General features: G+C 42.0%; 1 protein-coding gene, 2 long non-coding RNA genes and 1 pseudogene across 11 annotated transcripts; 2 read left to right on the forward strand and 2 right to left on the reverse strand.

The window, feature by feature from the left end:
• Nucleotides 1-3,121: 3,121 nt before the first annotated feature.
• On the reverse strand, nucleotides 3,122-7,005 carry LOC134344824 (uncharacterized; annotated as a pseudogene).
• Nucleotides 7,006-25,716: 18,711 nt separating this feature from the next.
• LOC134345384 (uncharacterized) lies at nucleotides 25,717-86,948 on the reverse strand. Of its 8 annotated transcripts, none has more exons than XM_063045952.1 (32): nucleotides 86,829-86,946; nucleotides 86,112-86,141; nucleotides 84,933-85,035; nucleotides 83,308-83,429; nucleotides 82,225-82,313; nucleotides 80,516-80,635; nucleotides 80,215-80,346; nucleotides 78,450-78,545; nucleotides 77,968-78,105; nucleotides 77,079-77,120; nucleotides 70,511-70,610; nucleotides 70,347-70,378; nucleotides 67,720-67,828; nucleotides 67,557-67,588; nucleotides 64,930-65,038; nucleotides 64,767-64,798; nucleotides 64,570-64,659; nucleotides 62,916-63,024; nucleotides 62,753-62,784; nucleotides 56,340-56,448; nucleotides 56,177-56,208; nucleotides 55,980-56,069; nucleotides 54,326-54,434; nucleotides 54,163-54,194; nucleotides 47,750-47,858; nucleotides 47,587-47,618; nucleotides 47,390-47,479; nucleotides 46,317-46,442; nucleotides 45,575-45,594; nucleotides 45,180-45,235; nucleotides 31,472-31,822; nucleotides 25,717-28,399 (listed from the first exon to the last, which is right to left on the reverse strand). In XM_063045952.1, exons 1-32 carry the CDS (start codon nucleotides 86,845-86,847, stop codon nucleotides 28,362-28,364), a joined length of 2,730 nt encoding a protein of 909 aa, XP_062902022.1. In that variant the 5' UTR covers nucleotides 86,848-86,946; the 3' UTR covers nucleotides 25,717-28,361. The 8 variants fall into 8 exon arrangements, with proteins under 8 accessions (XP_062902022.1, XP_062902024.1, XP_062902025.1 ...); XM_063045954.1 differs by having other exon boundaries at nucleotides 86,688-86,902; XM_063045955.1 differs by having other exon boundaries at nucleotides 86,638-86,902.
• A 60-nt stretch (nucleotides 86,949-87,008) lies between these two features.
• On the forward strand, nucleotides 87,009-91,263 carry LOC134345386 (uncharacterized). Its single transcript, XR_010017674.1, has 3 exons — nucleotides 87,009-87,090; nucleotides 88,069-88,128; nucleotides 89,648-91,263. It is a non-coding gene; the product is annotated as an uncharacterized LOC134345386 (long non-coding RNA).
• A 13,823-nt stretch (nucleotides 91,264-105,086) lies between these two features.
• Nucleotides 105,087-112,279, forward strand: LOC134345388 (uncharacterized). Of its 2 annotated transcripts, none has more exons than XR_010017676.1 (4): nucleotides 105,087-105,214; nucleotides 105,589-105,686; nucleotides 105,781-105,954; nucleotides 111,166-112,279. It is a non-coding gene; the product is annotated as an uncharacterized LOC134345388 (long non-coding RNA). The 2 variants fall into 2 exon arrangements; XR_010017677.1 differs by lacking the exon at nucleotides 111,166-112,279 and adding an exon at nucleotides 106,042-106,992.
• Nucleotides 112,280-144,179: the final 31,900 nt, after the last annotated feature.

The raw sequence follows: 144,179 nt of genomic DNA on the forward strand, positions 1-144,179 counted from the left end.
GCATTTCAGGCACGGTCAATACTGCAGCTTTATCTATGTCTCACATTTAGGTACATCACACTCCCTCTATATTCCTCTTACAATCAGGGTGGTTTCACTGGCTTGACATTAATGTTAGATTCATGTATATGTTCTGTTATGTAGTTACTGATTATATTTATATACATCTCTGCACCTATTTATGGAGTCTCGTGGATATCCTATGTTGAGTTGGCAGATGTATGCTTATGGCAACAGTGATGTGATTATGTAAGGAAGCTTGTTCTTAGCTGGAAAATTGGACTCTGTCACCAATAGGACAAAGTGATCACTCCTAGCAATACTGTCATGTACAGATATAGGTGAAAGAGCTGGATTGAGAGGGATGGGGGCCAAGTATGTTTTGTGTTCACGTTACTCACAATCTGCCATCGATCCAATCTGATGCATATGTCATTTGGCCTTAGCCATTTCAATCAGTGATGCTGTTACCATATCATTGTTAGTTGTCCACGGAAAATTTTGTCCAATAGTATTGTTGTTGACCTTGTCTCTTTGTCATGTCAGTGTTTTAATTGATTTGAATCACAATGTTAATGTGAGGGATATTTCTTTAGAACAATAGAGAATGGTTTGAGTTGAGATGATGGAGCCAGGCTGCTTCTTTCTGCTACGTCCACACCAGACTGGATAATTTTGAAAACACTAGTTTCGTGTAAGAACGATAGGCGTCCACACCAGGCGTTTTTGAAAATACCTCCATCCACATTAAAAAGGGTATTTGGGCAAATCTCTTCCTACTGGGCATACACAGGACACATCTGCAGAAAACAAGCGAAGAGGAAACAGTATCCTATTTTCGTTTCCACGGCAGCATTGTGCTATTTCCATTGGTCAAACACTAGAGTACCTACAACAACAGTGAAAGAAAGTTTTCAACAATGTCTTCGAGGAATATAAAGAAAACCTCCACTGGAAAAAGTAGACTCTACTTGCGTTTGGACAGACAATGAAGTCGAGCTGCTTCTGCGAGTTACAAATGACTACAAAGTCAGCAAAGCAGTGGAGAATGTGGACCGGGAGTCATGCCAAACCAAATACAACGACATCCTTGACCACTATAAAGAACGTTATATGTGTTCAAGTAAACAATGAGATGCCGCACTGCCGTCACCGTCTTTTCCGGCACGTCATGACAGCATTTTTAAAAAGTTCCGGTTACCCCATACACACTACACTGCCCAACCGGCATTTTCGGATTTACACACTCTGGAGAGTGTTTTAGAAAAGCTCCGTTTTTGGGGGAGGAAAACGCTATCTCAGTGTGGACAGAGGGTCAAAACAAAGAGAAAAAGCTTTGGTTACGGATTTATGCGGTCTAGTGTGGATGTAGCCAAAGAACCATCCTGGCCAGTTACACAAACACATCAATCCAACACCTTTCAGGATCTCAGTCACCCATCAGGGATGGAAGGACATCGTCTATAAAAAGGGATCTGGATATAACTGAACTTCATTTACATAAAAGATACTCTTACCGTTAAATGTGTTTTATTAGGTAACAAAGTTGTTAATTTTCGTATGGTTCTAACCAGAAAAAGACTAATAAACTCCAGTGAAATTTAAGCAACATCAATTTGCATGTATAAATTAAACTTTCTGGAAAGGAAAATTAATTGTGGTTCCTCCATGGATGAATGAACTTTGGTCAATTTATTATAGACCATCCTTAGAAAGCAAACAAAGTAGGAAGGGTTGTCAATCTTAAGCGAGGAGTTTTTATTAAAGTAACCATATTATACTCTGTTCAATTTAACTAATTAAAAATTCAAAATGGAAATCATTCAATTCAATTCAAGTTTAATTGTCATTCAACCATACATGAATACAGCCAAACGAAGCAACATTACTCTGGGGTCAAGGTACAAAACACAGTACCAATAGTCTCACACGCACAACAAAGCACCCATAGTACATATAAGACAGCAAATGCATAAAGGTATCAGTAAGATACAGCCACACAATAAAGAAGCCCAAACTCAAGCCGTCAAAGCTGCAGAAATCTGCAGTCAACCAGAAGAGAGCTTGTCTTCTGCTGAGTGAACACTGGGGGGCGACACTGACTCCAGCCTGGATGCTGCGCCATGCCACCCCCCAGTGGAGCGTACTGGCTCTGAAGGCTCTCTCCTGGTGTCAGTAAACAGGCGACACGGTGGCTTGAGGCCTAGTCCTTGCTGTGAACGACTCCACACAGCTCCCCTCCCATTCCCCCCACCCCCTCCACCAATAAATCAGTGAATCGAACTTACGGCATTTCATATTAACAATGGCCAAAAGGTCTTGCAGTCACAAGCAAAGAGACTAAGATGGTCACTCACTATTAGACTGCACATCTCCTTCGACTCAGGCAGCGGCACAATGCACAGCTCCTTCACTTTCAATCCCAGTGAGAAACTCGCTGATGTGGCAGACCTGCGGTACTTTAAATTCTTAATGTTCAGCAGGATCATGTGATGAATAAAAATGCACAGTTGATGCAAGTTCTTCAAATAATGTAAAGATTTAACATCAAATAATCAAAACAATACTCCATATGCTGTTGAATAAACATAATCTCATTAATTATAAACAAATCATTCACAGTGAATTCTTTTGGCTGTAGAAGTTACAAAATAAGCAATATTTTCCTTTGCATTGTTTCTCATAACATTTGCATTGAATCTGAGCTTAATGTGCAACCAACTATACGAGATAAAAAAGAAAATGCTTTTCATTTATATAGGAACAGATGTGACATTGCAAGTCATTATAATGCCAGAAGTGTATTTAGTTAAGTGTAATCACTGTTACTGCTTGGCATATCGTAAGAATGAGATGGACTACAGATTTTAATGACTTGGCAGCTGGTAGTAAGGAAGTGATGAAAGTCAGCAATGTTCAGGAGGCTCATTTTAACCTGAAGTCAGATATCCTGGGGGTTTGTAAGGCAGGAGGAGGTTTGCAGAAAGAGGACAAGACCATTGAAAGGATTTGAAAATCATGAAAGCATCAAAGTTAAGAAACTTCTCAATTGCAATGTAGCTGATGGGAATAATGCTGGTGGAAATTTGGACATAAGCATCAGAGTACAAATTTACAGAGAAAAGAAGGTTGCCATCAAGTGTTCACTATAATAGTGAATCTTACATGTCACAAAGACATGGATTATAGGCAGAATCAGAAATGTGTCATTTTACGGGAAGTAGGTGACAGAAATGGTGGCACTGAGATATGAGATCTGAAAATCAACTCAAATCAGGCATGACAGCAACGTTACAAATAATCTAGTTTAGACTCTGTTAGGGAGAAGCTTAGAGTCCGTGGAAAGGAAGTGATGTCTCTGCTGTGGATGAAGATTTTTGGTTCAAAATTTGAGCAGAGGATGAAAGTTCAGATCTGAGTGTCAAACAAAAGGTCCAACAATTTAAAGAGGACAAAAAGGTTGGAGGAATTATAGCAGGTTAAAACTGAATTATATCAATATACAGGTGGAATCTAGTGCAGTGTTTACTATGGAATGTATTGTTTGAGAACCATTTTGTTTCCATGTTGGGATTGAAGTTTGTCTTGGTGCAATTCCTTCAGCACAGAGACCATAACACGATTCTGGTTTTTTTGCCTGGCATACTTTCGTCAGATCTGGACAGACAAAGCAAAATTCAACTTGGCACCTGCAACAGATAATATTTTTATATCCCTTTTGATTGTGTTCGAGCAGCTTACCACATGTTAGGCAGGCTCGAATGGAAGGGCAATTCTTCACTACAGTATCTAAGTGGTTGACTAATGGGCAAAGGCGTAGTGTGTCCAGTTCCACATTGGTGCACCCTTCATTATCACATCGGTCAGAACGTGGGCTACGTCCCTTCCATGGTTTCAGGCACTGCCAACAGAACTCGTAAACACTCCCCTTTTCTGCAGTACAGATAGTGCAGTGGACACTCAAGTTACTAATGTCTGTGCGTTCAACGTATGTTCCACATCCAGGACACTGTGGGTAAAAGATAAGCAAAAAAAAAATTGGTGAAATAAATTACTTCACACTGATAACCCTTACAATGCAACACCTAAATATATGTGTTTCAAATGTCGTAGGCTGCTGTGACTATCTTTACCACAAAATGACCAAACAAATTCTGTTCTTTTCTGAGAATTTGCATTTGTATTCTTACTGGATTAGAACTTAAACCTTTCCACCCTATCCTGCTAAACTGTGGGGCTCAGGGGTAGATTACAGTTTTTAAAAATGCATTTTTGGTAATTAGAAGACAATAGAGAAATTTGATTGTGATAAGAATATTGAGCATACGAGCAAAATAAACTTGCTACTTCATAGAAATTTATTGATTCTAAATTGCACATATATAGTTTCTAATCACAGAATGTAGACATTGGACATATGTTTGATATGTGAGTCTATTACGTCAATTTGGACATGCTAATCAAAGAGGTAACTCTCAATTAAATATGCATTATATGCTGACAACAAAGTATTTTCTGTGAAGCAAATGTAGTGCAGACACAAACATTGAAATGCACACTTTGTGAGACTTACTGATTTGTGAGATCAGATTGTGAGACATTTGATTGTGAGACTTACTGATTTGTATTCACAGTACTCAGCTGCAGCCAGCACAGCAACTGTTTCCTCAAAATGCAGCTGCTCCTCTCTGGTCAGTGCTGCCAGCTTGCAAACTTCATGGTAGGGCCATTCCTGTCCACATGCCTGTCCATCAACTTTCAACGCTGGGCACTAGAATTTGTACTGACCCTGTAATTTCAAATTTGATTAAAATTAAATGGTTTAAGTTGCCTTCTTTCTAGATAATGAGAATGGCAGAAATAACTTTCTCATTTTACCCAACTCCTCATTGCCAAGTTCTCTCTCTCAAATCACTGTCTGAGCCCAGTAGTGTTGAACACTGATGTCCAATCCAGTGCAAGGAAGATTCACCACATTGTTTATTCCTCATGAGGAGAGATTAAGTTAACTATGTTTGTATTTACTAGAGTTTAGAAAAATGAGAAGGGATCTAAGTCACAACCAGATTGAGTTGGTTGAAGGTAAACTTTTTAAAAGTTACACTTGACACCACCTGCACCCACAATATTTTTACCAGATAGAGTGTGGTCAGGTACTCCTTGATGGAGGCACTAAAGTAAACTACGTTCTCTCACACATCAGGGAAGAAGGTGATTCACTTTGGAACAGATTCTCCTGACAAAATGTAAATCAAAGAAATTGATGAAAAGTAGCATTGTAGATATATCTATATTTTGACAGAGTTATGGAACATTTTTAGTTCACAAGTCTCAATTTCTTCCCGATCCAGAAGGCTTCGACACCATGCAGTCAGTGAGTTTGGATCTACTGCTTGTTTGCAGGACATTTCTGCCCGCAAAATATTGGGATCATACTCTCCTGAAATAACAAGTAATGCAGTCATTTTATCCTATCGAAATTGGTGAGTCGCTGAGTATTTACATCTAAAATCAGTCAGAAAATGAAAAATAACTGAATCCACAGACTGCTATATTTCTTGGAAATCTAAATATGAAAATAGCCATGAGGAGCAAACGCCACAATGGATTTGGTCTCTTAAATATTGTTTCTGCTAATGCTCCTATTCTATTCAGTAGTACCTTCCAATTGTGTAGAGTAACTATAAATATTCTCAAGGAAAATATTCAATTGAGATACTTTTCCCAGAATATTCATTTCCATCAACCTATATATTTCACACATTGGCTGACAGCTGTGAGTAAATTGGAATGAAATGCCTGAAATAGCCTTGACTGAATAGGGTTGGAATATCCTTCACAGTGGTCCTGGAGATACAGGGATTTAAATGTCAATGGTCTAGAACAATGCTGCGGGCATCATGGAAATATTATCTGAGCACTTTTTTTCATTTACTTGATGCTGGGATACATCCACAGTGATGTAACCTGGGGTCATTGGGTGCTTCGGGTCTTTTGATATCAGACTCTCACCCAGGTGACCCAACCAGTGTTGATCAGGCCCTGGCTTGTGTCCCAGTGGCACTGGTCCACTGTTCACACCTCTTGATCCAAAGCCTCCTGGAGGTTTGTTCAGAAGCCTCTGTGATGGTCCTGGTGGCTCTTTTCCTTGCAGCCCCCATAATTCCAGAGAGAGAGTATGTTCTGCCCAGCGAATGGGCAGCAAAATCTCTACACCCCATCTCCACAGGCTCACATCGTTCCCTTCACCCCTGCCTCTGGCACCGCTTTTCAGCCCTTGGTATTTGGCTTTCTCAGGTTCAAATGCCTCTTCATTCTGATCTTCCCAAGGAACTGTCAGCTCTACCATTCAATGTTAAAACATGTCAGAGATGAGAATACGGACAAGTAAATGGACTGTTTGATTTGCTAAATGCCTGGTTCCAGCCTATTCAGGTATTGGCTGTCCCAATGGAACAGTTCACTTTTCCCCATGTCAGTATCCAGGGCTCCATGAATTGGAATCTATTTCTCCCACTTCGGTACCTGAGCCATCCAATCAACTCCAGGGTCACACTGAGGAATTTTTATGTTTGTAGTGAGGCTTCTTTAGAACTTCTGCTTATTCTTGAAAGGAAGAGTATTTCGATCCCTATATATACTGTCCTTTATTACCACTGCATGCACTTTCACTCTTGCATTCGCTTGTACATATGGAGGTCTGCTGACAGTATTTAGACAGGTTTTAGATATTGAAAGCCAGAGGTTCAGTGACCCTAAAATCTTAGTGCACCATGAAACAAAAATTATCAGATTTAATTCATGACCCTGTCTATTCCAGATTAAAACTACATATATGATTTGAATCTATCAGTAAATTCAACAGTTTCAATCTTCCAAAATACTTCCAGTAATACAAAAATTGTATTTATATTTACTTGTGATTTCATCTTTTCCTTGCACAAATTTTAGAGTGTGATCATTTTTGTCATAACCTTTCTCGTTCTTTTCTGGTACAGAGGTCATTTTCCAAGCTGCAGAGCAGAAACTTTCAATAATAGAACCCTCTCTGGAAAGTCCCTTCACCAACAATCCCGGAAGAAGACAACTACCACTATCAATCACGTGATACTGCACCTTAGCACCTCATGCTTATTTGCAGGATGTAAGGCACACCCCTTCAGGAAAGGAAACTGCTCTGTCTACATTAACACATTCCTTTCTGCATGATAGTGTCTACAGCCAATTCTTCACTCTGTTCAGGGATGGGTTATGATTTTATGTACGAGTTCTGCTTCCATGGGTGACGCTAGTGACATGCACGTCTTTGCTTGACATTAATTACATCAAGAATGTGCATCAATAGATGTTGCAGGTGCTCCCAAAATGGGCCAATGGTAATTTTAGGACCCTGTGATATTAAAGGAATGACAATAGGTGAAGGATCTGAAGGGAAACCAGCCCAGGATTGTTGCTGTTCGTGTCCTTCTGCATCATAGCAATGAAACAGGAGGTAGGTACCTCCAAATCCCTTTGGCGACTTGCTGTCATGCATTGTGAATATTGTAACCGTGCAGGAGTTTTTAATGGAGGAGATAAATAGCTTATAGCTTTTAGCGGGAGGAGAAGATGGCAGCGTGATGCAGCGCACGCGGCCTCTCCGATGAATTGATGTTAGATTTGTTAAGTAGGGGCCGTGCACAATTCTGATTTGATGGAGACAGATGTGAGAAGCACGGAGGAACATCTGGAGAAACTTCTGAAATATCCGGTTCGCTGCCGCTGCTACTGTGTGGTTGAGAATCTCCGGAGGGAAGGCCCCAAATCCTCTGATTTTCCTGTTTCTGGCGGCTGGGGCTGGGGTCGAAGTGCTCGGCAGAGAAGGTGCTCGGTGCTCGGTGTCGTTGGGCTGGTCGGAGGCTCAAAGTTTTCAGACGACTCAGAGTCGGACTGTGTCGAGTGCTTCCAGGATGCTGCATCGGCAAGCATTCTGACTGGTTGCATTGCCACCTGGTGTGGAGGCTCCAATGTGCAGGATGAAAAGGGGCTGCAGAGGGTTGTAAACTCATCCAGCTCCATCATGGGCACAAGCCTCCCACCATCGTGGGCATCTTCAAAAGGTGGTGCTTCACGAAGGCGGCATCCATCATCAGGGACCCTCATCATCTGGGACATTCCCTCTTCTCATCGCTACCATCAGGGAGGAGGTACAAGAGCCTAAAAACCACTCAGAGTTTTAGACGCACCTTCGAGACAAGCTGATCCTCAAAGAAGGATTAGAAGTTGAGAAAGTTAGCACTCTAAAGTTCCTGGGTGTCAATATCTCTGAGGACCTAACCAGGACACAACATATCGATACAGCTATATAGCCAGCGGCTGTATTCCCTTCAGAGTTTGAGGAGATTTGTTTTGTCAACTAAAACACTGAAACCTCCACAAATGTACCATGCAGAGCATTCTGATTGGCTGCATCACCATCTGATGTGGGGGTGCGGAAATGGTGGGCTTCTGTACAAGATCAAAATAAGTTGCATAAACTTGGAAAATTAGTCAGCTCCATCATGGGTACCAGTCTTCATAGTATCCAAGACATATACAAGGAGTGGTGCCTTGGGAAGGTGGCATCCATCTTTAGCCATCACCCCACCCAGGACTTGCCCTGTTCACACTGTTACCATCGGGAAGGAGGTACAGAACCCAGAAGGCACACACTCAGTGATTCAGGAACAGCTTCTTCTCCTCTGCCATCTGATTTCTAGATGGACATTGATCCCATGAACAGTACCTCACTACTTTTTAATTTCTGGTATTTTGCATGACTTATTTTAAAGTAACTATTAAATAGACATATATGTACGGTAATTCAGTTCTTTTCACAATATTTATTTATTATGTGTTTCATTATACTGCTGCTGTGAAACAACAATTTTCACAAATATCAGTAATTAAAACCTGAGTCTGATTCATGAGGGCACAGGGGGAACGATGGCCGGTCACTTCCTCCTTGTGCCACTCTCCATGTGAAGCTGAACAAGAGCAGCCATACAGTGTTGTTCCCAAGGTATCATATTCACGTGGTGTTCATCCCTGCGGGCATTTGATTGTACTTGGAGATTTGCCCCCTTTTAACGCACATATGGTTTACCTCATTGGGTGGTTGATGCATTGTAATATGAGTGTATTCTGGATCATCTGACGTGTTGTGGATGAACATTGCATTCACCTTCTTTACTACCGACTCAACCTGGAGGTTAACTTTAAGGGAATCCTGTACGAGGACTCCCAAGTCCCATTGCATCTCAGAACTTTGAATTCTTTCCCCATTTAAATAATAGTCTTCCCGTTTATTTTTTCTGCCAAAGTGCATAACCATACACTTTCCAACATTGTACTTCATTTGCCACTTCTCTGCCCATTCTTCCAATCTATCCAAGCCTCTCTGCAGACTCTCCGTTTCCTCAGCACTACCGGCCCTTCCACCTATCTTCGTATTGTCAGCAAACTTAGCCACAAAGTCATCTATTCCATAATCCAAATTGTTGATGTACAATGTAAAAAGAAGCGGCCCCAACACTGATCCCTGTGGAACACCACTGGTAACCGGCAGCCAACCAGAATAGGATCCCTTTATTCCCACTCTCTGTTTCCTGTCAATCAGCCAACGCTCTATCCACGTATGTAACTTTCCTGTAATTCCATGGGCTCTTATCTTGTTAAGCAGCCTCATGTGTGGCACCTTGTCAAAAGCCTTCTGAAAATCCAAATATACAACATCCACTGCATCTTCCTTGTCTAGCCTACTGGTAATTTCCTCAAAAAATTGTAATAGGTTTGTCAGGCAGGATTTTCCTTTAAGGAATCCATGCTGAGTTCTGCCTATCTTGTCATATGCCTCCAGGTACTCTGTAACCTCATCCTTGACAATCGACTCCAACAACTTCCCAACCACCGACGTCAAGCTAACAGGTCTATAATTTCCTTTTTGCTTCCTTGCCCCCTTCTTAAATAGCGGAGTGACATTTGCAATCTTCCAGTCCTCCGGAACCCTGCCAGAATCTATTGACTTTTGAAAGATCATCGCTAATGCCTCCGCAATCTCCACAGCTACTTCCTTCAGAACACGAGGGTGCATTCCATCTGGTCCAGGAGATTTATCGACCTTTAGCCTATTCAGCTTCCTGAGTACTTTCTCTGTCGTAATTGTTACTGCGCACACTTCTCTTCCCTGCCACCCTTGAGTGTCCGGTATCCTGCTGTCTTCCTCAGTGAAGACTGATGCAAAATACTTGTTCAGTTCCTCTGCCATCTCCTCATCTCCCATTACAATTTCTCCAGTATCATTTTCTATCGGTCCTATATCTACTCTCACCTGTCTTTTACTCTTTATATACTTGAAAAAGCTTTTAGTATCCTCTTTGATATTATTTGCTAGTTTCCTTTCATAGTTAATCTTTTCTCTCTTAATGACCTTCTTGGTTTCCTTTTGTAAGGTTTTAAAGACTTCCCAATCCTCTGTCTTCCCACTAATGTTTGCTTCCTTGTATGCCCTCTCCTTAGCTTTAACTTTGGCTTTGACTTCTCTTGTCAACCACGGTTGCATCCTTTTTCCACGTGAAAATTCCTTCTTTTGGAATATACCTGTCTTGCACATTCCTCATTTCTCGTATAAACTCCAGCCACTGCTGCTCTGCCGTCTTTCCTGCCAGTGTCTCTTTCCAGTCAACTTTGGCCAGTTCCTCTCTCATGCCACTGTAATTTCCTTTACTCCACCGAAACACCGACACATCAGATTTCGGCTTCTCTTTTTCTAATTTCACAGTGAACCCAATCATGTTATGATCACTGCTTCCTAAGGGTTCCTTCACCTCAATCTCTCCAATCACCTCCGGTTCATTACACAATACCCAATCCAGTACAGCCAATCCCCTAGTGGGCTCAACAACAAGCTGTTCTAAAAAGCCATCTCGCAGACATTCTACAAATTCTCTCTCTTGAGATCCAGTGCCGACCTGATTTTTCCAATCTACTCGCATGTTAAAATCCCTCACAATTATCATAACACTGCCCTTCTGACAAGCCTTTTCTATTTCCAGTTGTAATTTGTAGTCCAATCACTGCAGCTGTTTGGAGGCCTATAAATAACTGCCATCAGGGTCCTTTTACCCCTGCTATTCCTTAGCTCAACCCATAAAGATTCTGCACCTTCCGATCCTATATCACCTCTTTCTAATGATTTAATATCATTTCTTACCAATAAAGCCATGCCTCCCCCTCTGCCTACCTTCCTATCCTTCCGATACACCGTGTATCCTTGGACGTTCAGCTCCCAGAGACATGCATCCTTTAGCCAGGTCTCAGTGATGGTCACAATATCATACCTGCCAATCTGTAGCTGTACAACAAGATCATCCACCTTATTTCTTATGCTGCGTGCATTTAAGTACAACACCTTAAGACCAATATTTGATACTTTTTGCTTTGATTTCACTGCAACTTTATTGCACTGCAACTCATCCCAATGGCTACACATTTGCCCCATCACCTGCCTGTCTTTCCTGACATCTTTACTGCTCACTATCTTAGATTTTTTTCTGTTTTCCCCTTCCTCCTCTCTATCATTCCGGTTCCCATCCCCCTGCCAAATTAGTTTAAACCCTCCCTAACAGCTCTATTAAACTTTCCCGCCAGGATATTGGTCCCCTTTGGGTTCAGGTGTAACCTGTCCTTTTTGAAGAGGTCATACTTCCCCCAGAAGAGATCCCAATTATCCAAGAATCTGAAGCCCTGCCCCCTACACCAGTCTCTCAGCCACGCATTCATCTGCATGATCCGACTACGCTTGCCCTCGCTAGCACGTGGCACAGGTAGCAATCCCGAGATTACTACCCTGGAGGTCCTGCTTCTCAGCTTCCTTCCCAACTCCTAGAAATCTCTCTTCAGGACCTCCTCCTTTGTCATATCTATGTCATTGGTACCAACATGTACCAAGACAACTGGCTGCTCACCCTCCCCCTTTAGAATATTCAGGACCCGATCCGAGACATCCCGTACCCTGGCACCTGGGAGGCAACACACCATGCGGGTATCTCTGTCAGGCTCACAGAATCTCCTGTCTGTTCACCTGACTATGGAATCCCCCACGACTACCGCATTTCTCTTCTCCCTCCTTCTCTCCTGCACAACAGCGCCAGGCTCAGTGCCAGAGACCCAGTCACCGTGGGTGTACCCTGTCAGGTCATCCCCCTCAACAGCATCCAGAACAAGATATTTGTTGCTGAGGGGGACAGCCACAGGTGTGCTCTCCACTATCTGGGCATTTCCCTTCCCTCTCTTGACAGTGACCCAGTGTTCTGACTCCTGTAGCCTAGGGATGACTACCTCCCTGTAGCTCCTGTCTATCACCTCTTCACTTTCCCTGATAAGCACTAGGTCATCAAGCTGCAGCTGCAGATCCCTAACACGGTCTCTAACACTCGTTGAAGTGTTTAAAATGCACACAATCCATGCATAAAGACACTTTTTTCCAAAGATACACCTCTATCTGTTTGCTCAGCTGATGCTGTAATGAAGTTTGATTTAACGGTAAGTTAAAAAGTACAAGGAAGAAAAGGTAAACTTTTCTCAAAATTTAGAGTGATTGATTACTTTCCTGCAGTGAGTTTAACATCACATTTTTTTTCTTGATTCCATGATGAGGAATCTGGACAATTTACAAATTAACTCTCCATTGTTTCACAATGATAATTCACAATAATTGATGTTTAAAATAGTGTCAAATCTTTCGACTTCTATTTTTGTAAATTCAAGAAGGATGGGATTGTTAACATGAGCAACTCTGGATGCCACGAGAGCATAGCGGTTTGTGCGATGCTAATACAGCCCAGGACATTCTCATTTCTGGTGCCGTTCTGTAAGAGTTTATACGTTCTCCCCATGGATTGTGTGGGTTTCCCCAGCTGCTCCTTTAGCTCCCACAGTCTAAAGATCTATGGAGTAGTAGGTTACTTGGTCATTGTAAATTGTCCTGTGATTAAGTTAGGGTTAATTGGGGTTGTGGAGTTGCTGGGGGCCGACTCCACATTGTAGTGCTAACTAACTAACTGACTAATCACCTGTATTTCTGTTACTTCAAAACATAAAATATTAATCCTAAAGGAAGGGAGTAAATTTATTTTGCTAATTTAAGGTCATCTTAACTCTTTTTACCTCAGAAAGATCTTGCATATTCATTCTTTTTTTAAATTCATTTTTGGCCAAGTGTTGAGAAATCAATTGGCCAGTTCTGTCAACAAACTGGCAAGTTGATGCTATCACCTTGATTGCATTCCAGCATAGAACCTCTCCTGGAGAGTAGTGACTGAATGGGAGTTTCCCAGTAGTTATGATGGAAAATCTGTTCACTGATGTGCACCAGTTTAGATTTGGGACAAGCCTAAATATATTGAGTTATATTTTAGTGAAAAGAGACATCTCTGAGAGTTAGTATAAGCATGAATAATTGTCAATTTAAATATTTTGAAACATTTAATTATTTTAATCATTTAGAATTAATTTCTAAAATAATTACTTCTCATAATAGGATTTCATGTTTACTAATATTTTTTAACTGTAACTGTCGGCGAAAGTCAATGTATTTTCACATATTTAGCTGCCTGGTACATCGAAGTTTTCAGATAAAAATTGTGTCTCACCTGGGCCTTGTACTGGTCACCTCCAAGAAAGGAGGCCAACCATCTCATCTTGCTATCCAGTGGTATTGCCACTGACTGATTGCCTATTTTTAATATGTGTTGTTCATCCATCGTTGACGTTGATGAGGACCTCGACACCATAATGATGGTGTCGAGACTAGCGCGTGATTTGGATTTAAATGAGGGAGAGTTGCGCAGCGTCAGCCTCACTCTCTCTTCCCAATTCCCACCTGGATCCAGTGGCAAGACAGAGTCTAGACGGCTGGAGATGAGACGAGGTGCAGTGTGTCTGTGACTCTGTGTCTTGTCCTGCTCTACACGTTCCACGACGCTTGCAGAGACCGCCTTCCTGACCGTTGGACCTTCCATTGGTCTCATCCGCTCAATCTGCCAGAGTCTGTCTTCACATGCTGGGATAGGCAACTCCCTATCACACCGAGGGTTTGAGACCCGTTGGCTACCCTCACCTGGTTTAGCTGGCTTGTCGAAGCCGTTGCCCAGGGTGTGGCCGCTGTCGCATGCAAACAGCTACGGGGAGCCACAGGTGAGAGCTGAGTGACAGGTGAATATACTTCTCCGTGGATTGTCACCTTGTCGTGGTGGAGAAGCTTGTGTGGACCTGAGATCCCGACAGACATGCTGTCTAGAGCTATGCTCCTGGTAGGGTGACCCATGGCGGTAAGGTCGAGGGTGAGGTCCCTGACAAAGGACAATCCAATCAAGACCTCAATGGTGGAACAGGCGGATGAAGTCACTTCAACTCGATGGCTGTGAAGGCGGATGAAGGCTGCAACAAATCCATCAGCTCCAATCGTCGTGGTTTCCATGCTATTGGAATCAGTTGGTTGATTTGTGAAGTAGCGTGTGCTTCTTGGAGTGCAACATCAAGTACACGTTAAACAAATACACGTACAGGCATCTTCGCTCAGTACCACGGAATGAAGACCAGCATCCTCGAACTTGAGGGATAACCACAATGATGACGAATATTAATATACTAGGTTTTAGCATTGAGTAGAGGTTCTATTTGTTCAGTAACTACCAGTTACAGCATGCATTGAAACCAATACAACAGCTGACAAAGTGTTTTAGAATTGGAACACCACGGTGGCGTAACGGTTAGTGCGACCCTACGTAACTACCTCAAAGTCCACAACAAATTTGTGAAATAACATGAAAAAGTTTCCATACCTGTCAAAATAACAACCAAGTAATATTGCAACACTTTATTTCATCTGTGTAACTCCAACTTGAGAGCATGAACATTGATTTCTCCAACATCTGGTAATTCCCCTCCTCCACCCGCTCCCCTTCACCATTCCCCATTCCTATTTCCCCCTCTCACCTTATATCCTGACCTCATCACCTCCCTCTAATGCCCCTCCCCCTTCTCTTTCATTCAAGGCCTTCTGTCCTTTCCTGTCAGGTTTTCCCTTCTCCAGCCCTTTATCCCTTTCACCATTCAGCTTTTCAGATCTTTACTTCACCCCTCCCCCTTTCTTGGTCTCCAATATCACCTAATCTTTGTACTTCTTCCCACTCTCCCCACAACTTCCTAGCCTGACTTCTCATCTCTTTATTTCCAGTTCTGGTCAAGGGTCTCGTCCTGAAACCTCGACTATCCCACAGATGCTGTCTGGTCTGCTGAGTTCCTCCAGCATTTGGTGTGTATTACTTTAATTTTCAGCATCTGTACATTTTCTCTTGATCGTGAACCAACTAATGTCATAGAACATTGGGCAATTATTGCCTTGTGCCTGGAACCAAGTTTTCAATGAAGCTTTCCTTTGAATTCCACAATTTTTTTTCTTTCAGGATCTGAAACTTGAGGAAGGTGAGGAGATTGATCTCCTATCCAAGGAATTTTTCTTCAGGTGTTCGGCCTTGACTTGACTCCACATTTCACTTTTCCTTACATTTAACAATTCAAATGTCTTTTATGTTCTTGTACACGAACACAAATCCTAACCACCCTCCCCATCCTCACCACTGATTCTCCCTAAAGCCACTTCCCCACAGCCTATGAAGCCAGCTGCCAGCGTATCCTTGGGATATGGGAGTAAGCCAGGGTGACCAGTGGAATCCCATGCAGAGTAAATGCAAATTCCATGCAGACAGCACAAGAGGTCTAAATCAGTGACCAATGCACTGGAGCTGTGAGGCAGCTGCACAACTGCTGCAACACTGCTCTTTCTCTTTGAGATTTCTTTTGATTCTGAAATCAGGCGTCTGTTATTCCATCTGCGCAAACTTGAGGAGTTCTTCTACTTTCAAAGCATAATATCCTCATTCTTTTAACTTAAGAAAAAATATGTTCAGGCTAAGACAATTACATGGTCTTGTATATGGATAAGGTCAAAGATACATTAAAAAATCCTGCTGAACTCCGAGTCAAAAGTTAGGAAAATCTTGTGTAAATGACATCATCTGTTATGAAAATTTAACATTCTTTTGAGTATTCTTCAGCAGATGTCCTAAAACTGAGTACCACAAGTCTGAAATAAATATTGAAATAGCTGAAAATATTGGTCAGGTTAGGAGACAGCTGTGGGAAGAGAAACAGGGTTAACATTTCAGGTCAATTTCAAGTTTTGATCTGAAGCATTGACTCTCTTTCTCTTTCTTCAGATGCTGCCTGAGCTGCTGAGTATTCACAACATTTTCTGCATTCAATTTCACCTTATACCAAAATTTTGGCCCCTACTGCTTAGAAAACTAACCCATTTTCCAAAATGCTTACAGATATTGGCTATGCCCTGTATTGTGGTAAAGAAGTCACTTGCTTGACTGGAAAATGTTGAATATGTCTTGTCTGCTTGATAGCATCAAAATTAACTCAGTTTGTTCTATTTGTCAGTGGTGTAAATGCAGAAGTGTGACCAGTGCAAAGAAAAGTGATATTAATGATACCTTTCTGTTGCATTTCTTTGCTTTAGGGAAAAAAATATGAATTGTTTGCAATTTGGCACCAGATAAGAAGCTATGGAAGTTGCCACTATTATACTGAAATCAAATCAGACTCTGGTGACTGGTACAATTTTAATGATGAAGATGTTAAAAAGCTAAAAATAAGAACACAATGAGAAGTTTTCTAAATCACTAATTTAGGGTTAGTTTTCCAGTTCGAGGAGATGATAGCACATGGTCTGGCTGTGTTTCTGTTCTATGGCATTTTCTCAGTTTGTGTTAAGGAATGAAATTAAGTTTCTTCAAAAGCAACATTATACCTCACACAAAGAGAGATGATTATGTTGTTGGAGGTTAATCACCCCAGCCATATGGTACGACATCACTGTAGGAGCTGAATTGGAAATGTATTGCATGATAATTCCATGCCAGCTTGTTTTGGAGATGAAATGTAAACGTTAATAATATGACAGGATTAACATTAAATGCATCAGACTGACCATGTGAGCTACCAGACACTGGCTTTATCTTTATTTGTTTGTAGAATGACATTGTCATTGTCCCTGAGAGAGTGCTGAGTCACCTGCTTCATCTCTGCACTCTAAGTGTTCCTGTTCCTACTATGCTGTGAGGCAAAGGGTTCCCAGAATTAGACCCAGAAATTATGTAAACATGATTATATATCTTGACTGAGAGAGTGTGCAACTTGGAATATAAAAAAGAGGCAATTTTAGTGTCTTTCCCTCTAATAAAGAATGTATAGGATTGAGAAAACCTGACAGATAAGCTTCCTTAGAACTAAGATCGGCCATTATTTCACTGAATTTATTGTTGATTATTTCTGAATAACCATGACATTCATTGTGTTAGTAATTTTAGTTTTGACCTCGTGTCATATAACTTCCTGACAGACAGTGAAATTTTGATGATTTTCTTTGCATGTTGTCGATGAATATTTATTCGTCATGACATTTCATTAAGGAAAAGGATATCCGTCAAAGGTAATGATCAAATTTATTTAATGCGTAATCTATTGTGCAAGAAAATTTAGAGTTAACAAGTATTGTTACACTCTGTCGGAATCTTGTGACAGTGTTGCCCAGGATACTGACCCAGGGCCTTACAGGGAGAAAGTGGTGTCCAGCAGAGTCAGTAAACTGGTAAAAGCAGCACTCAGGTTTGCAGTCACGGTGGGCCAGGTACAATCCAGAAGAGGGGTCCTTGGCATTTGGCAAAAGGCAACAACAGAAAAGCAAAGGTCAGCTGTGTTGATGGAGGAAGTACAGCGACAGGAGGAGCAGATGAGGTATGCAAGAGCAGAGCCTCAGGCAAAACAGGGACAGTGGACAAGGTGGGAAAACATCAAGAAAAGAAACTTCAGCTGGAAATACTTATGGGAAAAGGAAGGAAGAAAGATTAGCTTCCTTATAAGGATCTGTTTATGATGTTACATAGAAACATAGAAAACCTACAGCACAATACAGGCCCTTCAGCCCAGAAAACTGTGCCGAACATGTCCTTACCTTAGAACGACCTAGGCTTACACATATCCTTCTATTTTTCTAAGCTCCATGTATCCATCCAGGAGTCTCTTAAAAGACCCTATGTTCTCCCACCTCCCAAAAATCTGAACCAGTGGCTCAGTGAAGATCCAGCTTGTCCACTCTGGAAGAACAGCAAACCTCAAGCACATCTTCTCACCTTCTTCACTCAAGGAAGATACGTATGGAGGCAGAACAAGGTCCTCAGATGTTTAGTATCTATTGTGGAGAAGCAAAGGCTGAATAACAACTCTAAGCGCCATATGACTGGAAGAATCCCTTTTGTCACCCTCAGTGACACAGTTGGTGTCAATCATAATGGATCCTGCTTGTGACTGGAACATGGCTGTCGACCTTGACAAAAGGCTATTATTCCCCTGGAGATAGCTACTAATACCCACAGACCAAACTTGGTCTTGTGATCCGGCAGTCTGAAGGCTGTAGTAATGCCAAAGCTCAGTGCCCTGGGAAGATGCAGTCTGTGAGGCATGTGAGCGGGAACGTGTGAGATACACTGAGCTGGCCACAGAGGCTAAGCAGCGTGGATGGAAGGTGCAGATTTTCCAGTAGAGGTTGGCTGCAGAGGATTTGTGGCTATTTCCATGGTGAGTTTGTTGAAGGGATTAGGAATCCGAGGCCAGGGCCAGCGGCAAGCGATAAAATAATTCTCGGAGGCAGCCACTGGTTATGGATGAAGAGGGCTGATGGCAGCTGGTCCCAAAAATGACCCATGGGTGGCCAGATGTGAAGGGGGATACACCTGGGATGCGAGTTTACACTGTTGAGCCCTCTGGAGATGTAGTGGGCTTAAATTGACAAAACATCTGAGAAGTGGGTGGTCTACCTGATGATCCCTGGGAAGCATCTGCCATCTACCAAGCCCCACCTCCGGATCTCTCTGCTATAACTCAAATTAGCATCTGCTCATCAAAGGGATTGAAATGTCCAGTCCTATGAGCTCGAACGGCAAATTATATTATTTTTGAAAGACTACACTTGAAAAAAATTACTCAAAGTACTTGCAGAATAGTATTGTCCTTTAGATATATTCATAATGTGACTACTTGTTTAGTGAAGGAGAAATTTGTTAATGTATTTAAATTGACCTGTATCAATATCAAACTCAGAACATGCCAGGAACCCAGGAAACTGGGTTCTACGTGCTCAAAGCAGACCTGAGCCACAAAGATACAGATGTGAAGTTAACAATTTATGCATTAAATTCCCTGTGACAACACTTGATATGGAATGATATGTACCTGCTTTGTACAACCAGCTATTGTTTTTAAATTTAAGATGTTTGACCTATTTATATGAGTATTGATGTACCACAAGCATTTGGATTATGAGGACACTCAGTCCTCGTTTATTGTCATTTAGAAATGCCTGCATTAAAAATGATACAACTTTCCTCCAGAATGATATCACAAGAAAACACAGGACAAACCAAGACTAAAACTTACAAAACCACATAATTATAACATATAGTTACAACAGTGCAAAGCAATACTATAATCTGATAAAGAGCAGACCATGGGCACGGTAAAAAAAAAGTCTCAAAGTCCCGATAGCCTCATCATTCCATGCAGGCGGCAGAAGGGAGAAACTCTCCCTGCCATGAACCTCCAAGCACCGCAAACTTGCCGATGCAGCACCATTGGAAGCACCCGACCGCAGCGGACTCTGAGTCTGTCCGAAAACTTTGCGCTTCCGACCAGCCCATCTGACGCAGCCTCTGCCAAGCGCTTTGACCCCGCCCCGGCCGCCGAGCAACAAGCAAGGCTGAGGACGCGGGGGCTTCTCCTCCGGAGATTTTGGACCACAAAGTAGCAACAGCAGCAAAGCAGGCATTTCAGAAGTTTCACCAGATGTTCCTCCGTGCTCTCACGTCCGTCTCCATCAAATCAGGATTGTGCACGGCACCCTACTTGACAAATAACAGACATCACCACTGGAGTGGCCGCTGCAAGATGCGTCACGCCGCCATCTTCTCCTCCTCCTCCTCCTCTTTGTTTTAACTTAAGTATAAAATATTATGTATTATGTACCGTGGAGAGTATTCTGACAGGTTGCATCACTGTCTGGTTACTGCACAGGACCGAAAGAAGCTGCAGAAGGTTGTAAAACTAGTCAGCTCCATCTTGGGCGCTAGCCTGTAAAGTACCCAGGACATCTTTAGGGAGTGGTGTCTCAAAAAGGCAGCATCCATTATTAAGGACCTCCAGCACCCAGGGCATGCCCTTTTCTCACTGTTACCATCAGGTAGGAGATACAGAAGCCTGAAGGCACACACTCAGTGATTCAGGAACAGTTTCTTCCCCTCTGCCAGCCAATTCCTAAATGGACATTGAAGCTTTGGACACTACCTCACTTTTTTAATATACAGTATTTCTGTTTCTGCAATTTTTAAAAAATCTGTTCAATATACGTAATTGATTTACTTGTCTATTTATTACGTTTTATTTTATTTATTATTATTATATTTTTTCTCTCTCTCTCTGCTAGATTATGTATTGCATTGAACTGCTGCTGCTAAGTTAACAAATTTCACGTCACATGCCGGTGATAATAAACCTGATTCTGATTCTGAGCGCATTCATGGAAGTGAGCATCCAGCATTCCATTTCAGTGATGATTTTCAAAAAAAATGTAAGACGTACGAAATGCACATCTTTTGTAAGGAGGAGGTAAGTCACTAAGTTGTATTTCCAATCCCTAATGATGGGTCATCTTTCTATATGGTGTTTTTCATGACCTTTTTTAAGTGCTCTTTCTCAAATATACTTTAAGAATTGTGCCTGGAAATCAGGTCATAGAGCACCATATCTTTATGTGTAACATATAATAAATATAAACCTTTCAAATATAATAAGAGATTAAGTGAATGGAAAAATTGTGATTTTGGATGTGGATGCAAAAGTCCTCCATGTGTTGGATGCACCAATATATGAAGAAACCTTGAAATGCAGAGCTGCAGCTCACACAGTGCCACTTAAGTTCATTCAAGCATAAATACCTTGCACTATCTATTGGCCACACTTGCAGAACCTCGCCAGTTTTTTGTTAAAGAAAATCTGCCTGCACTGAGAACATCCATCAGATAAGCCCCCTTTCAGACTTTTACTTTCTCAGCACTCCACACCCTTCCATTTCAGTAGGCCCTCATCTCTTCCCACCAAGTCTTGACTTTAGCCCACAGCCAGCAGCCCCACTCCCCAAAAACCCACTGCTGAATGCTGGAAATTAATTCAAATAAATTGTGCTGTTAAATACATTAAACTAAATGAGTTCCTAAATTTCAAACAAGGAAACTCTGTTAGCTTGCTATTGATTGGTGAAAGCTGAATACATTCTTGAATTTGTGTCTTCAAACATGTGATGAAAACTTATCGGCACCTGGTTGTATAATGTTAAATAGTACGTAATGCCCTGCGTCACACCTTTACTGTTATGCTGTAGGTACTTCATTTAGCAGCTCTGTTCTGCTTTCGGCCTGTTTGGGTTGAAGACGAGGGATAATGTGGAATGTGTGCCGTCCAATTAGCGGGAGGTTTTCTCGCTGTAGGACAAGAAGGTTGGTTTTGGGCTTTTATTCAGCTGGAGATGAGGAGAGAAGATGCTGGGCAGAACCTGTCGTAGTATATGATCCGGTGGGAGACCCATTTATTTGAAGTGGATTGCGAGTGACATTAGGAAGGTGGTGTGTGCTTTCACGTTGACCGAGGGCCCAGCGTGTGAGTGACAAAGAAGTTCAAGATGAGCTCCAGTTTGTGCACATTTGCCTGTTTAATTAGAATGGGCCTTTTTGTTTTTGTTATTCTTTACTAACCCTTTAGTTAAGATTCATAAATAGAACTCTTTCAATCGTATGCAGTGTACTGTCTGTTCTTTCATGGCATGAACTTGTAACAGGGTAGCAAGTTACACAGCATGCACACAAACCGGGTTTGGGGTGGGATGAGCCGTTTCAATCTCACGAGTTTGTGCGAATTGAAAGTGTCTTCCCTGGACTTACGCAGCCAAGGAAACAAGGGTGTTTCATGTAGAAGGTTGTCATAGGTTGCAGTGGGACATTGTCAGGATAAGGAGCCGGGCTGAGAAGTAGCAGGTGGAGTTTAACCTGCAAAAATATGAAGTGATTCGGTTTGGAAGATCAAAGCTCGAGTCAAAATACATGGTTACTGGCATGATTCTTAGCTATGTGGAGCAGTGGAGGGACCTTGGATTCCATGTTCATAGATCCCTCAAAGCTGCCTCACAGGTTGATAGAATTCTTAAGAAGTTGGATGGTGTGTTGGCCTTCATTAGTTGGAGGATTGAATTCAAAAGCCACAAGCTAATGTTGCAGTCTATAAAACTCTAGTTAGATGAAATTTGGAATATTTTATTCAGTTCTGTAACTTAGCAGGCTGAACGGTCTTTTGCTCTGCTGTGTGTCTCAGAATCAGGTTACATAGTGTGTCAGGAAATTTGTTGTTTTGTGGCAGAGGTATGGTGCGAGGCAAAAATTACTACAAGATATAGTGCTCATGGGTTCACAGAAAATCCATAAATCTGATGGCAGAGGAGAAGAAGCTGTTCCTAGAACATTGAGTGTGTGTTTTCATGTTCCTGTCATAGTACAGAGAAGACTGCTTGTTCCGGATTCTGAGGGTCTTTAAAGATGGATTCTGCCTTCTGAAGGCGCTGCCCTTTGAAGATTTCCTCGATTATGGGGAGGTGGTGTTGTGATTACGCTGGCTGAGTCTACAACCTCTGCAACGTTTTCAGATCCTGCACATTGTGGATTCCATACCCGATGATTATGAAACCAGTCAGAATGTTCTCCAACATACATCACAGAAATTGCAAGAGTCTTTGTAATGTGCCGGTTCTCCTCAAGCTCTTAATGAAGTAAAGTTGCTGGCATCCCTGCTTCATGATTGCATCAATGTGTTAGGCCTGGGATACGTAGATCCTCCGAGATGATGAAACCCAGAAATTTGAAGGTTTTCATTGTTTTCGACCACTGCCCCATCAATGAGGACGGGTGTATCATCTCCTAACTTACCCTTCCTGAAACCCACATTGAGATTGTCATTGAGTGCTTAGTCTTTATAAATATATAATAATAATTGTTAACAAGTTTCTAAACACTTGTAGACTGTAATTCTAATTGACAGAGCAAGTAGTGTTTGAAACAGTATAATCTGTGATTTCCAGACTGCAATGTCAATGGATGGAAAATCACAGCATTTTATCCACTGACGACCAATCACAGTGTCTGCGTGCTGACAGCTTCAGTTGGTAGATACTCTGACCTGCTGCTCCATCTTGCAGAGGCGAGGCTCGGTGAAGTAGACGGGAGGATGTCTTGTTGGAGGCTTGTTGGAGGAAAGCAGAGGCGAGAGGAGGAGAAGGCGAGGGTGAGGCATGGTGGAGGCAAGTAAATGTGGGGGGAGGAGGAGGAGGCAAAGCTGAAGCAGGCCCAGACAGCAGCAAGGAAAGTCCTGATGTCTGTTCGATTTAAATGCCGTTCTCACCCCCAGAACCTGCTGTCCGCTCCCTAAGTACCGAATCACAATGTGCCTCTTCTTCCCCATTCAGTTCTGATTCACAGAGGCAGACTCAGTGCCAGAGACCCGAACATTGTGATTTTCCTCTGTTCGGTCATTCCCACCATCCCTTCCACCCCTACCCACACGACAGTATACCTGTTGTTGAGGGGGATGGCCACAGGGGTACTCTGCGCTGGCTCCTTAACACCTTTCCTCATTCTGACTGTCACCCATTTTCCTGTGTCCTACACTTTGAGTCTAACTATCTCTCTATACATCCTATCTATCACCCCTACAGCCCCCTGAATGATCTGGGGTTCATCCAGTTGCAGCTCCAACTCCTTAACACGGTTTGTTAGAAGCTACAGCTGGATGCACTTCTCGCAGTTGTAGTGGTTTGGGATATTGGGGGTCTCCCTGCCTTCCCACATCCTGCAAGTGGAGCATTCCACTATCCTGTCTGAATTGAACCCGGCTCGCCTGTACGGTAAAACATTGTGCTAACTACTGCGCTACCGTGCCGTCCTGACTATATGTTGGGAAGACTGAAACCACTGTTTTCAGGCTCCATAACCCTCCAGTTTTCTGAACACCGCTCTTCACAGAATCTGTCTAAAAATGAACCAGATGATTACAAATCATTTGGGTCTTCATTCACTTCAAAATGAGCTTCTGATATGTTCTCATCATCTCTTTAAAAAAAGACAAAAGAGACTGCAAGTACTGGAATCTGGAACACACAAACAGAATGCCGGCCGAAAACAGCGATTCAAGCCACATATGTGGAGGCAAGTGGTGAAAGTCAATATTTTGGGTCAAGATCATGTATCAAGACTGACCGGGAAGAGGAAGATTGCTGGTATATGGTAGTAAAGGGAGGGTCAGAGGCTGATAGGTAGGATGTGGAAACAGATGGGAAGGAGTGAAGGGCAAATGCAACTGGGTGAGGGAAGGGAAGGGAGGAGGGATCTTGAAATGGGATCAATGCAAGAAGAAAACTGGGTGGAAAGTTGAGTGTGTGTGTGAGGGAAGAGCACTGGAGTGTGGTTACCTGAAGTAGGAAAATGTAACGCTTGTATCTGTTCTAGATTCCATAATCTGCTCATCACCTTGTTACATACCTCGTGGATATCTTGTGACTGTCTTATGACCATGATGTAATTGACTGTCTTATGAGCATGACATAATGGTCTTGTGGAGGTCGCATGATGTAATTTTCCCACCAGTGTGAGGTCACATGATGACCTGCTCTCAACAGGTATAAAGGAGCCCCTTGGTGTGGCGCAGCTAACTGTCCACTGCATTATAAATAGAAGGCCATGAATGAAAACAAAAAGAATCAAAGGAGAAGGAAAGAAAATAATACTGGGTATGTGAAAGACAGACAACGTGAAAGACAAATTGGAGAAGCAAATAACTGCAATACCTGAAAGTCTGACAGGGAAAAAGAAACAACACTGGAAAAGCTCAACATATCAGTAGAGAGAAAAACAAGGTAGATGAAAGATGAATGTCAGGCTGATGCCCTCCTTCATCTAAATTAGATGACCTACTCATCCCTTCTCTATCTGCCACGCACTTCCTCAATCCAACTGTCACTTGCCAGCTCTTGCTCTGGCCCTTGACATTGCACAGGAAGATGCCACAAGTAGTCGAGTGGGTGCTGGTAGAAGGAGAAAAGTAAACTGATGAGTCAAGGAGGGAATGACGCCTTTGGAAAACTTTGGGGTGAAGAGGGCAAAGTGCGGCTGGAGAGACAAGGGAGAATTTAGATACAACGCACACAAACTGCTGGAGGAAATCAACAGGTCTGTTGTACATTCAGATATGGCCCAACTGGGGGGGGGGGTGGAGGGGAGGGAGGGAGAGAGAGAGAGAGAGAGAGAGAGAGAGAGAGAGAGAGAGAGAGAGAGAGAGAGAGAGAGAGAGAGAGAGAGAGAGAGAGAGAGAGAGAGAGAGAGAGAGAGAGAGACTGACTGACTGACTGACTGAAGTGGGTTGATAGTTCGCAGACTTTAATGTGAACAGGGTTTTAAGGTAAAGGAAAACAATAAATGCTTGGACAAATAGGGCCGCTTACTAAAACACTCCAATGGAAAACTAGATGCCAACACTGCAGCTTAAAGGAATACCTAAATATAAAATGAAAACGGCTGATTTCAGGGTCAGTCGACTCAATATCCACTTTCTCAGGCAAGGCCGAATGCAAGCAGACAGCGTAACATTGCTGTGCTTTGCTCGTCTCAATAAGCACTACAATGAAAAGAAGGGAGATAAATGCTGCCAAAATCATATAATAATTAGCTGACCCGTACATATTCAGGAGGACATTTGCTGGATCTGCTGGCAGCTGAGTCTGTGGATGTGACCCGGCTCCTTCCCTAGTTGCAGCTCCTGAGGTGCCCCACAGAGCTGTGCCCACTGGAAGTCCTGGATAAGCAACTTGTCCAAGAATGTTCTTCAGGACCATATCCTCCCAATCCACGAGGTACTGGACCTTACCATGTACCCAGCGAGATGCCAGGAACCACTGCACACAATAGACCAGGGAACCATCTACCGAGCAGGGAGGAGGAGGTGGGGTGACGGGCCAGGGGAGAGATAGTAACTGACTTGAGCTGGGAATCATGGAACACTGGGCAGATCTTCATTGGTGCTGGTAGACGTAATCTATACAAGACTTTTTCCACTACAGATGGTCCCATGTAGTGCAGAGATGATTTGTGACTCCCAACTTTCAGGGGAAGATCCCTTGATACCAGCCAGACCTCTTCTCCTGGCTTGAAAGGTCTCACCTGTCGATGTTGCTGATCAGCCTGCCGGGCATGTTGTTTCAGGACGTGCAGCAGAGAAGCCCGGCTTGTCTCCAGGTGCATTTGTAGCACTGGATCAGCTGTTCAGCAGCAGGAACTCCTGCATCACTCTCCTGATCAGGGAAGGACAGCATTTGGAATCCTTTCAGGCATTCAAAGGGAACATACCAGCGGACTATGACTGGAGGTTATTGTGGGTGATCTCTTCCCAAACCAATTAGGAACTCCAGGACATGGGGTTGGAAGAGGCAAGACTGCCTCCAGCTCTTGATTCACTCTCTCAGTCTGGCCATTGGATCAGGGGTGAAAACCAGATGAGAGGTTGGCCATGGCTCCTACAAGAGAGCAGAATGCCTCCCAAAAGTGGGAAGTGAACCGTGGTTCACGATCAGACACCATGTCCTGAGGGAAGCTGTGGAGCCTGAACACATGTTGAAACATGAGTGTGGCAGTCTGAAGAGCTGGTGGCAGTTTAGGGAGGGCAATGAAGTGGGCAGCCTTGGAGAATCAATCCACAACAACCAAAATGGTAGTGTTGCCAATAGATAGGGGAAGACCAGAGATGAAATCCATAGAAAGGTGAACTGAACAGTTGCTGTGAAGGATGATACCTGGTCCTCCAGATGAGACTTGGCTTGCTGGCATGATCTTATCTGCCTCATTGCTTCAGTAATTTCACCCAGAACAGACTCAATTGCCTGAAGCTTGTCCCCTACCTGACCAATAACTCTCAGGGTCAAGGTCAGCTGCTCTATCGCTGCTGGGTCGGTCTTTGTGTGGTTGAGACTTGCTGTTGTACATTCAGATATGGCCCAAGTATGGAGAGACACTGAAGTGGGTTGATAGTTCACCGGCTTCAATATGAACAGGGTTTTAAGAGAAAGGAAAACAAAAACACCAGGCCAAACAGGGACATTAATAAAATTCTCAAACAGAAAAATAGATGCCAGCACTGGAGATGAAAGCAATATCTGAATATAAAATGAATAACGCTAGTCTTCAGCATCAGTCCACTCGACGGTTCATTTTCTCAGGCAAGTCCGAATGCAAGCAGGCAGTGTAACGTTGCTGTGCTTTGCTCAAATCTCGACAATCACTATAATGAAATGGAGGGAGTTAAATACCACCGTAATGAAATAATACTTAGCTGGTGCTTGCATATTCACAAGCGTGATTGCTGAATCTGCTGCACAGCTGAATCTGTGGTTGTGAAGAGATCAGGCTGTATCAATGGAAGGAAAGGAACAGTAGAAGTTTCAGGCCAAGAACCTTCATCAGGAAAGTATTCCTGGTGATGACATCACATTCAATGTGACAAAATTTGCCCAGGATAATTCTTTGAATGTGAAGACTAGTGGGGAAACAGTTGAGAACTGGTAGTACTATGTTTGTTCTGGGTGAGAGGAGAGAGAATAACAGCAAAACTACAGATACAAGAACAATAGGTGTTATTGAAGCTCAGTGAGAAAGCGCAATGTGTATTTAGTACTTTATTTCTTCTCATGCTAGAGTTCAGTTAGTCACCTTTGCAACACAAGCTTCGATGGTGCTCAACAGCAACTCGTTTGAGCTCAACAGCTTAATTTCCACCTTTAATATCTCTCTTTTACCGTTTCAAGGTGGATGGGGTTCTGTCGAAGATCCTGACCTGGAGCTACACTCAAATTTCAGTTCTTTGTAGCATTGCGACCCGCTGCCGGGCACTCATGACTGGCCGTTTTCTGATATCCCAAAGACACGGTCTAGACAATGAGCGCACTTTTGGGGTTCCAAGGTTCTGTGGCACTGGGGATGAGCCAGTTCTACGCTGGTGCCACCAGCTGAAGTATCGCAGGAGAAAATGGAACAGCAGATCGGCTGCTGGGGGCTCCGTGCTCGCGTGCTCTCACTTCTCTAGTTGGTGGGGGATAGTTTGTTGCCAAATCTCGAGTCTATAACTCAGAAAAAACAGTGACACAACAGACATCCAACACCCAAATTAACAAGTTATTTGCCTTTGTTGGTCTCCCCTCTCGCTGTAAAAAGGGGACACCTCACTATCCCTTTATTAGGGAGAAAGAGAGCCTCAGGTATGTTGAATAGTCGGCTGAACTGTTAGTTTTTGTTGTACTGTAGATCATAGTCTCTCTTTGGGGCTTTGCTATTGCTTGCTTGGTGAGTGGATTTGTAATTAATTTAGATCACTTTGTAGAGATCTGTTTTCACTTTGACATGAAAGAGTCTTTTTCTGTTGATCAGTGTCAAAAAAAAAGGTCAAATTAAATCCACTGCGATTCAATGTTGTAAAATAATAACACATGAAAACTTCCCAGGAGGTTGACGACTTTTTATAGGCACGGTGTATTTACTTGTTTGAAGAATTTGCTGTGTTGTGTTGGTGTGACATCCAACAAAAACATCAGCATTCAACAATTATAAAGAATAATGAATTAAATATTATTGATTGAAGTACCGGTATGGAATAAATGTGTTTAAAAACATAATAATCAGCATGTTGTTACAAGGTAAACAGCATAATAAAAAGTGGTTTAAAGTGTCTATAGTGCAGTGCAGGACTGAGATAATAGATGGAGGGAGGTGGTCTAGAGTTGCTGATTTGATTAACTGCCTAGCAGAAGGAACTTTTACGTTTATGTGCAAACAACAGGAATTCTGCAGATGCTGGAAATTCAAGCAACATACATCAAAGTTGCTGGTGAACGCAGCAGGCCAAGCAGCATCTATAGGAAGAGGTGCAGTCGACGTTTCAGGCCGAGACACTTCGTCAGGACGAAGGGTCTCGGCCTGAAACGTCGACTGCACCTCTTCCTATAGATGCTGCTTGGCCTGCTGCGTTCACCAGCAACTTTGATGTATGTTGCTTTACGTTTATGTGAAGTTTTTGTTTCAATAGCCCTATAGTGCTTTCCAGAAGGGATATTTTTTTTCTTTGTTCTGGACACAGTGATGGTAGACTGCAGCCAATGACATTCTCTGCTGACCTGACAGTTTGTTGTAGTTTTCATATATTTTGAGACAATGCTGCACCGAACCAGACAGTAATGGCTGATGCGAGGATGCTCTCTCTCCTGACAGTGTAGAATTGCACCAGTACGATCTGGGGAAGATGGAATTTGACCAACGACTGGAGGAAATACATCCTCTGCTGAACCTTTTTTGTTAATGAAGGAGTTATGCTTCTCCCACATGAGGTGCTACAAAATAATGATGTCCAGGAACCCGAAATGTAGAAACAGTGCTAACTGTAGAGATACTGAACCATATTGGTTTAATGAAAAATTTATAGTCTTATCTTTACTGAGAGTTAACTTTATAAATCTTCAATAATTAACAGAATGTAAGCACAATTCAAAAGGAAAACGAAAATTAAACATAAACGATACACAATTCTACCAAGAATAAAAAAATTAGAAGAAAAATAAACTCATTTTAGTGTAAGGTGATAAAGGTGGTCTCAGTGCTCCTAAACTGGAGTGATTCAGCTTGCTCCAGTTGGATCAAGACCGAAGAGCTAAAGAGAAGTAGTTGCTCTTGAACCTGGTGGTGTGGAACTCCAAGTTTCTGGACCTCCTGCACAATGGCAGCTACAAGAAGATGGCATGTCAGATGGTGGGGATCTCTGATAATGGATGTCGCCTTCTTGAGGCAGCACCTCCTGTAGATAGTACCAATGATGGGAAAGCATTTGCACATAATCATTGTATATTTAATGTTCCAATAATATTTAAATAACCTTGTGTGTGTATGTGTATGTATATATATATATATATAATTTGATTAAGCATTCTTTTTCATTTAAATAATTAGTTATAGTTTACTGTAAAAATACTAAAATTGCATGCGCCATGATTCTACATGATATGTAGAGAGTAATCTCAAAGCCAGACCTGATTTCCTGGACTCCCGTATTTTCTTTGAATTAGCTTAATGATTTGAAACTACTAGACATTATATTGGCAACAAGGGATTTTGAAAATGAACCCTACATGGCTACTGACATATTAAAGCGGTGCAAAATGTTCGAACTAAAATAAAATGCTGTGATGAATGGCAAGTAAAAAAGGCACCCCAGCACGGGGAGAGACTCACGGTTTAAAACAGAAGCAGCCTGTACATGTTTTTCAGAAGGGAAGATATGACCAAGCTTTTTTTTAAAGAAAAGCCAGAAAATGGAAGTATTGGGGATCCATAAAGAAGTGAGTACTGGGTGATCATAATCATTTTAAGAAATGCCTGGCTACGTTGAAAAGATTGACAAGTTTGATTATACAACGAGTAATTGGCTCATGTATACTGAGCTATTTGAACAATATTTTGAAGCAAATGAAATAACCAGTAAGAAGGGAGTGCCTATTTTGCAAAGTGTATTAGGTTTAAAGGCATATAGTTTGCTTTGAAGTTTGAAAGCTCCAAACAAACCTGCATAAGAACATGAGGAACAGGAGCAGGAGCAGGCCATCTGGCCTGTCGAGCCTGCTCCACCATTCAATATCACAGCTGATCTGACCATGGACTCATCTCTGCCTACCTGCCTTTCCCCCATAACCCTTAATTCCACTATTATGCAAAAATCTATACAACTTTGTCTTAAATATATTTACAGAGGTAGCCTCCACTGCTTCATTGGGCAGAGAATTCCACAGATTCACCACTCTTTTAAGAGACACCTGGATAGGTACATGAAGCTTAGATAAATAGAGGGCTATGGGTAAGCCTAGGCAGTTCTAAGGTAAGGACATGTTCGGCACAGCTTTGTGGGCTGAAGGGCCTGTATTGTGCTGTAGGTTTTCTATGTTTCTATCTATCCCTTTCAGTTACTTATCAGGAATTTTATATCCAGGATCTGCCTGTATCAGCCAGACAACCCTGCCCGTCAAAGCTCTGCTGCACCAGTTATAACTCACATTATCCAGGTTCAGTGATACCCCTCTGCTCACTGATGTGCATTGGTTCATGAACAGCTCGCACTCAATTTTAAAATTCCTCTTTGTTACCAAACCCACCAGGGCCCATCATCCGGCCGAACGCTGTCTTCCCCTTCACCCGGCCGAACGCTGTCATCCTCTTCACCCAACCGAGCACTGCCTTCCCCTTCACCCGGCCGAACGCTGTCTTCCCCTTCACCCAGCCGAACGCTGTCTTCCCCCTCACCCGGCCGAACGCTGTCTTCCTCCTCACCCGGCCGGGCGCCGCCTTCCCCTTCACCCGGCCGGGCGCTGCCTTCCCCTTCACCTGGCCGAGTGCCGGTTCCCCTGGACCCGGATGAGCGCCGGCTTCCACTTCTCCCAGTTGAGTACTGGCTTCCCCGTACTCTGAATCGCCCATTGAATTCTTTGACACTCCGGCCGACGGTTCTGAAAAATGAACAGATCATGGATGTGGTGGGTCTGTTGTATTCATTGTTCTTGGAGTACAGTATAGACTTACGTTCATAAAAAACACATTTTAAATAGAAAAGTGCATCTTTGGTTGGCCCCAGGAGGCCGCTCTATTGGAACACGCTGCCACCTTCCCGGAAGTCACTTTGACTGCAGCTTTTCCAGCCTGTCTACTGCAGTCAGTGCTTGTCATGTGGCTGCTCTACTCTGGAGAAACCAAGCATAGACTAGGAGACTGCAAGAGCCATCTTCGGCTTCTATTTGCTTATCATTTTAATTCTCCTTCCCACTCTCACACTATTCTGTCCGTCCTCAGCCTCTACCATCATCATAGAGAGGAAGAATGTCAAATTGGAGGAACATCATCTCATATTCTGCTTATTGATAAGCAGATTATGGAATCTAGAACAATGATACAAGCGTTACATTTTCCTACCTCAGGTAACCACACTCCAGTGCTCTTCCCTCACACCCACTCACTTCTCCACCCAGTTTTCTTCTTGCATGGATCCCATTTCCAGATCCCTCCTCCCTCCCCTTCCCTCAACCAGTTGCATCTGCCCTTCACCCCTTCCCATCTGTTTCCACCTCCTACCTATCAGCCTCTGACCCTCCCTTTACTACCATATACCAGCAATCTTCCTCTTCCCGCTCAGTGTTGATACCTGATCTTGACCCAAGATATTGACTTTTACCATTTGCCTCCACATATGTGGTTTGATTTGCTGTTTTCTGACAGCATTCTGTTTGGATGTTTCAGATTCCAGTACTTGCAGTCTCTTTTGTCTTTTTAAGAGCTGATGAGAATATACCAGAAGCTCATTTTGAAGTGAACGAAGAACCAAGTGATGTATTATTATCTGGTTTATTTCAGACAGATTCTGTGAAGAGCGGTGTTCAGAAAACTGGAGGGTTAATTTCAGTCTTCCCAATATATAGTCAGGGCGGCACGGTAGCGCAGTAGTTAGCACAACGCTTTACTGTACAGTCGAATCGGATTCCTGGATAGTACGTTGCCTCCCAGGTGCCAGGGTCCAAGAGATCTCAGATTGAGTCCTCAGTATTCTTATGTGGGAGGATGAACTGCCAGAAATCGTGTACCAATGACATGGGCTGGACAAGGGACGAGATTCTGCAAAGGGAGTTCAGGGAGTTTGGTGCTACATTAAAGGGCAGGACCTCCAGGGTTGTGATCTCAGGATTGCTACCTGTGCCATAATCCAGTGAGGTTAGAACTAGCAAGATTATTCAGTTTAATACATGGCTTAAGGAGTTGGTGAAGGAGAGTGGGCATAAGATTTTTTGGATCATTGGTCTCTGTTCCAGGGAAGGTGGGACTTGTACAGAAGGGATGGTTTGCACCTGAACTGGAGGGGACTAATATCCTGGTGGGAAGGTTTGTTAATGCTGTATGGAAGGGTTTAAACTAGAGTTGCAGGAGAACCGGAGTGCCAGAATAGATTGTGCAGAGGTTGTGGAGGTAGATGTTGGTAAGACTGCTGATGAAGTTAGGAATGAAAACATTAAACATGGTGCAACAAAATTGAAAAGGGTGAACACAGGACTGACGTTATATCTGAAGCTGTGCAGTATACCAAATAAAGTAGATGAACTTGCAGCACAGGTATGATGTTGTAGGTATCAGTGAATCATGGCTGAAAGATTATAGCTGGGAACTCAATGTCCAATGACACACTTTATATCGAAAGGATAGACAGGAAGGCTGAGGAGGAGGCTTTGCTGTGTTGGTCAAAAAATGAAATCAAATCATTAGAAAGAGGTGGCATATGGTTGGAAGGTGTTAAGTCACTGTGAATAGAGCTAAGTGTAACACCCTGGATAAGATTTTTACTGCTATGCTGTCGGTATTTCATCTTAGCAGTTCTGTAAGAGCAGTCTGATCTGCTTTCAGCATGTTTAGATTTGAGCTAACGATAAGCGGTTATGTTGTTGAACTTAGGAATGTTGTGTCAGCCAATCTGGACGTGGAAATGGGAGAAGGTTCTAGAGAAAACTGGGTGGAGAAGTCTTTTGATGGTCACTGGTGTGGGTCAAGGTCTTTTTGGTGGAAGCTGGGAGAAGACAAGGTCCAGTTCTTTTTAATGTCATGATAAATGATATCTTTTGCAGACGATGCTGCAATCTAGAAAAGAGGAAGAAACATCAAGTATACGTTAAGGAAAGTACAAAAGGCTTTAAGGTCAGTTGAAACTGGGTTAATAGATGGGGTTTCAGGATTTCTGCTTCTAAGTCCAAATACATGATTTTTGGCTTTAGAAGAAAGATTCCTGATTGTGAATTGTGTCTATATGATTCTCCACTAGAAAAAGTCAAGGTATACAAGTTTTTAGGTGTCTGGTTTGATGAAAGACTTATTTGGAGGGTTCATATAGATAAAGCAATTGGAAAGTGTGAGAAAGTTTTAAAGGTTATGAGAAGTATTGCTGGATGCGACTGGGGAGCAGGGTGGGAAACTATGTACTTAATATATCTAGCTATGATTAGATCAGTTATAGATTATGGTTGTATTGTTTATGGTTCTGCTGCTACAGCAATGCTTGGAAAACTAGACATTGTGCAGTCCGAAGTTCTTAGACTCTATTGTGGAGCTTTTGGAACAACATCAGTCCCGGCGTTATGTGTGGAGATGGGAGAAGTGCCTCTTCATTTAAGACGAATTCAGCTGGGCCTGCAGTATTGGGTAAAACTAATGGATTCAATCACAGCTGTCCATCAAAGTGTCTTTTGCAGGGGAAGTCGGAGTGCCAAAGTAAAATTAAAAGATACCCATTTTTAGATTTGGTTAATAGCTGGGCTGTGAAATTGAAACTGGCAGAGGAAGACATAGTTGGCCAAATTTGCCTGCCACCTGTCCCTTTTTGGCTCTTTCCAGAACCAGAAGTAGACCTATTTCTCCCTTTTCAGCTTAAAGGAAGCAGTGCAATTTCATCAGTGTTGATCACAAATGAATATTTAAATAATAAATGGGGATCTTATCGGAAGATTTCTACTGATGGCTCAGTGGACCCAGAGAGCAGTAGGGCAGGATTTGGGATGTATGTGTCTCAACTTGGAGTTAAGATTGGTCACCGGGTTTCAGATGGTGTTTCTGTCTTTGCAACAGAATTATTAGCAATCCTCTGGGCCTTATGGTGGATAGAAGACTCTCGACCACGTAGGGTTATCATCTGTTCGGATTCTGCTGCTGCCTTAGAGTCTATAAAAGGGAATAAATCAAAAGCTCATCCTGACATAGTTATTGAGATTCTCTTAGAGTTGTTTAGAGTAGGGAAGATGGGTTGTGCAGTTAGATTTTCATGGATACCTGGGCATGCTGTGGTGGAGGGAAATTAAATTGTGGATGGCATTGCAAAGTCTTCCTTACAGAGCAGGCAAGTAGAAATTAAAGCTCCCCAAGGCAGAGCAGAATTGAAAAGTAGGATTTAAAAAGGTATAGAGAAGAAGTGGCAGGAGGATTGGAAAAAATGAATTAAGGGGCAGGCATTATTTTTCCAGTCACCCACTAGTTAAAAAGGTCTCAGACTGTTACCTTTTAAGTCATAGAGATATGGTGAAATTTACAAGACTTAGGTTGGGGCATTGTGGGCTAAACTATTATTTAAAGATAATAGGAAAACATCCTACTGGGTTATGTGACTGTGGTAGTCCAGAGAGAGTCCAGCATGTTTTGCTGAGCTGTAATCGATACAAAATTGAAAGAAGCATGCTGTTCAAGAGGCTATCTGGCTTAAATTTATTTTGGTTTTCTATTCAATCTTTGTTTGGCCATCAAGAGAATCAACATCTTATTGAAGAGTCTATCATTCAGTTTATACGCGAGACTAGGTTGTATTCGAGAAATTGAGTTCCTTGAAGTTCTATAATTAATTGTACATCCTGCGGAGGGCTGTGATACGCTTAGCTGCGTCTAAACAGCAGGAAATAGAAGAAGAAGAAGAAGAAGAAGAAGAAGACGACAAGAGGGATAATGTCTGAGGATGCTGTCCCTGTTGCACAAGTTGCTTTATGCAGATGAATGGCTTCAGGCAGGAAGGACCAATACTCTCGTGGGGGAGCCTGACTGTTCGAGCGACATTCGGAAGGTGGTGTGCACTTTCACGCTGACCGTGGGTCCAGAGTGTGAGTTAAAGACAACTTCAAGATGAGCTCCAACACATGTGAACATTTCGACTGGCATAACTGTAATGGACATTTTATTTTATATTTCTACTGTTTGATAATGTTGAAATTTGTAAATATATTTTCTTTACAATTGTATGCAGTGTGCAATCTGTAATTTCCTGCCAACTGCTAATTGCATGGGACAGTATTTACACAGTATTCACACAGATCGGGGTTCAGGTGGTTGAGACATCCCACATTCCCGGTTTTGGTGGGACCCAAGTCATACCGACCCGAGGTGCACGGAGTTTGAAAAAAAAGGTGATTTTCTCACCACTGAGTCCAGTGGTTGTCAGCGAGGGGCGAACAAGTCGTGTCTCTAGACATGCCCAGTGAAAAGGGGGTTCTTAAGGAAGTGCGAGTGTAAAAAGACCCTAATGTGAGTTGTAGAGAAAATCGAAACAGTTGTAACGATGTGGCTTAAAAATTACAATGGGAGATAGAAAATGCATGCCAAATTTTCAAAGGGAAGCAGGATACTACTGTGGCTGACAAGTGAAGTAAGAGCCAAAGTAAAAGCAAACGAGAGGACATACAAGGAAGTCAGAGCTAGTGGGAAGATAGAGGATTGGGGAGCTTTTAAAAACTTGCAGAAACAATTTAAGGTGGTCATTCAGAAGGAAAAGATTAAAGGGTAAAAGAAAGTTGAGGGTAGATATAGGACCAATAAAAAATGACACTGGAGATATTGTAATGAGAGACGCAGAGGTGGCAGAGAAACTGAATATGTACTTTGCACCAGTCTTCATGGTGGAAGATGTCTGCAGTATACTAGACATTCAAGAGTGTCAGGGAAGTGAAGCTTGTGCAGTGAGAATTACAACTGAGAAGGTGCTCAGGAAGCTTAATGGTCTGAGGGTGGATAAATCTCCTGGACCTGATGGAATGCACCCTTGGGTTCTGAAGGAAGTAGCTGTAGAGATTGCGGAGGCATTAACGAAGACCTTTCAAGAATCAATAAATTCTGGCATTGTACCGGATGACTGGAAAATTGCAAATGTTACATCACTACTCAAGAAGGGTGGGAGGCAGCAGAAAGGAAACTATAGATCTGTAAGCCTGACATCAGTGGTTGAGACTTTGTTGGAATCAGTTGTTAGAGATGAGATTACGGAGTACCTGGAGGCACATGACAAGAAAGGCCAAAGTCAGCATGGTTTCCTGAAAGGAAAATTCTGCCTGACTTATCTACTGCAACTCGTTGAAGAAATTACAAGCACGGTAATTCACAAGGAGATTGCAGGGAAATTACAAGGAGATGCAGTAGACGTGGTGAACTTGGATTTTCAGAAGGCCTTTGACAAGGTGCCGCAGATGATGCTGCTTTGCAAGATAAGAGCCCACGGAATTACAGGGAAGTTACTGGCATGGGTGGAGCATTGGCTGGTTGGCAAAAAACAGAGAGTGGGGAGAAAGGGATCCTATTCTGGCTGGCTGCCGGTTACAAGTGGAGATCCACAGGGGTCGGTGTTGGGACCATTGCTTTTTACTATGTATGTCAACGATTTGGACTATGGTATTAATAGATTTTTGGATAAATTTGCCGATGATACAAAGATAGGTGGAGGAGTGGGTAGATTGAGGAAACAGAGAGCCTGCAGAGAGGCTTAGATAGTTTAGGGGGATGGGCAAAGAAGTGGAAAATGAAATACAATGCTGGAAAGTGTATGGTCATGCACTTTGGTGGAAGAAATAAACAGGCAGTCTATTGTTTAGACGGGGAGAGAATTCAAAATGCAGAGAAGCAAAGGGACTTGGGAGTCCTTGTGCAAGATATGGTGTGTTGCCTCCCTAGTGCCAGGGTATGGGATGTCTCATCGGTTCCAGAGTATTCTGAGGAGAGAGGGCGAGCAGCCAGAAGTCTTGGTGCATGTTGGTACCAATGACATAGAAAGAAAAAGAGAGGAGGTCCTGAAGGAAGATTACTGGGAGCTAGGAGGAAAATTGAAAAGCCGGACCTCCAGAGTAATAATCTCAGGATTACTGCCTGAGCCACGTTCTAATGAAGGTAAGAATAGCAAAATTAAGCAGATGGATGTGTGGCTAAGTAACTGGTGCAGGGGGCAAGGCTTCAAAAAAACTTGGATCATTGGGATCTATTTTGGGGGAGATATGACTTATGCAAAAATGATGGGTTACACCTGAACTCAAAGGGTACTAATATCCTGGCGGGATTGTTTAATATAGCTGCTAGGGAAGGTTTAAACTAAGTTGGCAGGGGGAAGGAAACCAAGGTGTTAAGGTCGAGGAAGAGGAAAATAGAAATAAGTCAAAGATATTGTGCAGCAAAGATGGCAAGAAGGACAGGCAGGAGAATAGACAGGATAATTTGCTGTGCGATAGAAATATAGCAAAATTGGTAACAGATACTGATCTAAATGTATTGTACTTAAAGGCACACAGCATTAGAAATAAAGTGGATGATCTTGTTGTACAGCTGCAGGTTAAAAGATATGACATTGTGGCCATCACCAAGTCATGGCTAAATAATGGATGTGATTGCGAGCTGAATGTCCAAGGATACACAGTGTATAGGAAAGATAGGAAGGTAGGTAAAAGGGGTGGCGTGGCCCTGATGGTAAGCAACAATATCAAATCACTAGGAAGAAGGGTCATAGGATCAGAAGAGGTAGAATCCTTATGGGTCGAGTTAAGAAATGGCAAGGGTAAACAGACACTAATAGCAGCTATATACAGGCCTCCAAACAGCAGCCGGGATGTGGACTACAAGTTACAGCTGGAAATAGAAAAAGCGTGTCAAAAGGAAAATGTCAAGATAATTATGGGGGATTTTAATATGAAAGTGGATTGGGAAAGTGAGGAAGGTACTGGATCTCAGGAGAGGGAGTTTGTAGAATGCCTATGCGATGGCTTTTTGGAGCAGCTTGTCAATAAGCCCACCAGGGGATCGGCTGTTTTGGATTGGGTGCTGTGTAACGAACCTGAGGCAATTAGGGAGCTGGAAGTAATGGAACCCCTTGGAAGTAGTGATCATAATATGATTGAGTTCAGTTTCAAATTTGAAAAGGAGAAGCTGGTGTCAGGTGTATCAATATTTCAGTGGAACAAAGGAAATTACAGTGGTATGAGAGAGGAAATGGCCCAAGTCGATTGGAAAAGTAAGCTAGATGGAGGGACACTAGAGCAGGATTGGATGAAATTCCTACAAGAAATAAGTAAAGTGCAGGAAAAATATATTCCAAGAAAAAAGAAAATCACGAATGGAAAAATGGCACAAATGTGGCTAACAAGAGAAGTTAAGGCTAAAATAAAAGCAAATGAGACGGCGTGCAAAGAAGCAAAAATTAGTGGGAAAACTGAGGACTGGACAACTTTTAAAAACTAACAGAAGGAAACTAAGAAAGTCGTTAGGAAAGAAAAGGTGAATTATGAAAGGAAGTTGGCAATCAACATAAAAAAGGATACTAAGAGTTTTTTTAAATATATGAAGAGTAAAAGTTTGACATGGGTAGATATAGAACTGATTGAAAATGATGCGGAGAAATTATAATGGGTAACAAAGAGATGGCAGAAGGACTAAATGAGTATTTTGCATCAGTCTTCACAGTGGAAGACATGAGCAACATACCTGAAAGCCAGAGGTCTCAGGGAATAGAATTAGGTACAGTCAAGATTACTAGAGAGAAAGTGCTTGGGAAGCTAAATGGACTAAGAACAGATAAGTTTCCCGGACCGGATGAGGTGCACCCATGGGTTCTGAAGGAGGTGGTTTTGGAGAGTCTGAAGGCATTGGAAATGATCTTCCAGGAGGACTGGAAAGTTGCAAATGTAGTTCCACTGTTTAAGAAAGGCGGGAGGCAGCAGAAAGAAAATTACAGACCTATTAGTCTGACATTGGTAGTTGGAAAGTTACTGGAGTCGATCCTCAAGGACGAAGTTATGAAATACCTCGAGCTGCATGACAAGAAAGGCCCAAGCCAGCATGGTTTCATGAAGGGTAGATCCTGCCTCACCAGGCAACTGGAATTTTTTGAGGTAATCTCAAATAAGATTGACAAGGGAGAGGCTGTGGATGTTGTGTATTTGGATTTTCAAAAGGCCTTCGATAAAGTGCCGCATAAGAGTCTGCTGTCATGGTCCAGTCCGTGAAGTCCGCATTCCGGATCATGGTCTGGTCTGTGTACTCAGGACTCCGGGTCTTCCAGCTGTCCCTCCTTTGGTTGAGTTAAACATAGGCATCCGATTCCCATCTTGGGGCTCGGAATATAAGTGGCCTTGGGGTTGAGTGTGAGCTGCTGGTTTGCCTTGTCAAGATCCCTTGGGAGGAACCTGCCAGTGGAAGGCTGGAGTGGCCCCTTGTCATCTTTAGGTCCTGTTGGAGAACCATCGCTTCATGGAGCCTTACTGTCGGTAGTTGGAGCTGTCTTTGCAGTATGGATTCAGCTGTTTCCCGGGCCAGCTGAGTGGCTGCCAGCCACTCTGAGCTAGGTAGGGATCCGGCTGTTTCCGTAGCCAGCTGAGACTCGGAGCTACCCTGAAGCAGAGATGGAACTGTTGTCATTCTTTGGTGTTTCCCCCCCTTGTCCTTGCCTCCGTGGGGTAAGTCAGGCCGTTCTGCCGTTGCCCTGCGGGGGGACCTGTCTTGTCTTTGCCTCTGTTGGGTAAGTCCGGCCGTTCTGCTGTTACCCGACGGATGGTCCTGTCCCACCTTGGTGGAGGTAAAGTTGAGTCCCAACTTGTCTATAGATGAGTCCCGGCTCTATGTCTATGTACTGTCCAGTCTCATGTTAGTGTCGAGTTAAAGATGAGTCCTGGCTTTTCGAAGGGTAAGTCCCAGCTCTCTGTTGGTGTACAGTTCCCAGTCTGTCTCTGAGCTCCAGCCTCTGAGTTATCAGCCTTCGCATTTCAAGACCCAAGACCCCAGCCTGCGAGCCTCAAGACCCAAGACCCCAGCCTCAAGCCCCAAGCCTCTAAACCACAGCCATGTCCTGTCCTATAGTCATGTCGTGTCCTTGCCTGGTTCTGGGGCCTAAGCCCGAGGAAAGACCCAGGTTCTTGGTCCTTGTCCAGTCTCTGGTTCGGAGCCCAAGCGCAGGCTCCTAGTTCATAGTTCCTTGTCCGGGTTCCCTGTTGTGTCCATGTCCTAGTCCAAGTCTGCATTCTTGTCCCTGCTCCTTGTCTGAATCCTGTCACGTCCCTACTCTAGTCAAGTTCTGTTCCTTGTACTTCAGTGTCTGGGTCTTGCATTTGGGTCTGTTCCCAACGCCCTCATTGTGACAACTGCTTAATAAGATGAGAGCCCATGGAATTACAGGAAGGATATTGGCATGTGTGGAGCATTGGCTGATAAGCAGAAAGCAAAGGGTGGGAATAAAGGGATCCTATTCTGATAGGTTGTGTGAGGGGATCCTGGAGTGCCCCTATTAACTGTTTGAAGAGAGACAGGGAGAGACATTCATCATTGATGGTTTGTTTGAAAAGGAGAGAGAGACGAAGATTAACAGTGGACTGTCACTTTAAGGCATTGGAAGTGACTTTTGATTTCTACTGAGTTTGGAGTTGGAGACAGCCCTGAGCAGCTCGTAAGTTGCCATGGTGACCAAAGGCGGTGTTATTTAATGGACACTCGATGTTATGATTTTCAGCAGGTTGTTGATGTTACTTCCAAGGACTTGTTGCCTGCTTGTACTCCTTTACAGACAAAGGAAGGAGGGACTCTTTGAATGACAGGTGATGCTCAGTCTGGTGAAATAAATGGGAGGTCAGATGATACAGACCTCAGGACACATGATCTGGACACTGAATGAACATTGTTGTGCCCGCAGAGAAAGTGGGTTTTGGAGGATCGATCAGGCGGATCGATCCAAATTGCTATTCTATCGGTGAAGAAGGGGTTGACTGGTGGGGAGTTGTCTATGTGTCCACACTCACCTGGGTGATAGCTCCACCACAGAAGACCAGTCCCCCTGGTTAAAGTAACAGTCAGTGACTTGTAAAGGATTTCGGAGGACGACGAGAAGATCGACGGCATCGGCTCACCTGAAGACTCAACTCACTCACTCTCTCTCTCTCTCCATCACCACTCAACTCAATACCACCAACTGAACTGAACTGAACTTTACTCAACATCGTAAGACTGTATCTTTTTACCCCTAGACTTAAAGAAGCTTGGCTTCTTCATACATATATATTCCATACTTACTTTTATATATAATCATTGCTAACCTGTGTGATTTATTTACTTTGACATTACTGTATTGCATAGTTACTAATAAATATTAGTAGCTTATAGCAATACGAGACTCCAAAGTGTTTTTCATCTCTGCTGCTTCTTTATCCCCATCACGGGGTACGTGACAGTGCCAGTTACTAGTGGTGTTCCACAGGGGTCGGTGTTGGGACGCTTCTTTTTCAATATATATCGATGATTTCGATTATGGATTAAATGGTTTTGTGGCTGAGTTTGTGGATGACACCAAGATAGGTGGAGGAGCAGGAAGTCTTGAAGAAACAGAAAGGTTGCAGAGAGACTTGGTCAGTTTAGGAGAGTGGACAAAGAAATGGCAGGTGAGACACAATGTTAAGAAATGCACGGTTGTACATTTTGGAAGAAGAAATAATCAGGCAGATTATTATTTAGATGGGGAGAAAATTCAAAAATTGTAAGTGCAAAGGAACTTGGGGGTCATCGTGCATGATACCCTAAAGGTTAACTATCAGGTTGGATCGGCAGTAAGGAAAGCGAATGCTATGTTGGCATTCATTTCAAGAGGAATAGTGTATCAGAGTAAGGAGGTGTTGATGAGGCTCTATGGGGCACTGGTGAGACCACATTTGGAGTATTGTCTGCAGGTTTGGACTCCCTATTTTATAAAGGATATACTGACATTGGAGAGGGTTCACAGAAGATTCATGAGAATGCTTCCAGGAATGAAAGGGTTACTGTATGATACACGTCTGGCAGCTCTTGGGCTGTATTCCCTGGAGGTCAGGAGAATGAGGGGGGATCTCAAAGAAACATTCCGAATGTTAGAAGGCCTGAACAGATTAGATATGGCAAAGTTATTTCCCATGGTAGGGGATTCTAGGACAAGCGGGTACGACTTCAGGATTGAAGGACGTCCTTTTAGAACTGAGATGTGGAGAAATTACTTCAGTCGGATGGTGGTAAATCTCTACAATTTGTTGCCATGAACAGATGTGGAGGCCAAGTCATTGGGTGTACTTAAGGCAGAGGTAGATAGGTTCTTGATGGGGCAGGGCATCAAAGGGTACGGGGTGAAAGCAGGGGAGTGGGATGACTGGAAGAATTGGATCAGCCCATGATTGAATGCTGAAGCAGACTCGATGGGCAAAATGGCCTACTTCTGCTCCTATATCTTATGGTCTTAATCTTATGTTGGGACACCCCAGTGTACTGAAAGAGGTGGCTAAAGAGATCGTGGGGACATTAATGACAATCTTTCAAGAATCACGGAATTCTTGAATGGTTCGGAAAACTGGAAAATTGCAAATGTTGTTCCACTCTTCAAGAACAGAGGGAGGCAAAAGAAAGGAAACTATAGGACAGTTAGTCTGGCCTCAGTGGTTGGGAAGATGTTGGTGTCGATTATTAAGGATGAGGTCTCAGATTAACTCTCACACATGAAAAATTAGGCCACAGTCAGCATGGTTTCCTGAAGTGAAAATCTTGCCAGTTGGAATTATTTGAAGAAATAACAAGCAGGATAGAGAAAGGAGAATTGTTTGATGTGTACTTGGAATTTCAGAAAGCCTTTGACATTGCAACACGTGAGGCTGCTTAACAAGCTACAAACTCATGGTATTACAGGAATGATTCTAGCATGGATAAAGCAGTGATTGATTGGCAGGGGGCAAAGAGTGGGAATGAAGGGAGCCTTTTCTGGCTGGTTGCTGGTGGCTATTGGTATTTAACAGGGGTCTGTGTTGGGACCGATTTTTTAACATTATATGTCAAAAGAACTGAGGTGCAAAGGGAATTGGGAGTCCTTGTGCAAGATACCCTGAAGGTTAATTTGCAGGTTGAGTCCGTGGTGAGGAAGGCAAATGCAATTTTGCATTCATTTCAAGTGGACTAAAACATGAAAGCAAGGATGTAATGTTGAGACTTTATAAAACACTGGTGAGGCATCACTTGGAGTATTATGAGCAGTTTTGGACCACTTAACTTTGAAAGGATGAGCTGAAACTGGACAGGGTTCAAAGAAGGTTCACAAAGATAATTACAGGATTGAATGGCTTGTCATATGAAGAGTGTTCAATGGCTTTGAGCCTATATTCTCTGGAATTCAGAAGAATGAGGGATGACCTAATTGAAACGTTTCAAGTGGTGAAACACCTTAATAGAGTAGAAATGGAGAGGATGTCTCCTCTGGTGGGAGAGTTGAAGACCGGAGGACACAGCCTCAAAATAGAGGGGTACCCTTTTAGAATGGAGATGAGGAGGAATTTCTTTAATCAGGGAGTAGTGAACCTATGAAATTCATTAGCATCAAAGTACCTTGGGAAAATCAGCACCTCAGGGCTTGAAAACATCAAGAGGCCCCAAAATTATTTAATATTTAGCATCATGCAGATGTTTCTGTAAGAATATATTATGCATCACAAGGTGCATGAACTAAGAAAATTCTATTATCTTCATTTTGACAACACTATTCGTCTGTCACCAGCATCACAAATATGATGCATCAATAAAATGGAAACTAGCACTACTGTACAAAGTAAGGACAACATTACCTAATTGTGTGCTCACATAAGTAGTAAAAAAGAACAAGGGAAATGAACACTGTCCAATTAACACAGAAGATCCTGCAGATGCTGGAAATCCAGAACAACACACAAAATGATGGTGGAACTCAGGACAGGCAGCATCTATGGAGGGGAATAAACAGTCTTGGCCCGAATTGTTTATTCCCATCCACAGATGCAGCCTGACCTCCTGAATTCCTCCCGTATTCTGTATGATGATCTATCCAATCAATCAATAAAAAAGTTAGATTTTTTTAGGCTTATCCTGAAGTGGAGGACTCATGGTTCATCAAAATGCATGAAAAAGCAAGAAAAAAATGATGTTACAATACTATAAGCAACAAAATTTATAAACCCATTGCATGGTATTATGTAAGTCATTGATAAATTTATTACCAGTGAATTCTACAAATCATCATACCTGTTTCGGGGTTTGTATCGTTCAGTCTGTACATAAGCATGTAAGCAGTTTTGGAGCTGGAAAATATTAAATAATTTGGATTTTAAAAAAGAGAGCATACAATATGTCTTCTACCAATATGGATCAATATGTACATTGTTCCTACCAGCTTTTATAATTCCCCAGTTTTTGGCCCTTCTTTCTGGTTTGTAGGTCAATTTAAATACATTTAAAAATTTCTACTTCACTAAACAAGTTATCACATTATGAATATATCAAATGGACAATATGAAACTGCAAGTCCTTTGAGTGATTTCTTTCAAGTATAGTGTTGTTTCAGAAGTAATGTAACAATACTTGTTAACTCTAAAATTTCTTGCACAATAAATTATGCATTAAATAAATTTGGTCATTACCATGGATCGATATCGTTTTCCTTAATGAAATGTCATGACGAATAAATATTCATTGACAACATGCAAAAAAAAATCAAAATGTTATTGTCTGTCAGGAAGTTATATGACACAAATTCAAATCTAAAAGCACTAACACAATGAAAGTAATGATTATTCAGAAATAATCAACAATAAATTCAGTGAAATAATGGCCGATATCAGTTCAGAGGAAGCTTATCTGAGTGTTTTTCTCAATTCTATACATTCGTTATTAGAGGGAAAGACATAAAAATGACCGTTTTTTATATTTCTCCCTCCAAGCTGGGCACTCTTTCAATGTCGAGCTATATAATTATTTTTACATAATTTCTGGGTCTAATTGGGGGAACCCTCCACCTCACAGCATTGTAGGAACAGGAACACTTAGAGTGCAGAGATGAAACGGGTGACTCAGCACTCTCTCAGGGACAATGAAAATGTCATTCTATGAATGAATAAAGATAAAGCCACTGTCTGGTAGCTCACATGATCAGTCTGATGTGTTTAATGTTAATCCTGTCATATTATAAATGTTTACATTTGATCTCCAAAACAAGCTGGCATGGAATTATCGAGAGCTAAGTAAATAAAGTTCCAACTCAGCTCCTACAGTGATCTCGTACTATATGAATGGGATGATTGACCTCCAATAACATAATCATCTCCTTTTGTGTAATGTACGATGCTGCTTTAGAAAACTTTTCATTTGGTTCTTAATTTTTACCTTTTTAACATCTTTATCATTAAAATTGTACCAGTCACCAGAGTCTGATTTGATTTCAGCATAGTAGTGGCCACTTCCATAGCCTCCTATGTGGTGCCAAATTGCAAACAATTCATATCTTTTCTCCTAAAGCAGAGAAATGCAACAGAAAGGTATCATTAATTTCACTTTTCTTTGCACTGGTCACACTTTTGCATTTACACCTCTGACAAATTGATCAAACTGAGTTAATTTTGATGCTATCAAGCAGACAAGACATATTCAACATTTTCTGGTCAAACAAGTGAATTCTTTACCACAATACAGGGCATGGCCAAAATCTGTAAGCATTTTGGAAAATAGGCCAGTTTTCTGAGAGCACTGGTCAAAATTCTGCTAAAAGGTGAAACTGAATACAGAAAATGCTGTGAATACTCAGCAGCTCAGGCAGCATCTGAAGAAAGAGAAAGAGAGTCAATGTTTCAGATCAAGATATTTTATTGACTTGAAATATTAAACCTGTTTCTATTCCCACAGCTGTTTCCTAACCTGTTAAATATTTTCAGTCTTTTCAATAATTATTTCAGATTTGTGGCAATTTGTTTTTGGATTTTTGCTGAAGGATTCTCTGCATTATTTGCCTGTGTGAGATCATGAAAGAAAGAAAGAAGGCCAGTGAGGGTAGAACAGGATGATTTGGCAGATAAATGTGTGGCTGAGAAGCTGGTGCATGGGGCAGGACTTCAGGTTCTTGGATCATTGGGATCTCTTCTGGAGGAGGTATGACCAGTTCAAAAGTGACCTGAACCCAAGAGGGACCAATATTCTTGTGGGCAGGTTTGTTAGAGCTGTTGGGGAGGGTTTAAACTAAATTTGCAAAGGGGAAGGAACGGATGGTAAAAAAGTGAAGATAAGCATGTGGTCTGATGGTCAGGTAGGGCAGGCAGGAGATGGGATTTGTTGCAGCCAACAGGCTGTGTATGAAAACTTTAGGGATGCAGAATCATAAAGGATAGCAAACACGGTACTCAAGATGTTGTATCTAAATGCACATAGTACAAAGTGGATGACCTTGTTCTACTGTTACAGATTACCAGGTACGATGTTGTAGCCATCACTGAATCGTGGATGAACGATGGTTGTAGTTGAGAGCTGAATGTACAGCCTGGATGGATTCCATTGACCTGGTGACAGTGGGAGAAATGATCAATTGTAGCAGGAACTGTGAGCGGTTTATTAAAGAAAAGGTAGAAGAGGACTTGCTCATGTTCAATGTTTGCTGTTTCCTTACCTCTTGTCCTGTTGAATCTTGCTGTGAGTGACCTAAAGGAGAGAAGGAATTAAGCACATCAGAAGAGTTTTTGATATTCCTTCGTGGACTGTCATATTTCTTGCAGCAGGTGCTCGAGCCCACCAGTCATGCTGATGCTTTAGGCCCGCAGCTTCCAACATACCTTGAGGGGTCTCAGGATTTCCTCCTGTCATGTCCACAGAATGATCCTGCTTCACTTCTTGTGCCTCAGCAGGTGTTTCTTCGTCTTTTACAACATCCACATTATTCACCTGTGTGAGAGCATGAAAGAAAGACAGCAGGATATTAATTTTTCAATATTTAGACAGAATCCCTTAACAGGAATGTCCTGCTCACTCACAATTTATCTCAGGGAAGTTCAGTTGCCTGTGTGCAGTGCTCCAGGATTATGATATATTCCATGTTCCAATGCACTCGGTACATTGTTTACTCTGACCAACACTTGGTTCCAGACACAGAGCAATAATTGCCCAATATTCTACTATATCAGTCGGTTGTTTTGTGCAGTCTCTAAGTTGTTGGAAATTTTGTCATGTTATCTTAAAAGTATATCATTGGCTTTCAGGTAGTTATGTCATCATAATCTGTGGTGTTGATGTTCAGTGTGGAATGCATCACTGATTTATTTCCTGCATGGAGATTGAACAGTTCTGAGGGAAGCCAGGAGAAACCTCATCTTAGACATTAAGTGGGCAATGACTAGATTCACACAAGAAATTCAGGAACAGCTGACCAATAATGCACCTTGGCATATGAGGCTGGTCATCAAACAACCAGCCACCATCATGCCTACAGCCAGACACACCAGTAATCACATTGTTAAGTTCACCATGATAGGACAGTGGTGGGGTTCATTACCAACAATGAGACGGCCTATGAAGAGGAGGGAGGGGAACTCAAGGCCTGGTGCCGAGCAAACAGCCTGTTCCAGACGGTCAACAAGACAAAGGAGATGGTCATCAGCTTCAGGAGAACTCACACAACTCTTCACATTGGCGGCACTGCAGCAAAAACTGCGAGCAGTTTTAAATGCATGGGAGAACATGTCTCACACAATCTCTCATGGTCCCAAAACACATGCTACACAATGAAAGCTAACCAATGCCTCTACTTTCTGAGGAGGTTGAAGAGAGCAGGACTATGCAGATCTCTACTCACGTCGTTCTACAGATGTGCAGTGGAGAGCATCCTAACATGCTGCAACAGTGCAGGGTGTGGAAACCACACTGCATCAGACGGGAAGGCTCCACAGCGGGTAGCCAAAGCTGCCCACCACATCAACAGCCTTATAGATTACGCAAGGAAAAACCGTGTTGACTGAACCAGTGATGCATCCCTCCCTGACACTCTAGACATCTTTTATGCACACTTGGTGGAATGCAATCCAATGCCAGCCACAAAAGCTGCCCACTTTCCAGGAGAGCAGCCAGTATCTGTAACAACAACAGGCAGGAGTAGGAGTCTGTACAGGCAAACCACGTAAGATGGCAGGGTCAGACAACATTCCAGGCCGAGTACTCAGAGAGTGTGCACACCACCTCACTGACACCTTCATGGATATCTTCAACAATTCACTCATCCAGGCTGCAGCCCCCATATGCTTTAAATCCACCACCATCATACCCGGACCAAAGTACTCTCCATGTCAGAACTAAGCAACTACTGACCAGTGGCACTGACGCCAATAATCATGAAGCGCTTTGAAAAGCTGATATTGGCACATATCAAAACTCCACTCCTATTAGACACTCACCACGATGCTCATTAACAGAAGTGCTCCACAACCAATGCCAGAACATCTGTCCTGACACATCGAGAAAACACGGACACGTATGTCAGAATTCATTTTCCGGATTCCAGTTCAGCATTCAATTCTATGAGCCCACCGATGTTGGTGAACAAATTCCTACTCTTTGGTCTATAAATATCACTGTGAAGCAGGGTGTGGGACTTCCTAACCAACAGACCTCAGCTAGTTAGGATGCAGAACACTTCTTCCTTCCAATTATCCTCAACACGAGTCCCACCCAAGACAATGCACTGAGCCCATTGCTGTACACTAAATCAAAAGAACTCGTACACTGAAGAATTCCTCTGAGAACTATTAGGAATGAATACAGTTTTATAATACTGTAGTAGAATTGATATTTGTTCTGTGTTTCATTTAAACACATAATTTGTTACTGTTTTAAATAATAGTTTATCTTCCTGATACTTTTTTAACTATTGCCATGGAATTTCAGCTGATTATGGCAACCATTAAATGGGCCAAAATATACCGGTCCTGATGCGTCCCAATGAATGGAATCAAAGGTCCAGTAACCTTGGCCACTGATTAAGACCACTCATGCTGTCTGCGTCAAATTTGCAAACACTCTGCATGGGATTACTTTGGGCACTCTGGTTTGCTTCCACTTCCCAAGGACATGGTGGCTAGCTTAATTGGCTTCTGTAAATTACCCTGTGGGTAAATGGTTTTTGGGAGATTCAGTGCTGTAGGTTGGTGGTCGGGGTTCGTGTGTGTGTACAAGAACATAAGAGACATTCGAAATGCTAGCAGATTTTCTCTAGTTTGTTCTTCAACTGACAGAACCTTTCTGTGAGAAAACATCCCAAAAGTATTTCAGAAGCTGGGAAAGGAGAGGGTAATATTCCTCAGAGCTGTGGACTGAGTGAGAAAGAATACTTCATTTCACAGGGCGGTTGAAGGAGAAAGAGTGCATGGCCAATATCAAGAGCAAAAGTATGCAAAGATGTTCAATGGACCCAGCCTGGATGGATTTCCATGACTTGGTGACTGTGCAAGGAAGGGTCAGTTGTAGCAGGAATTGTGAGTGGTTTAATAAAGAAAAGGTGGAAGAGCACTTCTTCATGTTAAATAAATGCTGCTTCCTTACCCCTTGTCCTGTGGAAACATGCTGTGACCTAAAGGAGAGAATCAGCCACCATCATCCTGAACCAAAGAAATCTATACCTGCAGAACTAAGTAGTGGCACAGTCACCAATAATCATGAAGCACTTTGAATGGCTGGTAATGGCACATCTCCAAACTTCCATTCCTGCAACTTTAGACATTCACAGAACCGCTTTACAATAGATAGCGTAACATCTGTCAAGCACCTGGCCTGGATACTGTCAGCAGGTTCGGAGATGGCCCAAGTGCGGAGTGAGAGACACTGAAGTGGATCGATATTTCACAGACTTTAATGCAAACAGTGTAAAAGGGAAGAGAAAACAATAAACGCCAGGCCAAACAAAGCAGTTAACTAAACCTTTTAAATGGAAAATGAAGCCTACATTGCGGCTGAAAAGAACAACTAAGTATAAAACGAATACCACTAGTCTTCAGTCAGTTGACTCGATAGTCCATTTTCTCAGGCAAGGCTGAATGCAAGCAGGCGCCAAAGCGTTGCTGTGCTGTGTCCAAGTCTCAATAAATACTATGATGGAATAAATGGAGTTAAATACTATCACAATGAAATAATAATTAGCTGACACATGCATATTCACAAGCGTAATTGCCGTATCTAATGCTCTGCTGAAACCGTGGTTATGACAGGGCCCTCCTCTCTAGGCACAGACCCTGAGGCGCCACAGACCTGTGTCCGCTGGAAGTCCGGGATGAGGGACTTGTCCAAGATGTCCTTCAGTGACGCTGGTAGATAAGTGCCATGGTGTGCACTGCCAATATCGGAGCCAAAGACTTCCACGCAGAGACAGAAACAAGAGCTTATACAGAGGTAATTCGACCAAGTAACATTGGGAGATGGATCATTCTCAGTGAGGACCCTCCAATTGGAACTTATCGGGTACCTGCTTCAACAATAAACTAACACAGAATCGGTTGAGCCTATCAAAATAAACTTAAACAGAAAGCACCAGGAAACCAGATTACAAACAGCGAGTCGCTTGAGAAAAACACGGAATTCTTAAACAATTAATAACTGTTGTTAAGCAACAATTAACTAATTCAGGTGCTCTAAATACCTCAGAGACCAAGGCTCTCTGATGCTCTGCGAAGGCCTGAAGAAGGCACTACAGGACCACCCTCCCGATAGCTGGCACCTGATGGCCCAGGAAGACCTGAAAACTCGAGATTCAGGGTTGACTCGAGAGAAATGGGGAATTTAAGAGGGAGGCCTGGGAATCCCAACAGACTGTGAGATCAGAGATCCAGAGAGACCTGGGAACCCCAACAGACTGAGAGACCGGGGATCCAGAGAGACCTGGGAAATCCAACAGACTGAGAGACTGGGGATCCAGAGAGACCTGGGAACCCCAACAGGATGAGAGAACAGAGATCCAGAGAGACCTGGGATCCCAACAGACTGAGAGACCGGAGATCCAGAGAGACCTGGGAACCCCAACAGACTGAGAGACCAGGGATCCAGAGAGACCTGGGAACACAACAGACTGAGATCAAGAAAACTCGGGTGGGACTGAGCGGGAGGCTTGGAAGTCCAAGATGGGGAGGACAGTCAAAAATCCCAAACATGTTGAATAAGCCCTGGAAACAACTGGAAATATAAAAGCCTTGGGAACGTAGAGAAAAGTCCTTGGGAAACTTTGAAAACATGAAACTTGAAACCTAGAGAAGGAACCTTTTCAAATCTTGCTCACTATTTTACATCTAACACTTCTTTCCAGAGGCAATTAGGATATACTCTCAGTTTTACAGTTCAAGACAGCATAGTCAGGTTTCTTTCATCACTAAGCTGGCTGGTTCTCTGTAGATCTGTTTAATTTGCTACATGAAAGTTCAACTTTCCCAGTCTGTACCATGACTTTCATCAAGAGGTTAAAAATACTCTTGATAAGGTTACATTACTTGTGTATTCGCACACTCCAGCCAGGATTCAGCTTTTGGAGTAGGGCTCTTCCAGAATTTACACTATTGACTTGAATGATGATTTGCTGAATCAATTGATAAGCTTGCTTGAGCCGCTCATTTGTTATGCAGACCTGAGTCACGGGACCACAGAGCTGGGAACCTGGGTACTTGTGACTTGAAAAGCTTGGAATGGATACCAGAGAAACACAATGTAGACGAGAGAAGCTCAGTATGTAGACTTGGCCCTCTCAGAATGTAGAGTCAGGACATGCATTCAGAATAAAGGCACCCTCTCCTCAAGCCACCAATGTCAGAACGTCACTGTTCAAACTTTGCTGGGTCTATTACTTGGCAAGATCTTTCTGTCATGATGGAGACAGAAACAAGAGTTTATACATAGGAATTCCAATGGAACATTTTTGTCTTGACGATTCACCCTGACCAATGAATCTCATGGCCAAGATCAGCTGCTCTCTCTCTGCTGGGTCCATCTTTGTGTGGTGGAGACTTGCCGTCACCAGGTTTGGATATGACCCAAGAGCGGAGTGAGAAACACTGAAGCAGGTCGATATTTCACAGACTTTGATGCGAACAGCGTTAAAGGGAGGAGAAAACAATAAACACTAGGCCAAACAGAGCAGTTAACTAAAACTTTCAAATGGAAAACAAAGCCTACACTGCTGCTGAAAAGAACAACTAAATATAGAACGAATACCGCCAGTTTTCGGAGTCAGTTAACTCAGCAGTCCAATTTCTCAGGCAAGGCCGAATGCAAGCAGGCAGTGAAGCGTTGCTGTGCTGTGTCCAAGTCTCAATAAATACTATGATGGAATGAATGGAGTTAAATACAATGAAATAATAATTAGCTGACACGTGCATAAGCACAAGCGCAATTGGCGTATCTACCGCGGGGCTGAAACCGTGGTTGTGGGCAATACGCCTAGAAAACAAGGACACTGATGCCAGAATACTGTTTCTGGATTTCAGTTCAGCATTCAACATTATTGTTGCACAGACCTTGGTGAACAAACTCCTACTCCTCAGTCTAAATACACCACTGTGCAACTGGGTGTTGGACTTGCTAACCAATAGACCTCAGATAGTCAGGATGCACAACTGCTCCTCCCTCCCCATCATCCTCAACACAGGGGCCCCCCAGAGCGTTTGCTGTCCACACTGCTCACACATGACTACACAGCCAGACCCCTACGTCATCACATAGTCACATTCACTGATGACATGACAGTGGTGGGGCTCAACACCAGCAACAACCAGACGGCCTAAAGACAAGAGGGAGAAGAGTTGAGGCCTGGCGACAGGCAGACAACCTCTTCCTCAATGTTAATAAGTCAAAGGAGATGGTTATTTACTTCAGGAGACCACCCCTCTTTACAGTGACAGCATAGCGACAACAGAGCTCTACGAACTATAGAGAAGTACAGAAGGGATAAGCGGAATGGCCACCGGCAGGAGTAGGCCAGTGGCAAGAGTAGAAACATCAGGCTTTGGCTCAAAAGAGGCTTTGGCTTGGAAGAGGTGTTGGCTCTGTATAAAGCGTCTGTTAAGTTCCCTTTTTGTTTTTTATTTAAATTGATCCAGCCTGAATGGATCCCATTGACTTGGTGACATGGGAGAAATGATCAATTGTAGCAGGAACTGTGAGCGGTTTATTAAAGAAAAGGTAGAGAGGACTTGTTCATGTTCAATATTTGCTCTTTCCTTACCTCTTGTCCTGTTGAAACTTGCTGTGATTGGTCTAAAGGAGAGAAGGAATTAAGCACATCAGAAGAGTTTTTGATATTCCCACGTGGTCAGTCATGTTTCTTGCAGCAGGTGCTCGAGCCCACCAGCCATGCTGATGCTTTGGGCCCGCAGCTTCCAACATACCTTGAGGGGTCTCAGGATTTCCTCCTGTCATGTCCACAGAATGATCCTGCTTCACTTCTTGTGCCTCAGCAGGTGTTTCCTCGTCTTTTACAACATCCACATTATTCACCTGTGTGAGAGCATGAAAGAAAGACAGCAGGATATTAATTTTTCAATATTTAGACAGAATCCCTCAACAGGGATGTCCTGCTCACTCACAGTTTATCTCAGGGAAGTTCATTTGCCTGTGTGCAGTGCTCCAGGATTCTGATATATTCCATGTTCCAATGCACTCAGTACATTGTTTACTCTGACCAACACTTGGTTCTCACATGTACAGGGCCTATCAGCAGAGACAACAGAGCTCTACGAACTACATAGAAGTACAGAAGGGATAAGCGGAATGGCCACTGGCAGGAGTAGGCCAGCGGCAAGAGCAGAAACATCAGGCTTCCGCTCAAAAGAGGCTTTGGCTCGGAAGAGGCGTTGGCTTTGTGTTAAGCCTATGTTAAGTTTCCTTTTTGTTTTTATTCTCTCTTATTGTACCAATTAAATGCTGTGGTGTGTTCTTGGTGCCAGATGTTAGAGAACTGGGAGACCCAGAGTCTCCCGGGGAACTACATCTGTGTGAAGTGCATCCGGCTGCAGCTCCTTGAAGACCGTGTTGGGGATCTGGAGCAGCAACTGGATGACCTTTGGCTTGTACGGGAGAGTGAGGAGATAATTGATCAACGCTACAGGGAAGTAGTCACCCCGAAGTTGCAGGAGGCGAGTAGCTTGGTGACTGTCAGGAAAAATGGAAATATGGAGTTAGAGCAGAGCACACCTGCGGCCATTCCCCTCAAATATAAGTATACCGCTTTAGATACTTACGTGGGGGATGACCTCCAGGGAGAATGCCACAGCGACCGGGTTACAGGCTCTGCGCATCAGTCCAGGGTGCAGAATGGAAAAAGAGAGAAGAGAGCAGTAGGATAGAGGACTCAGTCGTGAATGGGACAGACAGAACATTGTGTAGACGTGAACGGGACACCCGGATAGTATGTTGCCTCCCAGATGCCAGTGGCAGGGATGTCTCAGTTCACGTCCACAACATTAAGAAGAGAAGCCAAATGTCTTAGTACATATTGGTACCAATGATATAGAAAAGAAAAGCAAAGCAGTCCTGAAAAGAGAATTTAGAGAGCTAGATAGAAAGCTGAGAAGCAGGACCTCCCAGGTAGTAATTTCTGGATTGCTGCCTTTGCCACAGGCCAGTGAGGGTAGAACAGGACGATTTGGCAGATAAATGTGTGGCTGAGAAGCTGGTGCATGGGGCAGGACTTCAGGTTCTTGGATCATTGGGATCTCTTCTGGAGGAGGTATGACCAGTTCAAAAGTGACCTGAACCCAAGAGGGACCAATATTCTTGTGGGCAGGTTTGTTAGAGCTGTTGGGGAGGGTTTAAACTAAATTTGCAAAGGGGAAGGAACGGATGGTAAAAAAGTGAAGATAAGCATGTGGTCTGATGGTCAGGTAGGGCAGGCAGGAGATGGGATTTGTTGCAGCCAACAGGCTGTGTATGAAAACTTTAGGGATGCAGAATCATAAAGGATAGCAAACACGGTACTCAAGATGTTGTATCTAAATGCACATAGTACAAAGTGGATGACCTTGTTCTACTGTTACAGATTACCAGGTACGATGTTGTAGCCATCACTGAATCGTGGATGAACGATGGTTGTAGTTGAGAGCTGAATGTACAGCCTGGATGGATTCCATTGACCTGGTGACAGTGGGAGAAATGATCAATTGTAGCAGGAACTGTGAGCGGTTTATTAAAGAAAAGGTAGAAGAGGACTTGCTCATGTTCAATGTTTGCTGTTTCCTTACCTCTTGTCCTGTTGAATCTTGCTGTGAGTGACCTAAAGGAGAGAAGGAATTAAGCACATCAGAAGAGTTTTTGATATTCCTTCGTGGACTGTCATATTTCTTGCAGCAGGTGCTCGAGCCCACCAGTCATGCTGATGCTTTAGGCCCGCAGCTTCCAACATACCTTGAGGGGTCTCAGGATTTCCTCCTGTCATGTCCACAGAATGATCCTGCTTCACTTCTTGTGCCTCAGCAGGTGTTTCTTCGTCTTTTACAACATCCACATTATTCACCTGTGTGAGAGCATGAAAGAAAGACAGCAGGATATTAATTTTTCAATATTTAGACAGAATCCCTTAACAGGGATGTCCTGCTCACTCACAATTTATCTCAGGGAAGTTCATTTGCCTGTGTGCAGTGCTCCAGGATTCTGATATATTCCATGTTCCAATGCACTCGGTACATTGTTTACTCTGACCAACACTTGGTTCCAGACACAGAGCAATAATTGCCCAATATTCTACTATATCAGTCGGTTGTTTTGTGCAGTCTCTAAGTTGTTGGAAATTTTGTCATGTTATCTTAAAAGTATATCATTGGCTTTCAGGTAGTTATGTCATCATAATCTGTGGTGTTGATGTTCAGTGTGGAATGCATCACTGATTTATTTCCTGCATGGAGATTGAACAGTTCTGAGGGAAGCCAGGAGAAACCTCATCTTAGACATTAAGTGGGCAATGACTAGATTCACACAAGAAATTCAGGAACAGCTGACCAATAATGCACCTTGGCATATGAGGCTGGTCATCAAACAACCAGCCACCATCATGCCTACAGCCAGACACACCAGTAATCACATTGTTAAGTTCACCATGATAGGACAGTGGTGGGGTTCATTACCAACAATGAGACGGCCTATGAAGAGGAGGGAGGGGAACTCAAGGCCTGGTGCCGAGCAAACAGCCTGTTCCAGACGGTCAACAATACAAAGGAGATGGTCATCAGCTTCAGGAGAACTCACACAACTCTTCACATTGGCGGCACTGCAGCAAAAACTGCGAGCAGTTTTAAATGCATGGGAGAACATGTCTCACACAATCTCTCATGGTCCCAAAACACATGCTACACAATGAAAGCTAACCAATGCCTCTACTTTCTGAGGAGGTTGAAGAGAGCAGGACTATGCAGATCTCTACTCACGTCGTTCTACAGATGTGCAGTGGAGAGCATCCTAACATGCTGCAACAGTGCAGGGTGTGGAAACCACACTGCATCAGACAGGAAGGCTCCACAGCGGGTAGCCAAAGCTGCCCACCACATCAACAGCCTTATAGATTACGCAAGGAAAAACCGTGTTGACTGAACCAGTGATGCATCCCTCCCTGACACTCTAGACATCTTTTATGCACACTTGGTGGAATGCAATCCAATGCCAGCCACAAAAGCTGCCCACTTTCCAGGAGAGCAGCCAGTATCTGTAACAACAACAGGCAGGAGTAGGAGTCTGTACAGGCAAACCACGTAAGATGGCAGGGTCAGACAACATTCCAGGCCGAGTACTCAGAGAGTGTGCACACCACCTCACTGACACCTTCATGGATATCTTCAACAATTCACTCATCCAGGCTGCAGCCCCCATATGCTTCAAATCCACCACCATCATACCCGGACCAAAGTACTCTCCATGTCAGAACTAAGCAACTACTGACCAGTGGCACTGACGCCAATAATCATGAAGCGCTTTGAAAAGCTGATATTGGCACATATCAAAACTCCACTCCTATTAGACACTCACCACGATGCTCATTAACAGAAGTGCTCCACAACCAATGCCAGAACATCTGTCCTGACACATCGAGAAAACACGGACACGTATGTCAGAATTCATTTTCCGGATTCCAGTTCAGCATTCAATTCTATGAGCCCACCGATGTTGGTGAACAAATTCCTACTCTTTGGTCTATAAATATCACTGTGAAGCAGGGTGTGGGACTTCCTAACCAACAGACCTCAGCTAGTTAGGATGCAGAACACTTCTTCCTTCCAATTATCCTCAACACGAGTCCCACCCAAGACAATGCACTGAGCCCATTGCTGTACACTAAATCAAAAGAACTCGTACACTGAAGAATTCCTCTGAGAACTATTAGGAATGAATACAGTTTTATAATACTGTAGTAGAATTGATATTTGTTCTGTGTTTCATTTAAACACATAATTTGTTACTGTTTTAAATAATAGTTTATCTTCCTGATACTTTTTTAACTATTGCCATGGAATTTCAGCTGATTATGGCAACCATTAAATGGGCCAAAATATACCGGTCCTGATGCGTCCCAATGAATGGAATCAAAGGTCCAGTAACCTTGGCCACTGATTAAGACCACTCATGCTGTCTGCGTCAAATTTGCAAACACTCTGCATGGGATTACTTTGGGCACTCTGGTTTGCTTCCACTTCCCAAGGACATGGTGGCTAGCTTAATTGGCTTCTGTAAATTACCCTGTGGGTAAATGGTTTTTGGGAGATTCAGTGCTGTAGGTTGGTGGTCGGGGTTCGTGTGTGTGTACAAGAACATAAGAGACATTCGAAATGCTAGCAGATTTTCTCTAGTTTGTTCTTCAACTGACAGAACCTTTCTGTGAGAAAACATCCCAAAAGTATTTCAGAAGCTGGGAAAGGAGAGGGTAATATTCCTCAGAGCTGTGGACTGAGTGAGAAAGAATACTTCATTTCACAGGGCGGTTGAAGGAGAAAGAGTGCATGGCCAATATCAAGAGCAAAAGTATGCAAAGATGTTCAATGGACCCAGCCTGGATGGATTTCCATGACTTGGTGACTGTGCAAGGAAGGGTCAGTTGTAGCAGGAATTGTGAGTGGTTTAATAAAGAAAAGGTGGAAGAGCACTTCTTCATGTTAAATAAATGCTGCTTCCTTACCCCTTGTCCTGTGGAAACATGCTGTGACCTAAAGGAGAGAATCAGCCACCATCATCCTGAACCAAAGAAATCTATACCTGCAGAACTAAGTAGTGGCACAGTCACCAATAATCATGAAGCACTTTGAATGGCTGGTAATGGCACATCTCCAAACTTCCATTCCTGCAACTTTAGACATTCACAGAACCGCTTTACAATAGATAGCGTAACATCTGTCAAGCACCTGGCCTGGATACTGTCAGCAGGTTCGGAGATGGCCCAAGTGCGGAGTGAGAGACACTGAAGTGGATCGATATTTCACAGACTTTAATGCAAACAGTGTAAAAGGGAAGAGAAAACAATAAACGCCAGGCCAAACAAAGCAGTTAACTAAACCTTTTAAATGGAAAATGAAGCCTACATTGCGGCTGAAAAGAACAACTAAGTATAAAACGAATACCACTAGTCTTCAGTCAGTTGACTCGATAGTCCATTTTCTCAGGCAAGGCTGAATGCAAGCAGGCGCCAAAGCGTTGCTGTGCTGTGTCCAAGTCTCAATAAATACTATGATGGAATAAATGGAGTTAAATACTATCACAATGAAATAATAATTAGCTGACACATGCATATTCACAAGCGTAATTGCCGTATCTAATGCTCTGCTGAAACCGTGGTTATGACAGGGCCCTCCTCTCTAGGCACAGACCCTGAGGCGCCACAGACCTGTGTCCGCTGGAAGTCCGGGATGAGGGACTTGTCCAAGATGTCCTTCAGTGACGCTGGTAGATAAGTGCCATGGTGTGCACTGCCAATATCGGAGCCAAAGACTTCCACGCAGAGACAGAAACAAGAGCTTATACAGAGGTAATTCGACCAAGTAACATTGGGAGATGGATCATTCTCAGTGAGGACCCTCCAATTGGAACTTATCGGGTACCTGCTTCAACAATAAACTAACACAGAATCGGTTGAGCCTATCAAAATAAACTTAAACAGAAAGCACCAGGAAACCAGATTACAAACAGCAAGTCGCTTGAGAAAAACACGGAATTCTTAAACAATTAATAACTGTTGTTAAGCAACAATTAACTAATTCAGGTGCTCTAAATACCTCAGAGACCAAGGCTCTCTGATGCTCTGCGAAGGCCTGAAGAAGGCACTACAGGACCACCCTCCCGATAGCTGGCACCTGATGGCCCAGGAAGACCTGAAAACTCGAGATTCAGGGTTGACTCGAGAGAAATGGGGAATTTAAGAGGGAGGCCTGGGAATCCCAACAGACTGTGAGATCAGAGATCCAGAGAGACCTGGGAACCCCAACAGACTGAGAGACCGGGGATCCAGAGAGACCTGGGAAATCCAACAGACTGAGAGACTGGGGATCCAGAGAGACCTGGGAACCCCAACAGGATGAGAGAACAGAGATCCAGAGAGACCTGGGAACCCAACAGACTGAGAGACCGGAGATCCAGAGAGACCTGGGAACCCCAACAGACTGAGAGACCAGGGATCCAGAGAGACCTGGGAACACAACAGACTGAGATCAAGAAAACTCGGGTGGGACTGAGCAGGAGGCTTGGAAGTCCAAGATGGGGAGGACAGTCAAAAATCCCAAACATGTTGAATAAGCCCTGGAAACAACTGGAAATATAAAAGCCTTGGGAACGTAGAGAAAAGTCCTTGGGAAACTTTGAAAACATGAAACTTGAAACCTAGAGAAGGAACCTTTTCAAATCTTGCTCACTATTTTACATCTAACACTTCTTTCCAGAGGCAATTAGGATATACTCTCAGTTTTACAGTTCAAGACAGCATAGTCAGGTTTCTTTCATCACTAAGCTGGCTGGTTCTCTGTAGATCTGTTTAATTTGCTACATGAAAGTTCAACTTTCCCAGTCTGTACCATGACTTTCATCAAGAGGTTAAAAATACTCTTGATAAGGTTACATTACTTGTGTATTCGCACACTCCAGCCAGGATTCAGCTTTTGGAGTAGGGCTCTTCCAGAATTTACACTATTGACTTGAATGATGATTTGCTGAATCAATTGATAAGCTTGCTTGAGCCGCTCATTTGTTATGCAGACCTGAGTCACGGGACCACAGAGCTGGGAACCTGGGTACTTGTGACTTGAAAAGCTTGGAATGGATACCAGAGAAACACAATGTAGACGAGAGAAGCTCAGTATGTAGACTTGGCCCTCTCAGAATGTAGAGTCAGGACATGCATTCAGAATAAAGGCACCCTCTCCTCAAGCCACCAATGTCAGAACGTCACTGTTCAAACTTTGCTGGGTCTATTACTTGGCAAGATCTTTCTGTCATGATGGAGACAGAAACAAGAGTTTATACATAGGAATTCCAATGGAACATTTTTGTCTTGACGATTCACCCTGACCAATGAATCTCATGGCCAAGATCAGCTGCTCTCTCTCTGCTGGGTCCATCTTTGTGTGGTGGAGACTTGCCGTCACCAGGTTTGGATATGACCCAAGAGCGGAGTGAGAAACACTGAAGCAGGTCGATATTTCACAGACTTTGATGCGAACAGCGTTAAAGGGAGGAGAAAACAATAAACACTAGGCCAAACAGAGCAGTTAACTAAAACTTTCAAATGGAAAACAAAGCCTACACTGCTGCTGAAAAGAACAACTAAATATAGAACGAATACCGCCAGTTTTCGGAGTCAGTTAACTCAGCAGTCCAATTTCTCAGGCAAGGCCGAATGCAAGCAGGCAGTGAAGCGTTGCTGTGCTGTGTCCAAGTCTCAATAAATACTATGATGGAATGAATGGAGTTAAATACAATGAAATAATAATTAGCTGACACGTGCATAAGCACAAGCGCAATTGGCGTATTTACCGCGGGGCTGAAACCGTGGTTGTGGGCAATACGCCTAGAAAACAAGGACACTGATGCCAGAATACTGTTTCTGGATTTCAGTTCAGCATTCAACATTATTGTTGCACAGACCTTGGTGAACAAACTCCTACTCCTCAGTCTAAATACACCACTGTGCAACTGGGTGTTGGACTTGCTAACCAACAGACCTCAGATAGTCAGGATGCACAACTGCTCCTCCCTCCCCATCATCCTCAACACAGGGGCCCCCCAGAGCGTTTGCTGTCCACACTGCTCACACATGACTACACAGCCAGACCCCTACGTCATCACATAGTCACATTCACTGATGACATGACAGTGGTGGGGCTCAACACCAGCAACAACCAGACGGCCTAAAGACAAGAGGGAGAAGAGTTGAGGCCTGGCGACAGGCAGACAACCTCTTCCTCAATGTTAATAAGTCAAAGGAGATGGTTATTTACTTCAGGAGACCACCCCTCTTTACAGTGACAGCATAGCGACAACAGAGCTCTACGAACTATAGAGAAGTACAGAAGGGATAAGCGGAATGGCCACCGGCAGGAGTAGGCCAGTGGCAAGAGTAGAAACATCAGGCTTTGGCTCAAAAGAGGCTTTGGCTTGGAAGAGGTGTTGGCTCTGTATAAAGCGTCTGTTAAGTTCCCTTTTTGTTTTTTATTTAAATTGATCCAGCCTGAATGGATCCCATTGACTTGGTGACATGGGAGAAATGATCAATTGTAGCAGGAACTGTGAGCGGTTTATTAAAGAAAAGGTAGAGAGGACTTGTTCATGTTCAATATTTGCTCTTTCCTTACCTCTTGTCCTGTTGAAACTTGCTGTGATTGGTCTAAAGGAGAGAAGGAATTAAGCACATCAGAAGAGTTTTTGATATTCCCACGTGGTCAGTCATGTTTCTTGCAGCAGGTGCTCGAGCCCACCAGCCATGCTGATGCTTTGGGCCCGCAGCTTCCAACATACCTTGAGGGGTCTCAGGATTTCCTCCTGTCATGTCCACAGAATGATCCTGCTTCACTTCTTGTGCCTCAGCAGGTGTTTCTTCGTCTTTTACAACATCCACATTATTCACCTGTGTGAGAGCATGAAAGAAAGACAGCAGGATATTAATTTTTCAATATTTAGACAGAATCCCTCAACAGGGATGTCCTGCTCACTCACAGTTTATCTCAGGGAAGTTCATTTGCCTGTGTGCAGTGCTCCAGGATTCTGATATATTCCATGTTCCAATGCACTCAGTACATTGTTTACTCTGACCAACACTTGGTTCTCACATGTACAGGGCCTATCAGCAGAGACAACAGAGCTCTACGAACTACATAGAAGTACAGAAGGGATAAGCGGAATGGCCACTGGCAGGAGTAGGCCAGCGGCAAGAGCAGAAACATCAGGCTTCCGCTCAAAAGAGGCTTTGGCTCGGAAGAGGCGTTGGCTTTGTGTTAAGCCTATGTTAAGTTTCCTTTTTGTTTTTATTCTCTCTTATTGTACCAATTAAATGCTGTGGTGTGTTCTTGGTGCCAGATGTTAGAGAACTGGGAGACCCAGAGTCTCCCGGGGAACTACATCTGTGTGAAGTGCATCCGGCTGCAGCTCCTTGAAGACCGTGTTGGGGATCTGGAGCAGCAACTGGATGACCTTTGGCTTGTACGGGAGAGTGAGGAGATAATTGATCAACGCTACAGGGAAGTAGTCACCCCGAAGTTGCAGGAGGCGAGTAGCTTGGTGACTGTCAGGAAAAATGGAAATATGGAGTTAGAGCAGAGCACACCTGCGGCCATTCCCCTCAAATATAAGTATACCGCTTTAGATACTTACGTGGGGGATGACCTCCAGGGAGAATGCCACAGCGACCGGGTTACAGGCTCTGCGCATCAGTCCAGGGTGCAGAATGGAAAAAGAGAGAAGAGAGCAGTAGGATAGAGGACTCAGTCGTGAATGGGACAGACAGGACATTGTGTAGACGTGAACGGGACACCCGGATAGTATGTTGCCTCCCAGATGCCAGTGGCAGGGATGTCTCAGTTCACGTCCACAACATTAAGAAGAGAAGCCAAATGTCTTAGTACATATTGGTACCAATGATATAGAAAAGAAAAGCAAAGCAGTCCTGAAAAGAGAATTTAGAGAGCTAGATAGAAAGCTGAGAAGCAGGACCTCCCAGGTAGTAATTTCTGGATTGCTGCCTTTGCCACAGGCCAGTGAGGGTAGAACAGGACGATTTGGCAGATAAATGTGTGGCTGAGAAGCTGGTGCATGGGGCAGGACTTCAGGTTCTTGGATCATTGGGATCTCTTCTGGAGGAGGTATGACCAGTTCAAAAGTGACCTGAACCCAAGAGGGACCAATATTCTTGTGGGCAGGTTTGTTAGAGCTGTTGGGGAGGGTTTAAACTAAATTTGCAAAGGGGAAGGAACGGATGGTAAAAAAGTGAAGATAAGCATGTGGTCTGATGGTCAGGTAGGGCAGGCAGGAGATGGGATTTGTTGCAGCCAACAGGCTGTGTATGAAAACTTTAGGGATGCAGAATCATAAAGGATAGCAAACACGGTACTCAAGATGTTGTATCTAAATGCACATAGTACAAAGTGGATGACCTTGTTCTACTGTTACAGATTACCAGGTACGATGTTGTAGCCATCACTGAATCGTGGATGAACGATGGTTGTAGTTGAGAGCTGAATGTACAGCCTGGATGGATTCCATTGACCTGGTGACAGTGGGAGAAATGATCAATTGTAGCAGGAACTGTGAGCGGTTTATTAAAGAAAATGTAGAAGAGGACTTGCTCATGTTCAATGTTTGCTGTTTCCTTACCTCTTGTCCTGTTGAATCTTGCTGTGAGTGACCTAAAGGAGAGAAGGAATTAAGCACATCAGAAGAGTTTTTGATATACCCATGTGGTCAGTCATATTTCTTGCAGCAGGTGCTCGAGCCCACCAGTCATGCTGATGCTTTGGGCCCGCAGCTTCCAACATACCTTGAGGGGTCTCAGGATTTCCTCCTGTCATGTCCACAGAATGATCCTGCTTCACTTCTTGTGCCTCAGCAGGTGTTTCTTCATCTTTTACAACATCCACATTATTCACCTGTGTGAGAGCATGAAAGAAAGACAGCAGGATATTAATTTTTCAATATTTAGACAGAATCCCTCAACAGGGATGTCCTGCTCACTCACAGTTTATCTCAGGGAAGTTCATTTGCCTGTGTGCAGTGCTCCAGGATTCTGATATATTCCATGTTCCAATGCACTCAGTACGTTGTTTACTCTGACCAACACTTGGTTCTCACATGTACAGGGCGTATCAGCGGTGTCAACAGAACTCTACGAACTACATAGAAGTACAGAAGGGTTAAGCGGAATATCCACTGGTAGGAGTAGTACAGCGGCAAGAGTAGAAAAATCAGGCTTTGGCTCAAAAGAGACTTCGGCTCGGAAGAGGCGTTGGCTCTGTGTAAAGCCTCTGTTAACTTTCCTTTTTATTTTTATTCTCTCTTATTGTACCAATTAAATGCTGTGGTGTGTTCTTGGTGCAAGGTGTTAGAGAACTGGGAGACCCAGAGTCTCCCGGGGAACTACATCTGCGTGAAGTGCATCCGGCTGCAGCTCCTTGGAGACCGTGTTAGGGATCTGGAGCAGCAACTGGATGACCTTTGGCTTATACTGGAGAGTGAAGAGATAGTTGATCAATATTACAGGGAAGTAGACATCCCAAAGGAGGCGAGTAGCTTGGGGACTGTCAGGAAAAATGGAAATGGGCAGTTCGAGCAGAGCACACCTGCAGCCATCACCCTCAGATATATGTAGACCGCATTGGATACGTATTAGGGGGATGACTTCCTGGGAGAATGCCACAGCGACCGGGTTACAGGCACTGCGCATGGGTCAGTGCAGCAGAAGAGAAAAAGAGAGAAGAGAGTGGTAGTGATAGAGGACTCAGAGGTGAAGGGGACAGACAGGAGATTATGTAGACGTGAACAGGACACCTGGGTAGTATGTTGCCTCCCAGATGACAGGGTCAGGGATGTCTCAGATCGCGTCCACAACATTTTGGAGATCAGCCAAATGTCTTGGTACATGTTGGTACGAATGACATAGAAAGGAAAAGCAAAGAGGTCCTGAAAAGAGAATTTAGAAAGCTAGGTAGAAAGCTGAGAAGCAATTTCTGGATTGCTGCCTGTGCAACATGCCAGTGAGGGTAGAATAGGATGATATGGCAGATAAATTTGTGGCTGAGAAGCTGGTGCATGGGGCAGGACTTCAGGTTCTTGGATCATTGGCATCTCTTCTGGAGGGAGGTATGACCAGTTCAAAAGTGACCTGAATCCAAGAGGGACCAATATTCTTGTGAGCAGGTTTGTTAGAGCTGTTGGGGAGGGTTTAAACTAATTTTGCAGGGGGGAAGGAACGGATGGTAAAAAAGTAAAGATAAGCATTAGGTCCAATAGTCAGGAAGGGCAGGCAGGAGATGAGATTTGTTGCAGCCAACAGGCTGAGTATCAAATTTTAGGGATGCAGAACCAGAAAGGATAGCAAACACGGTACTCAAGGTGTTGTATCTCAATGCACATAGTACAAAATGGATGACCTTGTTGTACTATTACAGATTACCAGATATGATGTTGTAGCCATCACTGAATCGTGGCTGAAGGATGGTTGTAGTTGGGAACAGAATGTCCTAAGTTACACGTTACATCAGAGGGATAGGAAGGTAGGCAGAGGGGGTGGTGTGGTTCTACTGGTAAAGAATGGGATTAAATCAGTAGAAAGATGTGACATAGGATTGGGAGATGTTGAATCCTTGTGGGTTGAGTTAAGAAACATCAAAAGGTAAAAAACCTTAATAGCAGTTCTGTACAGGCCTCCCAACAGTGTCTGGGAGGTGGATCACAGGTTACAACAGGAAATAGAAAAAGGCGAGTCAAAAGGGCAATGTTATGGTAGTCATGGGAGATTTTAACATGCAGGTCGATTGGGAAAAATCTGGTTGGTAATGGATCTCAACAGAGCGAGTCTGTTGAATGCCTACAAAATGGCTTTTTTTAGAGCAATTTGTCGTTAACCCAACTAGGGGATCGGCTATACTGGATTCTGTTATGTAATGTACCAGAGGCGATTAGAGAGCTTCAGGTGAAAGAACCCATCTGAACCAGTGGTCACAATATAATTGAGTTCAACTTGAAATTTGATAGAGAGAAAGTGAAGTCTGATGCAGCAGCATTTTCGTGGAGTGAGTGAAATTACAGTGGTATGAGAAGAGTTGGCCAAAGTAAATTGGAAGGAGCTGCTGGCACGCATTTCTTGGAAAAATTTTTAAGATGCAGGTCATATGTCCTCCAAAAATGAAGAAATACTCAAATGGTAAAATAGTTGTGGAGTTAGTGAGAAACAATAAAACATTTCACACAATTGTTAAAGGTGAAAGACAGCATGGCCAATATCAGGAGTAAAACTATGCAATTTTTTTTAATTGATCCAGCCTGGATGGATTGCAGTGACTTGGTGACAGTGGGAGAAATGATCAATTGTAGCAGGAACTGTGAGCGGTTTATTAAAGAAAAGGTAGCAGAGGACTTGTTCATGTTCAATATTTGCTGTTTCCTTACCTCTTGTCCTGTTGAAACTTGCTGTGATTGGTCTAAAGGAGAGAAGGAATTAAGCACATCAGAAGAGATTTTGATATTCCCACGTGGTCAGTCATATTTCTTGCAGCAGGTGCTCGAGCCCACCAGCCATGCTGATGCTTTGTGTCCGCAGCTTCCAACGTACCTTGAGGGGTCTCAGGATTTCCTCCTGTAATGTCCACTGAATGATCCTGCTTCACTTCTTGTGCCTGAGCAGGTGTTTCTTCGACTTTTACAACATCCACATTATTCACCTGTGTAAGAGCATGAAAGAAAGAAAGCAGGATATTAATTTTTCAATAATTGGACAGAGTCGATTAACAGCGATGTCCTGCTCACTCGCAGTTTATCTCAGGGAAGTTCATTTGCCTGTGTGCAGTGCTCCAGGATTCTGATATATTCCATGTTCCAATGCACTCGGTACATTGTTTACTCTGACCAACACATAGTTCTCACATGTACAGGGCCTATCAGCGGCGACAACAGAGCTCTACGAACTACATAGAAGTACAGAAGGGTTAAGCGGAATGGCCACTGGTAGGAGTAGGACAGCGGCAAGAGTAGAAACATCAGGCTTCTGCTCAAAAGAGGCTTCAGCTCAGACGAGGCGTTGGCTCTGTGTAAAGCGTCTGTTAAGTTCCCTTTTTGTTTTTATTCTCTCTTATTGTACCAATTAAATGCTGTGGTGTGTTCTTGGTGCCAGATGTTAGAGAACTGGGAGACTCAGAGTCACCCGGGGAACTACATCTGCGTGAGGAGCAACCGGCTGCAGCTCCTTGAAGACCGTGTTAGGGATCCGGAGCAATAACCGGATGACCTTCGGTTCGTATGGGAGAGTGAAGAGATAATTGATCAACATTACAGGGAAGTCGTCATTCCGAGGCTGCAGGAGGCGGGTAGCTTGGGAACTGTCAGGAAAAATGGAAATAGGCAGTTTGAGCAGAGCACACCTGCAGCCATTACCCTCAGATATATGTAGACCGCATTGGATACGTAATTGGGGGATGACTTCCCGGGAGAATGCCACAGCGACCGGGTTACGGGCACTGCACATGGCTCCGTGCTGCAGTAGAGAAAAAGAGAGTGGTAGTGATAGAGGACTCAGAGGTGAAGGGGACATACAGGAGATTATGTAGATGTGAATGGGACACCCGGTCACTATGTTGCCTCCCAGATGCCAGGGTCAGGGATGTCTCAGATCGCGTCCACAACATTTTGGAGATCAGCCAAATGTCTTGGTACATGTTGGTACGAATGACATAGAAAGGAAAAGCAAAGAGGTCCTGAAAAGAGAATTTAGAAAGCTAGGTAGAAAGCTGAGAAGCAATTTCTGGATTGCTGCCTGTGCAACATGCCAGTGAGGGTAGAACAGGACGATATGGCAGATAAATTTGTGGCTGAGAAGCTGGTGCATGGGGCAGGACTTCAGGTTCTTGGATCATTGGCATCTCTTCTGGAGGGAGGTATGACCAGTTCAAAAGTGACCTGAATCCAAGAGGGACCAATATTCTTGTGAGCAGGTTTGTTAGAGCTGTTGGGGAGGGTTTAAACTAATTTTGCAGGGGGGAAGGAACGGATGGTAAAAAAGTAAAGATAAGCATTAGGTCCGATTGTCAGGAAGGGCAGGCAGGAAATGAGATTTGTTGCAGCCAACAGGCTGAGTATCAAAACTTTAGGGATGCAGAATCAGAAAGGATAGCAAACACGGTACTCAAGGTGTTGTATCTCAATGCACATAGAACAAAATGGATGACATTGTTGTACTATTACAGATTACCAGATATGATGTTGTAGCCATCACTGAATCGTGGCTGAAGGATGGTTGTAGTTGGGAGCAGAATGTCCTAAGTTACACGTTACATCAGAGGGATAGGAAGGTAGGCAGAGGGGGTGGTGTGGTTCTACTGGTAAAGAATGGGATAAAATCAGTAGAAAGATGTGACATAGGATCAGGAGACGTTGAATCCTTGTGGGTTGAGTTAAGAAACATCAAAAGGTAAAAAACCTTAATAGCAGTTCTGTACAGGCCTCCCAACAGTGTCTGGGAGGTGGATCACAGGTTACAACAGGAAATAGAAAAAGGTGAGTCAAAAGGGCAATGTTATGGTAGTCATGGGAGATTTTAACATGCAGGTCGATTGGGAAAAATCAGGTTGGCAATCGATCTCAAGAGAGCGAATCTGTTGAATGCCTACAAAGTGGCTTTTTAGAGCAATTTATCATTAACCCAACTAGGGGATCAGCTATGCTGGATTCTGTGTTATGTAATGAACCAGAGGCGATTAGAGAGCTTAAGGTGAAAGAACCCATCCGAACCAGTGGTCACAATATAATTGAGGTCAACTTGAAATTTGATAGGGAGAAAGTAAAGTCTGACGTAGCAGTATTTCCGTGGAGTGAGTGAAATTACAGTGGTATGAGAGGAGTTGGCCAAAGTAAATTGGAAGGAGCTGCTGACGTGCATTTCTTGGAAAAATGTGGAAGGCACAGGTCATATACACTCCAAAAATGAAGAAATACTCAAATGGTAAAATAGTTGTGGAGTTACTGAGAAACAATAAAACATTTCACTCTGTTGTTAAAGGTGAAAGAGAGTATGGCCAATATCAGGAGTAAAACTATGCAATTGTTTTAAATTGATCCAGCCTGGATGGATTGCAGTGACTTGGTGACTGTGGGAGAAATTATCAATTGTAGCAGGAACTCTGAGCAGTTTATTAAAGAAAAGGTAGAAGAGGACTTGCTCGTGTTCAATGTTTGCTGTTTCCTTACCTCTTGTCCTGTTGAATCTTGCTGTGAGTGACCTATAGGAGAGAATGAATTAAGCACATCAGAAGAGTTTATGAATATTCCCACGTGGTCAGTCATATTTCTTGCAGCAGGTGCTCGAGCCCACCAGCCATGCTGATGCTTTGTGCCCGCAGCCTCCAACGTACTTTGAGGGGTCTCAGGAATAATGTCCTCAGAATCTTCCAGCTTCTCTTCTTGTGGGCGAACCGGTGTTTCTTCGTCATTTCCAACATCCCCATTATTCACCTGTGTGACAGCATGAAGGAAAGGAAGCAGGATATTAATTTATCAACAATTGGACAGAGTCCCTCAACAGGGAGGACCTGCTCACTCGCAGTTTATCTCAGGGAAGTTCATTTGCCTGTGTGCAGTGCTCCAGGATTCTGATATATTCCATGTTCCAATGCGCTCAGTACATTGTTTACTCTGACCAACACATGGTTCTCACATGCACGGGGCCTATCAGTGGCGAACAAAAGAGCTCTCCGAATTATAGAGAAGGGATAAGCGGAATGGCCACTGGCAGGAGTAGGCCAGTGGCAAGAGTAGAAACATCAGGCTTCGGCTCAAAAGAGGCTTTGGCTCGGAAGAGGCGTTAACTCTGTGTAAAGCCTCTGTTAAGTTTCCCCTTCGTTTTTTATTTCTCTCTAATTGTACCAATTAAATGCTGTGGTGAGTTCTTCGAGCCAGATGTTAGAGAACTGGGAGACTCAGAGTCACCCGGGGAACTACATCTGCGTGAAGTACATCCGGCTGCAGCTCCTTGATGACCGTGTTACGGATCTGGAGCAGCAACTGGATGACCTTTGGCTTGTACGGGAGAGTGAAGAGATAATTGATCAACACTACAGGGAAGTAGTCATCCCGAAGTTGCAGGAGGCGAGTAGCTTGGTGACTGTCAGGAAAAATGGAAATAGAGAGTTAGAGCAGAGCACACCTGCGGCCATTCCCCTCAAATATAAGTATACCGCTGTGGATACTTGTGTGTGGGATGACCTCCCGGGAGAACGCCACAGCGACTGGGTTACAGGCTCTGCGCATCAGTCCAGGGTGCAGAAGGGAAAAATAGAGAAGAAGAGAGCGGTAGTGATAGAGGACTCAGTGGTGAATGGGACAGACAGGAGATTGTGTAGACGTGAACTGGACACCCGGATAGTATGTTGCCTCCCAGATGCCAGTGGCAGGGATGTCTCAGATCACGTCCACAATATTTTGAAGAGCCGCCAAATGTCTTGGTATGTACTGGTACACATGACCTAGAAAAGACAAGCAAAGTGGTCCTAAAAAGAGAATTTAGAGAGCTAGGTAGAAAGCTGAGAAGCAGGATCTCCTGGGTAGTAATTTCTGGATTGCTGCCTGTGCCACACACCAGTGAGGGTAGAACAGGACGATTTGGCACATAAATGTGTGGCTGAGAAGCTGGTGCATGGGACAGGACTTCAGGTTCTTGGATCATTGGGATCTCTTCTGGAGGAGGTATGACCAGCTCAAAATTGACCTGAACCCAAGAGGGACCAATATTCTTGTGAGCAGGTTTGTTAGAGCTGTTGGGGAGGGTTTAAACTAATTTGCAGGGTGAAGGGACAGATGGTAAACAGTTAAGATAAGCATGCAGTCAGACTGTCAGGAAGGGCAGGCAGGTGATGGGATTTAGTTGCAGCCAACAGGCTGAGTATTAAAACATTAGCGATGCAGAATCAGAAAGGATAGCAAACACGGTTCTCAAGGTGTTCCATCTAAAAGCACATAGTATAAAGTGGATGACCTTGTTCTACTGTTACAGATTACCAGGTATGATGTTGTAGCCATCACTGAATCGTGGCTGACGGATGGTTGTAGATGGGAGCTGAATGTCCGAAGTTACACGTTATATCAGAGGGATAGGAAGGTAGGCAGAGGAGGTGGTGTGGCTCTACTGGTAAAGAATGGCAAAAAAATGGTGGAAAGATGTGACATAGGATCGGGAAATGTTGAATCCTTGTGGGTTTAATTAAGAAACTGAAAGGGTAAAAGGACGTTGATAGCAGTTATATACAGGCCTCCTAACAGTGGCTGGGAGTTGGACCACAGGTTACAACAGGAAATAGTAAAAGGAGAGCCGGAAGGGCAATGTTATGGTGCTCATGGGAGATTTTAACATGCAGGTCGATTGGGAAAAATCAGGTTGGTAATGGATCTCAAGAGAGAAAGTCTGTTGAATGCCTACGCGATGGCTTTTTAGAGCAATTTGTCATTAAGTCTGCTATGGTATCAGCTATAATGGATTCAGCGTTCTGTCATGAATCAGGGGCGACTAGAGAGCTAAAGGTGAAAGAACCCATGGAAACCAGTGATCACAATATAATTGAGTTTAACTTGAAATTTGATAGGGAGAAAGTAAAGTCTGATGTAGCAGGATTTCCGTGGAGTGAGTGAAATTACAGTGGTATGAGAGGAGTTGGCAAAAGTAAATTGGAAGGAGCTGCTGGCGCACATTTCTGGGAAAAAATGAGGAAGGTGCAGGTCATATTTCCAAAAATGAAGAAATACTCAAATGGTAAAATAGCTGTGAAGTTAGTGAGAAAGAATAAAACATTTCACCCAGTTGTTAAAGGTGAAATTATGTTAATAATAAAAGAGAATGGATATAGGACTGCTGGAAAATGAGGCAGGAGAAATAATAACGTGGACAAGGAGATGGCTGATGAAGTAAATGAGTTTTTTACATCAGTCTTCACTGTGGAAGACACAAACAGTATGCCTGATGTTGTAGTGTGTGAAGGTAAGTAAGTGGGTGCAATTAGTATTACAAGATAAAAGGTGCTCATAAAGCTGAAAGATCGATAGGTGCTTAAGTCACCCGGACCTGAAGAACTGCATCCTACGGTTCTGAAAGAGTTACCGTTAGAGATTGTGCTGGCATTAGAAATAATCTTTCAAAATTCATTGGACTCTGGCATGGTGCCAGGGGACTGGAAAATTGTAAATGTCACTCCATTCTTCAAGGAGGAAGACAGCAGAAAGGAAATTATAGACCAGTTTGCTGGACCTCAGTGGTTGGGAAGATGTTGGAGTCAGTTGTTAAGGATGAGGTGATGGAATACTTGGTGACACAGGACCAGATAGTACAAAGTCAGCATTGTGTCGTTCAGGGAAAATCCTGCCTGATGAACCTGTTGAAATTTTTTGAGGAGATTACAAGTAGCATAGATAAAGGGGATGCAGTGGATGTTGTATATTTGTACTTTCAGAAGGTCTTTGACAAGGTGTCACACATGAGGGTGCCTACCAACTTAAGAGCCAATGGTATTACAAGAAAGTTACTAGCATGGTTAGAGCATTGGTTGATTGGTAGGAGGCAGCGAGTGGGAATAAAAGGATCCTTTTCTGGTTGGCTGCCAGTGACTAGTGGTGTTCCACAGGGGTTGGTGTTGGGACCACTTCTTTTCATGCTGTACTGTATCGAAATGATTTAGATGATGGAATAGATGGCTTTGCTGCAAAATTTGCAGATGATACAAAGATTGGTGGAGGGGCAGATAGTGTTGAGGAAACAGGTAGGATGCAGAAGGACTTAGACAGATTAGGAGAATGGGCAAGAAAGTGGCAAATGAAATACAATGTTGCAAAAAGTATGGCCATGCACATTGGTAGTAGAAATAAATGTGCAGACTATTTTCCAAACGGGGAGAAAATCCAGGAATCTGAGATGCAGAGAGACTTGGGGGTCCTTGTGCAGAACATCCTGAAGGTTAGCTTGCAGGTTGAGTCAGTGGGGAGGAAGGCAAATGTCATGTTAGCATTCATTTCAAGAAGTCTAGATTACAGAGCAACGATGTGATGCTGAAGCTTTATAAGGCACTGGTAAGGCCTCACCTTGAGTATTGTGAACAGTTTTGGGCCCCTCATCTTCGAAATGAAGTGCTGGCATTGCAGAGGGTCCAGAGAAGGTTGACAAGGATAATTCCAGGATTGAAAGGGTTATCATATGAGGAACTTCTGATGCGCCTGGGTCTGTACTCACTGGAATTCAGAAGGATGAGGAGGATCTCATTTAAACCTTTCAAATGTTGAAAGGCCTAGAAAGAGTAGATGTGGAAAGGATATTTCCCATGGTGGGATAGTCCAGGACAAGAGGACACAGCCTCAGGATATACAGGCACCCTTTCAAAACAGAGATGCAGAGAAATTTCTTTCGCCAAAGGGGGGTGAATTTGTGGAATTTGTTGCCACATGCAGCTGTGGAGGCCAGGTCTTTTCGTCTATTTAAGGCAGAGATTGATAGGTTTTTCATTGGACAAAGGTTATGGGGAGAAGGCCGGGAACTGGGGTTGAGGAGGAGAAGAAAAAAGGAGCAGCCATGATTGAATGGCGGAGCAGACATGAAAGGCCGGATGGCCTAATTCTGCTCCTATGTCTTATGGTCTTCTCAACATGTCAATAATTAACCAATATTCTACTATATTAATTGGTTACTGTTTTACCAGTCTAGAAATTTTTTCATTGTCATCTCAAAAATAGGTTGTAGCCATTGAGGTAGAAGTGATCCCACACACCCTGCTCATGGACTGCTCATGCTCTCCCCACTAGGGTGAAGGCAACTTAACATCCGTGCCAGGACCAGACTCAAAAACCTTTACTTTCCCCATGAAGCAAGGCTGGTCAACACCTCCACCCACTGACCAGTGTTTCCACACCACCCACCACCACTACTTTATCATTTCCTGTCAGTCACCTCACGTACAGACACTCCTGTGCCTCGTGCTACTTGATGGACATACAATCAATTTATGTAAATAAGCTCGCTTGTGTATTTATATTTACTGTGCTTTTTATTATATTCTTTACCTTATTGCATTTATTTTGTACTGTATCAGATCTGGAGTAATAATTATTTGTTCTTTACACTTGTGTAGTGGAAGTAACATTAAACAATCATGAATCTTGAGTCTTTCTGGTTCAAATGTGAATAAACACTAACTCTTAAAAATTAGTTGAAAAAGAACACAAATGCAGGAGCCTGATCTGGATGAGGAAAGCTTATTTTCCTGCAATCTGATGTGAAATCCAATGTAAAATACACAAGATTTGAATGATCACTAAATTAAATGCCTAATGTAGCAACAGCATTACTGAAAAGAGTCAACAATACATGCTGCATCTGAGGAAAGGTTTACTGTTAACACTTGTTCTCTGATACCCTCAGTTAGCACTGGAAAAGGGAGCAAACATATTCATTTCCAGCTGCAAAAAGATGGCAGGAGAATGCAAAAAACTTGTAGAATATTTTGCACAGATTGCAACCAACTGAGATAATGTGGCTTTGAGAATGAGATTACTCTTCTCCAGGGAGGAGATAGAGAGCATCGTGGCCTTGAGTCAAGACATCAATGTCAATGGAACGAAGGAGGTGAACATTCACTGCAGGAAGTGGGGCTCGGAACATGCCACTGTTGGCATCAATGATGCTGTCATGGAGGAGACTGAGAGCTTAAAGATCCCAAATGTGAAGGCAATGGGTTCTCTGTGGTTATTTGAGTGATTATGCTGCTTAACTTGGGCAAGAGACTGTTGCTGAACGGTGTCTAACTAGTGTCAGAAGTGTGCACTTGTGTGGCCACTGGACACTACACCATGCTTTGAGTGAACTGTTTTGAAAATAGCACGTTGAAGTTGGATAAGATGTTGGTGAGTCCTAATTTGGAGTATTCTGTGCAGTTTCAGTCACCTACCAAAAGGAAAGAAGTAAATAAGATAGAAAGAGTGCAGAGGAAATTTACAAGGATGCTAATTGGTCTGGAGAACCTGAGTTATAGGGAAAGATTGAATATGTTAGGACTTTATTCCTTCGAACATCAAAGATTGAGAGGAGATTTGATACAGGCATACAAGCTAATGAGGGGTATCGACAGAATAACTGCAAACGGGCTTTTTCCACCGAGGTTGGGTGGGACTCCAACCGGAGGTCATGGGTTTAGGGTGAATGGTGAAAAGTTTAAGGGGAACACGAGGTGAATCTTCTTCACTCACAGGGTCATGAGAGTGTGGAACGAGCTGACAGCACAAGAGGTGCAGGTGATCTCAATTTCAACACTTAAGCGAAGTTTGGATAGGTACATGGATGGTAGGGGTAGGGGAGGGGTACGAGAAGGCCATGGTCCTGGTGCAGGTCGATGGGAATGGGCATTCTAAAGGATTTCAGGATGGACTAGATTAGTCAAAGGGCTTCTTTCTGTGTTATACTTTCCTGTGACTAGTTTTTAGGGGAGAGCTGGTAGGTCAATGGACAGTAGTCATATACTGTCATTCAATGTGAAAACTATCTCAGTATGTTTCTGCTATTAACTGATCAGCTGAAATGAATAATTTCATCACGATACCTTACTACTGCTGACAGTGGTGATGGTGAAGACTACCTACTATAAGGATCCCTGTTTGCTGAGCCCTGTACAAACACTGGTTCACATTGTAGCTTGTTGTGATCAAACACTTAAAGCATAGCTGTCCCCAGAATGCTACAACCAAGTCTACATTTCCAAATATTGAACAATAGATGTTTTTGTTTGGAAAAGATTACCCTATCCTTTCTCCTCCCAATCTTGCACAGGGATTTATGCCATCGTGTGGCACTGTGGCAAATAAAGATGTGGATGTAATCCCCATGTAACTGAGAAAATACTCACCCAGTGAGCCACAAATTCCTACAACATGAATACATTTATATGCATGTCTTACCCTGTTCACTGTTAATTTTAGACACCATTCATTAGGAACATCCTGTAAATAAAAGTAAACATCAATTAAGGTATAAAATTAATGTAATTGCAAATACCAGAGGATAGTTTCAACTTTGTCACTGAAGGTAACCTCAGGTGAGAACATCATGTGCCAGATGTATTGTCCTGTTGACTTCAGTGGTTAGACGGGTGCAACCAATGATCTCACATGGCAAATGCTGTGAAATCACAGTTAGATGTGTTTTGTAACAGTCTTGACTGTTGAGATCAAACATCGAAACCACACAGTCTATTGGTGACACAGTTCTGTTCTTTCTCACCTCTATGTGATAGAGATCACATGGTTTTAAATAGAATGAAGAATATGAGCATCGTATCATAAGTATGGAAGCCAGGTAAGGTAGACCAGAGTAGCTACAATATCTAGCACTGGATCTATCAGAGCCATACCTACTGCATTAGACCAGTTCTATTTCCAACCTGAAACACGGTGAATATTCACAGAAAAATCAAAATGCTCCAAACTCTAACTCTGAGAAAAAGCTGAAGCTTATTTTTTTCTAAATATTTGATACATCAAATATTAAAATCTAAGAACAACAAAAATAGAAAGAAGTGGAAGAAACAACAGTAACTGGCTAAGAGTTACTGTCAACAATGAAGAAATGTGGAAAATAAAAAAAACAGCATTACAAAGAACTACCTGATAGTTATTGCCAAACATAATCTGGAGCCCCAACAGAACAACGTTTTTTAATCACCTTGGGTTCCTGAGTTAATCATACTACAAATGAATGATGCAAATTACAACATTCTGGAATGCACCACAATTTAAAATTCAATATTATTTTAAACTGAAGTATTGCTACTAATGACAAAAATGTTACCTGAGATCTTGTAAATTCCAAAACAAGTGGAAAAGTAATGCAATCTGTAATTTTCTGAAATGCCATGCAGTTGTAATCGAATTCAAAGCGTTTCAGCTGAAATGTAAGAATTTGCGGCAAGTGCTTAAAATAGTATCTCTGAAAAAAGAAAGGTAGAGATGAGTTTTACTTTTCCTGTTTCATCAATGTAAAGTTGAAAATTAGCAGATCTCTTTGCTATACATTTCAAATGTTGCAGCCACCCACTCTTTGTGTTGTAAATCCTCATGTGAATACATTTCATATGGACTTCCCCATTGTATGTACTTGACATGTCTTACAAGTGAAGACATTGCATTGACATCTGGCAGTACTAAAGGACTCAAGGAGATGACTTGTCCATGAACAAATATTATTTTTACCATTCAGCTGCTTCTACTGCTCCTCTGATTTGCAGCATGAAGAATTACAGAAATACCAGGATGACTGATTGGAATACTTACTGATGATGTTTCAGTCTTCATATCACAGTTGTTACAATAACATTTGTTGTCACCTTCCATTTTTTCCTCCTTCAAAAACTGTTCAAGACCCTTTTCCTTGAAGAAGAAAGGAACAGGATAGTGAAAAGGTACCAGATGATGTCTATTTTGTTCAGAGATACAGCGTGAAACAGGCCCTTCCGGCCCAATGAGCTGCCCCACCAGGCAACCCTCCTGTTTAACCCTCGCCTGATCAGAGGACAATTCACAATGACCAGTTAACCTACTACCCAGTGAGTCTTTAGAACGTGAAGGAAACCGGAGCACCCAGAGGAAAGCCACTTGCTCACAGGAGGGATGTACAAATATCTTACGGATGGAATCAGAACTGAATTCCAAATTCTGCCGCCCGAACTGTAGTAGGGTCGCGCTAACCATTACGCCACCAGGGTGTCCCAATTCTAAAACACTTCGTCAGCTGTAGTATTGGCTTCAATGCATGCTGTAACTGGTAGTTACTGCACAAAGAGACCCTCTACTCAATGGTAAAACCTAGAATATTAATAATAGGCAAATTGTCAATGGCAATACCACTGGATATTAAGATGAGATGGTTTGTCTCTTGTTAGAGGTGACCAATACAAGGCCCAAGTGAGGCACAATTGTTATCTGAAAACTTAACATACCAGGCTGCTAAATGTGTGAAAATACTTTGATTTTCAGACAGTTACAATTAAAAACTATCAGTCAAGAAGAAATCCTATTACAAGAAGTAATTATTTTAGAAATTATTCATAAATGATTAAAATAGTTAAAATGTTTAAAAATATTGAAGTTGACAAATAATCATGCTTATACTAACTCTCAGATATGTCCCGTTTCACTAAGATGTAACTTAATTTATTTCGGCTTGTCTCAAGTCTAAACTGGTGCAGGTCAGTGATCAGATTTTCCATAATAACTGGTGGGGAAACTCTAATTCAGCCACTACTCTCCAGGTGAGGTTCTATGCTGGAATGCAGTCAAGGTGATACCATCAATTTGCCAAATTGTTGACAAAACACCCCAACTGATTTCTCAACACTTTGCCAAAACTGAATTTAAAAAAGAATGAATATCCAAGATCTTTCTGAGGTCAAAAGAGATTAGGTGTCCTTAAAATTTTTTGATAATTTACTCTCTTCCTTTAGGATTAAGTATTTTATGTTTTGAGGTAGGAAACAATACAGGTGGTCAGTCAGTTAGTTAATTAGCAATACAGTGTGGAGTCGGCCCCTCTGGCTCTTCGAGCCACGTTGTCCCAGTAACACCACAACCCCAATTAACCCCAACCTAACCACAGGACAATTTACAATGACCAAGTAACCTACGACCCCATACATTAGAGACTGTGGGAGCTAAAGGAGAAAACCCACACAATCCACGGGGAGAACATATAAACTCTCACAAAACCGCGCCGGAAATGAACTCCAAACACGGGAACGTCCCGTGTTGTAATAGCATCGCACTAGTCGCTACTCTATCATGGATTCCAAAGTTGCTCATGTTAATAATCCCATCCTTCTTGAATTTACAAAAATGGAAGCCTACAGATTTGACACTGTTTTAAACATCAGTTATTGTGAATTATCATTGTGAAACAATGGATAGTTAATTTGTAAATTGTCCAGACTCATCTTCATGAAACCAACATAAAATGTGATGTCAAACTCACCACAGGAAAGTAATCAATTGCTCTAATTTTTAAAAAAGTTTAACTTATTTTCCTTGCATTTTTTTAACTTACCATGGATTCAAACTTTTCTGCAGCATTAGCCGAGCAAACAGATAGAGGTATATCCAGGAGAAAAGTGTCTTCATCCATGGATTGTGTGCATTTTAAACACTTCAATGAGTTAACCATGGTGACCTGATAAATCTACAAGACATAACCCAATGAGAACTGAGCCTGTGATCCATCAGTTAGAATTTTATACAAGGAAACTGATACTTTATAAATTGCTCTCAAAAATACAGATTCCAACATTTGTTTGATTAAGGTGTACAATAAATATCCTTAAGGGATGAACGCCACGTGAATATGATACCTTGTGAACAAGACTGTATGGCTGCTCTTGTTCAGCCCCAGGTGGAACTTCACAGGAGTGAGGCACAAGAAGGAAGTGACCGGCCATTGTTCTCCCTGTGACACTGGAGTCATTGCTCTCCTGAACCAGAATCAGGTTAATTATCACTGATATGTGTTGTGAAATTTGCTGTTTTAGACAGCAGTACGGTACAAGATGCAAAAATTACCATAACGTGCAATAAATACATTCCTAAGGTTGTCATAGCAGGGCTGGTAGTAGGGACAAGTTCCCACTATCTATAAACTGTTCCAAATGGCGAGCGACTCTAACAGCCTCTGAAAACCAAGTCCAAATCTTGCCCTCCACGTAGACCCGGCAGGACTGTTTCTACTGACAAGAGAAGGGGCAAAGGCGGACCACTGGCACCTGCTTCGGACAGCTGGGGCTTATCAGCCTTGGACAGCAGCCCCCCTTACAGAGGAATTCTGATTTTAAACCCCTGCTGCCTTGCGGCCATACCCACCCATGGTATAGGCTTTGGATGTAAACCCCGAGGAAGAAATCTGGAGCCGGGGTCCCCCCCATCCTGGCCTTGCTAACATTAAGTCCAAGATTGTCGTTGCTACACCACTCAACCAGCCTGTACCAGGCTCTATCTCACTGCCATAATCTTCTTATTGCCGTCTGAGATTCTGCCAACAATAGGTGTGTCATCAGTGAATTTATAGATGGTGATTGAGCTGTGTCGCACCCTATTCTCTAAAGTCTATCAATACTTACAGACTTGAAACACTGACTAATGTGAGAATTGTATAGCTGCCTTATAAAAATGTCTGATGGGATAAATACCATTGTTTTTCAGGAGTACAGCATAAAACATTGAACTAATATGGTGAAAAGGAGCATAATTTTTCATCAGGCGGACAACAAAGGTGATAAAGGTATAATGATAGATACTTATCAATTGATTGCCTGTGGTTAAACCCTTCCTCCATCTTCTTCAGCACTTTTTAGTGACAAAACATTTCACTGTGCAAAGATGGTGTGGTTAACCTTGAGGAATGTCAGACACTCTGTGACCGTTGTGTGTGCTTGAGATGGAAATTTGAGCTGACTGAAGGGGAGGAGGCTGTAAGGCTGGGTCACTCTCTGGAAGGTCAGTGCATGAATAGTCATAACCAGAGGCTCTGGCAGAGTAAGACCAGATCAGTGAATGAATTGTAAGACTGGCAGAAATACATCAATAAAAATTGGTATATGAGTGCAGTACAAATCGCTCATAGGACACAGACTCATACAGCACAGAAACAGGCCCTTTGGCCCAATCGATCCATGCTGACCAAGATGTCCATTCAAGCTAAACTGAGTTGCAAGTATTTGGCAAATATCATTCTAAACCTTCCCATGTACTTGTCCCACCATCTTTTCAAGGCTGTTATTGCAGATGACTCAATCATTTGGCTTCACATCTTACCCGGGATTTTGAAAACATTCAAAAATGATTTACAGTATGTCCTAGACCATGGGAGAATGGGTGATCAACTTAAGATTGAGCAAAAAGTTAAGGAACATTTAAGGAAATACGTTGTAAAGAATGACAGATACTTGTACAGAAATAATGCTAAAGAAGGAAACAAGAAAATGAAAAGTACAGATTGAATTACAGGTAAACTGAGGCACATTTTAAAAACAAATCAATTATCAGTATCATAACAGATCAATTTTACCTTCCGAAGGTTATTCTCCTGATCCATTTTGCTATTCAGCTTGTTCACCAGACTGCGAAAACATTCCTCTATATCTCTCTGTTCGTAAACTTCACAAAACGGTTTTAAAAAAGTGTTAAAGTAAGCATACAAGTTCAAATAATACAATTGCTTATATTAGCATCGATTTCCCAGTTAATGTTGTGTGAATATGAATTTTATAATACAAATTGCAGATGTATGATTTTGAAGTAATAAATTGAAAATGATAGAGGCATTCAGCAGGTCAAACAGCCTCCCGGAGAGAGAAAAGTACAGCCAATGTTTTAGGTTAACGACCTTCCGTCAGATTTTGATGAAAAATCATCAAATTTTTGCTATGTATTTGCAAAAATCCTTTCAGTACACCAAGCCTGCACCAACCACCCATTTACACAAATCCCATTTTATTTTATTTATTTGTTCAGTGACTCCCTCATTGAGTGTCTGGACAACAATTATTCCATTACGTATCACTGGTAAATTTCTGGTTTACAGGCATCCTCGCCAGACTCCTTGTGCACATCCTCCCTTCATCCCTTCCACCACTTTCTGCCTGGTCTTGTTGAAGCCCAGCAGAAAACTTCTTGGACTAATCATAATTCCATCACTCAGACTGGGGATGTTATACTGATCTCACCTTTTGCTTAATACCCAAATATGCCAGCTAACAGTTGCAAATCTTGATAAACACCATAAGAAATTCTGCAGTTTAAATTTTTAAATAAATATTGCAATGAGATTTGAACTCAGTTCTCTGGATTGCGAGACCAGGTCTCCGGTAACAACGTCTGTGCCATCCTATTGCTGTATTTCAATCCTGATGAATAACTGGAACTCCAAGCAATTTTACACATGTACTTGTTGAACATATGGAGTTTGAAACCATTTTTAGTTCATCGAATTACCTTTCTTTTGTGAGTCACAAAACTGACCCCCAACTATGGAAGATTTCAATCATAAATATATCAAGCAGAAGAATGCTATGGATTTGAGAAACTTTGTTTAAATCAGTAAACTGGCATACTGCTAATTCATGAAAGCATGGATGTGTCTATTGCTTACCATTCAAATTCAATTGGGAGGTCAACCGTTCTGTGCTTAAGGACCATTCATTCCCATGTGATAATTGTTCAAACAGACATCGCAACTCACCAATTAATGAATCTTGTTCTTTGCAGCTGCAACTAATATGAAACAATGAAATTTTACATTGCTTAAAACCTCTGAGAGGGTCAACAACTTTAAACTCCGCAGTGCTATCATTTCCGAGGACCTGTCCTGCATGCCCAGCATTTCAGTGCAATTATGAAGAAAGCACGGCAGCACCTCCACGGAGATTGAGGATGACATCTAAAACTCCAGCCAACCTCTGTAGCTGTGTAGTGACCAGTTTATTGACTGGCTGCATCATGGTCTGGTACGGGAACACCAGTGCCATTGCACTGAGAATCCGATAACAGAGTAGTGGATACAGCCCAGTCCATCACAGGTAAAGCCCTCCTTGCCAGTGAGCTCATCTACATGGAGTTCTGTCGCAGGGAAGCTGCATCCATCATCAGGAACCCCTAAAACCCAGGACATGCTCTCTGCTCCTGTCGCCATCAGGAAGATACAGGAACGCAAGGACTCACACAGCCATGTTCAGGAACAGTTATTACCCTCCAACCATCAGCTCTTGAACCAGAGGATAACTTCACTCAACTTCACTTGCCCATCACTGAAATGCACCCACAACCTCTTGAATCACTCTCAAAGACTCCATATTTATCAAACATATATTTTTTTCTCTTTTGTACTTTTCTTTTGTTTTTACAATGTTGGTGCCTTTTGCACACTGGTTGTCTGCCCTTTTGGGAGCAGTCTTTAATTCATTGTATGCTGGTTATTGAATTTATTGAGTATATCTGCAAGAAAATGAATCAGCGTTGTATATGGTGACATACATGTATATTGGTAATAAATTTACTTTGGCCGACATTGTGTTTCCCATTTGATAATAATAACCAATTATTTTAATGTGATTTTCCCCTTACAAATTCACAATGTTGATTTTACCAGTGTCTTCTGAAAAATCATTGAACTCAGAACTTTTTCCCCAATGATGTGGCCACCACAAATATCAATTTGATACACATTTTAATTTTGAAATGTCCCTGTACCTAAAGAATAAATGTTACTTTCCTAAGTCCCCCATTATTTTTAGAATTGAGTTAATCAATCATGACTGAATAATCAATAAGCAATAGAAACTACTGCTGCTGTAAACCATGAACTCCCATTTGTCCCCCAAAAGACCACCCTGAGCTGCTGAATATTTCCAACATGTTCTGTCCTTGTCTTAAATCTCAAATAAATGTACTGAACTTCCAGACATCACCATTGCATTCCTTCCTCTGGTAATCCTTACTTGTGGTTATCCGGGTTGCATTCCACATTCCAAATAAACGTTCATCACCAACTTTTAAGTTGTAAGCTTTTTATCAATCTAGATATTTATTTTCCCCAAAACACAGTGTCCTCCAGCGTAGAAATGGCATCTTGGTCTGTGCTGACCAAGATTCACATCTAAGCTAGTTCCATTTGCCTTTGTTCGGCTAATATCCCTCTAAATGTTTCTTACTGAAGTACCTTTATACACAGTATTTCTATATAAAATAGAGTAATCATTAAGCAATTCGCAATCCTACCTGGCAATGCATTCTTTAACTTCCTGGGTCATGAACCATGTTTGAAGTAATGTGTTTAGATAACACGTGGCTCCCTGATTTTTCAATCCAGCAAAGCGTTTACCTGTAATGAAACCAGGAAGTAAATGGAAAACAACAGGAATTCTGCAGATGCTGGAAATTCAAGCAACACACATCAAAGTTGCTGGTGAACACAGCAGGCCAGGCAGCATCTCTAGGAAGAGGTGCAGTCGACGTTTCAGGCCGAGACCCTTCGTCAGGACTAACTGAAGGAAGAGTGAGTAAATGGAAAAGTTGTTTAATATTCAAATAACCTCATTTCAGATTCAGGTTGTTCCTTATAACAGTCCTCACAATGTAAGAAAGTATAGCAAAAAGCTTTATGATAAACAGGGAAATTTCAAAACAGCACACACAGAATGCTGGAGGAACTCAGCAGGACAGGCAGCATCGATGGAAGAGTTCTGCTGAAGGGTCTCGGCCTGAAATCATTGCTCAGATTTCCAACATCTGCAGATTTCTCTTGTTTGTGAAAGGACAAAGTATAAATGGGTAAAAGAAGATGATATATATTTGTACTGCAGATTGCTTGAGATAAAGCCCAGAGTAGGCCCCGCCAACCCTTCGAACTGCGCGGCCCAGCAACCCCCAAATTAACCCTAACACAATCAGATGACAATTTACCATCACCAATTAACTTACTGACTGGTGTCTGAAAGTATTAGAGATGTTCCACCAGCAACTGAACCAGACCCGAAAAGAAGAGATACTAAACAGTATTTTGGAAACAGAAAGATGGATCATTTTTGAGAATTATTCAGAGAATGTCAAGACCCAAGAGTGTAAAGGTTGAATAAATGACTACCAGGTTAAAACAGTGAAATGAGCAGTTCCAAGTTCGGTGTTACACCAATACAGAAACTCTTCAACAGCATGGAAGACTGGGGCAGAGGGAAATCATTTGAGGTATTTCAAAATTCCGCCTAACGCCTACAATATGAATGTGGTATAACTACTGATTGCGTTCTTTTAACTTCTTCATCCACCACTGAACGCTGATCCTTGAGTTGTGACGAGCCATTCCACTTCGAATTGACTTCTCACCCTCGCCCGTCGCCCCCACATCTCCCCCCCCCACCACCCAAACTCCGCACGGGGCCGCTGCTTTCATCACCTTACCTAGTTTGCTGCCCATCGTTTTCTTGCGGTCTGTAAAACATTACCAATAAAATTAAGTTATAAGGTCGCTATGTACAACAGAGAGAGAGAGAGAGAGAGAGAGAGAGACAGAGAGAGGGGGGGGGAGAGAGAGAGACGGGGGGGAGGGAGACAGAGAGAGGGAGGGGGAGGGAGAGGGGGAGAGGGGGAGGGGGGAGAGGGAGAGGGGGAGGGGGGAGAGGGAGAGGGGGAGGGAGGGGGGGAGAGGGAGAGGGGGAGGGGGAGGGGGGAGAGGGGGAGGGAGGGGGGGAGAGGGAGAGGGGGAGGGGGAGGGGGAGGGGGGAGAGGGGGAGGGGGAGGGGGGAGGGGAAGGGGGAGAGGGAGAGGGGGAGGGGGAAGGGGGAGAGGGAGAGGGGGAGGGGGAGAGGGGGAGGGGAGAGGGAGAGGGGAAGGGGGAGGGGGAAGGGGGAGGGGGGAGGGGGAGGGGGAGAGGGGGAACTGTTCTGCGAAGCATTATGCTTAAATTAAACCAGAGAATTCATTTTACCAAGAGCTCAACGCCGAAAGATTTTACATGTATGATTAAGGGTGATTTACCCTTATACTTTGATAGCCCGTAGACTTTAGGAACCAGTTAAACAAAGAAAGCGAGACAGGTATCGAACAGTAAACCCAACGCCGCAGCCGCAGCCGCAGCAATTTCTGTAAATCGTCACCAAGGGAATAATCACGAATTACCAGTTGAAAACTGCAACATTGATTCGGGTTATTGGCGCCTAACATACTTTTCTATTAATAATGCCTTTTTGTCACTTGTTAGCATTTCTAATATATATAACACTTCCTGTTTCACTTTCTCTGAACCATGGGGCGGTCTCTACAGAGCGGAAAAAATAAGGAAGTTACAGGTTCAGTATACTATGGCGCCCACTTGCGCTCGTTACAAGCATGTTGTACAGAGAAATATTGCTTTATAGACAGTTGTCGCCGGATCTTTCAGGTGGGATTTAAAACCAATTTGTTTTGATTTGGATTTCAGGAGTGGGGACGCCATCGATTATGTCCTGGATCCAGTAGTATTGGTCATCCAATTCCGTGTGTGAGAGCGGAGGACGACTTTAATCCACCCCACTCGCCTTTGAATGCATCTATTTACACAAACTTTATGCGGTTATGCGAGTCTTTTTATTCCCGGGCCTCTTGCAAATGCTGGCAGCCGAGTTGTAACGAGAAGGAAGTTAAGCCATTCGGACAGGAAACTAATTGGCCGATAGGACATTGCTGACAACTGGCAGGGGTGAGACACCCTCCCCAGAGAGCTGAGAACTGTTGGCAGACCACAAATGGCGCATGTACAGTCAGGCGACCAAGGTTGATTATGCACATAAACACCGGGCTGGTGGGCTGAAGTCCTGGGTCAATTCGGACAACTTATTAAGTTTGTTCAGAAGTTTACAGATGCTCAGTAAATTTCACTCTCGATCGAATCAGGAGAGTACCAGACATGGAATGGGATTTTGAAAAAGTCCAGCTGAATGGTGGAGTCGGGCAAAGTTTCCCACCCTATGAATCCGAGCTGGTGCTGAAAATAAGGGGTGATATCACAACATCAGCTGGAAACAAGACTTCTTTCGTGCTAATAGTTGTATTTATTCTACTGGGTGGTACAACTCACTGGCTCAGAAGGTGCTGTTGAGGTAACTTAATGTGAAGCCCAGATAAATGAGATTTCTTGGAATCATATCGCTCAGATACAGGCATCTTGCCCATGTCATCCATGTTGATCGTGATGCCTATCCATGTTAATTCTATTTGTCCACGTTAGGTCTGTATTCCTCAATGCCTGTTCTGTCCAAGCAGCTTGTCCAAATCATTTTTTTAAGCTTTGTAATTGTATCTGCCTCTGTTGCTCCCTCCAGAATCAGAATCAGGTTTATTTTCACTGACATATGTTATGGCATTTGTTGTTTTGTTACAGCAGTATAGTGCAAGATGTGAACAATCACCACGGTCACAATAACTGAAGAGATCCCGCACGGTGAGTACAGGAAGTTAGAGAAGGGGCTAAGAGCAGGACCTCCAAAGTAGTCATCTCTGGATTCCTGCCGGTGCCACGTGTTAGTCAGGGCAGGAATAGGATGATGAGTGGAACAGATTAATGATTGGCTGAGGAACTAGTTCAGGGGGCAGGGTTTCAACTTCTTGAGTATTTGGAACCATTTCTGGGGCAAGGGTAACCTGTAAAAGAGGGACAGTTAGCAACTAAACTGGAAGGGAACCGATATCCTGGATGGGCGATTCACTAGTGCTACTTGGGAGGGTTGAAACTACTTTAGCCGGGTGTGGGAAGCAGAGCACCAGGTCAAAAAGTGGAGGGGTGGAGAGGAAAGTAGATGTCAGAGCAAGTGAAAATGGACAGGAGCATAGTAATAGATAAGATGGGATGGATAGTGTGAAATGCATCTATTTTAATGCTTGGTGTATTATGGATAAAGGGAATGAACTTTTAGCATGGATCAGTATGTGGAACTGTGGTGTTGTGGCCATTACAGACACTTGGTTGAGAGAGGGACAGGAATGGGTGCTTAATATCCCAGGGTTTCAATGTTTTAGGAAAGATAGAGAGGGATGTAAAAGAGGAGGGGGAGTTGCACGACTAATCAGGAACAGTATCATAGCTGAACTCAGAGGGGACATAAAGAAGGACCTGTCATTGATTGGAAACGTGTAGAATTAAAGAAAATAGGAAGTGTGCAATCACTGTGATGGGATTGTACTACAGACTCACAATAGTCACTGGGATATTGAGGAACAGATATGCAGGCAGGTTTATATACAGGAAGGATGTCGATCCTTTGGAGAGAGTGCGGAAGAGGTTTACCAGGATGTTGCCTGGATTAGAGGGCATGTGCTATCACAAGAGGTTGGACAAACTTGGGTTGTTTTCTCTGGCATGGCAGAGGATGAACTGAGATCAAGATTGAGGGAGGCGTAGATGGAGTAGATGGACAACAACTTTTTCCCCAGGGTTGAAATGTGTAACAGAGGTTATGCATATAAGGAAACATGGGGCAAGTTCAAAGCAGATATGAGGGGCAATTTTTTTTATATACACAGAGAGTAGTGGGTGCCTGGAATGTGCTGCCTTGTGTGGTGGTACAGTCAGAAACATGGTTTTAAGAGACACTTAGAAAGTCACATGAATGTGAGGAAAATGGAAGGATATGGACATTGTGCAGGCAGGAGAGACTAGTTTAGTTAGCTATTTGACTAATGACTAATTTAATTGGTTCAGCACACCATTGTGAGCTGAAGAGCCTGCTAGAGGGCTGTACTGTTCTATAAAGATAAATAGATAGATAGATAGTGCAAAAGTGGAATTACAAAGTAATGTTCATAGACTCATGAACCATCCATAAATCAATGGTGGAGGGGAAGAAGATGTTCCTAAAATATTGAGTATGAGTCTTCAGGTTCCTGTACCATGATGTTAGTAATGAGAAGATGGAATGTCCCAGATGGTGAGGGTCCTTAACGATAGATGCCTCTTTCTTTAGACGCTGCCTTTTGAAGATATCCTTGATGGTGGGAGGGCTGAGCCTGTGATGGATCTGGATGAGTTTACAACCCTCTGCACCTTTTTCCAATCATGCACATTGGAACTGCCATACCAGATGGTGATAACACCATAAGACAATAAGATATAGGAGCAGAATTAGGCCATTTGGCCCATCAAGTCTGCTCCGCCATCCAACCATGGCTGATCCTTTTTTTCCCTTCTCAGCCCCACTCCCCGACATTCTTCCTGCAACCTTTGATGCCATGTCCAATCAAGAACCTATCAATCTCCACCTTAAATACACCCAACTTCCTGGCATCCACAACTGCCAGTCGTAACAAATTCCACAAATTCACTGCCCTCTGGCTAAAGAAATTTCTCCGTATCTCTGTTTTAAATGGACACCCCTCTATTCTGAGGCTGTACCTTCTGGTCCTCGACTTTCCCACCATGGGAAACATCTGTTCCACATCTACTCTTACTAGTTCTTTCAAAGGTTTCAATGAGATCACCACTGATACATTCTAAATTCCAGTGAGTAAGACCCAGTGCCATCAAATGTTTCCCATATGATAACACTTTCATTCTTGTTATCATCTTTGTGAATCTCCTCTGAACCCTTTCCAATGCCAGCGTAACTTTTCTTCGATGAGGAGCTCAAAATTGTTCATAATATTCAAGATGAGGCTTCAGCACTGCCTTATAAAGCCTCAGCATCACATCCCTGCTCTTGTATTCTAGACCTCTTGAAATGAATACTAGCATTCAGGCGGGAAGAGAAAATGGTAGCGCGCCACGCGTGCGCAGCCCTCCGGTGAAAAATGATATCGTATCTGTTAAGTAGGGGCCGTGGACAATTCTGATTTGATGGATAATGGACTTGAAAGCACAGAGGAAAATCTGAAGAAATTTCTGAAATGCCCGTTCACTGCTGTCGTTACTGTGTGGTCGTGAATCTTTCGGAGGGTAGGCCTCAAAATCCCCGGCCTTGCCTGCTTTTGGCGACCGAGAAGGAGGTCGAGTCATTCGGATAGAGATGGCGCTCAGTACTCAGTGTCGGACAGCTGATCAGAGCTCGAAGTTTTCGGATGACTCAGAATCGGATTGTGGTCGGCATGGCAGGGAGAGATTTTCTTCCTTCTCCCATCTGCGTGAGATGTAGGGTATTTGAGAAACTTTGAACTTTACTGTGCTCACGGACTTCTTCATCAAGTTATGGTACTCTTACACTGTTTGTAACTATATGTTATAATTATGTGGTTCTGTCAGTTTTTTCAGTCTTGGTTTGTCCTGTGTTTTGTGATATCACACCGGAGGAAATAATGTATCATTTCTTAATGCATGCATTACTAATTGACAATAAAAGAGGACTAATCATTGCATTTGCCTTCCTCACCACTGACTCAACCTGCAAGCTTACCTTTTTGGGTGTTCTGCACAAGGACTCCCAAGTCCCTTTGCATCTCAGATTTTTGGATTTTCTCCCTATTTGTAAAATAGTCTGCACACTTATTTCTTCTACTAAAGTGGATGACCATGCATTTTCCAACATTGTATTTCACTTTCCACTCTCTTGCCTATACTCCAAACCTAAGTCCTTCTGCAGTCTTCCTGTTTCTTCAATACTACCTGCCCCTCCACCAATCTTTATATCATCTGCAAATTTGGCAACAAAGCCATCTATTCCATCACTTTTATCATTGATATATAGCATAAAAAGAATCGGTCCTAACACCGACCCCTTCAGAACACTACTCATCACTGGCAGCCAACCAGAAAAGGATCCTTTTATTCCCACTTGCTGACTCCTACCAATAAGCCATGGCAGTAACTTTCCTGTAATACCATAGACTTAACCTGCTTAGTAGCCTCATGTGTGGCACCTTGTCAAAGGCCTTCTGAAAGTCCAAATATACAACTTCTGCTGCATCCTCTTTATCTGTCCTCCTTGTAATCTCCTCAATCAATCCCAACAGGTTTGTGAGGCAAGATCTTCCCTTAAGGAAACTATGCTGACTTTGTCCTATTGTGTCCTGTGTCACCAAGTATTCCATTCCATAGCCTCATTCTTAACAAGCGACTTCAATATCTTCCCAAGCACTGAGGTCAGGTTAACTTGTCTATAATTTCCTTTCTGCTGCCTTCCTTGTTTCTTAAAAAGTGGGGTGACATTTCCAATTTTTTAGTCATCCAGAACCATGCCAGAGTCCAATGATTCTTGAAAGTTCATTAATAATGCCCCCACAATCTATACCCCTACCACATTCAGAACCCTGGGGTGCAGTTCATCTGGCCCCCATGACTTATGCACCTTTAGGTCTTTCAGCTTTCTGAGCACCTTCTCCCTTGTAATCGTAACTGCACTCACTTCTCTTCCCTCACACCCTTCAACACCTGGCACACTGCTTGTGTCTTACACAGTGAAGACTGATGCAAAATAATCATTTAGTTCATCTGCCATCTCCTTGTCACCCATTTTATTTCTCTGACCTTATTTTTGCCATTCCTATATCCATTCATCTCTCTTTTATTTTTTATACACTTGAAAAGGCTTTTTCTATCCACCTTGATACTGTTTGCTAGTTTTCTTTCATGTTTCATCTTTTCCCTCCTATTGATTCTTTTCGTTGCTTTCTGTAGGTTTATAAAAGTCTCTCAATCCTCTATCTTCCCATTAGTTTTTGCTCTGTTGTATGTCCCCTCTTTGTTTTTACATCACCTTTGACTTCCCTTCGAGCCATGGTTGTACTGTTTTGCTGATTGAGTATTTTTTCATTTTTGGAATACATCTATCCTGCACCTTCCTCATTTTCTCCAGAAAGTCAAGCCATTGCTGCTCTGCTATCATCTCTGCCAGCATGTCCTTCCAATTTACTTTGGCCAACTCCTTCTCATACCATGCAAATTTCCTTTACTCTACTGAAATATTGCTATGTCATACTTTACTTTCCCCCTATCAAATTTCAAGTTGAACTCAATCACATTGTAATCACTGTAACCCATGGGTTCCTTTACCTTCAGCTCCCTAATCACTTCAACTTAATTACATAACATCCTGAACCAGTATAGCTGATCTCCTAGTAAGCTTAATCACAAACTGCTCTAAAGAGCTAACTCGTGGGCATTCAACAAATTCACTGTCTTGAGATCCATTGCAAACCTGATTTTCTCAATCTACCTGCATGTTAAAATCTCCCGTAACTATCATAACATTGCCCTTTTGACATGCCTTTTCTATTTCCTGCTGTCATTTGTAGTCCACATTCCAGCTACTGCTGGGAGGCCTGCCTGTAACTGCCATCAAGGTCCTTACAGTTTCTTAACTCAAACCCACAAAGCTTCAACATTTTCCCATCTTTTGTCAGATCTTTTTACTGATTTGAAGCCATTCTTTACGAGCAGAGCCATGCCATCCCCTCTGCCTACCTTCCTGTCCCACCAATCCAACATTGAACCATGGACCTTCAGCTCCTAGCTACCAACATCTTTCAGCCACAATGCAGTGATTGCCAAAATATCATCTCTGATTATGTTAAAAGTGGAAGATCATTCACCTTATTTCTTACCTCCATGCATTGAGATATAAAGAGTACTGTATTTGCTAACCTTTTTGACTCTGCATTCCTAATGCACTGATACTCACCCTGCTGGCTGTAATTTTGTCCTATCAGCAGCCTACCCTTTCTGACAGTCTGATGCACACTATCTTTACTTTTCTACCATCTGTTCTATCCTGAGTCCTTTCACTCTGGTTCCCATTCTCCTGCCAAACTGGTTTGAACCCTCCCCAACAGCTCTAACAAACCTACCCGTGAAAATATTGGTCCCCTTTGGGTTCACCTGCAACCCGTCCCTTTTGTACAGGTCATACCTCCCCCAGAGGAGATCCAATGATCTAAAATCTGAAGCCCTGACCCCCTGCAACAGCCTCTCAGCCGAGTTATCCTGTTTCTACCTTCACAGGTGTGTGGCACAGGTAGCAAATGAAAAATCACTACCCTGGAGGTCCTGGTTCTCAGCTTTCTGCCTCGCTCTCTAAATTCTCTCATCAGGACCTCTTTGCTTTTTCTTCCTATGTCACTGATACCAATATATACCAAGACATCTGGCAACTCTTCTCCCTCCTCCTCCAAAATGCTGTGGATGCAACCCAGGACGTCCCTGACTCTGGCACCTGGGAGGCAACATATCACCTCTTGTGCTGCCCATGTGCACAGAATTTCCTGTCTGTTCCTCTGACTATTGAGTCCCCTATCACTACCCCTCCCCTCTTCTCCCTCTTGCCCTTCTGCACCATGGACCCAAGCTCAGTGCCAGTAACCTGGTCTCCATGGCATTCCCCTGGGAAGTCATCCCCCACAACAGTTTCCCAAACAGTGTACATATTAATGAGGGGAATGGCCACAGGGTTGCTCTGCACTAACTGCCTATTTACTGTCCTATTCCTGCTCCTGACAGTCACACAGCTACCCACCTCCTGCAGTTTAGGGGTGACCACTTCCCTGTAATTCTGATCGGTGATCTCCTCACTCTCCTGTAGAAGCCGACGGTCATCCAGCTGCTGCTCCAGATCCCTAACATGGAATTCAAAGAGCTGCAGCTGGATGCACTTCATGCAGATGTAGTTTGCTGGGAGATGCTGGGTCTGATCAGCAGGTCGAGCAGCATTAGTGTGAGGAAAGGAATTGTCAGCATTTTGGGTGGAAACACTGCATCCAGATCCTGAACATCTGGTGAATCTCTTCTGCACTCTCTCTGTGGCTACCATATCTTTCCTGTAATGTCGCAACCAGAACTGTACAGAATATTGAAGTGGAGTCTCTCCAAGGTTTTGTACATTTGTAACAGGACATCACAATAATTATACTCAGTGCCTCAGCTTGTAAAGGCCATGATTCAAGATTGAAGTTTGTTATCACATGTACATTGACACATGCAGTGAAATGTGTTATTTGCGTTAACAACCAACACTCCCGAGTGTGTGCTGGGGCAGCACTCAGGTGTTGCCACACATTCTGGTGCCAACATAGAATGCCCACAAAGCTCGGCAGAACAACACAGGACACAACAACAGCTAAACCCACTCCATTCCTCCCTCCCATCCCTCACGTACACAATCCTCTAACCCCAAGATATCTTCATCTGCCTCTAATGGAGCCAGGTTCAGACTCAGACATGTAGATATTGGGTTTTCAGCTATGCCAATGGACTCTGGTCTCAACGATTTCTGAAGCCAGCAGGCCATGGGACGTCATTCTTCCTGTCTACATGGAATCCCAACTCTGTAACTCGCTGGGTTGAGGTTGCGGGGGCAGGGGTTTGTGGTGCTAGCCTTTGTCCACATTAGCCTGCTGGTCCAACATCTGGCTGGACATTCTGGCCAACCCGTGGGTGCCCCAAGGCATCCTTGGCCTTTAAACGTGGAGCAGGGACTTCAGACTCTAGCCTATCCTCTAATTACCCCACACTTCTGACCATAAACTTGAAACGATCCCACTTCCCAGTCTGTCTAAAATCATCCTCACTGACCCACAAAGAAATAAGCAACTTCAACAGAGATCACATTTTGCTGCCATCTTATGCCCTTGGCCAGTATATCAACTGGCACTTCCTTCTGGCAGATTGTTCCATATAGCTGCCATGCACTGTGTAAAACAAACCTTTAAATCTTTCTCCTGTCACCTTTTACACAGGTCTTCTGGAAAAAAACTGTACTATTTCCTCTGATAACTTTAAAAATCTCTGCAAGGTAATCTCTCAGCATCCTTTGAACCTGGGAGACAGTTCCCACCTTATCGATTCCCTGTTTCTAACTCAAGCTCACTGGTCTAGGCAACATTTTGATGTATCTTTTCTGCGAATCTTAATCACATCTTTCTTATAGATTGCAAACCAGAACTGAACACAGTAGTCCAAGTGTAGACAAACCAAAGATTTGTCCAACTGTAACAATATGTACCAACTCCTCCACTCAAATGCACCAGTAACGAAAGCAACCATCACATGCCTTCTTCATGTCTGTCTACTCATGTTGCCACATTCTGAGAACTCTTGTACCTGTATCTCTAGGTCTCTCTGTTCTACAACATTCTCCAAGGCCCTATCATTTACTGTGCAGGTCCAGCTACATCTTACCCAACCAAAATGTAACATCTCACACTTGTCTGTGTTAAATTCTGTCAGCCATTCCCTTGCCAACTTTTCCAGTTGATCTAGGTTCTTTTGCATATTTAGACAACATTCTTCACAATACAGTATCACTGAGTTTGGCATCATTTGCAAACTTTCTAATCATGCTACTTATATTCTCTTCCAAATTATTAGAATATCCAATGAACTTTAAGAAATCCTGCATTGAATCTTGTGGCATCACTCTGATAAGTTGCCCAATCTGAAAAGCAATGGTCCACTGCCACCAACCACTAAGACAATTTTGTATTCAGACAGAAGCCTCAAACTGCAGAAGATCAGCTCCAGGTCCAGGACTTACTGAGTAACATATTTTATTGTTCTTTATGTAAAAGTTCAGTTGATTGTCATATGCACAAGTACATGTATGCACATGCTTAATTGCAGCTGCACAGAGCTACATAAAATCAGAGACAAAACTTTCATAAGAAATGTATTGTTAAACATAAATGATAGAACACAATGCAAGATAAAGTTCAGTTTAGAACAAGTCGATTGCAGTGCCAAGTGTTTAATGTCGTCATGTCATTGCTGCACTGAGTTTTCAATTACATTTTATGCTTTCAGTATTTCACCTGAAACCTTGAACCTATCCATCATCTGCAGCAGCTGAGGAATCGTTCCCTTCATGCTTCATGTACAGATAACTTGACAATTGGTTTGGTGTTGTCACATGTACCAGGATACAGTGAAATGCTTTATTTCGCATGTCATCCAGACTGGTAATTCTAAACATCAGTACATTGAGGTGATACAAAAAGGGGAAAAACAAACTGCAGAATGTAGTTTTACAGTTAAAGAAAGAGTGTAGATAGGTAGACAAGGAACAAAAGGGCAACAATGACCATGTAGACTAAAAGATCAAGAGTTCATCTTTATTATGTCTGCGGAGCAGACTCAATGGGCCGACTGGCCGACTTCTGCTCCTTTGTCTTGTCTTGCCTTATTATAGAAGATGTATCACAGGGCACAAAATATCCAGTAAACAGGATTAAATTGTTCACATTTCCTGCTCTCCTTGACCACTGTTGCCCAACCAGAATTGTTTACTGGATATTTTGGCCCCTTTGCTCCCTTTTCCTCCATATTCCTTCTTGACATGGCCCATCTGCTAATTCACCGTGGATCAGTGACAGAACCGGCCTTGCTTGGGTTCTCCAGCACTACAATGGGGAACTGTCGCTCAGATCCGAAACAAGATGAGAGCTAGAGTAGAATCTGAGACTTCAATCATTTCAGTCCAGGAAGTTAGAATCCGAATTAATCCTATTGGCCCAGTCTTGTCAAATCACCAATTGCCAGACACATTGGAACATAATACTCACTGCCATTGAAGGAAAGGAAAGATTTTGCACCAAAAACAAAATCAAGATTGATGTCATATAATTGATTAGGAAAATGGTTCAATGTTCCATTTAATATCAAAGTATACAACCTGAAATTCTTGCTCTCACAGACATCCACAAAAACAGAAGAGAATCCCAAAAAATGCATGACAGTAAAACATTAGAATCCAAAGTTCCCTCTCACCCTGCCCTGCACAAGCAGCAGCAGAGCATCAACCCTCCCCCTCCCCCTCCCCCACTTATTTCAGCAGGAAGCATCAGCACCCACCACCCACCAAACAAGCAATTGCAAAACCTCAAAGAAGAGACCATGATCTGCTATCCAACAAAAACTAATGGTCACCAGACAATCTGACATGCCACAGGCTCACTCGTTCCGTAACATGGGACGGAGATGTGCCACCACCTCTCTGAAGATACGCCAACTGTTGAAAAGAAACACGAAAAATATTCTAATTATGACATAAAACCACATTTTGCAATAACTAAGCAAGGATTTACACGAGAAATAAAACACAACATACTGCATGAACAATCTTCTGATTTCTTTGACGGTTCATTCCCTTCCATACATGTTGCCTGATTCACTGCATTCCTCCAACCCACCCTACACCCTGTCCCCGTATTGCTCCAGTTTCCTCCTTCTGTGCTCTCTTTTTTTCTCTTCCACACCAAGCGTTCAAGTGAAGCCATTTCTCTTTACAAACGTCAAAGTATAAACAGAATGTTGTCGGTTAAGCAACACACACACACAAAACGCTGCAGGAACTCAGCAGGCCAGGCAGCATCTATGGAAAGGAGTGGTCCAGATCCTTCATCAGAATATATACCAAGTCTACTTCTGAAAGCACAGGCTTATATACACACATTAAAGCCACGATTGCGTCTTATGCTTCTGAGTGAGAACACAGATCATTACAGTTCAATTCTCTTTCAGAGTGCATTGTAAATCTTGTATTCTGTTTCTCCTCCAGGTAGGTGTGTTATGATGAATATTGTGGATTTGTCCCTGACCTGGTAATAGGAGAATGATTTCTCATTTTCCATTTGCTTGTCACTAAAAATAAGGCGCAGATCATCCACATTCACGACACCTTAAAAAGAGAGAATTTCAGAAAAGAGCGAACCATAAGAAACTCTGATTACTAAATAGTTAGATGTTAAAATTAAACATTTTCAAGTCCAGAAATGACTTGAGAAACTGGATTCAAAGTAAAGGAAACAATTCTGCCTCGATCGGCAAAGCTACATGGAATATCTAGATACAAAATACTCTGCAGATGCTGGGGTCAAAGCAACACTCAGAACACGCTGGAGGAACTTAGCAGGCTGGGCGGCATCCGTGGAAAAGATCAGTCAACGTTTCGGGCTGGAACCCTTCGTTAGGGCTGAAGAGGGAAGGGGCAGAGGCCCTATAAAAAGGTGGGGGGAAGGTGGGAAGGAGAAGGCTGGTAGGTTCCAGGTGAAAAACCAGTAAGGGGAAAGATAAAGGGGTGGGGGAGAGGATTCAGGGAGGTGATAGGCAGGAAAGGTGAAGAAGATATAGGGGAAAACACAATGGGTAATAGAAGGAGGCGGAACCATGAGGGAGGTGGTAGGCAGCTGGGGGAGGGGGCAGAGTGAAATAGGGGGGGTATCTAGATGCCCATTGTCAACTTCCTCGTTAGACTATCTAACTAATTTTCATCTCAGAAACCCATACGATATGCTATTCAAATACCTAATAAATATGGCAGTTTGGTTATCAGCATTTCTTAAACGGTAACGATCTTCATCGCATTAAATTCAGCATCTGACTCTGATATAGCAACCATAAATTCTTTCGCCTTTCAAACCAATGATGCACACTTGATAGATCTTTCCTATTTTGATCTCAGCAACTTCGTTTGTTGCTGCAATACCCGTGAAGGTCTGTTTAAGTGAATTAGATTTAGGTTCATTTGCTTGACGTGACTCTGGCTGAAGGGCTGGGCTGTTCGATGTTTTGTGAATCGACTAGGGGACCGAAGTTAGCAAGTCAATGTCAGAAGGGGGCATAATGTTGGGATATCTCTGGGAGGGGTGGGCATAAAACAGGCCAAACTTTCCTGTGAGCCGTATTTTTAACAGAACAACAAAGTGTCCAAATAAAATGTTAAACACGAGGAGAAGGAAAGATTTTACCGATGCAAACAATAGTTCGGAGACAATTTGCACCAGGAAGGAAATTAAAGGAATAAACCGCCTCCTTTTCGAGGGAGTGGTCGGAGGGTTTACATTTCACTGCTCTTGTTTGGTGCAACCTACAATCGTAGTTTCTGATCGACACAAACTCCCCTCTTGTGAAGGTGCATCCAATATGAGCAGCTGCGGAGGAATGAGCCGCGATTCCATTGACAACAGATTGAAATTTGTTAAGCGGACGAGATCACAGGTAAAATATGCACCACACCATGAGTAAAATAAGGACTGACCCCCAGCGCTGAGTTTGGGTGGGCAAACTCACCCCAGTGTCTTGTGCACAAATTGTTGCCGTCACAGATTTACGATGCCGCTTGGAGCTGAAAGTTTACTCGCGTTTCTACGCGGGGAGAATCCGGATCCAGACCCCGGCGCAGCGGCCGCTGATTGACCAATGGTCTTTGGCTGATCGAGAACCCAGGGTGGAAAGGGATCTCAGGCTAAGCCCAGACCTGGTTAGGTAGACCTGGATCGTGAGTGTCGGTGTGTTTAGAGAGCTTTTAATAATACTCCAAAGTGTTTTTGATATATTAGGACTATTTCTGTTTTGCCACGCGATAAATCGTTACCTCAAATCCCCACTCACATCTACTGACGGCAATCTTTCAGCTATTTGTTTATTAAGAACCTATCTAACTTTGCCTTAAAATATTCAAAGAATTTGATGGTACTGCGCTTCTGTGAAGAGAATTACAAAGATTTTGAGAAAAAATATATTTTCTCTGTCTTTTGCGGGCAACGGTTATTTTTCAACGGTACCCCCACCCCCACAGCAGTTCTCGATTCTCCCACAGAAGAATCCCCTCCACATCCTGTCAGGATCTTTCAGAATTTTCAGTACCAATGACATAGATAGGACAAAGGAGGAGGTCCTGAAGAGAGATTTCCAGGAGTTAGGAAGAAAGCTGAGAAGCAGGATCTCCAGGGTAGTAATCTCGGGATTGCTACCTGTGCCACGTGCTAGCGAGGGCAAGAGTAGTCGGATCAGGCAGGTGAATGCGTGGCTGAGAGACTGGTGTAGGGGGCAGGGCTTCAGATTCTTGGATAATTGGGATCTCTTCTGGGGGAAGTATGACCTGTTCAAAAAGGACAGGTTACACCTGAACCCGAAGGGGACCAATATCCTGGCGGGAAAGTTTAATAGAGCTGTTAGGGAGGGTTTAAACTAATTTGCAGGGGGATGGGAACCGGAATGACAGAGCGGAGGAAGGGGAAAACAGAAATTAATCTAAGATAGTGAGCAGTAAAGATGTCAGGAAAGACAGGCAAGTGATGGGGCAAATTTGTAGCCATTGGGATGAGTTGCAGTGCAATAAAGTTGCAGTGAAATCAAAGCAAAAAGTATCAAATACTGGTCTTAAGGTGTTGTACTTAAATGCACGCAGCATAAGGAATAAAGTGGATGATCTTGTTGTACAGCTACAGATTGGCAGGTATGATATTGTGGCCATCACTGAGACCTGGCTAAAGGATGCATGTCTCTGGGAGCTGAACGTCCAAGGATACACGGTGTATCGGAAGGATAAGAAGGTAGGCAGAGGGGGAGGCGTGGCTTTATTGGTAAGAAATGATATTAAATCATTAGAAAGAGGTGATATAGGATCAGAAGGTGCAGAATCTTTATGGGTTCAGCTAAGAGATAGCAGGGGTAAAAGGACCCTGATGGCAGTTATTTATTGGCCTCCAAACAGCTGCAGGGATGTGGACTACAAATTACAACTGGAAATAGAAAAGGCTTGTCAGAAGGGCAGTGTTATGATAATTGTGGGGGATTTTAACATGCGAGTAGATTGGGAAAATCAGGTCAGCACTGGATCTCAAGAGAGAGAATTTGTAGAATGTCTATGAGATGGCTTTTTAGAAAAGCTTGTTGTTCAGCCCACTAGGGGATCGGCTGTACGGGATTGGGTATTGTGTAATGAACCGGAGGTGCTTAGAGAGTTTGAGGTGAAGGAACCCTTAGGAGAGAGTGATCATAACATGATAGAGTTCACTGTGAAATTAGAAAAAGAGAAGCCGAAATCTGATGGGTCAGTATTTCAGTGGAGTAAAGGAAATTACAGTGGCATGAGAGAGGAACTGGCCAAAGTTGACTGGAAAGGGACACTGGTGGGAAAGACAGCAGAGCAGCAGTGGCTGGAGTTTATGCGAGAAATGAGGAATGTGCAAGACAGGTATATTCCAAAAAAGAAAAAAATTTCGAATGGAAAAGGGATGCAACTGTGGTTGACAAGAGAAGTCAAAGCCAAAGTTAAAGCAAAGGAGAGGGCATACAAGGAAGCAAAAATTAGTGGGAAGACAGAGGATTAGGAAGTTTTTAAAACCTTACAAAAGGAAATCAAGAAGGTCATTAAGAGAGAAAAGATTAACTATGAAAGGAAGCTAGCAAATAATATCAAAGAGGATACTAAAAGCTTTTTCAAGTATATAAAGAGTAAAAGACAGGTGAGAGTAGATATAGGACTGATAGAAAATGATTTTGGAGAAATTGTAATTGGAGATAAGGAGATAGCAGAGGAACTGAACGAGTATTTTGCATCAGTATTCATTGAGGAAGACATCAGCAGTATACCGGACACTCAAGGGTGGCAGCGAAGAGAAGTGTGTACAGTCACAATTACGACAGAGAAAGTACTCAGGAAGCTGAATAGTCTAAAGGTAGATAAATCTGCTGGACCAGATGGAATGCACCCTCGTGTTCTGAAGGAAGTAGCTGTGGAGATTGCGGAGGCATTAGCGATGATCTTTCAAAAGTCGATAGATTCTGGCATGGTTCCGGAAGACTGGAAGATTGCAAATGTCACTCCGCTATTTAAGAAGAAGGCAAGGAAGCAAAAAGGAAATTATAAACCTGTTAGCTTGACATCGGTGGTTGGGAAGTTGTTGGAGTCGATTGTCAAGGATGAGGTTACAGAGTACCTGGAGGCATATGACAAGATAGGCAGAATTCAGTATGGATTCCTTAAAGGAAAATCCTGTCTGACAAACCTATTACAATTTTTTGAGGAAATTACCAGTAGGCTAGACAAGGAAGATGCAGTGGATGTTGTATATTTGGATTTTCAGAAGACCTTTGACAAGGTGCCACACATGAGACTACTTAACAAGATAAGAGCCCATGGAATTACGGGAAAGTTACATACGTGGATAGAGCGTTGGCTGATTGGCAGGAAACAGAGAGTGGGAATAAAGGGATCCTATTCTGGTTGGCTGCCGGTTACCAGTGGTGTTCCACAGGGATCAGTGTTGGGGCCGCTTCTTTTTACATTGTACATCAACAATTTGGATTATGGAATAGATGGCTTTGTGGCTAAGTTTGCTGACGATACCAAGATAGGTGGAGGGGCCGGTAGTGCCGAGGAAACGGAGAGTCTGCAGAGAGACTTGGATAGATTGGAAGAATGGGCAGAGAAGTGGCAAATGAAGTACAATGTTGGAAAGTGTATGGTTATTCACTTTGGCAGAAAAAATAAATGGGCAGACTATTATTTAAATGGGGAAAGAATTCAAAGTTCTGAGATGCAACGGGACTTGGGAGTCCTCGTACAGGATACCCTTAAAATTAACCTCCAGGTTGAGTCGGTAGTGAAGACGGTGAATGCAATGTTGGCATTCATTTCCAGAGGAATAAAGTATAGGAGCAGGGATGTGATGTTGAGGCTCTATAAGGTGAGACCTCACTTGGAGTACTGTGGGCAGTTTTGGTCTCCTTATTTAAGAAAGGATGTGTTGACGTTGGGGAGGGTACAGAGAAGATTCACTAGAATGATTCTGGGAATGAGAGGATTAACATATGAGGACCGTTTGTCCGCTCTTGGACGGTATTCCTTGGAGTTTAGAAGAATGAGGGGAGACCTCATAGAAACATTTTGAATGTTGAAAGGCATGGACAGAGTGGATGTGGCAAAGTTGTTTCCCGTGATGGGGGAGTCTAGTATGAGAGGGCATGACTTAAGGATTGAAGGGCGTCCATTCAGAACAGAAATGCAAAGACATTTTTTTAGTCAAAGGGTGGTGAATCTATGGAATTTTTTGCCACGGGCAGCAGTGGAGGCCAAGTCATTGGGTGTATTTAAGACAGAGAGTGATAGGTATCTGAGTAGCCAGGGCATCAAAGGTTATGGTGAGAAGGCAGGGGAGTGGAATAGGAGAATGGATCAGCTCATGATAAAATGGCGGAGCAGACTCGATGGGCCGAATGGCCGACTTCTGCTCCTTTGTCTTATGGTCTTATGATCTAATTTTTAATATTTAAATAAAGTCCCTTTCACAAGCTCCTCTAAAATCAGTAGGTACAAGCCCTAGTCTAGTCAATTTGTCTTCGAAAGACTATCTGGTAGTTCCGGGTATTAGTTCAGTATACATTCCCTGAGCTGCTTCCAATGCATTTTAAGTCTTCTGAGTTTTGTTCGCCCTTCTAAAACAGAATCAGTTCATGATAAATGTCTTATGTGAAGTGAAAAATGATGTTTTCCCAAATCTTGTTTATGAACTTGAAGACGCCACCGCACGGTAGCTTAGCGGTTAGCGCGAGTTATTACAGCTCGGGGCGTCAAAGTTTCCAGTTCATTTCTCCCTGTGACCGCGTGGGTAACCTATCAGTTAGTAGCCTAACTGGTCATTGTAATTTTCATGGAAAGTAATATAAATAAATGGCTTTTGCAACCGTTTTATGGCATGTGGCTGCAAATTGCTTGGTTTTATTTTAGTTTTCATCTATCTGATTAAATCATTGAAAATAGACCATAATTCTTTCGTTGAAACAAAATTACCTTTTATCTTTAACCCATAAATAGTTTATGTGCACGGAAATGTGTTAGGCTAACTATTGTTCACTGTTATAATTATTTCTAATTTGTGTGCGTTTTATTTTTGGTTACTTGTACTTGCCGTTCTGTGGATTACAATCAAAACATTGTTAATTTATGCTGAGTTACCCTACCCTCTTGTGACTGTGGTATCCTAATGTGTTACATCTTGTGATCTTTGCCTCTGAATATAAAATGGAAAGCCTGTTGGGTTTGAGCTGTCAGTTATGGTTTGCAAGAAAGTTCAAAATTCTGTCCCTTTGAGTTGGTTGTGGCTTCCCTTCCCCTTTCCTCAGTGCAGGAAAGGTCCGGTCGCATATATACATCATGGCCCTATGACGCAGTATTTGCCAGGAACGTCTGCCGTATATGACGGAGTTTAGCAATGCTGCCAGGATTTCAGTGTGCTACATACAGGTATATTACTTCCAGGTAGGAATGCATCATATGACAGCTCTGACATTCCAACCTCATGTCCCAACCATCAATTGGCAATGCCCTCTTCCAGTGACGCAGACATGACCTGCAGGTGTTGGCACTGATTGGCAAGAGGACACAAACCAAGTGAGACCCCGGAAGGAAAGAAGGTCCCTAGATTATTATCGGGGGGTTGAGTTTGGGTAAGGAGTGGGATGTTGAGATCTGGTCAGCATATATAGAGAAATATATGGTTTTTTTTGCCTAATTTTGGGAGAAATAACTTGACATGCCAGTCACTAATAATAACTTGAACAGATTTTCAAATCATATTAACCTTAAACAAATTATCTTGTCTCTAATGTTTTCACAAACATAAACACTAAATTTAAGGTGATACTGTTACATTTTTATAGAGTCATTGTTTTTGTTTAAAACCTTTGGCTACTTTAGGGAGAACACAGAAGTTAGTAGATGTTTGGAAAATGGTGCTGTGGAGGTGACAGAAACAGATATGCAGCAGCTTTGAAGAAGAACTTAAACAGACACATGAACTGGAAGAGTTTGACAGAACACAGACCCTACGTAAGCAGATGGGATTAGTTTAATTTGGCTTCATGGTTGGTGCAGACATGATGTACCAATGAGGCTTTTCCTGTTATGTACTTTTCTATGTTCTATAACAGAAAACAACCCAGAGCTCCTTCAAATCACTCCAGGATACACTCCAGTCAAAATGAAAATATATGTTTTGTAACCAGTGGAAAATCTGTTCCCTTCTTCAATCACATTTCTGGTAGTCACTTCACCAATCAGATCAAGTTTATTTGAACCATTTGAATTTAGTTTATCTGAGCAAATACTTTTTAATGAAAGCACTGTTCAAGAATTTGTGGTTGGTGTATACTTAAATCCATAATCAAATTCTGTAGTGTTTCTAACAAAATGTTCTATTGCAGGAGATGATGACCCAAATGTTTACAGAGTGGAAATGTCCTGTGGACACGCTGTGGATCCCATTTCATTCACAGATTGGTGTCAGACTCTTATAAGCCAGGTGGATATCACAAACAATCCTTTCTGCTATATCTCATGCTCAATCTGCTTTTTAAATGGGAACGTTTTACAATACTTTTCAATGTCTATTCCAGGGTCATTTTAAATTCCACTGCCCTGCATTAATAGATGAGACAAATGAAGGATGTGGAGAGGAATGGTCCTACATGGAGGTGTGCAGACACGCATTGCTCTCTCTTGAGGAACGGCAGCTTTTTGAAGAGAGACTTGTCACTCTCGCTGCTTCAAGTTACTGTGAATACAAACAGGTAAAGCAGGACTGGATTTCTCTCCCCTCCCCCCACCTTTCAAATCTGCTCAGCTTTTTTTCTCCACATTGTACTCTTTTTCCATAGATGCTGCCTGGCCGGCTGAGTTTCTCCAGCATTTTGTGTGTGTTGCTCAGATTTCCAGCGCCTGCAGATTTTGTCTTGTTTGTTTTTACCTGATCAACATGCTTAAAATTATAAGGAGATTTGAAATGACGAATGTAGAGATGAAATGTTCGCTTGTGGAAGAATACAATTTTAGATACCTTAATACAGAGCTTTCAAGAAGAAATCCCACCAGGATTTCAGGAGAAACTAGAGAACATACATAGTAACTGAGATCAATTGCAAAGATGGTGAGGAAGGTGGATGTGTACATGAAGAAATGAAGATACACTGAGGAGCTGACATGAAATAAACTGACAAGCTTTATATGCGGATGTGACAATTTCCTAAGTTATTCATTATGGACTGTTCCTTTAAAAAGAAAGGGAAAGCAGTACAGCACAAACAGCTTGTTACAGAGAGAAAGGGGGGCGAATACTGCTCACAGTTTGTTTGGGATTTATGCAAGGACACTGCCAGCATCTGAGTTCCTACACAGAGAGAGAGAGGAGGAGCTACCTGATGGACAGCTGGTGTTCGGCACAACAGTATTTAAACCAGCATAGTTGCTTGTTTCACAGGACACACAGATGCACTAAGGTGTGGCAAAATTACCACCACACTTTCAGGTGCCCATGAGTGTGGGACTGAGGATCGATTAAGAGGAATCAATCTGTGATTATTAGTGTGTGAAAGAGCGACCCTGTGGAGTCTACCAGTGTATCTAACCCTTGCCTGGGTTGGTAGATTATCACTTGAAGACGGTGCTCTTAGATTGGTCAAGTTTGCTAACTTGGAAGTTTGTGAGGACAACGGGAAGGATCGACGGCATTGGCTTACGTGGACAACAAAACACCTCTCTCACTCTCTCCTCAATTCTACTCAACTCAATAACACGAACTGAACTGATTTTGTTTACCTACTATCATAAGACTGTATCACTGACCACCTGAGCTTGAAGAAGTTTGGGTTTTATATTCCCACACCTATATATGCATAAACTCTGCTAACCTGTTCAATTTAGCTAGTTTTATATTACTGTATTGCGTAGTTACTAATAAAAGTAGTGTTAGTAAACAGCAAAAACAGACTCCAGGTGTGTTCCATTTCTGCTAGTTCTTTAACCCGTTATGGGGTACATAACATGGAAATGAAAAAAAAACAGTCCGTGTTTCGGGCTGAGACACTTCTTCAGAAGTGGAAAAGAAAGGGGAAAACACTAGAATAAAAACTTGTAGAGGGGGAAATGAGGAGTACCTTGACTCCATTCTATCTCACTTGGTTCAGTCCCATCCCAACTCTCTACATGCTCTAGGTCTCTTCAACAACTTTCAATTCCCAGGCCCCAAGCACCTCACTTTCACAATGGACATCTATACACTCTATCCCCCATCAAGAAGGCCTTAAATCTTTCTGCAAAAAAAAAGACCCAACCATTTCTCCCGCACCACCACCCTCCTCTGTCTGACAAAACTGGTCCTCACCCTCAACAATTTCTCCTTTGGCTCCTCCCAATCTCTCGAAACTCAAGGTGTAGCCATAGGCAACTGCATGGGTCACAGCTATGCCTGTCTTTTCATTGGCTATATAAAATAGTCCATATCGCAAGCCTTTCCTGGTAATGTTCCCCAACTTTTTCTGCAATACTTTGATGACTGCTTTGGTGCTCCTTCTGGCACCCATGATGAGCCCGTCAATTTCATCACCTTTACCTCCAACTTCCAACCTACACTTAAGTTCACTTGGTCCATTTATGACAGCTATCTCCCTTTCTCGATCTCTCTTTCTCCATCCCTGGAGAGAAACTTTTGTAAACCTACCAATTCCAACAGCTATCTTGACTATACCTCTTCTCATCCTGTCTCCTGCAAAAATGTTATTCTGTTTTCTCAGTTCCTTCATTTCCACTGTATTCATTCCAGGATGAGGCTTTCCTTTCCAGGACGTCAGAGATGTCCTCCTCCTTCAAAGAACTGGGTCACCCTTCCTCCGTCATTGATACTGCACTCACCTGCATCTCTTCCATTTCCAGAGACCCATGTCATAACAGAGATAGAGTTCCTCTTGCCCTCACCTATCATTCTCTGCAACCCAGAATCGTCAATACTACCATCATACACATCTTTACCTCCAACCCCACTCTCTGCTTTCCGTAGCGTTCGCTCCCTGTATGATTCCCATGTGAATTCTAACCTCCTCTCTAATCTTGCTCCTGGCACGTGACAAAAATGCGACACACCCTCCATCTCATTCACTTACTCCCTTACCTTCATTCAGGGCCCCAAGCAGTCCTACTAGGTGAGACAACATTTCACCTGTGAATCTGTTGGAGGCGTCTATTGTATTCAACGTTCCTGATGTGGCTTTTTCTGCATTGGTGAGAACCGATGGAAATTCAGGAACACTTTGTTATGTACCTCTTCTCTACCACCAAAAGCAGAATATCCCCATGGTCAAACACTTTAATTCCTATCCCCATTCCTGTTCTGACATGTTAGTCCATGGCCTCCTCTTTTGCCATGATGAGGCTACTCAGTATGGAGGAGCAACATCTCATGTTCCATCTCGGTAGCCTCCAGCTTGATGACATGAACCTTGATTTCTCCTTCCGGTAATTTTCTCCCCTCCCTCTTCTCTTTCCATTCCCCACTCCTACCCCTTACCTCTTCTCTTCACCTGCCTATCACTTCCTCCTGGTGTCCACTCCTGCTTCCCATTCTCCCATGATCCATTCTCCTCTCCCATCAGATTCCCTTTTCTCCAGCGCTTTACCTTTGCCACCCACCTGGCTTCACCTATCACCTTCTAGATAGTCCTCCTTCCCCTCTCCCACTTTTTTATTGTGACGACTTCCCCTTCATTTCCAGCCCTGAAGAAAAGTCTGAACCAGAAGCGTTGACTGTTTATTCATTTCCAAAGATGCTGCTTGAGCTGCTGAGTTTCTCCAGCATTTTGCGTGTGTTGCTTGGAATTGCTGCATCTGTAGACAGAACCAGCCTTGCTTGGGATCTCCAGCACTACGTTGGGGAACTGACACACAGATCCAAAACAAGGTGAGAGCTGGAGTAGGATCTGAGACTCCAATTATTTCAGTCCAGGAAGTTAAGATCCAAATTAATCCTATCGTCCAATCTTGTCAAATCATCAGTTGCTGGACCCATTGGAACACAGTACTCACTGCCATTGAAGGAAAGGAAAGATTTTGCACAAAAAAAAATCAAGATTGATGTCAAAACATTGAATACGAACATGGTTCAATGTTCCATTTAATATCAAAGAGTAGATATGATATACAAACTGAAATTCTTGCTCTTCACAGACATCCACAAAAACAGAAGCTTTATATGTGGAGTATACACACCCAAGTATTGGCTCCTTCTATACTGTTAATTCTGTAGTATGATTCTCACCAATAGTTCTATACAGATATGTCAGCACTTTTTTTATTGGTGCTCGTGAAGTGAAAGTCCCAGACTTACTGATTGCCAGTTCCTTAGTCATGTTCTAACAATGGATTCTGCATGAATTCTTTCAGAAGGAGCTTGTGGAATTCCTCAGTAAGTAGATTAGGAAAATAGTACTCTGACACTGCATCAGGTTAGACAAGATACAGGATTCATGATCTTTTCAAGTGGAAATTGTTGGTAAGAATGAAGTTATTACATAACTTCAATTATTTACATTTGTCTCTCATTGGCCATGGCACAGACAGCAATCCACAGATTACTATCCTGGAGGTCCTGCTTTTCAGCTTTCTATCTAGCTCCCTAAATTCTCTCTTCAGGACCTCCCTTTTCTTATCAATGTTATTGGTGCCAATATGGATCAAGGCTGCTTCCACTCCCCCTTTAGAATGCCATGGACCCAATCTGAAATGGCCTGACCCTGGCACCCGGGATGCATTATACCATCTAGGTGTCTCTATGGTGTCCACAGGATCTCCTGTCTAATGGAATCCCCGATCAATAACTGCATTCCTCTTCTCCTCCATTCTCTTCTGAGCCACAGCACCAGACTCTCCTTTCCTAGGTTGTTGGAAATAAGATATATACCATTCCTTACTTTATATTGTGGAGATCAGCACACACAATGAACCAAGAACAGGAAGGATTTAGAGACATGTGTATCAAACACAAGCAAGTGAGCGTCTCTGTCTGGTATGATGGGGTGCTACTGCACAGGATCAAAAGAAACTGCAGCAAGTTGTGAACTTAGTTAGCTCCATTATGAGCACTAGCCTCTGTAGCATCCAGGACATCTTAATGGAGTGATGCCTCAAAAAGGCAGCATCCATCATTAAGGAATTTCATCACCCAGAACATGCCCCCATCTCATTGCTACCATCACGGAGGTTCATGAGCCTGAAACACACACTCAATGGTTCAGGAACAGCTTCTTCCCCTCTGTCATCCAGTTTCTGAATGGACATTGAATCCATGATCTCTACCTCGCTACTTTTTTATTTTAATTTTTTTCTTACTTACACGTTTGTATTTAATTTAACTATTTATATACATTTACTGTAATTAATGGTTTTCTCTCTGTTATTATTTATTGCATGTTACTGCTGCTGCAGAGACTACAAATTTCATGACACATGCCGGTGATATTAAACGTGATTCTGATTATGAAATGCGATCAGTTCAGACGGATGGATTGGTTTGCATGGAGCAGTTGGACCAAAGGGCCAGTTTATGTGCTGTATCAGTCAATGACTCTGTGACTCGAAGATGTGATTCCGCTGTAAATCAATGTCAGGGGAAACACAGTCTCACTCCGTGACTGGTAGAAACCCATAAGACCAAGGAATTAATCATCAGATGAATATCACTCCAGAAATCTCTCAGTGTACTTAGTACTTAGCCAACTGATTAGGTGTAACACTTCTGGGGGGGTCGGGATCTAGATATTGTAACTGCAACAATGATTTCATGTCTAAATTACATCAAACTTTTAATTCGTGTGGAACATCAAAAATTATCAATACAGGAGATGTCATTAATTTTGAAAAAGTACATTTAAAAGCTAAGATTACATTATTATATAGAGTCTATTACCAGAAGTGTATGTTGTTAATTACTAATTTCATCATCTGTCTTTGTTTAGTGTCCTAGGTGTGGGAGTTATGTGGAATGGAAAGATGAGATGAACATATCAGCGACTTGTTCAATCTGCATGGCCAACGATGGAATCCCTTTCGAATTTTGCTGGCAATGTATGAAGAAGTGGAAAGGCCCAAGTCCACGTTCTGATAAATGTGACAATGAAGGATGCATTAATATCCAGCTGGAAAGCTTGAAGAACTGTAACACAAAAATTTTACCCTACAGTAATATTCAAAATTGTCCTATAATCCGTGCTTGTTCCACTTGTGGTTTGCTTATAGAACATCAAGATATGTGCAAATATGTCATGTGCATCAGATGCCATGTGGAATTTTGCTTTGCCTGCCTTAACACAAAGGCAATTTGCAGTGAATCATCTGAGTATTCTTTTCATTGTGCTGTACCTGTAGCCCCAAGGCAAACAAGTATTCCAGTGTGGAATCATACTCAAGATCAGACCTGCAATCCCACTTCAGATTCCGATTCCGATTCATTTGGCAGTCCAAGTCCCACTCCAAATCACACTCTAAATTTTTTCTAAATCGTATTCAAAATCCCATTCAAAATTCTGTTTAGAATCCAACTTTAAATCCCTCTTTCAATTCGAATAGCCATCCCAAGATCCCAAGGACGAAGGTTGTATAATTCTATGACTAAACAATCCAGATCAGAGATTGCTGAAGGTACAAAGAATGCGGAACAGTCAGTTAAACATTGTTAGAGCGTATTATGTAATTTGCCTGACCCTTTGTTCTCTTGTGAGGGATTGTTTCATTCGTTGTTCCAATGGTGATGTGATCTGAGAATCCATAAGTATAATAGATAATTGTCACTTCATCTTCCATAAAACATCCAGCCCTGGTTTAAAGTGGACTAATGTATTATGTGAATATACAGTTTAAGTGCTCAATAATCATGTCTCTTCATTTCTCTGCAACATTTTGTGTATAATGTGAAGAAAGCATAATTGATTGTCTTTGTATTTACTGTGTTCTTCTGCAAGCACTTCCCAGACATAGAATCAGTTGACTTTCTTGTTTTATTGTTAAAATGTATTAACATGTGAACTGCATCAATATACAAATTTCCAAAAATAGGCTGTTGCATTCAGTAGTGTGTCATCTTGAGTTGTAATGTTATTAGAATACATTCAACTATTTTATAATCCTCTGGAAAATAAAATTTATGTGCAAAAAGGAATTTGGCACAAGTCCATTTAAATGAACAAATGGAAACACGTACAAAAATAAATTGTTCAAATCACAAAATGCAGCCCAAACCCTCTGACATGTTACCCACTCACAGCCAACAGATATTTAATCCATAATAAAGTACTTGCAAGGAGTCTTTATAATTTAAATTATTCACTATTCAGAAAAATGTTGGTTACTCGCTGAGAAACGCAGCATTACAGGAGATGGAAAGCTTCCTTCAGTGGTGTATAAAGTCTTGAGACATAGGTTGAAGATATGAAGGAAAGATCTAACAGACACCTGAAGAGCAACTTCTTCATGCAGAAGGAGGTGAGTGTATGAAACCTGTTGCCAGAGAAATTACTTGATGAATGAGCTGGGTGAAAGGACCTGTTCCTGTGCTGAATTACTCTATCAGTCCGTGATTGTTGCCCTTCACAGTGGTTTAAATATTTACTGTATGCATTTAAGTATGCTGTCAATATATTTAGTAACTCCTTACACTAAAATCACCGTACAATAATACAATTAACAAATAACAAGGTTATTGGAATAATTCAATTAATATTATTAGAAATGTAGAATAATATATGTAGAATAACATAATGTGTACAATGTAGTATTAGATATCTAGAATAATACAATTAACAGAGAAGAATGTTAGTAAAACATAGTTTATAGTGATAAATTGCTAAAGCCCACATCCCTGCTAAGATATATCTAAGAGCTGTATCTAATACTTACATCATTTTAATGAGTGGTGAACCGAATGTTAACTTGCTACCAATATAGTTCTATGGTTAACATTTGTAATGATAGCATTGTCCACTTCCTTCTGCTAAACTGCTCAACTTGCTTTCATCTCTGTCTCCAGTCACTGCACCAGAACTTTAGCTGACCATCTGACATGTACACCAGTAGTGTTCTGTAGAGATTTCAAGGCTGGCAGACCCGCCTACAAGGTGTATATGTAAAACCCCTGTGAAAATTTGGGTGAGGTGAATTGCCAATTTTTGTATTTGACTTCTCTTTTTCACAGCTTGTTCTTGTTGTAGCCCCTTTGGGTAGGCTGACATCTAATGCATCAGGCAGGGTGAATGGGGGACCCCAGGGAGACAGGGAACAGAGTTCGACAAACCTGGACAGAGCCTTATATACTGCAATTGTGGCAACCTGTCTTTACTCCTGTTCTCATATCTTTTCTCAATAAATCCCAACATTTATCTTCCTAATTACTTGTTTCACCTGCACGTTGGCATTGATTACTTCAGTATGAGAAAACCTGGGATCCTTCGAACATTAACATTATTCAATCTCTCAACATTTCAAAAACACTCTACTTTTCTGTATTGTGCCACATTCCTGTGCCCTCAGTCAGTTTGCCCTTTCCCACTGAAACCCCCTTTTCATTCTTCAGATTCTGAATCCAATGCAGTTATGCCTTGTCAGCAAACCAAGAAATACAACATTTGATCCCCTCAGTCAAAAAGTTGCTGTAGCAACTGAATCATTGAATGCCAAGTGCTGATCCCTGCTGTAATGGATTAGACACAGCCCGACAACCTGAGAGGGACATTCATTCCTACTCGCAGAGTTTTGTCCGATTACCAGTTCCCAGTTCATGTCAGGATATTACACCTAACTCCGTTCATCTTAACAACGTCTTCAGTGGGACTTTACTGAAAGCCTCCAGAAAGTCAAAACATGATGCCTGCTGGATCCCCATTATCTATTCTGTAGTCACATACTCAAAAACTCTACTAAAATCATCAGATATGACACCTTATTCATAAATCTTCTCCTTCCTATTATTTAGTTCTGTTCTGTTATTGCATCTTTTATTATAGGTCCCAGCATTTTCATTGTTCATCAGGCTGTCAGATTGGTATCGAATGTGTTCCTGAGTTGTAACATGTTTGACCACAGGAGCAGTGCTGTAATATACTAGGATTACTTAAGGGGGAAAAAGCTTCTCAATCAGCCATTGAATTGGGGGACATTTTGATAATGATGTACCTTAATTCCTTGATAGCCCAGCCAAATCCACCATCAAACTCCGGCTTCTCTCTTACTCCTTTATAAAATAGTGTGATCACATTTCCGAACCTCCAATCTCCAATCTAACTCTGTGAGAATTTTAAATTCTCCCTTTGCTGGAGTTTCTCCCTCACTGACCACTCTGTGATATCTGCTGCTCTCTGACTCACCAGAGCTCAGCACCATAGCCACGTATGCCCCACCCACCCACTATATCCCTCACCTGGTCTCACCTTTCACCTACCAGCTTGTGCTTCCCCCACCCCCCGCCATCTTCTTATTCTGGCTTCTGTCCCCTTCCTTTAAGTCCTGATGAAGGGTCTCAGCCCAGTACGTCGACTGTTTGCTCCCCTCCATAGAGGCTGATTTCATTCAGCATTTTGTGTGTGTTCAAGATTTCATGCACCTGCAGAAACTCTTGTGTTTATACAGAGGGCCCAGCTTAGACCATAAGACCATAAAACATAGGAGCAGAATTTGGCCATTCAGCCCATCGAGTCTGCTCTGCCATTCCATTATGGCTGATCCCAGATCCCACCTGATCTGCCTTCTTACCATATCCTTTGATGCCCTGACTGATCAGGAAACCATCAACTTCCTCCTTAAATATACCCACGGACTTGGCCTCCACAGCTGTCTGTGGCAGAGCATTCCAAAGGTTCACTACTATCTGGATAAAAAATTTCCTCCTTACCTCTGTTCTAAAAAGTCACCCCTCAATTTTGAGGCTGTGCCCTCTACTTCTGGACACCACCATCATAGGAAACATTCTCTCTCCATATCAACCTCATCCAGTCCTTTCAATGTTCGGTGGGTTTCAATGAGGCCTCCCCCCCATTCTTCTGAATTCCATTGAGTACAGGCCCAAAGCTGCTAAATGCTCCTCATATGTTAACCACTTCATTCCCAGAATCATCCTCCTGGTGGTGGACCTAAGGAGGGCTGAGGCACCGGTGACCCCTGTTTCTATCCAGGGGGTCACTGTGGACATAATGGAGGATTACAAGTACCTGAGGATACGAATTGACAATAAACTGTTCTGGTCAAAGAACACTGAGGCTGCCTACAAGAAGGGTCAGAGCCGTCTCTATTTCCTGAGGAGACTGAGGTCCTTTATCATCTGTTGGACAGTGCTGAGGATGTTCTACTAGTCTGTGGTAGCCAGTGATATCATGTTTGCTGTTATGTGCTGAGGCTGCAGGCTGAGGGTAACAGACACCAACAGAATCAACAAACTCATTCGTAAGGCCAGTGATGTTGTGGGGATGGAACTGGACTCTCTGACGGTGGTGTCTGAAAAGAGGATGCTGTCCAAGTTGCATGCCATCTTGGACAATGTCTCCCATCCACTACATAATGTACTGGTTGGGCACAGGAGTACATTCAGCCAGAGACTCATTCTACAAGATGCAACACTGAGCATCATAGGAAGTCATTCCTGCCTGTGGCCATCAAACTTTACAACTCCTCCCTTGGAGTGTCAGACACCCTAAGCCAATAGGCTGGTCCTGGACTTATTTCCATCTGGAAAAATTTACATATTATTATTTAATTATTTATGGTTTTATAATGCTATATTTATACTCTATTCTTGGTTGGTACAACTGTAACAAAACCCAATTTCCCTCAGGATCAATAAAGTATGACTATGACTATGGCTATGACTGAACCTCCTCTAGAGTCTCTCCAATGAAACCACATACTCTGAGATATTGGGCCAAAGACTGTTGACAATACAACAAGTCTGACTTGACTAGAGTCTTATAAAGCCTCAGCAATATCTCCTTGTTTTAATATTTTATTCCCATTGAAATGAATGCCAACATTGCATTTGCCTTCTTTACCACAGATTCAAACTGTAAATTAACTTTCTGACAGTCCTACATGAGGACTCTCAAGTCCCTTTGCACCTCTGATGTTTGAATTTTCTCCCCATTTAGATAATAGTCTGCACTTTTGTTACTTTTACCAAAATGCATTATCATACATTTCCAAACACTATATTCCATCGGCCACTTTTTTGCCCATTCTTCCAATTTGTCTAAGTCCTTCTCCAAACGCATTACTTCCTCAGCACTACCTATCCCTGCACCTATCTTCATATTATCAGAAAACTTTGCCACAAAGCCATCAATTCCACTGTCTAAGTCACTGACAAATAATATGAGAAGTAGCAGTCCCAACACTGACCCCCGAGGAACACCACTAGTAACTGGCAGCCAAAAACAAAAGGTGCCTTTATTCCCACTCGCTGCCTCCTACCTGTCCGCCAGTCCTCTATCCATGTCAGTACTTTTCCTGTAACGCCATAAGATTTTATCTTGTTAAACAGCCTCACGTGTGGCACTTTATCAAATGCCTTCTGAAGATCCAAATAAATGGCATCCATCGCCTCTCCTTTGTCCACCATACTTTTTACTTCCTCGAAGAACTCCAGCACATTTGTCAGGCAAGATTTCCCTTTACAGAAACCATGATGACTTTGGCTTATTTTATCGTTAGTCTCCAAGTACTCCAACCTCATCCTTAATAAAGGACTCCAACACTTTCCCAACCACTGATGTTCAGCTAACTGGCCTATAATTTCCTTTTTTTATGCCTTCATCCCTTCTTGAAGAATGGAATAACATTTGCAATTTCCCTGTCCTCCAGAACCATGCCAGAAATGAGTGATTTTTGAAAGATCATAGCAATGCATCTGCTATCTCTTCAGCAACCTCTTTCAGAACTCTGGGAGGTAGTCAGCCTGGTCCAGGTGACTTAACCACCTGAAGAGCTTTCAGCTTGCCCAGCACTTTTTCCTTTGTAATAGCAATAGCACTTACTCCTGTCCCCTGATACACATGGACCTCTGGCATACTGCTAGTGTCTTCTACAATGAAGACTGTTGCAAAGTACTCATTAAGTTTATCCATCATTTCTTTGTCCCCCATTCCTACCTCACCAGCATCATTTTCCAGTGGTCCAATATCAACTCTCACCTCCTTTCTATTCTTCTATATATCCGAAAAACGTTCAGTGTCTTGCTTTATATTATTGGCTAGGTTGCCCTAATATTTCATCTTTTTCCTTCCTATGGCTTTTCAGTTGCTTTTTGTTGGATTTTAAAAGCTTCCCAATCATCCAACTTCCTACTCACTTTTGCTAAATTATATGCTCTTTCCTTGGCTTCTTTTGCTACATTATACGCTCTTTTCCCACCAGTATCCTCCTCTAACCCACCTGGTCATGCTCCTCTCTCATGCCCCTGGAATTCCCTTTATTCCATTGTGAAATTGATACATGTGACTTATGCTTCTCTCTCTCAAATTGCAGCATGAATTCAATCATATTATGATCACTGACTCCTCAGAGTTTCTTTACCTTAAGCTCCCTAATAATATCTGGATTATTACACAACATCCAATCTAAGATAGACTTTCCCCTGAGTAGGCTCAAGCACAAGCTGCTCTAAAATGCCATCCTGTGGGAATTCAACAAATTGCATATCTTGCAATCCACCTAATTTTCCACTCTCCTTGCATTTTGAGGTCCCCCATGACAATTGTGACATTACCTTATCACATACCCTTTCCAGCTCCCTTTGCAATCTGAATGCCACATCTTGGCTACTATTTGAAGGCCTACGTATGATTCCCATAATAATTTTTTTTACCCTTGCATTTTCTTAACTCCACACACAAAGATTCGATATTCTCTGACCCTATGTCACCTCTTCCTAAAGAAGTAATTCCATCTCTTACCAACAGACCCTATACCTTCTTGCCTGTCCTTTCTGTAGAAAGAGTATCCTTTGATATTAAGTTCTCAGATATGACCTTCTTTCAGCCACAAATCAGTGATGCCCACAACATCAGCTTGTAGCATGGATGGGAAGAGAAAGAGAAGTGTATCTGAGTGTCAGTCATTACATTGTTTACTGTGACCACTCAGCTTTGTGCTGGCAATGAATAAAGAATTCTGTTCTTGTCATTTACTACAATCCCCAGCTGGGACAACTACACAGCCAGGCGTAATCCAATTTCTGGCACACCATATACTGTGTGTAGATAACCGAGAGGGTCTGAGGAGACAGAAATGATGCAGATTTAAATTAAGATCTGGAACAGATGATTCCAATTATATCTGAGCCTATGAGGTACAGATATAAATACAGTTCAATTCTAATTAATGGCAAACTGTTACAAAGAAATGTTGTTTTCAGAAATCATAGATATCAGTTTAACACAGCACATTGCCTGAATTCATCTTTGAGTCTGCAATTGGAGCACTCCTTTCAAGGTGTAGTGAGTTCAGGGAATATCTTAAATTCTACACTGTGCAGTGAACTGTGAGAATTGGAATAATTAAACAGATGAAATCAATACTTTGAGCACAGCTGTGAGGAGATGTTGGAGAGTCTCTTCCCAATTATTCTGAAAACTGAAATTTGTTCAAGCGAAAAGTATTAATTTTCCTTGTCACTGCCTCAGAGATCCTCAAGGATTTGTTTAGGTAATGGTTCCTTCAAGTTCAATGTTTTTATCAAAGTATGTATACTGTATGTCACCATATTCTACCCCGAGATTCATTGCCTTGTGGGTATCCAGAGTAGATACAAAGAAACACAATAGAATCAATGAAAAACTATACACATCCAAAGACAGACAAATATGCAAACAACAAACTGTGCAAATAAAAAAACAAACAATAATCTAAATAAATATGTAATAAATAATATTGAAAACATGAGTTGTAGTTTCCTTTAAAGTGAGTCCATAGGTTGTGCAATGAGTTCAGTGTTGAGCTGAGTGAAGTTGTCCGTGCTCGTTCAAGAGTCTGGTGGTGTTGGATCTAAGGCTCCTGTATCTCCTTCCTGATGGCAGCAGAGAGAAGTGTGTATGGCCTGGATGGGGGTTCCTGATGATGGGTGGATGTGAAGAAATTTGTCAAAGTTTTAGATGACATGTCGAATCTCTGCAAAGTTTATGAGGAAGTAGAGGTCCATGAGAACAGGCTAGGTCATAGCTTCTTTATGATAGCAGTTACATGTTGTAGCCAAGACAAATCATCTGAAATGATGACGCTGAGGAATTTAAAGTTGCAGACTCTCTTTTCCCCTGATCCGCTGATGAGGATGAACTCATGGTCTTCTGGTTTTCTCCTGCTGAAGTCAATAATCAGCTCTTTGGTTTTGCCGACACTGAGTGAGAGGCTGTTGTTGTTGCACCAATCAATCAGATTGTTAATCTCCCTCCTATATGCCAATTTGTTACCACCTTTGATCCGCACAATAACAGTGTGTGTCAGCAAACTTTTATATGGCATTGGAACTGTACTTAGGCTCACTGCTACAAGTATAAAGTGAGTGGAGCAGGAGGTTAAGCACACTGCCTTGTGGTGCATCTCTGCTCATGGTAATTGTGGAACACTTGTGGTGCCAATCCGAACCAAATGGGCTCTGCAAGTGAACAAATTGAGGATTCAGTTTCACAAGGAGGTATAGAGGCTTAGGTCCTGGAGCTCATTGATTAGTTTTGAGGAGATGATAGTGTTGAGCCCGGAGCAGCAGTCAATGAAGAGCATCCTGATGTATGCACCTTTACTGTCCAGATGTTCTAGGGCTGAGTCTCAAATGAAATGGCACCTGCTGTTGATCTATGTGAAGGCAGACAAATTGGAGTTGATCTAAATCACTCCTCAGGCAGGAGTTATGTTTCATGACTAACCTCTCAAAGCACTTCATCACAGTGCATGCACTATAAGTGCTAATGGATTATATTAGCATTTGATTGATACTTATTGCATAAACATTGCAAAACGTTCTACTGCCTTACTCTTAGAAAGAATGAACAAAAGACTTGACATTTGACAGTTCCTTTCAAAAGTTTATCCCAAAGCAATCTTTCTTTTTACGCACAGCTATCTTGACTATTGGGTGGCAGTGTAGAGACATGTCTCTGCTGAAGGAAGTGTAAGGCACTCCTTCCTTCTGCTAGGCTTGGGCAAGGTATAGCACCTGCTTAGCCCCCTATCAGGGTAATGTGAGGCCATGGGAGCAGATGATGGATGGTCGTATGAGCAGCTGGTGCACATCATACGAGCTGGTTATGCGACCATTGATGCCCTGTTCATTGGCTGCGTTACAATGACATGATGAGAGTGAAAGGCACAACTGGTTTCCATGGTGACACTGGGTCTGTGAACTCAGGAATGGTAGAGGTGGGATTGTTCATTTATCTTGCCCCCTTGTCCAATAAAGCGAAATATTGCAGGGAGAAACACATATGAATCATGAAAATGTCACTCCCTGCAGCCCTCTAGAAAACACAGTGATGTTACTGTTGAACTCCTGTGAACACTACCCCTCTCCCTGCTGACTCCTATCATGTATTCTCACATTTCTGAGAGCATCCTTTGAACACTGTCCCACTCCTGCAATCTTGCCTTGAACACTCCCACTGTTCCACTAAACTTTCAAATGTCACACCAGTCCAGGTGATTACTTGTAAACTTTGACCTTTTCATCAGCACTGCCTCGAAGCAGTATCCCAGACTACAGCCGTCCATACCACAGCTATCCATGTACTTATCCAAACTTCTTTTAAATGTAACAATTGAGCCCACATCTATCATTTCCACTGGCAGCTCATTCCACACTCACACCATCACCTGAGTGAAGAATTTCCCTTTCAGGTTCCTGTTAAATATTTGATCTTTCACCCTTAACCTATGACTTCGAACTCTAGTCTCACCCAACCTCAGGGGGAAAGATGTAAATGTGTCTGTTGTCATTATTGGGTTGGCAGAGAGACATCTCTTTGTAATGGGAGATTGTACATTCATAGAGTTATAGAGTCGGGTAACTGGGCTACCTCATCCATGTTGAGCAAGCTAAATCCATATCCTGTCATTTGGCCCAGATGTATTTTTTCTTTTCTCTAATGCTGCCTTGATGGACTGATGTGATGAAATGAAATACATAGAAAGCATGCAAAACAGATTTTCATAATACCTCAGCACAAGTGACAATAATAAACCAACTTAATTGTTATTATGGGGATTTAAGAAACTCATAGATAGGCACATGAATGAGTGAAAAATAGATGGTTATGTAGCAGAGGGTAGGGTTTTATTGCTCTTAAAGTAGGTTACAAGGTCTGCAAAACACTGTGGGCCAAGGGGCCTGTAGTGTGCTGTAATGTTCTATGTTACTTTACCAATTTAGACACCTCTAAATCTTTCCAAACCATATACTTTTTTAAAAATGTGCTTTAAATATCTAATTCTACTTACCTCTACCACTTCATCTTTCAGCTGGTTCCATATACCCAAAAACCTCTGTGTGAAAAACTTAACTTTCAGGTCCACTTTAAATCTTTTCCTTCTCATTTTCAACTGATGCCAAACAAAACACACAAAATGCTGGAGGAACTCACCAGGCCAGGCAGCATCAGTGGAAAAAAGTACAGTCAATATTTTGGGCCAAGACTGTTCACCAGGACTGGAGAAAAAAAAAGAGATGAGGAGTAGATTTAAAATGTGAGAGAGGGGAGAGAGAAGTTTGAGGTGATCGGTGAAACCGAGAGGGGGAGGGATGAAGTAAATAGCTGGAAAGTTGATTGGTGAAAGAGATACAGGGCTGAAGAAGGGGCAGCCTGATAGGTGAGGATGGAAAACCAATGAAGAACGAAAAGGGGGGAGAAGAACCAGAGGGAGATGTTGGGGAGGTAAGGAGATAGGGTGAGAGAGAAACAAGGGGACATGGCCTGGTGAAGTGGGTGGGGCCATTACCGGAGGTTCGACAAATCGATGCTCATGCCATCAGGTTGGAGGCTACCCAAGTCGAATATAACGTGTTGTTCCTCTAACCTAAGTGTGGCCTTATCCCAACAGTGGAGGAGGCCATGGATGGACATATCGGAATGGGGGTGGGAAGTGGAATTAAAATGGTGACCACTGGGAAAACCCTCTTATTCTGGCGGACAGAGCATAGATGCCCAGCGAAGCGATCTCCCAATCTACATCAGGTCTCACTGATATATAGGAGGCCACAGCGGGAGCACTGAAAACAGTATATGACCCCAACAGACTCACAGGTGAAGTGTCACCTCACCTGGAAGGACTGTTTGAGGCCCTGAATGGTAGTGAGGGAGGAGGTGTAGTGGCAGGTGTAGCACTTGTTCCACTTGCAAGGATAAGTGCCAGGAGGGAGATCAGTGGGGAGGGACGAATGGATGAGGGAGTCACGTAGGGAGCGAACCCTGCGAAAAGCAGAAAGTGGGGCAGAGGGAAAGATGTCCTTGGTTCTGGGACCCATTGGAGGTGGCAAAAGTTCCAGTGGATGCAGATGCTGTTGGGCTGGTGGGTAAGGACAAGAGGAACCTTATCTCTGGTAGGGTGGAGGGAGGATGGGTTAAGAGCAGATATGTGTGAAATGGAAGAGATGCGGTTGAAGGCAGCATTGATGGTGGAGGGAGGGAAACCCCTTTCTTTGAATGAAAAGACTCATCCTGAGAGCAGATGCAGCGATGGAGGAATTGAGAGAACTGGTTGGAATTTTTACAAGTACCATGGTTGGAAGAAGTATAGACCAGGTAGATGTGAGAGTCCGTGGGTTTATAATAGACATCAGTAGATAAGCTGTATCCAGGGACAGAGACAGCGAGATTGAGAAAGGGGAGGCAGGTGTTGGAAATGGACCAGGTGCATTCGACGGCAGGGTGGAAGTTGGAGGCAAAGTGGATGAAGTCGACGAGTTCAGCACAGGTGCAGGAAGCAGCACCAACACAGTTGTCTATGTATGTAGGAAATGTAGGGTGCAGCCACCAGAGTAGGCTTGGAACATAGACTGTTCCACAGAGCCGACAAAAAGGCAGGTGTAGCTGGGACCCATGCGAGTGCCCATGGCTACAGCTTTTGTTTGAACGAAGTGGCAGGAGCTAAAGGAGAAATTATTCAGAGGAGGACAAGTTCCACTGGACAGAAAAGAGTGGTGGTGGAGGGGAACTGGTTGAGTATGGTGTCCAGAAAGCAGTGGAGAGCTTTGAGGCCTTCCCGGCTGGGGTGGAGGGGCAGAGGGTTTGGACATCTATAACAAAAATACGATAGGGCCAGGGTACAAAACATAGGTATAAAGTGAGTAGAGCAGTGCTCCAGGCGCTCAGTGTTGTGCTGAAGGTGATTGTGGAGGAGATGATGTTGCCACTCCATACTGACTGGGAGTGAGGTAATTGAGCATCCAGTGGTACAGGGAGGTATCGAAGCCGAGGTCGTGGAGCTATTTTCGAAGGGATGATAGTGTTGAATGTTGAGTTGTAGTCAATAAAGAGCATTTTTAACCACACGTTTAAATTCAGACAAAAATCTTAAAACACATTTAAAACTTACAGAGATATCTATTATATAAAAGTCTTCCAAATTACAAAAATTTCTAAACCACAAAGTATTTCCGAACCACAGATATAATTCATATAAGCTAAAAGTCATCCCAAAAAGTTGCAGAGGAACAAGTCATCCACCACCAAAATCAAAGGCAGAGGAATATATTTTAGTTCTCCCGATATTTCTCTCATTCTTCTTGATGTCCTTGGACCAGTTATAATAAGCCTGACTGTTCTCTTACATTTACAATGACTTCTTCTGTCACTTTGGTGACTTCACACACATATGATATATTTTCAGGTGTTTTTTTTCACACAGGTAATCTAAAAGCTTTTGAGACAGAGATTCCCAGATATCCACAATTAATGCTGTGAAGCTGACTCTTTCAGTACACAAACTTTCCAATTATTAATAAATCAGTTATTTGATGTGTTAAGTCATAGTATCAATATGGTCTGCAAGCTTTCTTGAACTAAATGACTTAGCCAGTGTCATCTGGTTTGATACAAGCCAAATAACATAACCCCATTGTCTTACACTGCACCTTTTGAACAGTAAGCCCAGGTGCTGTGGACAAATATTCTGTGCCCTATAGACAGTGCCTGATCTCAAATTGACCTCTTAAATTTCAAACTGATCACTGCTTGCCTTTTACATTAAGAACCAATGACTGGCTCTTGTTTACAACAAGATGCTAAACAAAGAATATTGGTTGGAAGTTTATCTTAATCAAAAACAACCCTTAGATCTCTAGAAGTATCACCTGCCATGTTGAGAAAGCTGAGCTTGGTGAAAAAGGAAGACCCCCTGGCCCTAGACGGTGAATAACCATCATAATGTATCCTTTATTTTTTTTCTAGAAACGGTTTCAATATAGATGCCAGCAGATTCCTATTTTGGTGCTCAGAAAAGATCAAAATCTGAAATACTTTTCCTGAATTCTGGATGCCCCACTTTAGAGGGGGATAGAGACTTAAAGGAGGATCCAGAAGAAACTGGGGTTGTTCTCCTTGGAATAGAAGAAGTTGCATGGGAACGTTATTCCTCTATCAGAGTACAATCTGTAAATTGCATTGCACTTCCCATCTCGTTCACTTCAGTAGTTTTTCCCAAATCTATGATCTCCACCACCAAAAAAGCCATGAAGAACAGATGCTGGGAATATCACCACCTGAAGAAAACCCTCCAATTCACATACCAGTCTGATATGAAAATATGTCACTAATTTTTCCTAACTAATGAGTATAAATCCTCATTCAAACCAGAAGTATGTTCTTTTGCAGAAGGACTGTGGCAGTTCAAATTCACAGTTCAAACAGACCTTCTCATGTGATATTGGGGAGAACCAATAAATACTCATTTTGCAACATCCTAAGAAAAGAAACAAATTAAAATGCAGTAAATGACAACTTACGTTTCTATAAAGCTTTATTTTTTCAGATTTTTCTTTAGCTTTCTTCCACCATTCAAATAGAAGAAAATACATAATGTGTTTTTGTTGTTTTGTTTCAACATTACTTGCTTTGGCAAGTACACGCTAAACCATTAGCTTACCACCCAGATTCTGTCAGAGACATTGTGGTTTCCACTCATCAGAATTGTAAACAACTTTGTTTTCTTCTACATTAATTTTCTTCATGGGTTCACCTTCTATTATTTCGCCATATGTTAGCTTTCTCTTTCATTTGCTTTGTCTATATACACCAAATCACCTCTTTTACTTTCAGTACTAATCTGTACTCCATTCTTCCTGAAATAATCATGCCACCCTTTTGAGCTGATATGGAATCTTGTTCTTCAGCTTCTTACAGAGGTTCTCTTATCTTCTCTTTCCAGAACTGCACTAACAATTTCATCTTTTCAATTGTGATAGATAGGCTTATTCCCCATGTTTTTCCCTGCTTTTCATTATCTTCCATCACACCTGATGTATTTTTCTCTTATATTTCTAAAATCAGGTGTTTTTCACTGTGCCAATTAGGTCCTTTGTTGTTTCTCTTTTAAATCTCTCACCTTTTTTTTTCTATCTATCTTTCCTTCTTTAATATTGTTTTGCTGTGGGATCCCAAAAATGTTGGGAGCAAGGCAGCAACATGAGGTAACCCTGTGATCTCTATCTTGGAGGCCTATCGTCCAGTAGCACGTACAGTGCATCGACTGTGATGAAGTGCTTTGAGAGTTTGGTGATAAAACTTATCAACTCCTGCCTGAGAAATGACTTTATTCCACTCCAATTTGCCTACTGGCACAACAGGACCACAACAAATGCCATTTCATTAGCTCTTCACTCAACACAGGAACATCTGGACAGCAAAGATGTATATATCAGGATGCTCTTCATCGATTACAGCTCAGCATTCAATACCATCAACCCCTCAAAACTGATCAATAAGCTTTAAGACCTTGGACTCAACACCCCATTGTGCAATTATACCCTTGATTTCATCACTCAGTCACGAGTCAGTTCAGATTGGCAACAACATCTCCTCCACAATCTCCATCTGCACAGGTGCACCACAAGGCTGTGTGCTGAGCCTCCGGCTCTGCTGGCTTTATGGATGTAACTGTGAGGCTAAACACAGTTCGAATGCCATGTTTAAGTTTGCTGACAACAGTGGTGTTGTCAGCAACAATAAAGCATTCAGAGTTATCATTTCAGAAATTGTGCCCTGGGACCAGCAAAATGGTGTAATTATGATAAAAGCATGGCAGCACTTCTACTTTTTTAGAGGTTTGCAAAGATGCAGCATGACATCAAAAACTTTGACCAACTTCTATAGATGTTTGACGGAGAGTATATTAACTAGCTAATCACAGCCTGTTAGGGAAAAGTAGTGGATATAGACAAGCCCATCCAAATAAGGCTTCCTCATCATTAAGCCCATCTACTGTTGGAGTGCTGTTGCAGGAAAGCAGCAGCCATCAAGGGTCTCGGCCTGAAACGTCGACTGTACCTCTTCCTAGAGATGCTGCCTGGCCTGCTGCGTTCACTAGCAACTTTGATGTGTGTAGCCATCAAGGACTACTGTTGTAGGGGGATACTGGCAGGGATGACGGCAGAGCAAAGGTGGGTGAATTTCTGGGAATACTTCACAAGGAGCTTGATAGATATGTCCCACTCAGGAAGAAGTTATTAAATGGCAGGGGTAGGCAACCGTGGCTGATAAAGGAAGTTACGGACTACATAAAATCCAAGGAAAGGGCATATAAGTTAGCAAAAGTGAGTGGAATGTTGGATGATTGGGAAGCTTTTGAAATCCAACAAAAAGTGACTGAAAAAGCTATAAGAAGGAAAAAGATGAAATATGAAAGCAAACTAGCCAATAATATAAAGTAGGATTCTGAAAGTTTTTTGCCAATTATATAAAGAGTAAAGGGAGGGGAGAGTTGATATCAGATCACTGGAAAATGATGCTGGTGAGTTCATAGTGGGGGACAAAAAAATGGCAGATGAAATTAATGGGTACTTTCCATCGGACTTCACTGTGGAAGACACTAGAGGTGTGCCAGAGGTCTATGAGTGTCAAAGAGCAGGAGTGACTGCTATTGCTATGGTAGCACCTGTGTAGCACCGGTCCTATCACGCGTGAGTAGTCGCTGCAGTCTTCGAGAAAATCAAATTATTCTAGGCCATCAGAAGAATCCAGGTATCGGAAGGAGGTAGTGAACAGAAACGACACACTTCTGGAAATAAGGTTTTGTTTATAAGGAAAAAAACAATATGTACAAAATATTTACATAAGCCAGAACAATTCAAAGTTCCAACATTTTATTTAGGTTCCAACTCTTAGATATCAAACCACAACAAATTATTTTTTAATTAGAATTAGTGAAATCCCTTTATTACTCTCATCTAACTAATTAGATCCAGTGTTATTCCCTATTTAAATGTTTACAGACTAAACTTTCCTTTTTCCCTAGTTAGTTAGAAAACCAAATATAATTCCTATTCTCAAGAATTATAGTTAACTTCAGTTTCAGTTTCAGGCAGTATTTCTACAAGCATAAATTCAAATTCAAAGTTTAACACCTTTCACAACAGTTTTCCAACATCACAACTTTTAACCAAAGTAAATCTCATTCAGTAAGTTATCAAAGTCTTTGCAAAAATAATCAGTTCTTGCAGAAAATCAAATTTGGATCCTTCAAATGAAAATAAACTTATACATGCAACTGTAATAAATACTTTGCGTCATTACACCATAAGACCATAAGACCATAAGACACAGGAGCAGAAGTAGGCCATTCAGCACATCGAGTATGCTCTGCCATTCAATCATGTGCTGATCCAATTCTTCCAGTCATCCCCACTCCCCTGCTTTCTCCCCATATCCTTTGATGCCTTGGCTAATCAAGAACCTATCTATCTCTGCCTTAAATACACCCAATGACTTGGCCTCCACAGCTACTCGTGGCAACAAGTTCCACAGATTTACCACCTTCTGACTAAAGTAATTTCTCTGCATCTCTGTTCTAAATGGACGTCCTTCAATCCTGAAGCTGTGCCCTATTGTCCTGGTCTCCCCTACCATGGGAAATAAATTTGCCATATCTAAACTGTTCAGGCCTTATAACATTGAAATGTTTCTATGAGATCCCCCTCTCATTATCCTAAACTCCAGGGAATACAGCCCAAGACTGCCAGACGTTCCTCATACAGTAACCCTTTCATTCTTAGAATTATTCTCATGAATCTTCTCTGAATCCTCTCCAATGTCAGTATATCCTTTCTAAAATAAGGAGCCCCAAACTGCACACAATACTCCAAGTTTGGTCTCACAAGAGCCTTACAGAGCCTCAATATCACAACCCTGCTGTTATATTCCATACCTCTAGAAATGAATGTCACCATTGCATTTACCTTTTTCACCACCGACTCAACCTGGAGGATAACCTTTACGGCATCCTGCACAAAGACTCCCAGGTCCCTTTAATTCTCTGCATTTTGAATTCTCTCCCCATATAAATAATAGTCTGCCCAGTTATTTTTCCACCAAAATGCATGACCATACAATTTCCAACATTGTATTTCATTTGCAACTTCTTTGCCCATTCACCTAAACTATCTGAGTCTCTCTGCAGGCTTTCTGTTTCCACTGCCTGCTCCTCCATCTATCTTGGTATCATCGACAAATTTAGCCACAAATCCATTAATCCCGTAGACCAAATCATTGACAGACATCGTAAAAAGCAGCAGTCCCAACAACGACCCCCATGGAACTCCACTGGCAACCGGCTGCCAGCCAGAATAGGAGCCTTTATTCTCTCTCTCTGTTTTCTGCCGATCAGCGGATGCTCCACCCATAGTAGTAACTTCCCTATAATTCTATGGGCTTTTATCTTGCTAAGCACGTTCGTGTGCTAAGCAGCCCCTTGTCAAAGGCCTTCTGAAAATCCAAGTACACCACGTTTCCTTTGTCTACTCTGCTTGTAATTTCCTCAAAAAACTGCAGTAGGTTAGTCAGGCAGGATTTTCAATTTCAGGAAAACACGCTTGCTTTGGCCTATCTTGACATATGCCTCCAGGCACTCCATAATCTCATCCTTAACAATCGATTCCAACAACTTCCCAACCACTGATGTCAGGCTAACAGGTCTATAGTTTCCTTTCTGCTGCCTCCCACCCTTCTTAAATAGCAGAGTAACATTTGTAATTTTCCAGTCATCCAGTACAATGCCAGAATCTATCGATTCCTGAAAGATCATTGTTAATGGATCCACAATCTCTCCAGCTACTTCCTTCAGAACCTGAGAGTGCATTCCATCAGATCCAGGAGACTTATCCACCCTCAGACCATTAAGCTTCCTGAGCACCTTCTCATTCATAATTTTTACTGCACAAGCTCCACTTCCCTGACATTTGAATGTCCGATATACTGCAGGTGTCTTCCCCTGTAAAGACTGATGCAAAATATGCATTTAGTTCCTCTGCCATCTCCGCATCTCTCATTTCATTATCTCCAGCATCATTTTCTTTTCTCTCTTTATTAATCTTTTTATTGATTTAAAAAGAGCATATATATAAACAAAAGGAGAATTATGTCAAATATGTATATCAATAGCAACACAAACAGAAAGTGAAATGGACATTATCAAAATCATACATAGTATTAAGCTAATATGTAGTATATAATAAAAAAGAAGACAGCTAATTCTCCTCTTATCAATTCATAGAGAGGGAAAAAAAAACTTTAAATTTTTAAAATGAGAAGAAAAAGAAAACCCCACTACTGTCACAATGGGTGGGAGCATTGGGAGCAAGGGTGGACCCAAATGCAAGACACATCTTGTGAGGTTACATAGATTTAGTTTATTGTTCGATACCAGGAGAACAAGGCAGGAGCAGGAGTAGCAAACTGGACAAGGACTCAGGACTACGACTAGGCTGGGACAAGGGTCTGGGCTAGGACTCGGAATCGGATCCCAGAACTCGAGGAGACATGAAGAGGCTAGGGTATGGACTCCGAGCCAGAGACTGGGCAAGGACCCAGTACCTGGGTCTTGCCTCGGGCTCGGACTCCAGAACCAGGCAAGGACATGACATGGGCTAGGGAGAGGAGGAACATGGGAACACAAAGCCTCGGTCTCGGGAGAGCCGGTACATGTAACCATGGACACAGAACACAAAACCGGGGCCCCTCCTTGGCTACAGGACATAGGGCCGGGACTCATGACCCCCACGGGGCAATGGCAAGACGGCCTGACTTACCCCACGGAGGCGAGGACAAGACAAGACAAACACCAAAGAACAACACAGTTCCTATCTCGCTCCAGCAATAGAACTAGACCGAGGTGCAGACGAGGGCTACAGGCAAGAGCTAGAGGTGAGAGGGGCAGAGAAGGGATTCATACAGGGGGGGTAGGACAGGAATCACAGACCACCAGGGCCAGGACTTGACTAGGTACTCGGATGCCACCACAGCCAGGACTTGGACGTGGTACTTGGATGCAGCCGGAGCCAGGACTTGGACGTGGTATTTGGATGCCACCGGAGCCAGGAAGTGGTACTTGGAACATCCGGGTAGTGGCGTGATCTAGACTCAGTCCAGGAACAGTAGACAGCGGCTCTTGATTCTCTCGGGTGGGTTAACTGACGGACCCACCTTAATGAGGAAACTATGCAGGCTCGCTTCGGCGAGGTAACTGGACAGGGTTGCTCAGGTGAGGAAGGGCAAATCACCGGCACTCGCTTCAGCAGAGATTAGACTTGCTCCGGCCAGATGACATCGGCACACCGTACCTTTGATGACTTTGCAGACGCTTCCACGCCGAACAGCTGAAACCCAGAGACTATAAACTACCAGTTCAGCCGAGTGTAAAGCCAAGGGACACGGGAAAACAGGGAATCAATGGTCCAGATCGTAACATAAACAAGGTAAATTTAAAAGGACCCCAATCCGGACCATGACAACTACATTTATGAGAAAAGGGGAAAAAAAAGGGACTGGGCAGTTCATTCTGAGGAAACAGACAAAAAAAGATGAAAGACTTTCTGATCAAATCTAAAGCTTCGAAAAAAAAAATAATTGGAAGAGTAATAAATCTAATCAAATGAAAATATTGAATAAAAGGTCGCCAGATTTGCTCAAATTTAAAGGATGCATCAAATGTCCGACTTCTTATTTTTTCTAAACAGGACATAATGGAGGAAAGCCGATAAAAGACAGTAGGTGGATTAGAATCCTTCCACTTCAGTCAAATGGCTCTCGTAGCCAATAAAGTTGCAAAGGCTATCATACGTTGAGCGGAAACAGGAATATTTCCTACTTCCGATGGGATAATCCCAAATATTGCCGTAAGTAAATTAGGTTGTAGGTCCAGTTCCAAGACTTTTGATGGCATTTTAAAAACATCTCCCCAAAAATTATCTAGCTTTATGCAAGACCAAAACATATCAGTTAAAGTGGCCACCTCAATATTACATCTGTCACAAATAGGATTGATGTTGGAAAAAATACGTGCTAGTTTATCCTTTGACATATGGGTCCTATGCACTACCTTGAACTGTATCAAGGAACGGCTGGCACAAATGGATGAGTTATTAACCAAATGAAAAATTTTACTCCATTGGTTATCTGAAAATGACATTTGAAATTCCAATTCCCAAGCATGTTTAATTTTATCGTTAGATATCATTCGTAAATTCAATAGCTGTTTATAAATTATAGCTATCAACCCTTTTTGAAGTGGTTTAAGCTGAAAGAGAGCATCTGTCATATTAAGTGGATAGGCAGAAGGGTAATTTGACAGCAGACCATGTAAAAAATTCCTAATTTGTAAATATTTTAAAAAGTGTACATTAGATAAATCATATTTATCCACTAACTGAAAAAAAGACATTAAACAATCCCCTGAAAACAAATCTGAAGAAGTTGTTATTCCCTTGGTTTTCCAACTTAAAAAGGCCTTATCCAAAATTGATGGTTTAAAAAAATAATTGTAAAGGATATTACCAGAAAGAGCAAAATTATTTAACTCAAAAAATCTACAAAATTGAAACCAAATTCTTAATGTATGTTTAATAATGGGATTAAAGTCTTGTCTACTAATCTAGAAAATTAATTTAGAAAAATAAAAAAGAGGAGCTCCCAGTAAAGAGGCCAAAGAGAACTCCTTCTCTGAGTTTTCCTACAATCCAACCATAAAGGACATTCATATTTGTCTGAATAATGAATCCAAAAGTAATATATCAAATATTAATTGCCCAATAATACTTTCTAAAATTTGGCAAAGCCATACCACCGTCCTTTTTTTAATTTCTGCAAAAAGGGTTTACTCAGTCTAGGATTTTTATTATTCCAAATATAGGTGAAAATTATAGAGTCTATTCTGTCAAAAAAAGTTTCAGGAACAAAGGAAGGAACAGCCTGAAATATATATAAGAATTTCGGTAGAACTACCATTTTAATAGCATTCATTCGACCCATTAATGATAATGTCATAGGTGACCATTTAGAAAGCATTTGTTGGGTGTAATCAATTAATGGGAGAAAATTATATTTATACAGGTACATAAAATTTTAAGTAATTTTAATACCAAGATCAGTAAAGTAATTTTTAGCAATACTAAAAGGTACTTGATGATATTGATCTGAGTAATTATTAATGGTAAATAACTCATTTTATGTAAATTTAATTTATATCCAGAAAAACTACTGAATTCAGAAAATATAGTTAACATAGAAGGAATAGCTTTCCTAGGATCTGAAATATAAACTGACAGATCATCTGCATACAACGAAACCTTGCGTACTTTGTCCCCTCTCTTAATACCCTGAACAGTATTAGAATCTCTAAGAGCAATAGCAAGGGGGCATCATTTTCTATTGGTCCTATATCTACCCTCAACTCTTTTAGAAACGAGTATATCCTTTCTAAAATAAGGAGCCCAAATCTGCACACAATACTCCAAGTTTGATCTCACAAGAGCCTTTAGAGCCTCAATATCACATCCCTGCTGTTATATTCCATACCTCTAGAAATAAATGCCAAAATTGCATTTACCTTCTTCACCACCGACTCAACTTGGAGGTTAACCTTTAGGGCATCCTGCACAAAGACTCCCAGGTCCCTTTGCTTCTCTACATTTTGAATTCTCTTCCCATCTAAATAATATTCTGCCCATTTATTTCTTCCACCAAAATGCATGACCATACAATTTCCAACATTGGATTTCATTTGCCACTTCTTTGCCCATTCACCTAAACTATCTAAGTCTCTCTGCAGGCTCTCTGTTTCCTCAACACTACCTGCTCCTCATCCATCTTTGTATCATCGGCAAATTTAGCCACAAATTCATTAATCCCATAGACTAAATCATTGACATATATCGTAAAAAGCAGCATTCCCAACACTGACCCCTGTGGAATTCTACTGGCAACCGGCTGCCAGCCAGAATATGAGCCCTTTATTCTCTCTCTCTGTTTTCTGCCGATCAGCCGATGCTCCACCCATGCTAGTAACTTCCCTGTAACTCCATGGGTTCTTATCTTGCTAAGCAGGCTCATGTGCTAAGCAGCCCCTTGTCAAAGGCCTTCTGAAAATCCAAGTACACCACATATCCTTTGTCTACTCTGCTTGTAATTTCCTCAAAAAATTGCAGTACGTTAGTCAGGCAGGATTTTCCTTTCAGAAAACCATGCTGGCTTTGGTCTATCTTGTCATGTGCCTCCAGGTACTCCGTAATCTCATCCTTAACAATCGATTCCAACAACTTCCCAACCACTGATATCAGGCTAACAGGTCTATAATTTCCTGTCTGTTGCCTCCCACCCTTCTTAAATAGCGGAGTAGCATTTGCGATTTTCCAGTCATTCGGTACAATGCCAGAATATATAGATCCCTGAAAGATCATTGTTAATAGCTCCACAATCTCTCCAGCTACTTCCTTCAGAACCTGAGAGTGCACTCCATCAGATCCAGGAGACTTATCCACCCTCAGACCATTAAGCTTCCTGAGCACCTTCTCATTCATAATTTTCCCTGCACAAACTTCACTTCCCTGACATTTGAATGTCCGATACACTGCAGATGTCTTCCTCTGTGAAGACTGATGCAAAATATGCATTTAGTTCCACTGCCATTTCAGCATCTCTCATTACAATATCTCCAGCATCATTTTCTTTTCTTTCTTTATTAATCTTTTTATTGATTTAAAAAGAGCATATATATAAACAAGAGGAGAATTATCTCAAATATATATATTAATAGCAATACAAACAGAAAGTGAAATAGACATTATCAAAATCATACATAGTATTAAGCTAATATGTAGTAGAAAAATAAAAAAAGACAGTTAATTCTCCTCTTATCGATTCAAAGAGAAAGAAACAAAAACTTTAAATTTTTAAAATGAGAAGAAAAAGAAAACCCCACTACACTATATGATAAAAGGAATAAAAAGGACTGAGCAGTCCATTCTGAGGAAACGGCCAAAAAGAAGGAAAGATTTTCTTATCAAATCTAAAACTTCAAAAAAAAATTGGAAGAGTAATAAATTAAATCAAATGAAAATATTGAATGAAAGGTCACCAGATTTGCTCAAGTTTAAAGGATGCATCAATTGTCCAACTTCTTATTTTCTCTGAACTTAAACAGGACATAATGGAGGAGAGCCGATAAAAGACAGTTGGTGGATTAGAATCCTTCCACTTCAGTAAAATGCCTCTCCTAGCCAATAAGGTTGCAAAGGCTTTCAGACGTTGAGTGGAAACAGGAATATTTCCTACTTCCAATGGGATAATCCCAAAGATTGCCATAAGTAAATTAGGTTGCAGGTCCAGATCCAAGTCTTTTGATAGCGTTTTACAAACATCTTCCCAAAAATTATCTAGCTTTATGCAAGACCAAAACATATCAGTTAAAGTGGCCACCTCAATATTACATCTGTCACAAATAGGATTGATGTTGGAAAAAATATGTGCTAGTATATCCTTTGACATATGGGCCCGATGCACTACCTTGAACTGTATCAAGGAACGGCTGGCACAAATGGATGAGTTATTAACCAAATGAAAAATTTTACTCCATTGGTTATCTGAAAATGACATTTGAAATTCCAATTCCCAAGCATGTTTTATTTTATCGTTAGATATCATTCATAAGTTCAATAACCGTTTATAGATTATAGTTATCAACCCTTTTTGAAGTGGTTTAAGCTGAAAGAGAGCATCTGTCATATTAAGTGGTAAGCAGAAGGGTAATTTGGCAGCAAACCACGTAAAAAATTCCTAATTTGTAAATATCTAAAAAGTGTGCATTAGATAAACCATATTTATCCACTAACTGAGAAAAAGACATTAAACAATCCCCTAAAAACAAATCTGAAAAAGTTGTTATCCCCTTGGTTTTCCAAATTTAAAAGGCCTTATCCAAAATCGATGGCTTAAAAAATAATTGAAATGGATATTACTAGACAGAACAAAATTATTTAACTCAAAAAATCTACGAAACTGAAACCAAATTCTTAATGTATGTTTAATAATGGGATTAAAGTCTTGTCTACTAATCTTAGAAAACAAAAAAGGGAAGAGGAGCTCCCAGTAACGAGGCCAAAGGGAACCCCTTCGCCGAGTTTTCCTCCAAATCCAACCATGAAGGACATTCATGTTTGTCTGAATAATGAATACAAAATGTAAAATTTGAATATTAATTGCTCAATAATACATTCTAAAATTTGGTAAAGCCATACTATCGTCCTTTTTTTAATTTCTGCAAAAAGGGTTGACTCAATCTAGGATTTTTATTATTCCAAATATAAAATAAGATTATAGAGTCTATTCTGTCAAAAACCGTTTTAGGAACAAAGGAAGGAACTGGCGGAAATATATATAAGAATTTCGGTAGAACTATTATTTTAATAGCATTCATTCGACCTATTAATGATAATGTCATAGGTGACCATTTAGAAAGCATTTGTTGGGTGTAATCAACTCATTTCATTTTAAAATCTTTTTATTAATTGTTTTTGAAAATCAACAAAAATACATTAAAGTAGCTAAATCAACATATCAATATATACAATAAGAGTTAAACTATCATGTAACTGATTAACCAAGCTAAACAGTATCTCAATAATAATAAGAAAAAACAAAATGTTAAAACTATTATTTTTTTGGAAAAAAGAAAGAAGGAGAAAAGAACTCCTACTAACTAAAACAAAAAAAACCCTACTAACCGAAAAAAACGAGAAAAATAAACCATTGGGAGCACAACCCCGGAGCTATAGGCCATACAAGCTTCCATAGAAGAAAAACATCAATCCTCCAACCAAAACCAATTGCACAAGAATCAGAAGGGGACCACCTTAATTAACTCAAATCAAATGATAGTAGCGGGCAAAAGAACCCCACATTTTCTCAAAGTCAAATCGAGGATCAAAAGTTCAACTTCTAATTTTCTCCAAACTAAGACATAACATCACCTAAGCGAACCACTGTATCAAAGTGGGAGCAGAGGCATCTTCCCACTTCAATGAAATTGCCCTTCTGGACAATAATGTAACAAATGCAATTACATGTTGGTCAGATATAGGAATACCGTGAATATATTGAGGAATTATACCGAACAAAACTGTTAATTTATTAGGTTGTAAATTCATTTTTAAAGCTTTAGAAGTTATAGAGAAAATACATTTCCAAAACTGTTTCAATATAGAACATGACCAAAACATATGTGTCAACGTAGCTGTCTCTGTTTTACATCTATCACACTGACTATTAACATTAGGAAATATTTTAGACAGTCTCTCCTTTGTCACATAATAACGATGTACAATTTTAAATTGAATTAGAGAGTGACTGACACAAATCGAAGAAGAGTTAACCAACTTCAAAATTCGCAACCAATGCTCTTGTATCAAGGTCATGTTAAGCTCCCTTTCCCAATCTTGCTTCATCTTAAGTAAAGGATAATTATACTGTTGTAATAATAAATTATAAATTTTCCCAATAAAACCTTTCACTAAAGGATTCATTCTTAAAATAATGTCTAACAGGTCAGAATCTTGTATATATGGAAAATTAATTAAATATTCTTGTAAGAAATATCTGACCTGAAGATAGTGCAAGAAATGTGAGTGCGAGAGAGAATATTTAGTTACTAATTTCTCAAAAGACTTCAATCAATCTTCTTGAAACAGATCCATGAAGGAATAAACTCCTTTATTCCTCCAAAGAAAAAAGATAGGATCACTAAGTGAAGATTTAAATAAATAGTTTCGATAAATTAAACTAAGAAGGTAAATATTTTTAAGATTACAAAAATTAAGAAACTGGTACCAAATTCATAATGACTGCTTAATCATAGGATATAAATTTAGAATAGAAATTTTGGTTAGTTGAACAGGTAAAGAAGCGTCTAATAACGAAGTTAAGTAAAATTGTTTCACAGCTTTCAGTTCCAAATCAACTCAAGGTGGTCGTTCATTTTTATCAGTCCAATATAACCAAGAACACACATAACATATATTAACCGCCCAATAATACATTCTTAAATTAGGCAGAGCAAGACCGCCATCCTTTTTTGATGTTTGTAAATAATATTTTCCAATTCTTGGTCTTTTATTATCCCAAACAAAAGATGAAATAATCGAATCAACTTGATAAAAAAAACTTCTTAGTTAAAACAATAGGAATATTTTGAAATACATATAAAAATTTTAGTAAGATCATCATTTTAACTGTATGAATTCGGCCAGCTAACGAAAGTGTAAGTGGATTCCACCTACAAAATATTTGCTTCATGAAATCCACTAAGGGAACTAAATTAGCTCTATAAATGTCTCCATAATTTTTAGTGATGACAATATCTAAATATTTGAAGGAGTCCATAACTTTAAAATGAATGTCATCATACATAGAAGCAGAATCATTTAAAGGAAATAATTCACTTTTATTAAGGTTTAATTTTTATCCCAAAAACTTTCCAAATTCATTTAATAATTTCAATAAACTAGGAATGGATTCTTCAGGATTCGAAACATAAACTAAAAGATCATCAGCATAAAAGGAGATCTTATGAATAGTCCCATTTATGGAAATTCCTTGAATATCTTTAGCCAGGAAATGCAATAGCCGCAGGTTCCAACATCAAATTAAATAACAGGAGACTTAACGGACATCCATCTCTCGCACCCTGTGAAAGTCGAAAAAAAGGAGATCTGCAATTATTAGTAATAATAGTGGCAATAGGGCTTTTATATATCATTCTGATCAACTTATTAAAATTAGTACTAATGTTGAATTTCTCTAAAACGTTAAGTAAGTGTTTCCATTCAACTCTATCAAATGCCTTTTCAGCATCAAGAGCAACAACACATTGGGGAGTCTTAGAAAGGGATCAGTATATAACATTTAACAGTCTCCGAGTATTAGAGAAGGAATAATGGCCTTTTATAAAACTTGTTTGGTCCTGAGAAATAATTTTAGCTAGAATATTCTCCAGTTGATTAGCCATTATTTTTGAAAGAATTTTACCATCTACATTTAATAGTGAAATAGATCTATATGAAGCGCAAACAGTAGAGTCTTTATCTTTCTTAAGAATTAAAGAAATAGAAGCTTCATAAAATGTGGGAGGTAACTTCTCCTAACAAAAAAGAATCTTTGAGTATTTCCAACATATATGGAGAAAGCAATTCTTCAAATTTTTTATAAAATCCTACAGAAAAATCATCCAATCCAGGAGCTTTACCAGATTGTATTGAAAGAATAGCTTTCTGAATTTCCTTTTCAGTAATAGGAGTATCTTCAACAGATATTCTAGGAAAATCAATCTTTTGTCAAAAGTCATTCATTTCAGAAGCATCAGCCGTAAACTGAGATTTATAGCGTTCACTGTAAAAGTCCTGAAAATTTTATTAATGTCTTCATAATTACAAGCTAAACTACCATCTCCCTTACAAATTTTTAAAAGTTGTCTTTTAGCTCCAGCTGCCTTTAATTGAGATGCTAATAGCTTATTATTTTTGTCTCCAAATATATAAAATTGACTTTTTAATTTAAGCAAATTTCTTTCAATAGGATAAGTTAATAGGAAATTATATTGTGATTGAAGTTCAAACTTTTGTTTAAATAAATCAATGCTAGGAGAGACTGCATGAATATTATCCAAGTCTTTAATTTGTTTTGAAATCTTATCTAACTCTATTTTTGTCTGTTTCTTCAGCTTAGCCAAATAGGAGATTACCTGACCTCGGAAATATGCTTTAAGTGTATCCCATATAATCAATTTTGACACATCTCCCGTATTATTAAAAAGAAAAAAATCTTTTATCTCAGTCTCAGTAAATTTGATGAAGTCCAAACTTTGTAATAAATTTTCTGGAAAATGCTAAGGTAAACTTACAATACCGACATCATTCAATTCAAAAGTTAAGCTTAAAGGCGCATGATCCAAAACAGCGATAGCATCATATTCACATTTTTGGACTTTGGATAAAAATCGGAAATCAGCTATAAAATAGTCAATCCTCATATATTTTTTATGAACGGGTGAATAAAAAGAATAGTCTCTATCATTAGCATGTAAATTTCTCCAGATTTTGATCAAACCATAATCAATTAAAAAAGAGTTGATAAGTGATGCTGAACAACTCCGAAGTTGCTGATTGGTTGAACTCCTGTCAATCAAAGGATTTAAACAACAGTTAAAATCACCACCCATTAACAACATATATTCATTTAAATCTGGCAATAAACCAAATACATTTTTTTTTAAAAAAGAAGAATCATCTACATTAGGTCCATAGAGGTTAACCAGGACAATTTTCCTATTACTAATTGCTCCTTTTGACAATTAAAAATCTACCATTAATATCTGACACAATATCTTCTTGCATAAATAAAATATTAGATTTAATAAAAATAGAAACCCCTTTTGTTTTATTTTGACAAGTGGCATGATATTGAAGGCCCTTCCACGATTTAAAAAATCTATTTTGATCGCCCGTTTTGATCTGCATTTCTTGAGCAAAAATTATATTGGGCTGGACTTGATTAATAATTTTTAAAGTCTTCTATCGCTTAATAGGGTGATTCCAGCCACGTATGTTCCAACTAATAATGTTTATCTGTTTAACTGCCTTAAAATAGGGTGTAATTAATTAATGGGAGAAAATTATATTTATACAGGTCCTTAAAATTTTCAGTAATTTTAATACCAAGGTAAGTAAAGCAATTTTTAGCAATACTAAAAGGTACTTGATGATACTGATCCGAGTGATTATTAATGTGAAATAACTCACTTTTATGTATATTTAATTTATATCCAGAAAAAATACTGAATTCAGAAAATATAGTTAACATAGAAGGAATAGATTTCCTAGGATCTGAAATATAAACTAACAGATCATCTGCATACAATGAAACCTTGTGTACTCTGTCCCCTCTCTTAATACCCTGAACAGTATTGGAAACTCGAAGAGCAATAGCATCATTTTCTATTGGCCCTATATCTACCCTTAACTCTTTTACCTTTTATATACTTAAAAAAGTTTTCAGTATTTTCTTTAATATTAGTTCCCAGCTTCCTTTCATGATTCATCTTTTCCATGCTGATGACCTTCTTAGTTTCCTTCTGCAAGTTTTTAAAAGCTTCCCAATCCTCCATCTTCCTACTAGCTTTGGCTTCCTTATATGCCCTCTCTTTTGCTTTTACTTTAGCTCTGACTTTCCTTGTCAGCCATGGTAGTGTCCTCCTTCCATTCGAAAATTTCTTCTTATTTGGAATATATCGGTCTCATTTTTCACAGAAATTCCAGCCATTGTTGCTCTGCTGTCCTTCCTACCAGTGTCCCTTTCCAGTCTACCGTGGCCAGTTCTCCTCTCATGCCATTGTAATTTTCTTTATTCCGCTGAAATACCGACACATTGGAATTTAGTTTCTCCTTCTCAAATTTCAAAGTGAACTCGATCATATTGTGATCACTGTTCCCAAAGGGTTCCTTAACCTTAAGCTCTCTCTGGATCATTGCACAACACGCAATCCAGCACAGCCGATTCCCTAGTGGGCTCAACAACAAGCTGTTCTATAAAGCCATCCCTTAGACATTCTACAAATTCTCTCTCTTGAGATCCAGTACTGACCTGGTTTTCCCAATCCACTTTAATGTTAAAATCTCCAACAATTACCATGACATTGCCCTTCTCACACGCCTTTTCTATCTCCTGCTGTAATTTGTAATCCACATCCCGCCTGCTGCTTGGAAGCCTGTATACAACTGCCATTAGTGTCCTTTTACCCTTGCCATTTCTTAACTCACCCCATAGAGACTCTACACCATCCAATACGATGTTATCCCTTTCTAATGATTTAATATTATTTCTTATACACAGGGCCACTCCACCCCCTCTGCTTACTAACCTATCTTTTCAATACACTGTATATCCTTGGATGTTCAGCTCCCAATGGCAGCCTTCATTTAGCCAAGTTTCGGAGATGGCGGCAACAGTCTACTTGCCAATCTGTAGCTGAATTTCAAGATTGTCCATTTTATTTCTTATGCTGCATGTGTACAAATATAACACTTTCAGTCCAGTATTTGTTGCTTTCTGTTTTAACTGCACCTCACGTCTATTGTCCGGTAACTCATCCCACTGGCTCTGATTGTGCCTCATTTCCTGCCTGTCCTTTCCATCATTTCTGTTGCACGCTATCTTTGATTTATTTCTGTTTTCCCCTTCCTCAGCCCTATCACTCTGATTCCCATCCCCCTGCCAAATTAGTTTAAACCCTCCCTAACAGCTCTATTAACCTGCCTGCAAGGATATCGGACCCCTTTGGGTTCAGGTGTAACCTGTCCATTTTGTAAGGGCCATACCTTCCCAGAGGAGGCCCCAATGATCCTGGAACCGGAAGCCCTGCCCCCTACACCAGTCTCTCAGCCACGCATTAATCTGCCTGATCTTGCTGGTTAGCACATGGCATAGGCAGAAATCCTGAGATTATTACCCTGGAGGTCCTGCTTTTCAACTTCCTACCTAACTCCGTGAATTCTCTCTTCAGGACCCCCTCCCTTTTTCTACTTATGCTATTGGTACCAACGTGTACCAAGTCTTCTGGCTGTTCATCCTCTCCCTTAAGAATACACTGCACCCGATCTAAGACAGCCCGTACCCTGGCACTTGGGAGGCAACACACCATGCAGGTATCTCTATCAGGCTGACAGAACCTCCTGTCTGTTGCCCTCATTATGGAATCCCCTATTACTGCTGCATTCCTCATCTTCCTCTCTCCCATCTGCACCATGGAACTGGGCTCACTGCCAGAGACCTGATTGCCGCGATCGTCTTCTGTCAGCTCAACTGCATCCAGAACGAGATAATGATTACTGAGGGCGATGGCCAAAGGAGTGCTCTCTACTATCTGAACTCTTCCCTTCCCTTCCCTGACAGTCACCCTCTTATCTATCTCCTGCACCCTAAGGGTGACTCACTCCCTGTAGCTCCTATCTTTCTCCTGCTCACTTTCCCTAATAATCTGGAGGTCAGCAAGCCACAGCTCCAGATCCCTAACACACTCTCAAGAGCTGCATCTCGATGCACCTGGTGTAGATGTGGCCACCTGGGAGACTGGAAGATTTCCAGGATTCCCACATCTGACCCCCAGAGCAAAGTACTAACCCTACAGACATGCACTCTATTCCTCATAAATGCAAAGAGAAACAAAGTCCACTTACCCACTTATCTCACTGAATCCTGCTTTGGCCGAAGCCCAAATGAGCCAAAGCCCTACCATTCTGACCCAGACCACTCCGACGAGGACCGCTTCTTTGATGACCACTCTGCTAGGCAGTGTCTCCCTTTTATGCCGGAACCTTCCCTGCTCTCTGACACACAATTGGTATGCCAGTTATTCCTGAGTTCCTGCAAAGCTTTCCTCTTTTAAACTTCACTCCCGGACCTGCGTGCAGCATCCTCTGTTATTCCCACGCTGGTTCTTTAATTTGAGTGGCTCACCATCTTGTTTCTTGGTTCATTGGAATGAAATAGTTTATCATCCACAGAAAGTCAATTCACAAACTTGAACAAAAACTTCACCAAATCCCTTGGTATGATTTTACAAAACTTATTTCCAACTACACGATAAGGATTTTGGACACTCATCTCTGCCGATATTGTCTCGTTATAGCTGCTGCATGTCATAGCCGCAGCTGGAATAAATCTTTATCCCTATTGTCTCTCCTGCAGGAGTTTCACCCTGAGGTTTTCAAGTTAGTAGGGTAAAGATACTCATTACTAACTCCACTCTTAACTGTTCATGTCTTCAATTTCTAATCGTTGCTGCGTTCCTCTCCTTGTCTGTCCTGCGTCAGCCACGCCCCTCCCTCGCATAGCATTTTTTTTGCAAATTTTTTTATAATCAGTAAACCTCGTTTTCATCCCTCCGCAGGTGGAACTTTCTAACATTACATCCTTGGATTTAATTAACCTGGGTTACACTATTACAAAGAAAAAAGTGCCAGGCAAACTCAAAGGTCTTAAGGTGGATTAGCTACCTAGACCAGATGGAATACATCCTAGAGCCCTGAAAGATGTTGTTGAAGATGTAAGGGATGCATTGGTTATGATCTTTCAAGAATCACTTGATTCTGGCAAGGTCCCGGAGGACTGCAAAATTGCAAAGGTCACTCCACTCTTTAAGAAAGGAGGAAGGCAAAAGAGAGGAAATTATTGGCTGTTACCCCAACTTCGGTGGTTAGGAAAGTGTTGGGATCTATTATTAAGGATAAGGTTTTGGGGTACTTGGAGACATGATAAAATAAGTCAAAGTCAGCATGGTTTCTATAAAGGGAAATCTTGCTTAACAATTCTGCTAGACTCCTTGGAGAAAGTAACAAGCAGGGTGGATGTCAGGGAGAGGCAGTGGATGTCATTTACTGAAGGCATTTGATAAGGTGCCACACGAGGCTGCTTAACAATAT

The sequence above is a fragment of the Mobula hypostoma genome, chromosome 4, assembly GCF_963921235.1.
Source record: "Mobula hypostoma chromosome 4, sMobHyp1.1, whole genome shotgun sequence".
Classification (NCBI taxonomy): Eukaryota; Metazoa; Chordata; class Chondrichthyes; order Myliobatiformes; family Myliobatidae; genus Mobula; species Mobula hypostoma.

Coding starts and splice junctions, on each gene's coding strand:
- LOC134345384 (XM_063045952.1), bottom strand. Junction 85,036..86,111: donor AACGATGGGCAGCAAACTAG/GTAAGGTGATGA, acceptor GTTTCATTACAG/GTAAACGCTTTGCTGGATTG. Junction 82,314..83,307: donor CTCCCAATTGAATTTGAATG/GTAAGCAATAGA, acceptor CGTTTTGTGAAG/TTTACGAACAGAGAGATATA.